This window comes from Malaya genurostris, chromosome 3 (assembly GCF_030247185.1).
Source record: "Malaya genurostris strain Urasoe2022 chromosome 3, Malgen_1.1, whole genome shotgun sequence".
Classification (NCBI taxonomy): domain Eukaryota; kingdom Metazoa; phylum Arthropoda; class Insecta; order Diptera; family Culicidae; genus Malaya; species Malaya genurostris.
In genome coordinates, this window is record NC_080572.1 from 114,092,332 (window position 1) to 114,208,637 (window position 116,306).

The 116,306-nt window shown below is 36.1% G+C and overlaps 6 protein-coding genes across 13 annotated transcripts; 3 read left to right on the forward strand and 3 right to left on the reverse strand.

Moving 5' to 3' along the window:
- Positions 1-979: 979 nt before the first annotated feature.
- On the reverse strand, positions 980-11,032 carry LOC131435500 (uncharacterized transmembrane protein DDB_G0289901-like). Of its 3 annotated transcripts, none has more exons than XM_058603468.1 (6): positions 10,874-11,032; positions 5,805-5,887; positions 5,653-5,738; positions 2,172-5,134; positions 1,685-2,004; positions 980-1,628 (listed from the first exon to the last, which is right to left on the reverse strand). In XM_058603468.1, exons 2-6 carry the CDS (start codon positions 5,874-5,876, stop codon positions 1,071-1,073), a joined length of 3,999 nt encoding a protein of 1,332 aa, XP_058459451.1. In that variant the 5' UTR covers positions 5,877-5,887; positions 10,874-11,032; the 3' UTR covers positions 980-1,070. The 3 variants fall into 3 exon arrangements, with proteins under 3 accessions (XP_058459451.1, XP_058459452.1, XP_058459453.1); XM_058603469.1 differs by lacking the exon at positions 10,874-11,032 and adding an exon at positions 10,574-10,815; XM_058603470.1 differs by lacking the exon at positions 10,874-11,032 and adding an exon at positions 5,971-9,458.
- Positions 11,033-22,425: 11,393 nt separating this feature from the next.
- LOC131436175 (uncharacterized) lies at positions 22,426-23,459 on the forward strand. 2 transcript variants are annotated; one of them, XM_058604722.1, is made up of 3 exons: positions 22,426-22,652; positions 22,714-22,856; positions 22,922-23,459. In XM_058604722.1, exons 1-3 carry the CDS (start codon positions 22,479-22,481, stop codon positions 23,040-23,042), a joined length of 438 nt encoding a protein of 145 aa, XP_058460705.1. In that variant the 5' UTR covers positions 22,426-22,478; the 3' UTR covers positions 23,043-23,459. The 2 variants fall into 2 exon arrangements, with proteins under 2 accessions (XP_058460705.1, XP_058460704.1); XM_058604721.1 differs by having other exon boundaries at positions 22,434-22,652; positions 22,708-22,856.
- A 6,543-nt stretch (positions 23,460-30,002) lies between these two features.
- LOC131435717 (equilibrative nucleoside transporter 4) lies at positions 30,003-39,440 on the reverse strand. The gene is made up of 7 exons (XM_058603873.1): positions 38,862-39,440; positions 32,547-32,701; positions 32,281-32,484; positions 32,009-32,223; positions 31,842-31,948; positions 31,547-31,782; positions 30,003-31,489 (listed from the first exon to the last, which is right to left on the reverse strand). Exons 1-7 carry the CDS (start codon positions 39,038-39,040, stop codon positions 30,600-30,602), a joined length of 1,986 nt encoding a protein of 661 aa, XP_058459856.1. The 5' UTR covers positions 39,041-39,440; the 3' UTR covers positions 30,003-30,599.
- Positions 39,441-44,341: 4,901 nt separating this feature from the next.
- Positions 44,342-46,458, forward strand: LOC131437987 (WW domain-binding protein 2). Its single transcript, XM_058607715.1, has 6 exons — positions 44,342-44,534; positions 45,004-45,178; positions 45,250-45,384; positions 45,443-45,962; positions 46,015-46,088; positions 46,147-46,458. Exons 1-6 carry the CDS (start codon positions 44,479-44,481, stop codon positions 46,189-46,191), a joined length of 1,005 nt encoding a protein of 334 aa, XP_058463698.1. The 5' UTR covers positions 44,342-44,478; the 3' UTR covers positions 46,192-46,458.
- Positions 46,459-49,646: 3,188 nt separating this feature from the next.
- LOC131434567 (uncharacterized) lies at positions 49,647-67,384 on the forward strand. Of its 3 annotated transcripts, XM_058601395.1 has the most exons (8): positions 49,647-49,970; positions 50,054-50,162; positions 50,581-51,010; positions 51,071-52,572; positions 52,631-52,836; positions 52,888-52,997; positions 65,663-65,793; positions 66,804-67,384. In XM_058601395.1, the coding sequence occupies exons 2-8, from the start codon at positions 50,159-50,161 to the stop codon at positions 67,139-67,141; spliced, it is 2,721 nt and encodes a 906-aa protein (XP_058457378.1). In that variant the 5' UTR covers positions 49,647-49,970; positions 50,054-50,158; the 3' UTR covers positions 67,142-67,384. The 3 variants fall into 3 exon arrangements, with proteins under 3 accessions (XP_058457378.1, XP_058457379.1, XP_058457380.1); XM_058601396.1 differs by lacking the exon at positions 50,054-50,162; XM_058601397.1 differs by lacking the exon at positions 65,663-65,793 and having other exon boundaries at positions 66,804-66,943.
- Positions 67,385-78,266: 10,882 nt separating this feature from the next.
- Positions 78,267-107,123, reverse strand: LOC131436640 (SPRY domain-containing SOCS box protein 3). Of its 3 annotated transcripts, none has more exons than XM_058605473.1 (3): positions 106,952-107,123; positions 80,479-80,902; positions 78,267-80,421 (listed from the first exon to the last, which is right to left on the reverse strand). In XM_058605473.1, exons 2-3 carry the CDS (start codon positions 80,827-80,829, stop codon positions 79,675-79,677), a joined length of 1,098 nt encoding a protein of 365 aa, XP_058461456.1. In that variant the 5' UTR covers positions 80,830-80,902; positions 106,952-107,123; the 3' UTR covers positions 78,267-79,674. The 3 variants fall into 3 exon arrangements, with proteins under 3 accessions (XP_058461456.1, XP_058461455.1, XP_058461458.1); XM_058605472.1 differs by lacking the exon at positions 106,952-107,123 and adding an exon at positions 81,105-81,444; XM_058605475.1 differs by lacking the exon at positions 106,952-107,123 and adding an exon at positions 80,959-81,086.
- Between the last annotated feature and the right edge of the window lie 9,183 nt (positions 107,124-116,306).

Genomic DNA, 116,306 nt, shown 5'->3' on the forward strand with positions numbered 1-116,306 from the left:
TGATAAAAAAAGGTATCATCTCACTGATAGGTGGATTAAGCACGTTTTTTTGATTAAAATCAGAAAAAGAAGCGCCTGAATTTGTTTTTACGCACACATTGTTGACAGTACTTATACGCTTGCAAAAAGTTTTGCTCCTTAAAATAACAATCCTTCATTCAGAGTGACGATTGAAAAAAACAGAAATAAAGTTCTTTTCTGTGCTAAAAACTTCGAAGTTCGCGGATCCGGAAATATTTTTAATTTTTTTTTTTTCAGAGATTGCTGGGCAGTTTTACCTTATGGAATGAGAAGTGCCAGTTCTAATAAAGAAAAAGTTAATTTTTACCGTGAAAACTTTTTTATTCTTCAGTATATACTCTATTTAAAGCGATACACTTGACCCATCGATCTTCCAACACAATTTCTATTTTTTATTCGTGCTCGGCTACAAATGAGCGATAAATTCTGATCATTTTTTTCTCTCTAATAACATCGATATCGATATCGATAATTATTTTTTCTGGATATTTCACTCGTCAGAACGCTCTTTACTTCTCATGTCACTGCTTGATTACGATGTGACTAAATAATAATCGGACAGCATAAAAATCGAAAATAATTCATTTACTCCAATAAACTTAAAATCCGATGACTTTTTGTAAAACATAATGAGCTTTATTTGTTTATGTTTGTGCTAGTACTTTCTTTTATTTTTATACTTCAATAGGAAATAGAAGAATGAGAAAGAAAACAAAAAGAGTCGACTGTCTTTGACTTCTACTTGGTTATAGAACTACATAGTATCATATTTGATAATCACAGTCAGTCAGTCAAGGTCATTCGACATGACAAATTTCAATTTTGCTCTCAAGTATCATGCATTTGGTTGAATATGTAATTTCAACTGGCTTTTTGCTCAATCGAAGGAATCGCACGGACGGTTAGCTAAATTAAGCTAAATTTCTAGAAAAATTAAAAAAAATGAAACTACGTAGACTTTCGGCAAAACTCCCTTCTTTTCAGACAATTTATTTGTGCAAAATTGTTTTTCCTAAACAGACAATTTAATTTGTGCAAAATTGTTTTTCCTAAACGTAAATATAGTAATCATGTGGAATGCTGCGCTGTGTCAAATGTTCATCGATCCATTTTCTAAATCCTGCTACATTCACATACACACCAGGGATGCCAGTTTCGCCGCATCCAATGCCCCAGGCAACAATACCAGCCTGGTAGTAACGGTTGGTTGTTCCTGGAATGGGGCAAACTAAAGGAGATCCTCCATCACCTTTACATGTATCTTTTCCTGGTTCTCCACCCGCGCAAATAAAGCTTTTGTTCAGGATAAATCTTCTACCAAGTCGCGTTGTACGTAGCGCTTCCTGGCACTTGGCGAACGGCATGACGGGTAATTCTATTTTCTTCAGAATCACTTGATATTTTCCTTCTTTGCCAAACACATCCTTACCCCAACCAGAGGCAAAACAGCGATTCAAATCAAAGTTGTAATCCTGGGGAGGTAAACACGCTGTGTTCACGGTGTCAATAATTTCCGCCGGTTTAATAAGGAACAGCAGGGCTACGTCATTGAACAGACCTCCCTTGTAGAATTTATCGTGCACAACTATCTCGACAACATTGCGATCCTAAATAAATACAAAATCAATATTTGTGCACTATAATCCGCCTTAAAATACATTACCTGATGATCATAGATTTCATTTGTAGTTTGAGTATCCCATTCTCCCAGTCGAATTTTAATCTCATTGGGCTGCTTATTCTGCACACAATGGGCCGCAGTTAGTACAACTTGAGGATGGATAAGTGATCCGCCGCATTGGTAAACGTTGATGACCTGATCTAAAGCTTTTTCTTCCTTCAAAATGGCCACCATCCATGGGAATTCTCCGTACTCAGATTCTCCATCATTGTTTCCAGTGATACGGAAACCAACTCCATCGGCATGACGAATCCCGCAACCCAAGTTTTCTTGAGATGGAACAAGTGGGTTTGCAGTAACATCTGGAAGTAATACCAAGCTTATTATTAACTCATTAGTATAACTATTCTACAATTAGGGTTGCTTTCGTAATAAAATATCACGCTAATACTGAGGTTTCGATTTCACAGCGTGCAGTCAACATAGACTCGTTTATACCCCATGCATCAAATATGTGTGCAGTACTAACCGTGTGAGCTACCTTTATGAACGCCATGCGAGTATTTACCAGAATGTTTCTCTGTATAGTGTCCTCCATACGAACCACCTGTAGATTTTTGATGTTCTCCCTTTATTCCACTTGCAGTAAAATCTTTTTGTTTAACAATTGAACCTTCTGCAGTACTAGTGGTTTGTTCTTTGGTGATAGATGTTGTTGGACCAGTTCCGTGGACCGTTTGCTGTGATGAAATATTATCTACGCTACCAGAAATGTGCTGTCCTGAAGAACTAGCCTTAGTTTGACCTGATACAGAACCTCCAGAGCCATAACCTGATACCAAATCCTTCGATCCTCCAACACCGGGCTTTCTTGACGGTGTTACAGCTCCACCTGCCCCGAGCTGTCCAGATATTTGACCACCTACATAGGACCCTGTCTTACCTTGCCCATCAGCTGTAGAAATATTTGATGTATCTCTAGAGCCTTCCGTCAATTTATCGATTAAACCACTGCTTTGCTTGCTACCATTGAAATTATCACTTGATTGAAGTTCAGTGTTACTACCCCCAAAACCAGTGAGTTGATCTTTGACGACTTCTGTCGCCACATCTTTTGCAGGTCCGCCTTCAACATGTGTTCCTTGCGCTTTATTTGGTTGTATCGATGTATGTCCAGTGTTTGCAGATCCTGGCATAGCAGGAATATTAGCACTTATCTGTCCTTTTTCTGCAATCAAATTCGCACTTTTTAGTTCTTCAGTGGAAGGGTTTTTACTTCCATTTTTTGTGTCGGAATGTGTTATTTGACTTCCAACAGAAGAGCCTTTAGTGCTTCCAGGAATCCCTCCCTGTAATGATGATGTTCCCCCAACTACCTGTCCAGTACTAGAGTCCACTGTTCTTTGTCCTTTTGAAGGAGAGCTCAAGGAACTTCCGGAATGATCCAAAGTTTGTTTACCAAGATGATCCCCTTGTGGTGGACTAACAGATGAAGTATCGGAAGGTGCATGCATTCCTTCAGATGTGATAGAAGAGCCTCCCGCACTAGCACCGCTTTGCCCTATGTTTTGACCACTGGATAATGATTGAGACGTCGCGATTGCTCCCGATCCACTTGTCACTCCACTAGACCCTCCTGATGTAATAGAAGAACTTCCCGCACTAGCGCCACTTTGGGATCCTCCAGACTGTCCAATGTTCTGACCACTGGAAAAACTTCCGGATGAGGCTCCAGAAACTGAACCACTTCCTTGCTGTCCCATAGATTGGGTCAATGATTGAGAGGTCGCGGTTGCTCCCGATCCGCTTGTAACTCCGCTTGAACCTCCTGATGTGATCGAAGAGCTTCCCGCACTCGCGCCGCTTTGAGACCCTCCAGATTGCCCAATATTTTGATTGCTTGAAAAACTTCCAGATGAGGCACCAGAAACTGAACCACTTCCTTGCTGCCCCATAGATTGGGTCAATGATTGAGAGGTCGCAGTTGCACCCGATCCGCTTGTAACTCCGCTTGAACCTCCTGATGTGATCGAAGAGCTTCCCGCACTCGCGCCGCTTTGAGACCCTCCAGATTGCCCAATATTTTGATTGCTTGAAAAACTTCCAGATGAGGCACCAGAAACTGAACCACTTCCTTGCTGCCCCATAGATTGGGTCAGTGATTGAGAGGTTGCAGATGCACCCGATCCGCTTGTAACTCCGCTTGAACCTCCTGATGTGATCGAAGAGCTTCCCGCACTCGCGCCGCTTTGAGACCCCCCAGATTGCCCAATATTTTGATTGCTTGAAAAACTTCCAGATGAGGCACCAGAAACTGAACCACTTCCTTGCTGCCCCATAGATTGGGTCAATGATTGAGAGGTCGCAGTTGCACCCGATCCGCTTGTAACTCCGCTTGAACCTCCTGATGTGATCGAAGAGCTTCCCGCACTCGCGCCGCTTTGAGACCCTACAGATTGCCCAATATTTTGATTGCTTGAAAAACTTCCAGATGAGGCACCAGAAACTGAACCACTTCCTTGCTGCTTCATAGATTGGGTCAATGATTGAGAGGTCGCAGTTGCACCCGATCCGCTTGAACCTCCTGATGTGATCGAAGAGCTTCCCGCACTAGAACCGCTTTGAGACCCTCCAGATTGTCCAATATTTTGACCACTGGAAAAACTTCCAGAAGAAGCACTAGAAATCGAGCCACTCTCATAGTACCCCATAGACTGACTTGAAGATTGGGAGAATGCACTTGATGCAGATCCGCTTGCAACACCGCCAAAACCTCCAGGAACTAAACCTGGCTGTCCACCACTACTGGCCAAATTATTAAACAAACCACCCATTTGAGGAGGGAACTGTCCCATCTGCCAATTTAACATTTGAGAATGACTTATTTGAGACAGTTCCTGCCACATTGCTACGTTTGATCCGCTACCAAAACCTGAACCTCCACCATTTATTGCTCCTTGACCATGACAATTACCTCCACCAACTCCTACTTGTGGGCCATGAGGTGGGACGTCTGCTCCGCTACCTCCTAGTCCTCCACCACCGATTTGACTGCTTCCAACACCAAGTCCTCCTGTCGATCCACCAAGTCCTCCTGTCGATCCACCAAGTCCTCCTGTTGATCCACCAAGTTCTCCACCACCACCCCCGGCACCTCCTGGTGAACCACCACTTCCGAATCCTCCGTCACCAGTAGATCCACCTCCTAGTGCTCCTGTTGATCCACCTTGTTGTCCTCCGCCACCAACTGAGCTGCTGCCTAGTCCTCCATTACCGATTATACCACTTCCGGTACCACCACTTCCGAAGTCACCGCTATTAAGGTTTCCGTGGGTGGACGGAGGAACAGGAATTATTTCCCCATGGCTTGATGGAGGTTGCACAACTTCTTGTCCACCAGACGATGGAGGTTCGACAAGCTCCTCATCTTCTTCACCTGGGACTTTACAACATTTCAGTAGATAGTGTTCACAGGGATCGTCAGGGTTGAATCTGAAAATCAAAATATACATTTTACATTAAATGTTATATTTTTACATTTTCATTTGCTCGTTGGAGCGAAATAGCGAAGACTAAACTTCACTGAGAGTGATAAGCATCCCTTTCCTAGTGTACTTTCTTCAAAATGGCCAAACAACAATTACACTCTCTAGTGACAGTCTATCAATAATTGTTCATTTGAGTTTTTTTTAAACTGTTTGACTCAAAAGTGAATTTCGAAACTTTAATATTTCGAACGATCAAGTGAATATTTCTGTATATTTAGATTTAAAGCTCCTAATTTTACCTACAGTGAATGTGTTTGTCTACAGATAAACTTCACACATTAACGTGACGCAATGTATGAAAAATAGCATGACATTTTAAAGTTCGTGGTACAGAACAATCAACTCATCTCAATAAAATAACGTTCCGCATCCTGTTGTTCAGAATAAAATATATAATTTTCCAAACTTCTACATTCACTCTACCATCTAAAAATTATAGTAAAAAGTTATGAATAGTTTTACCTGATATCGATCAGATTTGAGCCATCCGTTACAATTTCACCATCTCTGCAAAGATGCAGCTTGACGCATTCCCCTCCAGGACATTTCTAGCGAAATAAAAAGATGTGAAAATAACGGTCGCACATTACACGTAAATGGTAATAAATACTCACGATAACCTCTTCCTGAGCATGTATCAAAGCCAGACAGATTGCCAAAATTATCCCTAAGCGGAGATTACCCATTGTCCGTGAAACTGTGAATAAATATGAATTGGAATGAAGATGATTGCAGTGTTGGGGTATTCCGGTTTTGCGATAACCTTTTTAAATGCATTACCATTATTTAGAGTGTAACTACAGCAAGGAATAACCGTTAATAGCAAATTCTCAAAACAATACTGATAATTTATTTAAATCTAAATCGACCGCGTGTGTGTGGTGTTTGTCGCTTTACTGTGTACTAAGTTTTCGATGGTAGCTCGTTCACAGTAGTACAATTCATTCTGACCTAAAGCGAAAAACACAAAGCACAGTACATAGCGGTCAGTTTGATTAGCCGGATTCTTCAGCGTTTGGGTTTTTTCGCGTTTCATGTACCAATACCACCAAGGAACCGGTTCACTAGAAAGTCAAACGATGGGTTTCTTTATCTTTGCGTATTTTCCAACTATGTTACACTTATTAGTGCCACAATAAACTACGAATTATGTTGATTAATAAGGGCTATGTTGATTAATAGGTAGCTTTTGAAACTGGACTTTGTTTACAAGCTGGATTTCATAGTAGTACTATTGGCAGTACATCATATGATTGATGTGGTCACCTAGGTTCATGATCGTAATTAATCTGATACATCGCGTGAACTAGGAGGAATCAATTTCCTTGAACTAATTGTAGGAATGGGTTCTTTAATTTAAAAACATTTTAATGATACTTTTAATTTAAATGCAGTTCTGCTTTCAAACAATCGGAAAAGAAAAAAGCTTTACAAATGCATACTAATAAACAAACGAGTCGAGCGAAGATGCGTGAAGCAAGTTTGTACACTCTCACAGAAATTCCATGACATGATTTGGGGAAAATGTGGCAAATCAGTTATTCAACCATTTCAAAAGTACAGCCTCTAGAACCGGTGGACGTTGGAAAACAATTACTAATCGGGAGCACGCAGGAAAACTGAAAGGTAAAATCAAAAGTAATATCACCCGAAATTCCAAAACTTCTACACGTGTACAAGTAAATAATATGCATCAAAACGATGTCGTATATTGGCATTATATACAGATGAAGAATTGCCATTAAAGACCTATCAGGCCTGTATGCTACTCTGATGCTGATATAAACCCGCAAAAAGTAAAATGTTCAGTTGTAGAAATGCATAGACTGATTTCTGCATTAGCAATGCTATTGTAAAACACGATGTACATTTGTCATCCATCCCAATAGAAAGACCAAAAATAACTAATTAATTCTAATAAACATAAAAAGAATGTTATCATTGTATATAACAACTTTCATTCAATTTATTCTCTCTTCGCAACGACAAAACTTATATGCACACCTAGAAAAATTCGTGTAAATTTACGTCTTATGAGACCGACATATATGAGCGTCAAAAATTACTCAGTTTTACAGTATATCTAACTTATATTCAATGCATTCTGACATATTTTTAAAAGCTAAAACATGTAAATTTACACGTTTGCCTGAAAGACGGGGTATGTTTGACGTATATGTATATCATTTTTGTAAAATTCAATCGTTTAACGAATTACGTTTTTATGAATTGTGTCATATCTGGATTTGCGTCATCTGTAAATGTCATGCCTGTTTTGCTGTGTAGAGATAGACGAAAATGAAAAAAATATCTCCTTCGGAACAATAATTGCTATCAACTGTAATGAAATGGTAAGTAACGTTCGGTAGTATTCATTGTGTAAATCTGTGCTTTTAGTTCCTATGATCGTAGTTTTACCTTTGATGCGCCTCGAACAGGGGAACCTTGCCACATCATTTTGTCATGAATACGATTTAATTTATTATGGGACGCCATTAACATCTGGGAGAGTGATAAGTTTTTGATCGTGAGTATCTCTTGCTGTATATACATAATTTTGGCTAGATGCCATCGGAAACATGATCATTAATTTATGATATAATTACAAATAATTCAAAAGTAATGTTTTCTGAAATGTTTGGTATCAACGAGTATCAAAGAAGAAATCTCATGACGCCTCTCTCGTACCTGGGTAGGCATAAAAGATTAACACTTAATATATTGACAGTTGCAGCTTGCAGTTGAATGAGCAGAAAGTAAAGCAAGTGTATCATTCTGGTTGGTTCCGGTCCAGTTCCAGTAACAAAAATTCAGTTCAGTATTGAATCAATTGCGAGACGTTCGCAGAGCCGATCGGGACATTTTTGGGAAAATGAACTGAGTTCTATTTTCCAGATTATGACCACTATTTCCAGTACTTCCGATACCAGAGTCCTACTAAGTACAATAGTTTAAAGCGCAATTTATTACAATATTTACTTTATTTTACTTCGCTGTTCTAAGCGACGGTTTGATATTTTAGATTTTTATTACCAGGGAATTTCGGAACCGGAAATCGGATTCGGATCAAATACAGGAATCTTACATTGGATAATAAAAACTTTTATTATAATGTAAGTTAGTAAAAGTTTTGCAGATTTCGACAACTATTTCCGGTACTTTCGGAGCCAGAATTTCGGCTTTCCGGACCTCGATTCAAAAGTTGGTTTTCACAGCGATTGCATAAATATATAAATCCATAAACGAATGAAGAAGTTCAAGATTATGGCAGAAAAATGTTATGTAGCTATTTTTGAAATTTTCAATTGACACCCGGCCCCGTATAGTACAGAGTAAGGCATTTACAAAACACAAAGTTATTTAGAAAACTGTACCAAATAGAGTACTAAAAAAACTTTAGAAAACGAAGCGAAGAAAACTGCTTTTGCGTTAAGCAGCTATGACTGTTTCCCTAAAATGCACAGAGCTACTGCGAATATTTAAATAATAGAAACGATAAACTAAAAACAGCTTTTCTATATGTTATTCTCATATTTTCCAGTACGAAAACTCGGCTCAATTAGGCATGTTCGAAAAATTATAAAATTATCATTTTTCTGTGTTGGATAACCGATGATGACGTCGTCGTTAACGTTAGCGATTATATGGAAAATCCATGTAAGTTACATTTTGAAGTTTTTTTGACTACTCCTTCCAGTGGCTCCGAGACCGTAGCCAGTTTGTCTGGGCATTAACTAACAGTATCTACAAGTTGAAATTGTTTTGAGACTAGTTTAGAAAATTTCGAACCTTGTTATCGGTGACGTCGACGGTTTGAAAAAAGCTTCACCTCGTAAATCCAAAAAGGACAGATAAAATTAGGATCGCTGACAATGGGCAGATTCTGCAGTTTCTGAGAAGCCTTGGTGAGCTCCCCTCCCGCGTCCGCTAACGGAAATAGAAGCCTCGCATGACCAGAGTGAGTATTTTAACATCCAACTCACAAGTAATATAAGCTGGAAGAATGTAATGACTGATTCAAAAGAATTTGCACCCCCGCAAGTTACCATTGATTAAGACTCACTCCAGAAATTGGAATTTTTTGCATTGAATTGCAATCAGGCCCCGTTCGCTTAGTAAGCAAAAAAAACAAGACTTCACTTCATCTCCAGATTGAACGAGCAAAACAAAAACAGTCCCAAGTAATGATTTCATTATCAAGAATAAGAAACGCTTTTAAACCTTCGAATTTCCGGACCCCCTGAAAAAGTCCGGGCCCGGGGGGAATCCCCCCTCCCCCTTTCTCCCCTCCCTCTCCGCGGTCATGACCATAATTCCGCAGTACTGAATCATTGGACCACACATTTGACTCTAAGTTTGGGAAAATTGGTCTAGCTATTTTCAATCAAATCCACAGTCTAGCCATTTCCAAGAAAAATCACGTATCAGTGCTCTCAAACAGACACACGAAAATTAAACATATTGTGATTATTTGATGTAGCTGTGCTAAGCCGTGGTGGAAAGTGTATCAAAATTTTGATTTCGAACATAACTTTTCAAATCAAAATCATACAAAGAATTAGTAACATCTCAGTAGATTAACATTTCATTTCTTCACATATTGTGCTCTTTAAATTATATTGTCTTTAGACAAGATTTTAATTTAATAAAAGCGGGGATAAATGAATGCATAAAAGAATTAAAATACACTGAGGTCTTTTTTTATGCGTTTTTTAAACGCGAATTTTCAGAGTTATGCGGTTTTTTTATGCGAAGTTTCAGAGTTATGCGGTGTTTTTATGCGAATTTTCAGAGTTATGCGGTTTCCCTTCTGCGGGTTTTTTTTATGCGAAGTTTTAGAGTTATGCGGTTTTTTTATGCGATGCGTGAATTCGCATAAAAAAAGAATTCAGTGTAGTACACAGGTTTCCTCCGCTATATATTCATGTCACGAATCTTCGATCTATGTGTTCTGATTATAATTCCTGGAGACTCCATAAAAATTTATTGATTGCATTCTCTAGTGGAGTTCCGAGGATGTGTGTGATGCTCAAAACTTCCTTAGACACTATATGTGATCCCTTCGAATAATTTCATATATTACTCTGCTCTCTTCGATAACTTTTTAGTCAGTACGATAATAATTCTGCTTCATTGCTGTAGCATGACAAAATGTTTTTTCTGCATAAATGATGATCGAAAGTCCCTTTCAAATTTTAACATGTTCCGTTATTTAAATACATTCAATTTGATTGAACTGCAGAAAACACTACTGGTGAGATATGTAATAGTTCTTAAATCAGCTGAATGAAATTCAAAAATATCGTTTTCCTTTCTGAGCCGTATTGCTACATTGCTTGCATCAGAACATGTGCTGAACGAAAATTTATTTAATGGATCTTACATAGAAGTAGTTGCCAACGATTGTTTATACTTCGATTGGTTTCAGTAGCAATGTTTTTATGGAAGAACTATTCACTATCAGCAACAAAGAACAACTAATCTTCATTCTACCGATGTAGCAAGGCCATTCGGTGAATAAACGAAGAAAAATCCAAAACTTGTTTTTTATGCATCCAACGGCATCACTCATAAACAGTATTATACTTTTACACGAGTCACATTTCAGAACGGTAATCCCATAATCACAACACACTGAAATCTGTGAACTTTTGACACCTAACAACCGGCACCTTTTGCATACCTTATTCGTATTTACTTGTACAGATCTTCACAAATTTAATTTCAAAGTGAATCGTAAAATTTTGGACTGCGCGACTGTGCGATCAGTCTGAGACTGAGGTTGGAAGTTCTGTCGCTCACTAATGTAATGCGCACGAATATAAAAAAAATCACCGCACACCTATCGATGACTGTCTGTGTTTGAGAATAACGATCGAAGCTAGTGACTTGTCTTGCTTGTCACTGAACACTGCACCATTCCGCGCAAGAATCAAAGGAGCGCGTCATGCATAAACAGGAGACGTTCGAATCAATTGATTAAACGAAACGTGAAGTACAGGATGGATTCCGGTTCTAGTGGATGCCTGGAACGATTTAATGAATCCATGCTAGTCAAAAATAGTGACCACTTATGCTATAAATGATTTGAATCTATGGTGTATTCAAATTATCTGTTCTAGAGTTTTTAACAAATTACAACTACAAAGAATTTTATCTTTTCGATAAAATTATTAAGGCATCTGGATACAATCGATCCATTATTTAAGCAATGTACAAATTCTGTTAAACTTTAATGCATCACAAAAAGTCGGTTGTATTTTTCTTTTATAAAATTTATTTATTCAGGCCAATTCGCGTACAAGCTTTGCGTGGCCGATTTATCCATGTTTTTATTAGATAAAGATAGATAGTTGCTGGTTGGTTTGATGGTGAAACAAGAGTACTGCGCTCACCAGTTTCTCCTTGTTGAGCGGTTGTCCTTGTTTTTGTTTGAAGATGTCCTTTTCGCAGTTTCAGTGCAAGGTTTGCCGTGGTGTGCAGGTTGTTCACAAAACTGACATGTAACCAGTTGATTTTCATACGTCATCGGCGTTTTATACGGATGTTTCCCGTTTCCCGTGTGATCACAAATGATATAAGATGGGATTGCTTTACGTAGTTGCATACGTACCACTCGCACGCCATTCCGGATACCCGGAAAAAAATTCCGCCATACTCCCTTTCGATGGAAAGAACTTCATCGTACTGCGACATACTTTCCCGAACGAACTGATCGCTGGTCTGCGGGGAAGGTCATACACGCGAACTTCTATGGCATTGTCCACCATGTACACAGCGATTTTATATTTAGCATTGTCATGATCAACACTGTGCACCCCGTTATTAACCGAAGCAAATGCAATTGCATCTCTTTCACGTTTGAACATAATTTACATACTGTTAAACGCCTTGTTGAATTGAATCTCACTTACATCATTAACGTTTAGATGCATTCGTTCCTTAAGCAAGATTTCAATGTCGGTTGCTGCTGGTCTAACTTTGCAGCGCTTGAAATCAATACAAATTGAATTTGGTCTTGTAGGCCAAGTTTCAGGCTTTGTTCAATCGAATTTGCCCATTTCGTACACTCTATTGTTCACTACACTGTATTGTCTTTGTTTCTATCGTCTCGACCGTAAGCAATTTTCGACTCTGTCGGATGAGATGCGAGCACGAACAGAAAGTCTGTTGTATGATAGGGGGTTGACAATACAATCATTCTTATCCCGTCTGAACAAACTTGAAGATCGCGAGGCATCTTTTATCCAGGAATGCAGTGACCCACCACGATTGAACTTAGATGTCCTGAAAGATACAAAGTGCCGATTCAATCATTTTTGAATTTCATTCATTTATTTGATTCGTGTTTAAGTTGACACATTGCACAGTGGGGAAAAATGAACCAAAAATACGGAAATATTTTGGAGGCATGATAAAGCACAAGGTACTTTTTTGTGTAAAATCGATTCCACTTATTCATAAGCACCGCATGAAAAACTAACATGTTCATTTTACGCTAAGTTCCCTTTTTGTACTGTATTGTATTAGAGCTTAACTATATAACATAAAACTGAAATATTTGCAGAAGATGTCAGAAGAATGTCAGTACCGGTCGTCAAATGGTGAGATAACTAAGTTCTCACAAGTTCCTATCTCATGCCTCCCCGAGCGTCTATAATGAAATTTGGTCAATAGAACGGCGTCGACTGCGTCGACTTACACTGCGAAATCAACTGTTATAGATTGTCATAGCATATTATTTCATATATTATCTTATTATATTATATTTTGTTATGTTGTATGGTATTATACTGCATTGCATTATATTATATTATATTATATTATAAATATAAGTATTGTGTTATATTGTATTATGTTATATTATATTGTGCTAAATTATATTAAATTATGCTGTGTTATATCATCTTATATTATATTGTATTAATTTATATTATGTTATATAACAGAGAACAGATATCCAACAGACGTTCGTACGTGCAAAGTCGTGTGCAATAGTGATTTTCAATGGATTTTCACTTGTATGCTTTACACAGCTTTTTTAAAAAGTTTGTGCTAGCTTGGATGTGATATATTATATTGTATCTTATTATATTATATTTTTTATATTATATTATATTATATTATATTATATTATATTATATTATATTATATTATATTATATTATATTATATTATATTATATTATATTATATTATATTATATTATATTATATTATATTATATTATATTATATTATATTATATTATATTGAATTATGCTCAAGTATATCGACAACGGGGAGGGGCAGGGAGTGCATCAGGGTATCTTACAAGTGAAGGACTGGATGATGGAGTGGATTGCCAACTTCATTCACGCGGGGGAAGCTTTGTGTTTCTCCCTAAAGGTCTGAAATGAGTAAGACGCACCCTTCTAACAAACAAACCATCAGGCGGGTTTAAGCTGGTACAGCGAAATTTTTTATTATATGGCCGGATGTTCTTGCTGGAAGGCGCCGGGTCCCTTGGAACCCATTTTGGCCTTCTTAACAGCAATTATATGAAAGCTATCTGATAATCAAATTCGGATCTACTGTAAGTCTACCCGCTTACATTGATAATGCCTTGAACTGATGGTGGCTTCACACATACATACATACATACATACAAGATGCCAGAAGAAGGTCAGTACTAGTCTGTTTAACCCGTTTTACCCCAATTTATTTCATAAATCGTATCATTAGTTGAACTTTCTTTCGCATTCCGGAAGGAGATTGATTACGGTTGATATACCGATTACAAATAGATACCGTTTCACCCCCATTTATTTCATAAGTCGTATTTCTACCGTGCCGTTTCACCCCAATTAATCTTAGAATAAAGATTTCGCTCCAGAAAAACTGAAGTTTTCTACGTAATATAGAACAATATTGATAGGTCATATTGGATCTGCTTCGGAATTGTAAATGTGAATTAAAAATAAAAATATGTTAGTGGGAAAATTGGGGTAAAACGATGTAGCACGATTCATGCGATCGTCGAAACTATCCGTTAGCTATTTTTGGTGATTATATGCAAAACATAGAATTGTCTTGTTTAACTATAATTGACCCAAACACCGATTAGTAGAACTCTTTTTTTCTCTGAATTCATGGTAGAAGATGATTTGGGGTACAACAGAATACAGTTATTCTAGGTCGTTCCTATTAAAAACAATCCATTTATCGAACTTATGAACACGCCAGGAGTACTTTCCAATTAGCGAATTCATTCTTTTCAGAGTTTCACAGTTCGAAGTAAAGTCAGAATAAAAGAGAAATCGGGGCAAAACGGGTATAATAGTGAATTTAGTGGATCTTTTAACTATCATCAATCAATTATACAATAATATTTAGCATAAGAGATACTAATTTCGAAAATATTTTCTTAGGCTTTTAAAAATTATTGAGCAAAAACGCGTGAAATTGCTGAAGTGTATTCAATATACATTTTCTTATGGGCCCTATCACGATTTTGATGGATTTAGATGATTCTTTTGTTTGTTTTTGATTAATAGTCTCCTTGTATTATTCGTAGTATGGTATTTACAGATGAATCTCCAACCGAAAAGTCCCTTGTTTTCCAATCATTTCTTGACTTCTACCCAACCCTTTGACCTCAAAACCCAGGATCCCACATGTAGAAAATGCGAAACACCAATTTTCACAAACTTAGATTCAAAAATACCTCCTAATCCCCCTAATGGTGTGATAATGTCTTTCTCTTGCCATTTAAATAGCCTCACTAAAAGATTTGTGAAATCCTACCCTTGAACATTGGTACTGAGTGCTTATCAAATATCCTAATAGTTGCTAATTGTTAACAAATCGATTCAGTCATCTCCGAGAAATTTTGCATCTTTAAAACGCTGGGATTTGAAAGTTACGTCAGTTACAACATATGAGATGATATATTCCAAACTAAAAAAAATGCCATTGAAGCTTCAAATTAGCCTTTATCAAAATTCGTTGAGTCATCTTCGAGAAAATTGAGCCCACAACAAAGAATGGTTTGTCGGTTACGTCACTTATACCATTTTATCTCCGGAACCAGATGTGACAGTTATTTGATCTTTGAACTTGATCCACTATTCAATAGTTCCTTCCAAACGAGCCTAAGCTTGTTGAAATCGTTTCAGCCATCTCCGAGCGGCTGAGCGTTTCATCGGTTAATCACTCAGACCACTTTATCTCCGGAACCAATTTGACTGTCAAACTTGATCTACAATTCAATAGTAGCTTCAAACAAACTATTCGAGCCCCGACCTGGAAGGATTCTTAGTGTCAGTAGGATCCATAGTATTAGCCATGCAATGATTCTGGACGCTAAGAATCGGCTGCGAAGTCTGTAGAAACAGGCAAGGCCAAATTCCACAAAAGGAATGTAATGCCAAGACTTTGTTTTGTTTCAAACAAGGTTCATTGAAATCTGCTCAACCATGTATGTCAAGAACTCAGGGGTGGCATTATGTATCTCGATTCGACTAAAATATTATCGAATCGACCATGTTTTGTACATGGAACTAAAACAATCGAGCTGGTAAAAGACTGAACTCGTCGAAACTGTTTGAAAATCATACTAATTGAATGCTGCATGATATTTATATGACAAAAGTAAGTCGAAACTAAACTATGTCCAGTAACTGTATTTCGTTATCAAATTTCTGGAACCGGTGGAAAGAAAATGTTATTCAAACGAATTATGGCAAAAAATCTAAGCCCGATGGGCCGAGTGTCTATACTATTCGACTCAGTTCGTCGAGTACGCAAAATGTCTTGGTGTATGTATGTGCGTATGTGTGTATGTAACGTTTTTTTACACTAACTTTTCTCGGAGATGGCTCAACCGATTTTCACAAACTTAGATTAAAATGAAAGATGTTGGTTTCCCATACAAAATTCCTGAATATTATTTGGATCCGATTTCTCGTTTCGGAATTATAGGGCGATATGCACCAAATATGTTAAAATAATGTCACTCACTTTTCTCGGCGATAGATTAGCCGAGTTTCACAAACTTAGATTAAAATAAAAGGTCTTATGTCTTCGCTAGTGTATTTCTCTAGTTTGCAGACCATGAGAGTCCGTAGCCAAATGAACCATTGACAGTCCCATAAATGATTTACTGAATTATTTAAAGTCCGATCGTCATAGAGAATCTTTAAAAAAATGTAGGTTATATTAGTGTATAGTTGAATGAACCGAATGTCACTATACCTATACTAAGTATTTCGATGAATTTTTGCTGCAATATATAGGAGAAAATAAATAATATGAGAAAGGCATCCTTACCCCACTAGGTGGATCAAAACAGGTTTTTCATTATAATTTTAAAAGTTTACTATATATTGTGTACACTTTTGAAAAATTTCTTTCATATCTCACATGGAGTAAAAAAGGATCGGTTTCTTAATTGATCTAATTTTCAATTTCAAAAATGAAGTTATGTTATTCGAAACAAAATTTCGTGGCATCTTCCAACGGCAATATTACACAAATTTTTCTTCTTTTCAATAATAAAATAAAATTGATTAACGATCGTTGGGTAATTGCTGAACTGTCAAACAACTACCTTAAAGACTGTCCCAGAAAGTATGGACGCACTTTGATTTCGCTGTAAATAATTCACAAGTGTTAGATATTCAAATTTTATTCGATATACTGATAATATTAGACTACAACAACAGAATATTATTCTCAACATTTGCTACTTAGCTATTGAAGACAAGCTGGCGCACCTTCTTGCGAACGTTCCTCATTAAATTCCGTACAGACTTCTTGGCGACAAGTTTTGACTCTTTTATCCAATCTTTTTCGAACTGTTGAATGGTTTCGGCTGCTTCCTAAATGTGCTGTTTCCTAAATGTGCCTTCGTTAATGCCAAAAATTCCTCAATTGGTCGAAGTTGTGGGCAATTTGGTGGATTTATGTCTTTTGGGACAAAAATGACATTTTTGGTAGTATACCATTCTACCGTTGATTTCGAGTAGTGGAAAGAAGCAAGATCTGGCCAGAAGACAACAGGATCCTTGTGGCTTCGAATCCTGAGTAGAAGTAGTTTTTGTAAATATTCCTTGATGTATATTTCGTTGTTCATTGAAGCAGTGGTGATGAAGGGTTTCGAAATCTTACCGCAGCTACTTGCCCTTCTCACACCGTATAATATTGTGGTCCCGGCAAGGATTTGTAATCGAGTTTCACGTAGGTTTCGTCGTCCATGATTTTGCAGTTCAAATTTCCAGCAAGAATCGTATTGTACAGCTTTCGAACCCTCGGCCTGATCGATGCTTCTTGTTTCGGACTACGTTTTGGTTGTTTCTGCTTCTTATAGGTTCGAAGATTCAAACGTTCTTTAGCACGAAGAACATTTGACTGCGAAGTGCCCACATCCCGAACTGAAACTTCCTTCTGTTGCTCGAACGCCTTCAGTATACGTTTATCCAACTGAGGGTTAGCAGGACCTTGTTTTCGACCCGTTTTCGGTTTATCCTCAAAGGTGTTATCCTCACTGAACTTACTCCTTCCATTTTTCCATCTTTCTCAGTGACAGTCCACGTTCTGTGCACCATTTGTACATAGTTTTTCGACGTTGTTCTGCTGAAAGACCACGCATTTCGAAACAAACTAATGAAAACGAATAAACAACTACACAAGTGGTTAGAGAAGAGTGTATACAACAGGACGCAGTCATGAAAATTGACAGATTCTGAACCATTGCGAAATGGCAGAGGTTTTTGGTTGCGTCCATACTTTCTGGGACAGCCTTTAAACTGTAAACCAATTAGATCTAACTGATCGTTCGGTAATTTTTTGTTTGTTTGTTTGTTTTCCTTTGGTTAAAATTCTGGATTTTCGGATTTCAAAAAACAACACAAATTCACAAAAACGAATGAAGGAAATTTCAACCTGTTGCTATGGTTTTATTCCACAAAAAAGGGTCAAATGTTTCGACTGACCGGAATTATGAGCGCCTTCCAAAACACTGCACAATCCGTCGACTCCACCAGAAATTACCCTCGAACGATTTGTGTAGGCAGCAAGTGAACAAGTGATACAAAATTATTTTCTGCCTATAAGTAAACAAAAAGCTTTTATTGGTTCTATTATTTTAAATATTTTGGCACCTGTACCTCAATCCATTCGATGAACTCTTCAAGATTGTTTTCGTTTGGTTAATAAACAGATAATTACTAAAAACTTGACATTTTGACAGTTAGTTTTATGACTATCAGTTTTCTCAGAAGTTCGGTTATTGGAAGATAATTTTACCATACGACTCGGCGACTATTCAGATTTGCCGTATGAATTGTATATCTATTCAAAAATTCTGTAATGAAAATTGACGTAAGACTGATCGTCCGGCAAAAATTTGCATAATTATTGTAAAAGAAAACTCATGTACCGAAATATCGGTCATTTACATAAATTACCGAAATTTCTCGTCAAAAATATTACCGAACAAAGGAATTAAATCTTAGTGTGTATGACTTATGCATTGCTATATGTTTCAGATACAACAATTCAGCAAATATGTTTTGACACTTCTCAAAAGGAACCCCTGAAAATTAAAAAATACGAATATTTCACGTTATAAATTGAAAGTATTGGGTTTCATTTGATTTTTGTGCATGTTATACGTCGGTCGTCGTCGTCATCATTTTAAAGTATCATGAAAAATGCAATTTATCCATAATTGTATTTCTATTATGTTTAATTACCTTTTTCATAATAAATAATTCGCTTAAATTTAAGAACAATATTCCAAAATAAGGAAAAGCATGTCAGCATGATCGAAATCGAACCACATCCCAATTTTCGTGTCGAACGAGCCTAAAATGATTGATACTGGATAATCCATACACAAGAAAATTGAACGGTAATGAGCTTCGTCTACTCTTTGCGTCATCGAATCGTATGAAAAAAAAATACAAAAAGTTTCCGACGTTCTTAACGCTTCACGCGAATCTACATTTGATGAAATTTGGAACAAGAGCATACAAGCTCTTACTAACCTTGAATTAAACGATTTCGATAGCGATAACGATATTGGAAAATTTTGCAGTTAGTTCAGAAGATATCGCTGAAACTGGGAAATTTCATGAGAACGATTTTGACAAGGAAAGGTTACTCAGTGACAGAGATATGTTTCTACAAATACTGAAACAGAAAAATGTTTTTCGGTTCCTCGCAGATAAAAAACGTTCTCAGGATCAACAATGTTGCAAGATCGACTTAATAACGTTGCTATTTTACATATCTATCGTGACATAACCGACAAACTCGATTTATAAAAATTGTTTTGCGAAATACAAAGTGCAGCTATGCATTGCGCAAATGATTCTTTGTACATAATCTGATGATCTTTTACACGCTGTAATAAATCAATGACAAAACTATTTGTATAAGGAATATACCTTTCATGAACAATAGAAACGCGGTCGACGACTTTTTTATGAGAGCAAACTACCCACGCGATTCTACCAATTGACCTTGAAAACAGAATATCAATTAGAAGGCCAAAACGAATTTAATAAACAAAAATTCAAATTAAAATAAATTTGTGGTCCCATACAAAATTGGTGAATTTGACCCGGTTTCTACTTCCAATTTTGAAATTACAGCGTTAAGAGTTTAAAATTCAAACTGTCATAGAAGATGACGATACAAAAAAATCTTCAAAATTGTTCTCAGTACTATTTCAATTTGTTCGCCCTCCCTTTGGTTGGTGGGCTTGACGGTATTGCAAACATCATCACATACAATCAATTAGCGTTACAATTTGATAAAAATATGCGTTACAGTTTTTAGTTTCATAATTGAATTAAATGAATAATATATGGAACGACTTGAATAAGATGTTGATTGCATTACGCTCCAACATCCGGGGTTGGAGAGGCCGGTAGGGCTTAACTGAGCTCTTTTTTATGTTTTATTTTCATACTACCGGCCCTTATTACCAGTGTGAAGTGAAAATTAAGTAGAGTAAACGTATCCCAATTGGGTTTCACACGATGACAATAAATGAACGGTAAATCGAATCCATCTTTGACGTTTATTGGTGGTTTGTTTACCATGGAATACTGTGGAATGAAATAGAATATAATAAAATAATAATGACCGAACCAATGAGCAAACCACTGATAGCTGTCAAACGATGTTCATCCAGTTTATATTGTGAGGATGTATCGTTTGGGACCTGATGGGTGAGATGATGTGTGAATGAAATGTAAGAGTGAGTGCATGCAAGAACGGTAATAAAGGCCACCGTTTCAGCTCAGGACTAACGATCGACCAATAGAAGAGATAGAAATTGGGTAACGGTACCCCCATTCATCTCAAATCCATTAGTCATTTCATGTACGAAAACCATTAGTTAGAGTGAGATCTGTTATCTCTGTTTGATAGATTAATTTCAAGAATAACATGAAATCTGGAGCATTTTTTTTGTTCGTTAAAACAGCAGTATTGAATCATTTCTGAACTACTTTTATGTGCCATAGCTTCTTACAGACGAGGCAAAGATTTTGTATTCGATTTTATCTCAATAAATTTATTGAAAGTCGAGTAATCGGTAAAATAACATGGTGACTCTACTAATGAGATGACTATTGGCACACAAATTTTAGTTAGAATCTATTAGAATAGAAATAGTAACTCAATGTTGTGATGCTTGCTTGTGGAATATATGTAGGTATGTATGCATGTGTGTATGCGTATGTGCCTGTGTGTATGTATGTGTTTTTGTGTGTACAACATACATTATACCGTTCCCTCGGGTGTGTTGTATCAAATTGGTTGTGACACATTTCGATTGCGAGTCAGTGTACCAGATGTTCAAAACTGCCTGAGCGGATGGTAATATACTGTCAAGAATCAACCGAAGATAACGAAATGTGAACATGCTGTAGCAATACTATTAAACCCAAGTGTTATTATCATTTAAATAAAAACGCATGTCCTCAGTTCTTATCCGTCAAACCATGATGAGCTGCTCTACAAAGATCAATGAAATACTATTTTTTTTTTTTTTTTTTTTGGAAACGGATGACTGGATGAGGAACAAGAAATACGAAAATGCTGAAAGAATTAGAAAGGAATATTGGTAAGAATATAAACACCATTGCATACAACTAACTTTTAGATTTGAGGAAGCAACATAACATGCCAGCAAAAGTACGGAGTGAAAAATGACAACAAAAGACACGAATCACATCTGAATAGAACACTGAAATTAAGGTAAAACAGAATACAAACTATGAACAAAGGTAAGAAAATCAACATGAAGAAATAATAGAAACTGCTGGGTAACAATGTAATTTCCTCATATTGAAAGAGGCGTTTATAGGGCGCGCATGCGCTAATTCGGCCTGATACAAATTAACGGGGAGGGCAATACATTTTGGACAGGGCTGTAAAAAGCTGATTGGAACCCTTTCCCCACCAAAATGTAATATAAGGAATAAGGAAACAGTACTATTTCAATTTGTTCGTCATACTAATTCATGAACATACGAACTATCTCTGAATACCGTTTTTGGAAGTACCATAAAAATGACAAAAACTTTAAAGAGAACTTCTACAACTTAGAAATGGTTAATCGATTGTCACACGTTCAGATTGAATGGAATAATTTTAAGGTTTCATACAATTTCTATCTTCGATTCGTGTTGTAGTTCCAAAATTTTAATTACATGTCATTTAAAACGACGGTCATTAAAATAATTTCATGAAAACTGAACACAACGAAGAATATTCACACGAAACACACATGCGGATTGATAAAAACAAGGTATCATCTCACTGCTAGGTGGATTAAGCACGTTTCTATTATAAATTATAAAACAATCGATTAACTATCTTATATTCGGAAATGTGAAGAAATATGTCATCAAGCCACGCCCATACGATTATCACTTAATCATGCGTTTCGATAACAGTTTCCTTATTCGATTTATTGAATGATTTGGAATTTTGTAGAACTACACTATATTCCAAATTTGATCAATGATTTGATCGCATTATTAACCGTACCGACTTTTAGGCAATTGTGCCGAGGTGCAAGGCTTCTCTGCACGCTCATTTGTCGGCTTCCCTTGTCTTTTTTCTTGAATCCAGTGCAGGAATACGGACTCACCATTCATTCCTTGCATGCAAGTTTGGTTATGTATTGAGAGAACAAGGTAGTGAGATGAATGAATTGACTCACTACATAAGCACTTCTCACACGATACTGTCAAACATTCAGTCTTTCTTACGTCTGCACTATCAACAAACATGAATTATATTGAAAACTTGATGATATTTTTTAGTAATCTTTCTACATTTTATATCTTCAGTATAGCAACTTCTGTGGCAGTCGTTGTTTTAACTATTTACATAGGTATCGTAACCCGACTTACGAACGGTGCTAGTGTGACAGAGGAAAGCACTTCACAGCACCGAACAGAGGTAACTCTACATCCTATTATCAAATTCAAAATAATGTTTTGCCTGTTCCTATAAGAATCAGTCAATACAGTCGAACGATTCCGAAACCGACGAAAACAGTGAAGACGAAGACGTGAAAATTGAATCTGTTCGACAGCTGAAATCAGCAAAGTTGAAATCTTTGGAAAAAACACTTACTGACGAACAAAGAGAAGCCGAAAAAGAGTAATTTTTGTCGTTCAGCTTACCTTGCTAAAATAAACTTCTATAATATAAATCCAATATTTTAGGATCGAAAAAGTGCAGCTTGCAGCAATATTTGATCTTCTTAGAAAACAAAACGAAGAGTTTAGTATAGATTCTGCCCTAAATGAAGATGAACTACAGGAGCAGCTTAGCCTGTATAGGTGAAAACAATGTTGAGAGAACCATAGAAAAATGGAATAATTATTGTTCATGAAAATAATACTATAGGTATCAGAATTAGTAATTTATCTACAATTTAATTTGTAGAGATCCTTATAAACTTAAATCTACACGTATCCATCCAATGTATATTTATAATATTTACATAAAATTGTGTGAATTATGCAATAGGGTTCTAACTAAATTGAGTCTTGTCCATTATAAAATGTATTGTTATGGTATCCACGGGAATATTAGCTACCTACACTTATTCTACTAACGCTAATTCTAGTCAATCCAATAGAATGTAGATAGTTTAATAAGAAATATACCAAATTTATGTTGTATTCAAATATACGTGTTGTTTGAAAAAATAAAAATCACGATGAACATTAAAAAGCATCACCAATTATATCAGATCAATTTATATTTTATATATTTAACTCGGTCAAATTCAAAATTGTTAAATGAACTGGTGAAATTCTGTGAATTTCCTCTCTACGGCAACGGAGAAAACAACTTTTGAATTTTTATACCATTGGAGTTCTATTTTTTTAGACTGCTCTTTGAAAGCTTCAAAAGATATATGGGACAGAGGCAAAGCGGGGTTTTCTTGATATCTATTGTGGTTTATGGTGCCAACTACCCCTAAATTCTTACATACTGCGACGGTCAGTAATAAGTCGTCATTCGTTTACGCCTGAGACGTCAGAAATAATATTGCACCTGTGCGATATTATTAAAGGGTTACATAAATAGTGCAAACTGCTCGTCTGTTTAGTGGTTTAAATTGAATTTGCTTGACGAAAAAAATAAATAAAATTCAATCTCAAACACGAAACTTAATGAAATAAAAACTTAAAAGGACGCAAACTACGGGACATGAACGGATAATCCTAGAGTAACAAAGCATGACTGTATATCGACTGAACCATAAAAGTACTTATATACTTTACATGTCAAAACGTTTGAAATTTATGCAAATACGACACAGACTCAATGTGTATGGAATGCGATAACATATACACTGAAATCAACTTTTATGCGAGGTTCGAAAATCCGCATATCTTCAGAAGTCCGCATATTAAAACTCCATAACTTGGAAAATGCGCCTAAAAAAGATCTCAGTGTACACTTTCCTATGTTTTAGTCATATTTAGATTCTCGATATGATCTATTTAGTCAGTTATAATGGTTACCCCATTTATCTCAGTTCCATTATTCATCTCAGTTACAAACTATATTCAAACTTGAACAATAATCTAGAACAAGATAATCAACGAAAAATTTCAGTTTGTTGTCATTCAGTTATGTCTCTGAAATTAACTTTCCGTCAATTTTGTTCGCCAAACCGAGTCCTAGTAACTTGTGTGATCATTTCACAACATGACAAATTCAAATTGACGTGTTGATTTTTGTATCTTTGATTGCAAAAATCGTTACAATAACAATGAACCATTTTTGCAAACGATATAAAAATGAAGTTCCCCATTTTGAAGATGTATGTGTATTTTCCTGATAGTCTTAATAAGTGATATATAATAATATTATTAATAGCATTCTGATATTTTCATTTGCCGGGAAGATTGAATCGGGCAGAAATCGAAAGTCGGAAGCCTCAATAACACCGAAAAGTATGATATATGTTTACCAAGCTTAGACTTATTTGAAAGTTCTTATTATATTGTGGATCAAGTTCGAAGATTTAGTGACTGACACATTCAGTTCCGGAAATATGATCGTAGAAATGAGTTTATCGACAACTCACACTTTTTATCCATACAATCCATTTTCTCGAAGATGGCTGAACCGATTTTAAGATCTAGTGCCTGACACTTCTGGGTTCAAAGATATGATCAGAAGTGTCTCAATCGACGAACCGAACTTTATATCTATATACGCTCAATTTTCTCAGAAATTGCCGAACAGCTCAGGCTCATTTGAAAGCTACTGTTGGGTTGTGATCGGTTCCGGAAGAGATATATTGGTATAAGAGACGTAACCAAAAAAACGCATTTTTTTCTCTCCGCTCAATTTTCTCCGAACTGGCTGAATCGATTTCTAAATCTTTGGATCATTCGTAAGCTACTTTTGGGTTGTGAATCAAGTTCGAAGACCAATTGGCTGTCACATATTTTTCTCTCCGCTTAATTTTCTTGGATATGGCTTAACCGACTTTAAACTACTTAAGCGCGTTTGAAAGCTACTATTAGGTTGTGAATCGAGATTCCGGAGATATATTTCTATAAAGATCGTAACCGAAAAAAACTTTTTTTTCTATCCGCTTTTTTCGAAAAGTATCTAATGATCAAGTACAAATGTATGATTGCTAATACTTCCAGTTTCGAGAATGTGGTCGAATATGCGACGTAAGCGTTGAGTCATGCTTTCCATTACTAGCTGAAACAATCCGAATGAATTTTTATTAAAAATCAGACCAAATTCGTGTCTGGAACAATCCTAACGAAAAAAACCTTTTTTAATCCACCTAGTGGCATAATGATGCCTTTCTCATATTACTTTTATTTTCAAAAACGTCACTAGAAGATTCTATCACGTTTCTTTTTTCAAACTTGAAAAAAATCAAAACATTTCTTGGGTATAAACTACCATCACCTTTTCAATTTGTTAACAGTTATGTCAAGTTAATATAGATTTAAATGTGGCAACCCTGCACGCTATACAAAATATAACAAAGTGTGCTGTGTGCGGGTGCATTTTCATCTTCTTCCGTACCAGCACGTACCGATGCCTACCGATTTTGCATCAAATCGAAGTGAGTTCCATTTTTTGGCACTAGTAGTCCCAAAGTAGATTGATATATCCACCAACTAACAAGGTCTGCCAACTAGATGAACTTACCAGTAAGTTTTATAAAAATGTGCACCTCGTTTCGCTATCGCTTGTGAAAAAATACTCATGAAATCGAAAATTTTTACTAATCCCACTGTAATTCCGGAACCAGAAGTCGGATCTAGATCAACTGTTTAGGGACTTTTTGAAGAATTTCAAGACCTTTTATTTGCATCTTAGTTAGTAAGAATTGGGTGAGAAATTTCCAAGAAAATTGAATGCGCCTTTTCTCATAGATTTGCACATATTGCATTGTAATTCCGGAACCGAAAGTCGTACAAAAATAAAATTCAATAGCGATTATTCAGATTATTCAAAAACCCTTCTTAATCCACCTAGTGGTGTAATAATACCTTTCTCTTATCATTGAAACAGCCTCAATAAAAATAATATTATCGTTAGTTAGGTTAGTTCCTACACGAATTCATAATAATTATTAATCTCATTAATGCATTTTTCAGATTCTCACCTCGACGATTAGTATTGTGAGCTTATCAAATAACCTAATAGTAGCTTTCGAACGAATCTAAGTCTTTCGAAATCGATTCTTTCATTGCCGAGAAATTTGTTGTATTGAAAAACACGACAGGTCTGTCGGTTAAGTCACTTCTACCATTATCACCCTCATTTTTTTTACGTGCCAGTTTAGTTTCGAGCGATACGTGTATTCGAACATCACTCGTACGAACGAAAAGTCCCATTCTCGTTTACAGACGAATAGATGTAATGTTGTTTTTTATAATCGTTAGTTTAATGTTGCGAATGAACCATTCAAACCATTGAAAACAGTTTAATCGATTTAAAAAACAAAAATTCGAATGTAATGGCTAAACATGCTTTATTTTATATTGAATGCATGATTTTACCAATGCAATAAATATGTAGACTATCAAAAACATGACAAAATAGTAAAAAAAGGAATATTGCTATTTTCAATTTTTTTTTGCTTTGCACGAAGTTTAATTTCAAAATTTTTTTCACCGCTTTGAATTAAATTGATCTTGAGTACGATATTTACTTATTATATAGCACATCACTTCTTTGATACTTGGAATCTTCCCGTACCCGATAAAACAATAAAAATCTTTACCCGTACCCGAAACCCGACTAAATAAAAAAAATCGACATCCGTACCCGACCTGAACCCGATAAGCAAATTTTTCTGTCGTGTACGGGTTCGGGTCGGGTTTGAGGTACAACTTAAGTCTGTACCAGAACGGCCTTAAACAAGAATGAAGGTGTATATCAGGTATCACAACCATTTTATATTTGAACTCGATCCACAATTTAACAGTAGCTTTTGAATAAGCCCAGACGTGTTAAAATCACCTCAGCCTTTTCTGATCAAATTGAGCGGTAAAAAGCAACGCGTTTTGTTGGTTACGTCATGTATACCGTCATATCTCCGGAGCCAGAAGTCACAGCCATTTGATCTTCGAACTTGATCAATGGCCCAATAGTAGTTTTTAAACGAGCCTGAACTTGTTCAAATCGATTCAGTCATCTTTGAGAAAAATGAGCGGTAAACAATTCAATGCAAGGTACACGCTCATACACTAACACAGAGAAATTTTACCGACCTCCTCCAAATGAGTCGAATAGTATATATCACTATGAGTCTCCGAGGCATCGTTAGAAAGTCGGTTTTTCCAGCAATTCTATTACAATTCAATTATTGAATAAGTATTAAAAAAGTCAAAAACTGACTTAATTTTGTGAAATATATTGAAATCAATATCTCTCACAAATATGAGTATTACACAAGTATTAAAAATTTGCCAACAATTTTGCTAGTGTTATGTATACTTATTCTCAAAGTAACTAAAAATCCAGCAGCAGTTACTGCTCACATCTCACCCGACACAGTCGCAAATCGTTTACGGTCGAGACAACAGAAACAAAGACAATACAGTGTAGTGAACAATAGAGTGTACGAAACGGGCAAATACGATTTAACAAAGCCTGAAATATGGCCTACAAGACCAAATTCAATTTGTATTGATTTCAAGCGCTGGAAAGTTAGACCAGCAGCAAATGAAAGCAAACTTAAAGAACGAATGCATCTAGACGCTAATAATGTAAGTGAAATTCAATTCAACAAGGCGTCTAACTGTGTGTACATTATGTTCAAACGTAAAAGAGAAGCAATTGCATTTGCTTCGGTTAATAACGAGGTACATAGTGTTGATCATGACAATGTTAAATACAAAATCCCTGTGTACATGGTGGACAATGCAATAGAAGTACGCGTGCATGACCTTCCCCCGCATACCAGCGATGGGTTCATTCGGGAAAACATGTCACAGTACGGGGAAGTTGTTTCCATCGAAAGGGAAGTATGGCGGAGTTTTTTCCCCGGTATCCGGAATGGCGTGCGAGTGGTACGTATGCAACTACGTAAAGCAATTCCATCTTACATCGTTTGTGGTCAAGATGGAATACATCCGTGTAAAACGCTGATTACGTATGAAAATCAACTGGTTACATGTCAGTTTTGTGAACAACCTGCACACTACGGCAAACCTTGCACTGAAACTGCAAAAACAGACAAAAACAAGGACAATTGCTCAACAACGGAAACTAGTGAATGCAGTGCTCCTGTTTCAAAAACACCTTCACCATATAACCAACCAGCAACTGCAACCAATTAACAACAAGGCGCTTCTACAGTAACTAGCAACGAGATCAAGACTGCGAATAACAAGGAAAACGAAAAGAAGACGGAATACCACCGATGCGTCAATGAACGACGAGACGAGCCACTCCTCGCAGGAGGGAAATGGAAGCTCCTCTTCCCCTAGAAAAAGGGTGACAACGAGATCGAATACAAAAATAAATCCATTAAAAAAAAAACCCCCCAATTGATGAAAATCTGTTAGCGGTCAGTATGCCATCAAATTTGTTCCGTTTTTTCGGCACGTCAGTTAGACATAGCACTTCGGCGCAAACAAGTGCTTTGCAAAATGCATTAACTTTACGTCTGCTCATCGGATCATGTTGATCCGGGGGTTTGCATCAGCAGTTCAACATAATTTGCTGATGCACTGATGAATCGAAGACGAAACGTAAAAACATGAAACAATAAGTTGTTTCAATACTTTTACTAAACTACTCGCTCGAACGCAACCGCCTACTTTTCTCTTGTTGAATAATAAAATTATGATGCTAAAAATTGTTACTCATATTCGGGCTAGTGATATTTTTCCCGGTTTTGCATTAAAAGTCCCGATTTATTCCCGGTTTTCCCAATTTCACCGGTCACTTCCCGGTCTGATCTGATAAAACCGTATTTGAAAATGGCGACGATTATAAAGGCATATTCTTCAAAACGGTTTCATATTCTAGGTGCTAGCTGATGGCCCTTCGAACTATTTTCGAATTCTTTGGTGTCAGGACAGTCCGGAGGTTTTATTTTGGTCACAGAACTAGTTTTAACAAAAAAATTTCACCCGCTGCTTCACAGTATTACGCGAAGGCACCTGCATTTCCGGCGTTAATCTGAAATGTTTTTCAAACTCACGAATAGTTGTAACGTATGATTGAGCAACACTCCAGTACTCCATGATGCAAAACTACTAGACGAAAATAAACCTTCATTTTTCTACTTCCCGATGCCGTGTTCGGTTTCTCCCTCCCTTGTTTGGTTCCAGTGCAACCGGAGAACAAAATGTGTCAGATTCCTTTGCGGATAGGTTAAAGAGAAAGACATCATTACTCCACTAGGAAAATTAATACCGACCCGGCCTTTTCTTGAATGGTGCCTTTGTGTCGTCTACAGTTTGCGGGTTTCACCATAAAATTTGAATTATTGCTTCGATCAAAAAGATGACGCTACAGATAAGCAAAAAGCAAAACCTACGTGTTACCTTATATTTCCTACCTTCCGAAACAGAACCAAAGTTTTTGTTTCGACAAGCGTTGCAGTAGATTGCCACTGATAACAATCGATAAATTGCTCGTCATAAATATGCATTGACTTTGGGACTTTACGTTCCAATAGTTCTGTTTCCAATATTTTGGAAGTCCACAGATAAAACGAGTAAGTAAAAATAGTCACGACGTACGAATGATTCACTGCAATAATTGAATAAGTCGGTGTTAAGTAGATTAAAATATAATATCTTTATTTATCGTCCACCGATTTTCCACTTTGAAGTTCTTTTTTTTTTTCTTTTTTTTTTGTTATGTGAATATGCTTTTGTATTGTTATTTTTAAGATCTAACTAGAATGCATATTCGATCGCTTCTGTACATTTCCTTTGACTATTTATCCAATTACTACTCAACATTTATTCTACTTCCACTATTTTGTGAATCATCTTCTCTTTTTCGCTCACACACATTCATCAGTTCCTATCCGAAATATTATGATACAAAATGAAAAACATAACAAGCATTATACAACATTCACACGACGGAGTTTAAACATCTTGTTAACTTCTAGGTAACTGTCATTATGATAGTTTCGAACACATTTAAACTCTGTGGTGTGATCATAATGTTGCTTAGTATCTCGATCTGCGAGGACGATAATGGCCACATTTGCTTTTACAAGTATGCATAACGAACGTAAACTAATAATATCAATGAAATTGACTCAAGCTCATACAATTTCGTCTTTTGTCAGTCCTGGTTGATGAATGATCCTGTGGCAATTTCATGTATAGTATGTATATGCTCAAGAGCGTTTCGACACTACATCAAGGTTGATTAGCGTTCGGTGGTAGCTTCTATAATTGAATGAGTTGCATTGTACACAAAACTAGCCGCCAATGTCACCAAGTTACTGCTGTCTAGCGCAGCAGTTGTAACATCTACTTCTACGCTACTTGGTGTCGAACCTAATACTGTAGTCGATGGTAATATCGTTGAGGTCGTGGATAATGATATGCTGCTAGTGCTTTCCAGCGAAATGCTGGATGTACTAGATTGAAGAATAGTAGATGCCAAGGTTGTTAGAATTGCCGTTGACATTGTTGTGGTACTGGTGCTGGTGCTGGTGCTAGTGGCGATACTGAGATTATTGTAAATTGGTTGATTGGGTCGCGGAGGAACAAAGGGATATTGCGGACAGGGATTCGGCAATTGTGGCCCTAGCATGGATTCGAATACGTAGCCTACTAGAGAGCCTGCCGTTAGTCCTATATTATAGGAAAGGGTCATCATATTGCCTGTGACCTCTTTCAATGTTGCTGATACTTTGTCTGGGGCAAGCATCATGGGAAGACTGCCAGCTAAACCGTTTGTGATACCAAGAGCAGCAGTAAACACAAACGCTGATGCTTCACCGGCAATTACCGGTTGCTCTCGAGGAGAACAGCACAGTAAAATCAGAGGTACGAGTAGAGCCCGCAGACCAGACATTAGGATCAACTGCCTTCGTGACCAAGCGTACGGAACGGCTGCCAGAAGTTTGCCTGCTACATCCGATGTGTTGAAGGTGAACATTAACAGAACCGGCATCCACGTACCCAGATTGCACGATATAATTTCCGATTCTATTCCTGGATACAAAGATAGTGTTACGCAGTACGCTAAAGCTATGCATGCCATGTAAGGATAGATAGCATGGGCAACCTTCCATCGCGATTCTACGCCACCTTGAATGGAAATATGATTCTCAATACAAACCGATGAATGAAATTCACAATACTTACTTCGGAAGCTTCCAAATCTGCCAGAGCTGCAAATATCCGGTGTCATTACGTGTTCGACCTTGAAAGCGACATTGGGTACATCATGCGATGCCGTTGCCGAGGTCGGTGACGTTATCGGACGATTCGTCGAGTTACTATTGGTAGTCACACTAGTTGTGGTAGACGTTAGATTGTTTATATTAGTTTCTAGCACACTTTCTCCCCCGCTTGGATTCGAGAGCTCGTAAACTGGATTGCTGTAAGATATTGGTTCAAATTAATCAAAATCGTAACTTTTGTTGTACCTGAAGCATACCTAAAGCTTAACGTAGTAGTACCTGGAGGAATGTGAACAGGAGGGCTAGACTCCAATGCTAGCACTCCGTAGCGCGCATTTGTCATATCACCTTCTAAAGTGTCACTCTAAAATTTGAAAATTGTTTCACGAATAAAATTCTATGTTCAGTTTAATGTATTACTCACAAGAGTATGCTCATCGTCAGGTCGAAGCACAATTTTGGCACATGCCTTCATATGATATCGCACAAATGGCGAATGTGTTGTAATGGAGTGCAATACATAACTGAATGCTATATAAACTGTTGAGGTAAGAAAAAATATTGCTGTCGATGCTCGGTCACTTTTGATCAACAACTTCGTTACTACACGATTCGACGACACTAAAAATCCAGCAATACCTGAAACAGTTGTAAACATTATAGCATCAACCCGTAACGTAACCAAACACATCCTACTCTCTCCAGCCATCACTGCCTGTGTGTATTGCTTCGGTAGCATGCTGGCGAATCCATAAAAACTGGATTGCTGTATCGTGCATCCCATCGCTACCAAGGAAACTGCAGCTAAGTTAACGGAATATGCAGTTTTAGCTGTGAACATGTGCCAAGCCACCTCACAAAGAGCTACGAAGACCAGCGTTGTAAAAGATACGGCGTACCCTGGTATCAATGAAGGTGACAATTTTCGGTTATTTCAAACTAGTATAGTAATATTCACTTACCGAATGCGATACGCACGCGAAACGGTGCAAGCGACAGGAATACATTATTTAACAACACTGTGCCCAGTGCCACGATGATGTATGTCATAGACATATCCAAGGCTACCGACTGTCCTGGAAATCGCGACTGCCAATAGTCGGCTGCAATGATGAAACTATAAAAAATTGTTTTAGCTCGACAGTTCGAATTAAGACATTTTTCTCTTATAATCTTGTAAATAATATTATTCATATTATCAGGTGTACAACTTTGATGGCTGTACCGGCTGAGGCTGGTCTAAATACATAGATGGTAATGCCTTCAAAGTGAATGTGTACAGTGCCTAACGAATTGTCATCGCCGTTTCAGTGACAGTTGCTCTTGTTTTCGTATTATTCACGCTCGAAAATGTCTGTTTATGTGCCCAATTCTCGCCATTTGCGGGAAGTTTGACTTTTCTGTTATAATTCGAAAAAAAAATGCAGCTGAAGCGCATCGAATGCTCTCAGAAACTTACGGTGATGCTGCTCTGAGTAAAACAACGTGTCGGGAGTTGTTTCAACGTTTTAAAAATGGTGATTTCGATGTCGAAGACAAACATGGTGGTGGAAGAGAAAAAACCTTTAAAGATGAACAACTAGAAGCATTGCTTGATGAAGATTCGTGCCAAACCCAAAAGAGCTTGCCGAATCGTTGGTAGTGAGTCAGCAAGCCATTTCAAAACGTCTCAAGGCTCTGGGCATGATTCAGAGAGAAGGAAACAGGGTGCCGTACGAGTTGAAACCGAGGAACATCGAGTGTATGTGAGCAACTGCTTCAAAGACAAAATCGTAAGGGGTTTTTACATCGAATCGTAACCGGTGATGAAAAGTGGGTTCGATACGATAATCCTAAACGCAGAAAATCATGGGGAAAGCCCGGGCATACTACTTCGCCGAAGGCGAAACCGAATATTCACGGCCCCAAGGTTATGATTTGTATTTGGTGGGATCAGCTCGGTGTGATTTACTACGAGCTCTTAAAACCGGGTGAAATCATCACAGGAGATCGCTACCGAACGCAACTGATGCGCCTTAGTCGCGCGCTAAAAGAAAAGCGGCCACAATATCAAGAGCGACATGACAAAGTCATCCTCCAATACGACAATGCTCGGCCTCACGTCGCAAAAGTGATCAAAAAGTACCTGGAAACGCTGAAATGGGAAGTCTTACCCCACCCGCCGTATTTCTCAGATGTCGCCCCTTCTGACTTCCATCTATTCCGTTCGGTGGCACACGGCCTGGCAGATCAACATTTTCAATCGTTCGAAGAGTAGGAAAAATGGATTGCTTCATGGATAGTGTCAACAGAGGACTCCTTTTTTCAAGCCGGGAACCGAAAATTGCCGGAAAGATGGGAAAAAGTTGTCGCTAACAACGGACAATACTTTGAATAATACATCTGTAAGCACTTAAAGCTTTTAATTTTGGAAAAAAACGGCGGAAGCAAAGTTGTACACCTGATATAAACCGTTAAAAATGATTAATGATGAGCAGTTTGATGCAATATTCACGCAATTAAAATAATATTTTGTATATTATATATACATCAAACTGTTTTTACAATTTTGTTCTATGTTTGCATCGTCGTTTTGTATGACTGTTTATTGACACAACAATCTATTTTAATCCAACTAGTGGTGTAATGATGCCTTTCTCGTGTTACTCATATTTTCAAAATTATAAAATCTAGAAGAAGTACCCCAACGCACGGAATTGACCATCTACGAATCGCTCATTAGACTGGTTGTTCTCTATGGCTACGAGACCTAGGGGGGGTACATGAAATTTCCGAAATCGAAAAAAAAATGTTTGATGCAAAAAGTCTTGACATTTCATGAAACGTCGAGATTTTGTGTCATCTCGAAAAAAAAATTTTTTTTAATCGACTTTCTGGGACTTGGAAAAAATATCAAGTACCAGAAAGTCGATTAAAAAAATTTTTTTGAGATAACAATCTTAAGATTTTTGGCATAAAAAAAAATTTCGATTTCGGAAATTTCATGTACTCCTCCCTATGGTGCTTTTTCAAGATCGAAAATTTTCAAACTTTAACCGCTGGGCAGCACCTCTTACCCATTTCCGATTTAGCTTAAATTTAGCATGAGGACTTTTTTCGAGGTGCTTAAACTTTTGAACAATAGCGCTTTACGAAATTAGAGGTGATCTCAAAATATTGGCACCCTTATATACATTAGAACGGTAAAAAACAACGTGTTTTGTCTGTTACGTCACTTATACCATTATATCTCCGGAACCAAAAGTCACAGCCATTTGTTTTTTGAACTTGATCAACGGCTCGACAGTAGCATTCAAACGAACATAAGTTTCTTAAAATCGGTTCAGCCATCTCTGAGAAAATTGAGCGCGTATAAATATCTTCGAAAAATGCACACATATACACATTTTTCGTTCTCTACGAACTGAGTTGAATGGTAAATAACATTATGGATCTCCGAGGCTCCGTTCGAAAGTCGAAAGTTCTAATACCTTTCTATAGAGAAAGGCAAAAACCTTTTTTCTTTCTCATAGAGAAAGGTTATACAATCACTGTGACCGTTGTTTTAAACCGGGGCCCGCAGAGCCGAATGTCATATACTATTCGATTCAGCTCGACGAACTGAACAAATGTATGTGTATGTATGTATGTATGTATGTGTGTAGTTGACAAATAATGTCACTCTCAGAGATGGCTGAACCGATTTTCACAAACTCAGATTCAAATGAAAGCTTTTACGGTCCCATAGATTACTGTTGAATTTTATCCCGATCTGACTACAGGGTGATATGCACCAAAAATATGAAAAAAAAATTACTTACTTTTCTAAGAGATGGCGTGACTAATTTTCACAAACTTAGATTCAAACAAAAGGTCTTATGGTCCCATAGATCGCTATTGAAACTTATCTCGATCTGACTTTCGAATCCGGAATTACAAGGCAATATGTGCAAATCTATGAGAAAATGCGCACTCAATTTTCTCGGAAACTTCTCAACCGATTTTTACAAACTAAGATCCAAATGAAAGTTATTGAAATTATTTAAAAAGTCATCGCAAAGTTGATCCAGATCCGTCTCTCAGTTCCGAAACTACAGTACTATTAGCGAAAATTTTAAATTTTATGAGTATTTTTTCACAAGCGATAGCGGAACGAGGTGCAAATTTTTATAAAAAATACTGGTAAATTCATCTATACTTCGGGACTACTAGTTCACAGTTTCCGCTTCCGTACGCACCGGTAATAGTGAAGAAACTTAGATTATTCAGCAACCGTTAAACCAATTTTCACAACTTATAATTCAAATTAAAGCTCTCAGTGTCTTGAAAGATACTGTGCAATTTCACCCAGTTCCGAAATTATAGGACAATGAGTATCAAAACATTCAAACTGCCATACAAAATGTTTCAAAATCGGTACGCATCGGTACATGCTGGTACGGAAGAAGGAGAAAACGAACCCGCCAAGCGCACAGCGTGCTTTGTTTTGTATAGCGTACAGGGTTGCCACATTAAAATCTAAATTAACTTGACATAACTGTTTACAAAATGAAAGATGATGGTAATTTATAACAAAGAAAGTTTTTGATTTTACTCAAGTTTGAAAGAAAAAATCTTGACAGAATCTTGTGATTTGAAAACATAAGTAGTATGAGAAAGGCATCATTAATTGAATAATATGATTATTTATCGTAAACACAAAAGAAAAACCTATATGTGTCTGTACAAAGAAGCATGGATCTCGAAAATAGCTGGACCGGTTTAGTCCAAACTAGTCGCAAATGAAAAGTCTTATTATCAGTCAGTACGCTATTGTTTTTGTTTTTAGATTACTTTTCAAGTCATACAAACTTTTATATCAAAATTTACATATTGTTACAATATCTGTCAGAATTGACCTTTGACACTTATGTCGTTTTCACTTGAGAAAACTGAAACCGACCTAGGGTAGTTTCATCAAACAAACACTTGTCACGAAACTGTGTTGATTTCCCACTTAGCAACGGGGGTTTGAGCAAACCTGATATAACAACCAGGTTCGAAACTGACTCGATTTTCAGTTCTACAACGTTAAAACTAGGTTCGAATCTAGCTTAAAATAAACGGTTTGACAGAAGTTAGGGTGGAAACTGGGCTAAGTTTCGTATCAAGCGAAAACGACATTAGTATGTTTCAAAACATAGATACCTAATCGTAATACCTATGCAATAAGCCAAGTGGAAAGAGCACCTTTCGATTTGCACACGGCTCGTTTTTGGCAACATAATCGCTCGAATATGACACAGTATGATATTAGGAAGATATTTGGCAGTATCTTCGAATTCAAAATATTTTTATAATTTGATTACAAAAATTCTTCCCATCTTAGATTCAAATGAAAGGTCTGAAGATCCCATAAGGTCTGAAGATCTTGATTTTAAATCAGACCCTGTATCTCCGCTTCCGGATGTACAGGGAGATTGGTGTAAAAATGTCAATTTCAAATGTACCATTTGTCTAGTGATCGACAGCTTTAAATTGGAACGCACTTTGATTTCTCGATTGCTCCGAAATTGCTGAATTTAATTCAATTTAGACTTCCAGTTCTGAAATTGCAGGGTGATGAAAAAGGAAGATAACAAAAACTGTAATTTGTAGCTCATGTTAGTTGATTTGTAGCTCATGTTAGTTGATGGCCGTTTTCAGCTACGCTGGTCCCTGGAAGTACAGTAAATAATGCTCAAAAACTCTAAAACCTAACTCACTTCGACATATTATAGAATGCTTAATCGATTTCCACACACGAAGATTCGAATGAAGGGTCCATACAAAACTCTTCAAATTTGCATTTCGATCAGACCTTCAGTTCCGGAATTACAGAGAAATAAGTTATTGAAATTTAAAACTGTCACTTAAAACGACGGTTCAACATACATAAATATGCTTGGGCTCAAAACTGTTTCGATTTATGAATTATAAGCATTAATTGATGAGTTGAACGAACAGAATTCTTTTCGTCGATTCCCAGTTTCAACAACAAATACTGGACGAAAACAATTTCCGTTTTACTGAAAAATGATGGAAATGATATTCATATTCACTATTCACTGAAATTTTTTTCTATGTCTAAAATTTTGTTTGACCTGAACAGTGCCATTGCTCCTAATCACAATTTTTGAGGGACGAAATGTTAATACACTGGAAATTTCTCAAAAATGTTAAAGGAAACGAAAATGTGTAATAATTTATAATCAATCTTATTGCTTTCAAAAATCATAAAAATAATTTCCTGAAAACTAAGTGTTTCATGCAGTCCATTTTACACAAAAAAATGTTTTGTGATCAGCTGTATCATGCATTCAAAAAAACGTCGCGTTTTTGATCCATTTTCCCCAATTGTATCGTTAAAAATTTACACAACTTGTAAGGCGAAATATTCGCTTACCTGAAATATTTAACTTTAGGAATAATTTTTCGTGTTCTACTAAAACGATCATCCTAATATTTTATTTGACATATTTCCCCCGTACAACTAGAACAGCAGCTGTCAAAATCTAGTACCACAACGTTAGGATCTCGATTACTTAGATCATAAAACCTGAATAAGAATCCGAATAATAATTTGATGTTTCCTTACAGGACTATAAGACCTTTCATCTTGCCATCAAGATATTCAGCTTTCATGCATTCTCACACGACGATGATACATTTGAAATAGAATGTTAAATACGTCGGTGTTATTATACTACAACAATAATGCATCTGTTATATTACATTTATGTGTTGTTACATCGAAACGCTGCACATCACTTCTAGTATCGATTTCAATGTCGTGCTACATGACTCAAGTTTTTCTCACGGTCATAGCAGTATTACACCAATACGCGTAAAAATCTGTAGAATTTAAGCGGAATATTCAGTGAAAATATGTAATATGCTGAGCATATCAAATCGATGTAAGATTAATAGAATTTAGAAAATAATTGATTTTCCACAAATTTACCTAGAGCGAACAAATATTGTGTTCGCCGTTTTCGATCTTGTCCCATCGGTTGAAAGGTTGAAGTAAACCTCACGATCTTCTATAGTTTTTAAATACTTCATATTATCTATTGGTAGAAAAGATTTTCTTCAAATTTTTTATAATAATTTTTTTGTTTAATTTGTTTTATTTGACAATTCGTATCAGCTTATGAGTGGTGAAATTTTACTGTCAGTCCGTCAACACACATAAACCTCGCCTAGAAATTAAAACAAAAAGACTTCCGAAAAACACGACATAACCGTGCCAAATTCTTCAACTTATTTTCACAACACACCTGTTATAGGGTAACACAAACCCGACGCCGGCCGTCATTAGGGCAAAAAACACCAGCTTTCTACGGTCCTTCGGTGGACTACTACCTTCCATACCCAAACTGTCCGATGTGTCAAATGCTCTCCTGCCTTCCAAAGGTTCATATGATGAATTTCCTCCATTTTCCGTGGCCTCCATCATAGTACCGTTTATTATCTTCTAAAGATATTAAAGTCTCAAAGTCTAAGCCTGAGACTTTTGCCAAAACAACTACAATTTTTATCAAAAGTATATCAATTAGCCTGCAAATTCTTTGTCGATCATGATATTAGTTCTCTGTTTCGCACAAAATCGATATTCGTCAGCCGTCTAACAAGTCTGGTGTACGCCTATACTGGCAAAATTGTTTTTTATTTTAGAAGGAATCTATCACACAATTCGCTACACTTTTAGCGCCGAACTACGTTGAAGTAATATATCTGCACATTCATTAGATGTTTTCTAATAATAAAATCACTCCAATCCTCAGGATCCCAACAGATTCCAATCCCAACTTCAACCATCCCGAAATGAACTGCAAATGTATCACGGATTAGGTAGAAAAATATGACATAAAACGTGACCCTGTGCGCATGTAATAATCTCCGGTATTTCCCGGTGCTCTTGCTCTCAATGAGAGATGGTACACAATATTTCCAACTCTCAACTGAGCGATGAAAACAGAGAGGAAAATTTTATGTATATCTCCAGCTTGAATGTACTTTTATTGACATAGTCTATTACTGATGCTAACCGTTGGATTTTCCTCAAGAATCGTGTGCGTTGGAATTTCCCTGTACAGTAGTATACTGAATTTTTGTAGAATTAAAAATTAGCTATTACAAATTGGAACAAAGTTCGTTTAGATGCATTGTAGTAACTTTATTTCGAAGTAGAAATGGTTTATGTTGAAATTGAAAGAAAAGAGTTTTTCTTTATTATACCCTCCCCCCCCCCCCCCTGGTTGGTGGGCTTGACGAAATTGCAAACATCATCAGATACAATGAAATACGATACGAAAACTAGCGTTACAATTTTATATGTATATGTGTTACAAGTTTTAGTTACATTATTGAATGTAATGTTAATTGCATTACACTCAAACATCAGGGGTTGGAGAGATCGGTAAGGTTTAACTGAGCTCTGTTTTATGTTTTATTTCATACTACCGGCCCTTATTACCAGTATGAAGTAGAAATTGAGTGAATTGAACGTATATCAATTGGGTTTCACACGATGACAACAGATGAACGGTAAATCAAGTTCATTTTTGACGTTTATTGGTGGTTTTTGTACCAGGAAACACTGTGGAATGAGATGAAATATTGTGGGACAAAATAAAATACTAAAAACTGAACATATGAGCAGACCACTGATAGCTGCCAAACGATGTTCATTCAGATTATTTTGTGAGATTGTGTCGTTTCCGTGACTGAAAAAGAATGCAAGATCGGTAATAAAGGCCACCGTTTCAGCTCAGGACTAACGATCGACCAATAGTAAAGTAAAGTTTGAGGCTATTAGAATAAAAATAGTAATTCAATGTTACGATGTTTGCTTTTGGAATACATGTGTGTATATGTGTATAGGTATGTATGTATGCATATATGCATATGTGTAAAACAAATACACGACGATGACGAAAACTACAACTAACCAGTGACCAAGTGGGCACCATAACCTAGGAACGTCCATGTGATGATTTGAAATAGAATCTCATTGAAGCAAATCGTATCATGGGTCCACTGTAGAATTGTAGCAAGGGACTGCTGCCACTGTTAGTCACAAAAAATCTTGTTTTAATCAATTTAGTGGTGTAATGATGTCTTTCTCATATTACTTATATTTTCCAAAACATCACTAGAAGATTCTCTCAAGATTTTTTCCTTCAAACTTGAATAAAATCAAAAATTTTCTTCGGATATAAAATTATAAACTACCATAACCTTTTCAGTTTGTAAACAGTCAAGTTATTATAGATTTAAATGTGGCAACCCTGCACGCACCCTGCTAGTCAGTGGTGTTTTCTTCTTACGAACCAGCACGTACCGATTCGTACCGATTTTGCATCATTTTGTATGACAGTTTGAATGTTTTGATACTCATTGCCCTATAATTTCGGAATCGGAAGTCGGATCTGGGTGAAATTGCACAGTATCTTTTAAGACAATAAAAGCTTTAATTTGAATCTTGATTTTTGAAAATCGGTTCAACCGTTGCTGAGAAATCGAAGTGAGTTCCATTTTTGTCGCCTTTCTTCAATATTACCGGTGCTTTCGGAAACTAATAGTCCCAAAGTAGATTTATATACCCACCGACTAACAATGTCTGTCAAATAGATGAATTTACCAGTAAATTTTATAAAAATGTGCACCTCGTTTCGTCATCGCTTGTGAAATAATACTCATGAAAATGAAAATATTTCACTTATCGCGCTGTGATATCGGAACCGGAAGTCGGATCTGGTTCAAATTTTAGAGGATTTCTTAAAGAATTTCAAGACCTTTTATTTGCATCAATTTCGGAAATTTCATGTATTCCCCAATATGGTGCTTTTTCAAGATCGAAAATTTTCAAACTTTAACCGCTGAGCAGCACCCCTTACCCATGTCCGATTTAGCTCAAATTTTGCATGAGGAATTTTTTTGATCTCAAAATATTGGTACCCTTATATACATAAGAGCGGTAAAAATCAACGTGTTTTGTCGGAAACAGAAGTCACAGCTATTTGATCTTCGAACTTGATCAATGGCCTAAAAATAGCTTCAAACGGGTCTAGACTTGTTAAAATCGGTTAAGCCATCTCTGAGAAACATGCGCGGTAAAAAAACAACACGTTTTGTCGGTTACGTCACTTATACCATTATATCTCCGGAACCAGAAGTCACAACCATTTGGTCTTCGAAGTTGATCAATGGCCCAACAGTAGCTTTCAAACGAGCCAAAGTTTAAATAAAATCGGTTGAGCAATCTCTGAGAAAATTGAGTGGTAAAAATATTTTCGAAAAGTGCACACACACAGACATTTTCCGATCTCGTCGAACTGAGTCGAATGGTATATAACAATATGGGTCTCCGAGGCTCCGTTTGAAAGTCGGTTTTTCCAGCAATTCTAATACCTTTCTATAGAGAAAAGCAAAATCCGAAATCAACGTTGCGCACTAGTTTGCACGCATGAATGACGTTGTATGAAAGCTCGAACGCAAGTCCACAAAAGGGATTACTGGGCTGCTCGAAGCGCCTCTACAGAATTGCTATTTGGTAATGGCTTTTTAAAACAACCGTTAAATTTCTTACACAAATTGAAATCTCTACTTGGATGTCTGTGCTCTGTGATAATAGGTAGTTTTCATTTTTTTGCGCTGGTGCAGTGGCACGGAAATTTAAATCTGAATGTCTATTCAAGAATGTCTGATTCGTGCCAGTACTAGCACAGCGTAGTGCGCGGACGCCGATAATCTTCCACACTACACTGAACCGAATCTATTTCAATAACGTGTATTCCGTAATTCAATAATCAAGTAATTTATTATATTTGTAGGAGCGGTTGTCTCGAGCGTAAAGTGACCTTTGTTTTGCTCTTTTTTATATTTTCAGTCAAAGAAAGTACCTCTATAAAAAGATTCAATTAATTGTCAAGCGAAGCAAGTTTTCCTCAAAAATTTTCTTACATTCTCTGCATTGCAGTTGTTATACCACTTATTATCATTTTATTTTCAGCCCGAAAGAAATCCAAATAACTTTCCATCTGTCAACCTTTGAAATAGGCCGCAGGTTCACTTCAATTTAACTACTCGAAAAAAAAAAATTTAATCCGGCGAACGATCAAAATTAGGTTAAAGCCGGGTTTAAATAAACGATATATAAAAAATATTAATATGAATTTAAAATAATTCGCGATATGGTCACTCTTTTTTTCTGCCCGCTGATCAGCGTTGCCAGGTCATTTTTCCAAAAATCTGTATTCGGCGCAAAAATCTATCTGTACCATATCGGTATCAAAATCTCGTCAACATAAGTACCAGGAAAATATCAACCAAAGCTCATTTTGGCGAGCGAAAAAAAGGTCCCACACCTTTACTTATGTATATCCAAGCTAAAACCGAAAATCAGTATTTATCTGTACGATCCTTGAATTATCGGTATTTTGGGAGTAGGGTAACAGAGGTATTTTGGCCCACTTTAGGATCGATTTTATTTTGGCCCACTTTATAAAAATATCCACCAAATGTTTTATTATCTTTGAAAAATCCTTCCGCAATAGGTAATTTAATGTGATTAGCTTCAAATTGATGCAACATGGGTTACCTAGGATCGATTGAATCCATAAAGTTTGTTTGGTGGGCCAAAATATATGAAGTGGCCAAAATACCTCTGTTACCCTACATATCAGTATTGCGGTATAGAGGTCAAATATCTGTATAAATACCGAGAAATCGGTATACCTGGCAACGTTGCCGCTGATATGCAAAAAAATAAATCACAGTTTTCTAGAATAATCGGTGAATATGGCAACCCTTGTGTTGTCGCGCCTAGAGATGCCAGGTTTACTGATTAATCATTTTTTCACAAATTTTGGATATGCTGTACGGATTTTAAAAATGACGCAGAACTTCACAGATTTCCGAAACCGAGCACAGACTTATCCTGAATCTTAAAAAATTCTTTAAATTTCTAAGGAAAACGGAACTGAAATGTATTTTTAACACTGAAGAATCCTGTACAATTTTGAAATTACTGCGACACTGAAGAATTTAGTACACTCTTCTGCAATTGCTGTGCTGCCCAAGTGATGAGCTTTGTTGCTAAGCAATGGTAATAGTTTTAAGATTTTTCTTGAAGATTTCATAGAATTGAATTTCATCCGAAATTTTCAAGTATATATGACAAATTTTATTCATACGTTTGGTCACAACACGTTAATGATCTTTTTTTTCGTATGTGTACGGTTTTGCCATCTGCATTCATTCAGACTCAAATAAAATGAAATAACATCCGTAGAAAATCTCCGTAGATCTACGGATTCCCATAGAACTGACATCGCTAATGAGCTAACTGATTGGATTCTTCAATTTCATTCGAAAGTGCCGAGAGCCAATGAGGAATATGAGGCTCTGTTCTTCAAGCCAAATGCAAGAAAACACAACAACAAACGTGACGATCTCTTTTTTATGTACGATTCAGGCGTTCGGCTTCTTTCGTCACCGTCATCGGAACGTCAGTGTCCGTCAAAATTAATTCAATACTTTCTTTACCGGAACGTTCCGGCCGTCAATGCATTCAACTAATTTTGACGGTGACGGTGGCGAAGGTTGACTGTGACGAACCGTCTGAATCGTATTTCATGCTCTCGAAAAGGATTCCGTTCTTCAATCTTTTTATGGGAATTGGACTCAGATTTTGCACAGACTATTTTTTGTTCCGAACAACGATTTTGACCAAAATTATCTGGCATCCCTAGTCGTGTCAAAACAAACTGATTTCTGCTTGTCGTATGACTTGTGACTCATTATTTTTTCTACTGATTCAAGATCTGGAAAATTAAGTGAAACCATTGAAATTACATTGAATTTGCCTATATTTCAACAAAATAAAACACGATGTCCCTAAATACAGCACATGCAAACAATGGAGTTCTTATCCATGCTGGTGAAGGGTAAGTTTTTCAACTGTATTAAAAGGATTGTTGCTTCTGACGTGGTTTAAAAACAAATATTGCATATCTGTTTTTAATTTAGATTATTTTTATTTGTGCAATTGTCTATGACATTATTTTTCATTTTTTGCTTATGATTTTTTTTATAACGCTGCTAATTTATTATTAAGACCAAAAATACCCACCTGATGATAGTTTTCGTAAAATTATGAAATAATGTAGATCCCCACGAACAAAACTTGTCAATGCATATCAATCAAATGAAGTATGCCTTCTTAACGGCTTTTCCGGGACTTAGTTTTGTATAAGTATTATTTGCTCATATAACTGCAATTTTCAATATTGCTTTGTTGATTTGATAGACTATAATTACTCCGCTAATTGTTCTCGGAAAATTTGCTTTGTTGCAAAATCAATTTGACAGTTTTAAAATATATATTTATGTAAATAATATTCCTTTATTCAACAGTATCCTTATCTTCGTGGATAAGGTAACAATGGATTTTTCCGGTCAAGATGCACCTGCATTCAAAGGCACAAAGCAAGGACGCGTATATCTTACAACCCATCGCATGATATTCAACAACAAACATTCATCCGACGGAATGCAATCATTCAGCTTTCCTTTCGTGACTCTGCATGATGTAAGTGTGAAATTGAAGTTATCTAATAATTGCTAGGGCATCTGTACTATTAGTATCCTATTTTGTTTTAGGTTGAACTGGAGCAACCTGTGTTTGGAGCCAACTACATAAAAGGTAAAGTACGCGCACAGGAGAATGGAAACTGGACTGGTGAAGCAAAATTCAAGTTGGTATTCAAAAACGGCGGTGCAATTGATTTTGGTCAGGTGAACAAAAACTAATTAACAAACGAAACGGCAAATAATAAATATTTTATCGCGACAGGCTATGCTGAGAGCAGCTGCCATGGCTCAACGAAACGCAGGTAGTGCTGCACCTCCACCATACACACCACCAGGAGGTGAATGGTTTGCAGCTCCACCACCAATTTATACAGCTAATCCTTACAACTACGGATGGGTTCCATCAATTACTGTATTTCCGGACCAACCAGCTCCTAATTCCATTTACATGCATGACAGTCCACCACCGTATCCTGGAATAACTCCTAGTGCGCCACAGCAAGGCTATCCCCAACAAGGATATCCTCAACAAGGTTATCCTCAACAAGAATATCCTCAACAAGGATACCCTCAACAAGGATTTCCTCAACAAGGTTATCCTCAAGGCTTCCCACAGCAGAACGGCTATGCTGTTCAGAATGGCTACTCATACCCACCCCAACAGCCAGGATATCCAAACCCGAATAGTTCAAGTGGTGCCCAAGGATATGGTTTTGTGAGTGGACCAGGTTCTTCTGGAGTTTCGAATGGTTACGTGGCCCTTCCGCCACAGACCCATGCTAGTATGTTCGAATTCAATTCATAGTGCATTATTTATAATGTATTTTATTACAGATTCAAAGGAAGCTGAAGCCGCCCGAAGTGCCTATAATCCTCAGAGCGCTTACAATCCATCACAATCGTACAACGTATGTTCAGTTCAGTTGAAAATTTGAGTGACTATTGAAACGAATATTTCATTTACAGGAACCACCACCAAGTTATAGTTCGTTGAACAAAAAAGATCAGTAAATGGATGTGTGATTTATTATTGGAATACACCGCGTCAAAACTATGGAAAGTAAGTGATTTGATCATTATCCTACAAATAAATCAAATTACATTATACATAATAAAAAAAAGATTCCTTATCCTTAATCTATTATCATTTATGTTATATTATGACCTGAATGGATTGAGTAATTTACTATATAAAATATTTGTGCACGTTGTACATTCTTTTCCTGTAATACTGTTTAACTGCAAATTACTGTTCTGAATAAATAAAGAATCAATCAACTATCTGTTAAATCAGAATATTTAATTCCACTGTTTCCCGCCTTTTGAATAAACTTAGTTACACATATTTACCACACTTTTTTTACCGAGGCCCGGTGTGTGACAAAATATCAACTTAATTTTCTTGGAGACGTCCGAATCGATTTTTACAAACTTAATGTTGTTGTGTGCGATTGGTTAGAAAATGTTTTTAAAGAGCTATATATCAAATCGCTTTGATTTGCAAGTCTTGTCTGTGGATGATCATCTAAAATTTCGTGTTGGTATTTAATATCCGTCTCCGGAAGATGTAAAAACCTGTTTTTATCATCTACCTAGTTGTGAAATGATGGCTTTCTCTTATTCATTTCCTCCTGTATATTACAGCAGAAATTCTTCGAAATACTACAATTTAAAAAAAAGTTTAGAAAATAGTTTTGAAGATTTCTGTTGCGTAATACTACTACATTGATAAACTACATTTGAATTTAAGTTAGTGAGAATCTATTCAATTATATGTGAGAAAGTGAAGTGAGCTCCATTTTATCACATTTGATTATTATTGTCGGTACTTCCGGAAACGAAAGCTGGATATCGGCATAGTGACATTCGGTTCATGCAACCATACACTAATACAAATTTTGTTACGATTCTCAATGTCGATTTGAATTTTGGAAAAAAATGTACCGGTAGTCGGACGGATCAATCATGGGACTATCAATGGTTTGTTTGGTTACAGACTCTCATGGTCTGCAAGCTAGAGAAATTAACTAACCAATATTAAGAGGTAGCTTATGAAAATAAATTCTTGAAACTGACATTTTTACACTAAGGTTGCCTTCGGAAGCAGGGCCAAATGAAACCGAATGAAAATTGAGATATTTTTCGATATTTTTATGGTATCTCAGGACCTTTCATTTGAATCTAAGTTTGTGAAAATCGGTGCAGCCATCTCCGAGAAAAGTAAGTGACATTATTTTCACATATTTGGTGCAAATCACCCTGGAATTCTGGAACCGGAAGTCGGATCCAAATAAAATTCAGTTGGATCCATTCTAAGTTTGTGAAAATCAGTTTAGCCATCTCCGAGAAAAGTGAGTGCCAATATTTGTCACACATATTCAATGTGTGTGAATATTGTATGAATCCATAAAATTAATTCTTTGAATTTAATCATGTAAAAATCGATTAAGCATTCCATGAGATGTGAAAGTGTGTTCCACTTTAGGGTTTTTGGTCATTATTTTTCGATACTTCCGGAACCGGTTGAAGCTCCTCTATTCGGTGTAGCCGATGTCAGTTAAATTCATCTAAGAGATTGTAAACAGCCAAAATGGGTTTTCAAAAAGCGAATCTTACAAAAATAAACAATTCGAGTTTCTCTCTCCTACGAATAAATGCTTCAAAATCCTACAATTTTACACAAAAAGTTTTTGTTCTACCAAAATCTCAATCTTAGTCATACAAAAAACTAAAAAGTTAAAGTCAGTTTCGCCTTTTGTGTTTTATGCCAACCTTCTAAGAAAAACGCCCAACAGAAGTCATTCATTCATTGATACAATACGTTGAATCGTTTGTCCGATGAATGTCCAATAAATCGTCCAATGGGAGGCCGACACGGGTCTTTCGTTTGAAACTGACCATTGAACCGGGTGCCATTATTTTCGTTTAACAAACCCGACAGACAGAGATCCATTGTTGAACCATTTTCAATATGAGGAGTTGGAGCCCCGTTGGACTAGTTTTACTAAAATTCTCCAGGTTAGAGGTTTCTAACTACCTATTTAAAAAAATACTATATACCTATAGAATACTTCCACTTTGCATAGAATAACAAAACATTTTCTTATTATATGTAGAAAACACTCAATGTTTACACTATATCTGTAGGAAAGAACACAACAATAAACCGACCGTTCAGTATGTCGTTCAACAACCGCTCAACGCCCAACAAGATCTATCCGCTTTCTCAGTGGAGCTTCAATTGATTGTGACACCAGCTGGCAACGCTGGTGCGCAGTATTGCGAAAAATATGTGGACCCTTCGTTTGGCAGCCTAATGTCAATTTTTACGAAGCATCTGCAATCACGATGTATAGTTAACACTGGTGGCGAGATAGGGCGGTTTTAGCTGTGTTTGTATTTTTCTCACGAAATTAAGTACACGGTTAACTGGATACACCTAGAAATAAATACTGATGTGGTACTGGGGAAGTGAGTACAAAGATAATTTAGATTTTCATTAAATTTACTGGGAGGTACGAGAGAATCATAAACTTATTAATCTTATTTAACAAAGTATCTCAATAATTTACCTTGATTCTGAGTTTGTGCACTTTTATTTGATTCTGAGTGCATTCTACTTAAAATTCAACAAAAGTGCACAAACTCAGAGTCTAAGTAAATTATTGAGATCGTTTTTAATCAACATTCCTGTAAACTGCACCAAATTTTAAATTTCTTTTACTAACTTGCTGAGTACTACAGAAGCATTTATTTCTAGGTGCATCTATTCGACCGTGTGTGGCGATGGGTTCCACGCAAGTAAACATCGCAACAAAACATGGCTCAAAATTCTATTTCAGAGCTTTTGTGAGGTGTTTTCGAGTATGTAGTTTAATTTCTACAAGTTATCAACACTCAGACAAAAAATATATGGAATTTCATAATGATATCGTATCGTATGCGAATCATAAGATCGCCTTAGGAAGTCACGAATATTGGAATTCCAATAATAAGCATTATGAAATTCATACTAAATTTTTAGGAATATTGTGCGATATTTCTTTGACAAACATAACTTAACTCTCTTAATAATATAACTATCATACTGTGGAATTCATAAGTTGTTCGTATGAAGACTATAACAGTGATAGATGAGATTTATAATGCAGTGTCATAATCATTATAATAGAGATATATTTTTCATGTTAATCTTTTGATATGGTAATTTTGGTGATTTTTTATGCATCATAAGGTATGCTTTTCACTCCTGTATGTATGATTTTCACTCCTCATTTTGTCTGAGCGAAGTATTCACGTCTTGGCAAATATGAAATAAAAATCTGTTCCTGAAACGCTCGATGTTTACACTTTTCTTCTCCATATCTTCTTTGTTTTTCTAAAAAATATAACCCCACTCACACATTGAAAAATCTCGTCACCTGTCCATTTTCCATCGTGATCTGCAATGATCTCACAAAGACAAAATGGCAGAGTACGAATGACGTTGAAGCGCTTGCGGATCTACGGAAAATTAAATTCATGCAAAAAGTTTTAGAACCTGCTTAAAATTTTCCGAATAGAAAAGTGTCGATAAATATTAGTTTACGCAAGTGAAAACAGAATGCTTAAGAGACGAATGTTAGATTTATTTGGCTACTGATGAACAAAAATTTTAGAACTGGTTTTTGTGAAAATATGTATCATTGAGCAAAGGTTATTCAATAACTCGAGTGCAAATTTAGATGGGGCGTTGAAGGAATGGTACAAAGAATTGGAGTGAGACTGAAAAACAAGTTGCGTCCTTATAGGTAGGTACTTATTTGAACTGAAATAAATCACTAATTTATTAGTGATTCTCCACAAATTTAAAGAATTCTTGTTCGCGTTTTAGATATCAGCATTTTTATGTAATACAATGAAGATGTGCGGGAATAACATTGCACTTGTAACATATTAGTTCGCATAACGAATAACCTTCAATACTTTACATTAGTTCATGGGTGAGAAATAAAATTCATAAATCGGTATATTGTTTTTTTGAAAATATGCCTGTTGTAATTTTTCTATTATGTGGCGAATCGTTCAATTATGTCTAATGTAAAAGATGTTGAGGTTTTTATATTATAAAAAAAATGTATGGGTTAAAAAATTCATTTTGTGCTTCTTACCATATTTTGGATTACAATTTTTGCTTTTTATACAAAAAAAAACATCTATAAAACAAGCTGGGGTAAAAAAACGATATATACCTATATGAAAACAAGTCTATAAAACACTTGGTTTTTGTGTGAAGAAAATATAAATTTTATTAAACCAACCATTTGAAAGGAATTACAATTGACAAAGAATAGCAATATTTATTTTTTGTAGACTTCGCGTTTTAATTATAAATTAAAATTTTAATCGGTTTTGTTCTAGCTACGGAAAGGACATTAGCACAATTCAAGATGATTCGACAGCACTTTGAACCTCCGATCGACTACCATCAACAACAGCAACAACAAATACAGCAGCAAGTTCAGCAGCAACAAATTCAGCAGCAAGTACAACAACAAGTTGCTCAGCAGCAGCAAATATCTAAAATAGTGAGCAGTCCACCACCGACAATTGTTGGTACACCAAATGGAACAACGATGTGTGTGGCTAAGTTGATCGTAGGTCTTGACCATGCTCCGTTAGCGTTCAATGTGCGCCAAAGGATAATCGGTGAAGGAGGTACAAATCTGAATTACATACGATCGGAAACAGGAGCAATAATTTCTCTTCGTGGGCGTGGATCGCTAAACTTTGAACCCCAAACCGGACAGGAAGCACTAGAACCGTTGCAATTGTGCATTGAGCATCCAACGTGAGTATTTGGTTATGTTGCTTTCATTCGAAGATTTTAAAACTCGCGCTTTTTCTTTAGGTTGGAGGGCTTTCAACACGCAAAACAACTGGCGAAAAATTTAATCGAAACATTACAAGAAGAGTTGAATTTGTTCCAGGAAGTACCAAAACAGAATTTTCAGCTGATTTCTCAACCAACACTTGTCCAAACGCCTCAGGTGTCGCAGATGCCACCGCTAATGCGTTCTCAGCACATGACTCAGACAAATGGTTTAATTCATCAGCCTCCGCCACCGGTGCTGCAACAGCAAGGATTCATGCAGCATCCACAAAGTCAACCTCCACCCCCACAGATCATACAACAACCGCCTACAATAATACAATCTCATGTACCGGTTCAAATACATCAGCAGCCCAGTAATGTTGTTATTTCACAAATTCAAACTGCACCGCAGATTACAAATGTTAGTAATCCGCCACCCGGTGCGCAAATTCGGCCTCCTATGATGCAAATCAAGAATTCCATCCCACCACATCTTTCGCAGCCTCCACCCAACATGCAAATTCCGCAGGTGACGGAAGCGCCACAACAGATATTGGTAAACCAAGCACCGCCTTACCAGGTACAATATATTCAACAGAATGCTCCGATTCAAACAAGCAGTGGTCCGCACCCTGCAGGACAGGTAACGATTCAACATGTCATACAACCCCAGACTCAACCAATCCAAGGAATAATGCAAAGTACACTGCCTCCCCCACAGTTCGATCAATATCAGAGGCCACCACAAGGCCAACAGATTATAACTGTTCAAGGAAGTGCGGCATTCATGGTTCCGCCGCCTAACATTATTCATCAAACTGTGGCTCCACATCCGCATAATCAGATCATCGTTCAGTCGCAACCGATCATCACTCATCCACCTCCAAACTCGATACATCCCGAAATCGTACAGTCCGGTATGGGACCACCTCCTATTGGCCAGGTTCCAATGATGGTAAATGGAGCGGATGATAAGAAACCCGGTGAAATTCATCTAAAGCCAGAACAAATAAAACTCGAAGAAGGGCCGCCTCCGGGAACGATTATTCAACAAATAGGAAAACCAACCGTCATTCCTGTTTCTTCGATGCAAAATATTACTTTGAGTCAACCACCGCCACCAATAATGTCGGTTCCCCCTCCAACCGTGCAGCACATTGTTGGCAATACGATTATAACGTCGCAACAGAACCATACCGTTAGTCATGCAATTCCGCAACAGATCTACAGCCAAATTCCGGTGTCGATTCAGTCATTTCAATCGCCTCCGCAGCAAATTCACATGAATGGCGGCACTCACTATGTCGTGAATGCACAGCAGTCTTGGCCCCCGAACGGAACCACACAACCACCTCAGATCCAACAGGTACCGGTTAGTTCGGTACAGAATATTCAATTCGCACCGCAAACAATGCGTAATCCAAATGAGATTCAAATCATCAGCTCCCCGGCGATCATCAGTGCTGCCGAGTACCGGCCGCCCCAGCAGCACATCATCACGACCAGCTCATTCAATCCGCAAATGCAACCGCCGCCTGGTGAGTGAAATGTCAATTTTGAGTCAATATTGGTTTGTTTAACAACATTGCGTTGCAGGGATGCAAGTGATTCACACCGTTCCACCACCGCACCAACAGATTATAACGAGCATTCCGAATCCACAACCGCAAATCATCGAAGCGCCGCAACATCCGGTGCCTCCACCTCACTCGGGACCAACTCATCAAATTATTGCGACACCAGTTCCCGCACCGCCGCCACAGTTCACCACAGTTCAGTACACGACTGCTCATGAACCTAAGGTAGACTTTCTCGATCATGACTGATGCAATTGAACCAATGATTTTTTACAGTCATCAATAGAAATTCAACTGCATCAGCAGCACGGTATGAGGTCAGGACAAAAGCGCAAACATCCGGAAGATGAATCGCACAAGAATATTCCTCCCAAAATGGGAATGGGGTGAGTACAACTGAAACGGCAATACTATTTTTTTTCTTGCTTCAGAACATCTGACAAACTGACCGTGATGTGTACGATGGAGTCGGTTGAAGCCATGTTTTTTTTTATTTGATTTGACTGTGCAATCAGGTGTAGTGTAGACTTTCTTTTAGAGTCTACGATCGAGTATGCAGAGTTTTTCCATCGAATATGCAGACGGCAACATTTCTCCGTCACATTGTGCAAATATATGTATTATTTTATTCTCTAAACAAATATATAACAACTAAAACTATTTTTTTCAGGTGAGGACGAATGCAGTTTTTTTGCAAAGAAATTTATTGTTGTATGAATTTCATAAAAACTTTCTGTCACAGATTTCTTAGAATCGACTAATTCGTTTAAAAATTTTTTCTCATCGTTTTCGGCTAGGACTCCTAACAAAAGTAAATGTTGGAAAAAAAATCTTAAGTAACACCGGTGGTGCAAGAGAAGAATTAATGGTCATTTGCATAATGTGGTAGTTCACTTTCACAGACAGTTGAAAGGAGTATCATGACTTGACATTCTAACTCAGCGTTCGGTACATTCACGTAGTTCGAATACATTTTCTGTCCATTGTTTATTACATCGTGCATCTATCGATACATTTCTGTGTTGTAATGATCGTCTTGTGTATCTGTTTCCACTTTGAATTCAAATTTTATTTGCAGCTCTTCAATCATTCACTCGTTTAACGAATTTTGTGCTGTATTGCTCAGTAACATCCCGAATCAACAGTCGCTCTTAAGAAGGGGTAAAAATAATTCGTACGGAAAAATGCAATCGCAATCAAAATTTGCTGTATCGAGCAAACGTCTCCATGTAGTTTGATCCATGCGGTACTCACATGTGATTAGGGCATATCGTGCGATATGCCCTTTTGAAAGTTACGAAAAATAATGCTCATTACTCAAGTTTCAAACATGAAATTCAAGCATATTGCGCACAATTTTGTAGATTGGGCTTCTATCTACGAGATTATATCGATTATTGTGTAAATGAAGGTTGTAGAGCCGAGCAATGAGCATTATATTTTGTAACATTCGCAAGGGCCTATCGTGCGATATGCCCTAATCACATGTTACTACCGCATGGTCGTTCTTCGGCAGCAACTCAATGCCCGGATACTTCGTAAATCACCCTCCAGGTGTCGTCCAGCATCCTGATGACATTCCCAGCCCATCGCAGTCGTCCGAATTTTGCTGTTCGTACGATAGCTAGCCGTCTTCGAACTGCACTCCGCCATAGATGGTCCGCAGCGCCTTTCTTTCGAAAACCCTAAGGTAAGGGTGCGTTGATTCTCTACCAACATAGTTCCAGTCTCGGGTCTTTGTAACAGGTTTTAAAAAGTTTGTGCATCAAATTGTTTTAGTGGCAGAGGAAAAAGTATCACTTTTGTCGTGAATACAACTTACTTTACTATGGGGCGCGTTTTCAAAATTGGTCATATGGAAGAATGGGCAGAATTTAATCGTGAATATCTCGACTTGTATTAACGGCAGTAACATAATTCTTTCACCATTTCATCAAAAATATGATCAGGAATTTAGGATAATATTTGGAACAGAGTGAGATAACCACAAACAACTCAAAAATTAAATTTCCTAAAACTTTGAAAACAACGCGTAAAACTTTTTACTTTTGCTTGGCTTTTTCGCGCAAGGACGACGATTTTGAGGTAGTCAGGAGCATATCCTCATCTGAATGCGTATAAAAGGGGAACCGTGGTCGAAAATCGATCATTTCTTCTTGTGTGTTGGATGGAAGCAGAAATCGTGAGAATGATTTATCATTTGCTTTCCGGTCGTCGGAGGCGATATTATCAACCTACAGCAACGGAAAGTGCACTAGCAACTCTCATTCGCATTCTGAAACGGGATTCTGGAACTATATTCCGGAACTGATTTCAGTTTCGAAATGGTAGTTCTAGAATTGCAACTGAACTCTAAGTCTGCTCTTTGTTCTAAATTTAGTTCTTGAACTCAAGTCCAGTTCCTTATTCCAAAATTATTCTATTCGGTTCTTTTTAGAATCATAATAATACTCCTAAAGAATTATGCGACGTTTTACTGTACTCAATGCAACCCAATTTGGTAGTCGTGGCGAGAAATCATCTTCAAGTTTCAGAGCTTAGTTCCTGAATATGGGTTTAGAATTCAGAGCCTGCGTGCTGAACTGGATTCTAGAAAAAGATTCACTGATTTCAGTTTCGAAATTGTAGTCTTCTAAAATTCAACTGAATTCTGAGTCTGTTCTAAGTTCTGAATCTAGTTCTCCTAATTCCAGAATTCTTCAAATCGGTTCTTTTGTCCTGAATACTACTTACTTTACTATGGGGCGCCTTTTCAAAATTTACCCTGTACAAGAATGGGCAGAACTTTACAACGAACATCTTTTGATGTACATAACCCAACAACATATTTTTTTTACAAGCTATCGGAAATATGAACAGGAATCCATGATTAAATTTTCAACATCGTGAAAAAACCCTAAGAATAATTGAAAAACAAAGTTTTCTAAAACTTTTATAAATAATGAGGAAAATTCATCACGCTTGTTTGCCTTTTTCGCATCCGGACGATGGTTTTGAGATAGTCAGGCACATATCAGGCTACTGAACAAATGGAAAAGGTAATGTTTGAATAAAAACTGTTCATTTCTCTTATTGCTACAGACGGAACTGGATGTCGAGGTGAGGTTCTCCCACCAACATCAGTAAGAACAAACCAAGTATAAAGCGTGAAACGCTCAGGTCGTCCTCTCATTTGGACTTCGGTCGTCTGGAGGAGCAGTCGGCAATGGAAGTAGACCTTTTGCGTGGTGTAAAGCCTCAAACGCTCAGGTCACAGAGCCAGTTTTCAGGATAATTTGATTAGCTTTGTGCAATTTTCGAAGTGCAAAATTCGCAACAATTTTTAATATCTTAGAGAATTACACAATTTGGCCCTTCTGAATGCCAGAAATTTATCTCGTATCTCGAAATATTTAAATCCGAAACGAAATAACTTACATCAAAACTCTGTATGATTCTATTTAGAACAATAATTGTATACCCAAAGAATTATGCGAAATTTTCTTCACTATACTGTATACGACCCATTTTTCAGCCACTTGTAGTTCGTAGGGTAAGGGCTTCCTATTTCATCTGATTTGTAAGGACGTCGCCTTCAAACCTCGATTTAGTCACTAAAATCACTATAACTATTTCATATTACTGCTTCATTCGCCTTGCTCCACATTGAGATTTGATTCACATTCCTTGGAAATTAAAATAGTGTTCATAAAACAGCAAAAAACACTTATGAAATGTTCACTACTCTGCTCCTAATTTCATCTCAATGGATTTTTATCCATCCTATCGTTGATCCTTTATTCATCCTATAAATTAGCAATGGCGACAGCAATCAAAACAAAATATTTCACTATTACACTCTCAGGTTCAAAATGTCAGAATTCTTCTTAAAAACGGCCTAGTGCCAACTATGAGACTATATACGATATTTTTAGAACCAGTTTGAAATCATTTCAACGTTTAAAAAATTTTCAGTCGTTTCCGTTACCTTTTGCTTTAAATTTAAAATTTTACTGAAAAATTGAATTGGTGAACTTTAAATAAAAACAAAACTGTGATTGTTACTATTTATTCATTAGCCCTTCTTAAAACAAAGTTTGGAGCCAGAGATGCCATTTATACAGATTTATATGTATTGTATAGATTTTTGCGTTCGCATACTGGTTTAAATCAAAGTACCGATTTTGTAAAGATTTCTTAAATTTAATACAGATTTGTACAGGTTCATAGAAAGAAAGAAGTAAAAAAATAGACTTTTCTCTCTGAGTATCTATTAGTATTTGATTGCGGTGATTCTTTAAAAGTTTATTAATCAAGGGGACAAATCACATGTTAAAGTAGAAATCTTTTATGTAGATAATTGATTATGAACACTGACAAACATTTATATTAAAATTTGGAATCAATTTGAACTATTTGAAACCAGATATTTTAATAGAATATGTATTACGTTGCATAGAAAGTCTATATCTGGTCTATCTGTTTTCACTAATAAAATGATGTTAAATCTGTTTTCACTAATAAAATCTGTTAACATCATTTTATTAGTGAAAACAGATAGACTAGATATAGAGTTTCTATGCAACGTAATACATATTTTCTATGAAAATATCTGGCATCTCTGTGCACAGCCGATGAAACACACACACACTTCACAGCGATATGTTGACGTATAGCGGAATGAAACCAGTGCTACTAGATTTGCCACAATGGTTATTTCATTAGTATTTAACATGCTCTTCCTGGTAATATTCGAAGCCAAAACAGTTTTATTGAAATATTAATATCAATAATATAATTAAACTAATGTCACGGATACCAAAAAACATACTTTTTGATGAGATTTTGAAGAAGAAAAACAATTTTTGTTTTGTAACATTATGAGATAACTTGGCAACTTTGCGAAACCAAATGAGATGAAAACAAAGCGCAATCAAGTGAACTAAGTGAAAAACTTTCATCTCATATTTTTAAAGACTTTTATTGTTTGTTGGGTAGTTTTTGAAGTATTGAATCGTTAATTAAACAAGTAGCAAGTGAACATTACTAATTATGAAGTCATCCAGCATTCAATGGTAGTGTAATTGTGCGAAAAAGTAATCATGATTTGAGACGAATCGATTAGTAGATAATCAGAAACATGACGAACTGTAAATCTTGAGACGAAAATGTGTCCTAAATTGAAAAGTGAGTTTATTTGAAAAGAAAAAAACGATAACCAAAGAACTTAAAACCATTTCTTTCAATAGGAAAGTGTGACAATAGCTTTTAAAATCATTTTAAAACATTTCACAGTTTGGTTCAGGTAGGTTTTAAAATATTATTCATGTTCAAAGTCATGAGGTGAAGGAATGAGATGGAAATAGGAGCTCAGATGAAATAGGGAGCCGTTACCCTAGTAGAACTTTCTGCTGATTTGCTATATAAAATGCATAGCACCGACTTAGAAGCCATTAATGGAAGGTTCCTTTCATAACCACCATTAATTTATCATAAAGAACTAGGGCAACGGCTCCATATTTCATATGAGCTCCTATATCCATCTCATCCCTTCACCTCATAACTTTGAACATGAATAAAATTTTACAACATACCGGAAGCAAACTGTGAAATGTTTTAAAATGATTTGAAAAGCTATTGTCACACTTTCCTATTGAAAAAAATGGTTTTAAATTCTTCGGTGATCGTTTTTTTTTCATATAAAATAAACTCAGTTTTCAATTTAGGACACATTTTCGTCTCAAGATTTACAGTTCGTAATGTTTCTGAATATCTACTAATCGATTCGTCTCAAAACATGCTCACTATTTCGCACAATTACACTACCATTGAATGCTGGATGACTTCATAATTAGTTATGTTCACTTGCCACTTGTTTAGTTGACGATTAAAAACTTCAAAATTTACCCGACAAGCAATAAAAGTCTTCAAAAATATGAGATGAAAGTTTTTCACTTCGTTCACTTGATTGCTTTGTTTTCATCTCATTTGGTTTCGCAAAGTTGCCAAGTTATTTTATAATGTTACAAAACAAAAATTGTTTATCTTCTTCAAATTATCATCAAAAAGTATGTTTTTGGTATCCGTGACATTAGTTTAATTATATTATTGATTTCAATAAAACTGTTTCTGCTTTGAATATTACCAGAAAGAACGTGTTAAATACTAATGAAATAACCATTGTGGCAAATCTAGTAGCACTGGTTTCATTCCTCTATACGCCAACATAACGCTGTGAAGTGTGTGTGTGTTTCATCGGCTGTGCACAGAGATGCCAGGTATTTTCATAGAAAGTCTATATCTGTTCTTTCTGTTTTCACTAATAAAATGATGTTAAAAGATAGTTCTTTAGATCTCCATAAGTCATTGCCCCATTAATTAGATAATTCAACGAGTAAATTTTTTACCAATAATAATAATGTGGAAAAATCCTGGTGGGTACGGTTGTATCGTTTGAGTTGTATATCTGACAGCGGTAAGGCAGGTCACCAGAATGTCTGCAAGCCATATTTTTCCAGCTGGCAGCGTTTAGTCGGGCGAATGCGGGTGAGAGTGTAATAGTGGAATATTTTGTTTTGATTACTGTCGCCATTGCTAATTTATAGGATGAATAAAAGATCAACGATAGGATGGATAAAAATCCATTGAGATGAAATTAGGAGCAGAGTAGTGAAAACATCATTAGTGTTTTTAGCTGTTTTATAAATATTAGTTGAATTTTCAAGAAATGTGAATCAATTTTCAACGTAGAGCAAGGCGAATGAAGCAGTAATATGAAATAGTTACAGTGATTTTAGTGGCTAAATCGGGGTTTGAAGGCAACGTCCTTACAAATGAGATGAAATAGGGAGCCCTAACCCTATACTTTTTATTTCGTAATATTTAATTGAGTGTCAGAATGTTTAATGTAACTAATCTGTACTTTCACCCTCATTCTTGTTTACGTCCGTATCCGCAATACAACGAACGGGTACTTTCGAACGAATACGAATAAGCCATTCTTGTTTTAATTCGAATGAATTCGAACGCGACTCGTTTGCCACAAAATATTCAAATATCAGTAACTTCTTAAATATTCAAATATCAGTAAACTTCTTGCTAAGCCTTGATGTAATCAGTCCAACTCATGTGATTAACCATATGCGAAACGATAGAATGTATGCCATTTTAGTTTCAAACGAAACGTGTATTAGAACATCATTCGTACGAACGAAATGTCCTATTCCCGTTTACGAACGAATAGACGAAATCCCGTGGTTTCGATTCGTCAGTTTAATGTTGCGAATCAACCGTTCGAACACATTGAAAAAAGTTTAACCGATCTCTAACAAAATTATTTTTGAATCTAAAGGTGATTTGTAATCAAATCATAAATTTGTGTTTTGCTTAAATCATTTAGAAAGCATAGCAGTATAGTAAAATGCTGTTTTTTCTGGGGAGCCTTTGAATATATGCGAGGTTCAAAGTTTTTACGCATCAATTTTGCATGTATTAAGTACTTTATGGAAAATACGCCATGGGTAAACATGCTTTATTTTATATTAAATGCATGATTTTACCAATGAAATAAATATGTAGGCTATCGCAAACATGACAAAATTGCAAGAAAAATGCAACATATTTTTCGCAGATACTACTGATCGGACTGCTATTTCAAATGCTTTTTTTTTACTTTGCACGAAGAGTAATTTGAAAATTTCATTTACCGACTTGAATAAAATTGGTCCTGAATACGATATTTCTTTATTATGTAGCATTCGTCACTTCCTTGATGCTTGCAATCTTCCTTAAAAAACTACCTGCGCTACCGATCCTTCTTTTGCACAGGAATCGCGTACGTACACGTTCGAGTGAAAACAAGAATGGCTTGTTCGCATTCGTTCGAAAGCATGTGTTCGTCGTATGGTCGATACGGACGTACGCAAACATGATCAGTGAAAAAAACAAGTCAAATAACAAATGATATCAAAGATTTTTATTTACAACTCAAATCTGTACCAGAACTGATAGTTTAAAGTTGGATGGGCGTTGTTTTTATGCATGTACGATGTTTAAAAGTGTGATTGATTCGAACGTAAACGGGAATACGAATTTGCTATACTTTCGAACGTATCGCATACGGCCGTAAACAAGAATGAGAGTGTTTAGTTTAGGAGTATCGTTTCAAATTCTAGTAGTGAAAAAGAGGAAAGCTTGCACAATGCACACAATCGATCAACTAATTGATATTCGAAAGTATAAAGAAAGAGTGTCAGTTTTATTCGTATTCACGACATCTAGTTATGTCTCTGACATTACACACCCATACTTTTTAGTGATCACAAATGAAAATAAAATTCTCTAAAGATGCAATTTTTCAAAAATTTCATTCAACATTTGATAATAAGTAAAATTCTAAAGATCTGTGGGTCCATAAATATCTGCAGCATAATCATAAGAGTTTAAACGTAGATCTGGAAATGTGGCATCACTGGTTTTCATATGTTTGGCTTATTTTTATGTGTGTAATGCGGCAAATGGGTTGTGGAAATATATGTTTCGTCGGAGTCTAGCAATGCAGAAAATGCGCAATATAAGCTATTTGAAAGAATTTGTATTGAAGATGATTTTCCCAAAATTTTTAACCATTTAACTGTTATATTTGTGATGTAAGAATGGTTCTTCTGATTTTCATTTTATTTAAATTTTTCAAAAACCTCGAACAAAACATTTGAAGAAAACCAGGAATATTTTATGCATTAACCAAAACTTTTCAGATTTTTTCGAAGTGTGTTTCATGCAAAAAAAAACTTAATCCACCTAGCGGTGTAATGGTTTATTTCTCATTACCATTTCAAAAGAAATCGATGCAAGAAGTTTCATGTTGTACATTTTGAATAACTGCCATTATCCTGGAAGTCGGATCCGGCTAAAATTCAACTTCATTCAATAGAATAATAAGACATCTGTTTGAATCAAAGTTCGATCGGCTCAGTCACGGTTTGTTTGTTCAGCTATAAGCTAATAAGACCCGCATGCTAGAAGAATTTACTGGCTATAGTTTTAAGGAATTTGTTCCTTTTTCAATACCCACTAACAATAAATTCAATGAAAAAAATATTCCATTCTGAATATTGTTTATAGAGACAAAGTTTTGATTCCAGTTATTTCCAGTTACGTCTCATGTTATATTTCGATCAAACCAATTATTCGATAATAAACGAACCATGCGAAATTCTGCACTTCTATTACTTTTGCGTATGAAATTCTAGCTAAATAGGGTATTATTTTTGAATCAGCTACATAGAGCATGTTTTGTGATGTCGATGTTAAATAAATTTCGGTCACAATATTATTTGCATTTTTCATTGACATATTACTGTACCACCTATAAAAAATTCACATACCTCACGAAGCCTACAATCCCGATGCATGTGTTTTTACCTTTTTTATATATATAAAAAATAGGTATAGAATTCGCTCAAACTTTCGAAAAATTTTCCGAGGCCCGGAGGGCCGAATGTCATATCCCAATCGATTCAGCTCGACGAACTGAGCAAATGTCTGTGTGTGTGTATGTGTGTGTGTCTGTATGTGTGTTGTCAACTAAGAGGTCGAGATCTCAGAGATGGCTGGACCGATTTTGATCAAACTAGTCGCAAATGAAAGGTCTCCCCGTCACCCAAAACGCTATTGAATGGTTTTGAGATAGGATGTTTACTTTTTGAGTTATACGGAGTTTTATGTCAAAATTTTCAGTTTTTTGACAGTATCTGTCACAATTGACCTTGAAAACAGAATATGTTTTTAGACTTAGATTCCGCACGGTAATAGCTATCCAACAAGCCATAGTTTGTTAAAATCCGTCCATTTTTAACGGAGATATCAATATTTTTGTGTAAACGACTTTTCCCCTTATTCCAGCAGTAGAAGTTTTGAGCAGTGTATGACAAAGAAATGCTTGGGAGCAACGGAAAACACGATTTTTATACTGTGACATACAATTGTTTCTAAGTGCCCAAAAGACTGTGTACAGCATCCTTTTTCATGACAATTTGCCTTGGACCGATTTTAGCACGGTTCGTTTTTGGCAACATAATCGTTCGAATATGGCATTTATAAACCAGATGATATCAGCATTTTCGAGTTGAAAGTAATTCCATAATTATATTGATTTAAACTACTTACAGCAATAAAAGCTGGAAGAACATAACTTCCATATACCATACGACTCAGTTCGTCGAGATCAGCAAATGCGTGTGTGACAAATAATTTCACTCAATTTTTTCGGAGATGGCTAAACCGTTTTCTACTAACTCAGATTCATATGAAAACTAGTATACTTCCAAATTTGGATCCGACTTCTGATTTCGGAACCACAGGATGACATGTGAAACGAAATTAAAATAATGCAATTCATTTTTCTCGTAGATGGCTGAACCGATCTAAGATTCAAATGAAATCTAAGAATCATCTATGATTCAAATGAGAGGTCTTAAAATCCTATAAAAATTAGTCAGATCCGATTTCTGGTTTAGGAGATACAGGGTGATTAGTATAAAAATGTCCATTTCACATAAATTAATCAGGTTTATCGGGTTTGCAAATTTGGATAGTCGATTACCAAATAAATTTATTTCAGTTTAAGCGGTATTCTTTTTTGGATTCGGAATGTACCCCCAAATTTTAATTCGCACTACAATTTCTCAAAGATGTCTACACACTCCTCAGGTGAATTTATCTGATTTCGGCTACACCGATCTTAGAACTCCGGATCCAGTTTCGAATCGTTTCTCAAAGTTTAATCATTTTTTCAAAAAGGCCAAATCGAACTTCAAAAACAAAAATTCAAATTAAAGGACTTAAGGTCCCATACAAAATTGGTGAATTTTATCCGATTCTGGAATTACAGATGATGAATTTTTTAAAATTCATACCGATATAGAAGATGTAAATTGTTTGGCGTATTAATTTATGGCCATTCGAATCATTTTGGGTTATGCTAGTTCCTGAATACCAGCTCTGGAAGTACCATAAATAATGACGAAAAACTCTAAAGTGGAACTTACTTCGACATCTCATGGAATGTTCAATCGAATGTCACACGTTAAGATTGAAATTCGATACGATTTGCAGATTCGAAATTACAGGGTAATGAGTGATTAAAATCTCAATTTGCCGTTTGAAACGACGATAATTAAAATAATGTCATGAGAACTAAAACACCTAAGAATATCCATGCAAAAAAACACATGCGGATTGATAAAAAAAGGTATCATCTCACTGCTAGGTGGATTAATCACGTTTTTTCAAATAAACTTGATTTTGATATCCTTTCGCACTCACATCCTGTAAAGTGGCTATGATTTGTGTCAACCTCAGCACCGTGTCCAACCAAAACCAAACACCGGTAACACAAACTCGTGTGGCGACGCCTTGATTCTGATATCTTCGAAACGGTTGAAAACTCGTGCTCATGTGAGCTCGTTGCTGATGGATTCGCTTGTGTTTTCAAAATCGAGCTTCAGAGTTGGTTTTCGTTTTCTTTACCGCGTGTACGAAATCGAACACTGCACTTAGCGTGCTTTGTTCGTAGAGGCGGAGTTGTTTTTTCTTCTTCCGTACCATCGCATGTACGGTTTGACATTTTGAACACTCATCACCACCCGAACCGGAAACCAGATCCCGATGAAATTCAGGAGTTCCGTATGGAATCATTCGAACATAAGTTTGTAAAAATCGGTCAAGCTATCGGTGAGAAAAATGAGTTCGTTTCATTGTAGTGTTTATGATCAATATTCCCGGTACTATCGGAACCGGGAGCCGGGGCTTGGTATAACCGGAATGGATAAGTTTGGCCGTCCACTGACAAGGCCTATCGATTGGAACTGATTTGAGTTCCCTGCAACCCCATTTTCCGTGTTTGGTATCACTGCTCTGTATAACTGCTTGAATCTAATTTTGTAAAAGCCAACTCTAAGAAAAATTAGTATACATATTTTCACATTCTTTCACATTTTATCCCATATGACGAATGGTATATAACACTAGGGGTCTCTCCAGCTATTCTATTACTTTTTTATCGAGAAAGGCAAACTATCCGATTCAGTCGCCTGAGATGTTGTTATAAACTAAACAAAGTACCGGATTCTAAGTGTATTGGACCCAATGCGCAAATCATTCTAAACTCTGGACTAACTCAAACTAACATATTCATTTCATCAAAATTTAAATGAGACTAAGCAAGAACAGAAACAAGATCACGCTAACAAAAGTAAAATATTCTTCTCGTGATGTCCATCATAAAGTTTTTTTTCGCTTGAGTAACCAAGAATTGGTAATCTTCAAGTGAACAGTTATTCGAAAGCAAGTAAGGTTCGCAATAGGAATCCGGTTCATCAGTGACTCGAATTTCATTAGAAACTATGTTCAAAACTGCCTTACCAGGTGTACCATGTAATAGTGCGGGATTTGTCTGAATGAAAGCTGTGCCAAGTTTTTCTTCTTTTCACCAACTTACGAATACCAGGTCAAACGACCTGTTCATCTTTTACGATCCGAGTCGAGACATCGATGAAAACAAATCATAGTCAAAAGTCTGGGGAGTATGGCGGATGGCACAAAAGTTGAGTTGTGCATTGTTGTGGTGCAAAATGTTGGTCAAGTTTTTCATGGATCGTTCTGGTAGTTTTTGTTGGAAATTTAGTTAAATGAGGAGGATAAGAGATTTCCTCCTACGTCTATGTCACCGTAACCAGAAGTGCAGAATTAGAGTTGGTGTGATTCTTCAAACTAGGTACATCGATGGAAAATCCGAAGTAGACTTTTTTATCTCGCAACTAACATCAACATTGCATGCCATTTTTTGGTACTCGGGAAAAATGACAGTAATGAACGATTGACAGAAAGTAATTGTCTTATCCGAAAATCTACTTAGATCGTAAGTACCTGAGAGATAGCATTTATTAAGGACGGAGCAATGTTGCCATCTGATGCGAAACTTGTTTCAAACTACTATATGCTTATTAGATATTATATTCATATGAAAATAACACCTAATTTTAAGACTAAACATTCATGAAAATTTAAATAGGATGAATCTGAGCAGCGGCGCCAGCTCGGTGACAGCAAAATGTACGATGTCTTCAACATCGACGGCAACGGTTACAACATCATCGACGTCCGGTGGTCTAATAACATCGCAAATTTCTTCAAACTCTACAGGTACCGTATTTAGTGTCAATCAATGCCAAATATGTGATAGATTCTTACATAACAATCTACTATATGATGATGGGTCGGCGTGTGGTTGGCTTAGTAATACGAAGAAACTGAGTCTGCGTAGCTGCCAATAAATTTCGTCGATGAAGGAGCTGGACACGCCATCGTTTAAACTAAATGCTAGCTAGTAAGGTTGTTTCTTTTTCAGCTAAACGGCGGCGCTGTGATCGGGTTGGGATGGTTTACGAGATTTTAATTTGTTTCAATATCCTTCAAGGAACACCTCTTGCGTTTTATGGAACGTTTTTCTAATAATTGAATTCGCTTACTTTCTTCTTCCAAATAATTAGGTATTAGGTTCATTGTTTTGAAAATATAATTGTATTCTGCAGCCTCATTGATTCAGCGAGAACTTTACGTTAGAAAACAAACAACATCAGAGTCGTCAAGTTACGAATCACCGTATCTTATTCCTAAATATAATCATTCGATTTAAATGTTGAGTTAAAATCCTAATAGAGTTTGATACATAAACAATAATAAACCTTCTATTATCTAATTAGCATCTTACGTTAATTAATATCTTCATGTTTTAGTGATTTTTCGAATAGGATGTGATTCGTCATTTGGTGATGTTTCGAATGTTTCAATAATTATAAACAAGGATTTCTCGTGATCCTACATTCTCCGAGTTTTTCATTTGTTCCAAATCTATTTTAACTATGTAAGTTCTATTAACGCTTCTTCTTTTCTGACCTCAGTAATGGCTACGGCCACAACCAGTTATTTAAGAGTCTGATTTGTACTTAATTTTGGTTGGAGAATTGATCTTTCACCTATCACAGGTACCCACGAACTTGCCCAGTTGCACAACTTTACGAGCATTGGATTTAACTATATGAAAGCTTACCTATATTTCTAGATTATAATGCGCATACCTTGATTGTTATTTTTTTAATATTTTCCCTATATGTTCTCCTTTTCTTTCGGTACATTTACGTGGACAACCATAGATGAGTTGCAACATGCAGACGATGGCAATAACTCGGGAAACGAGCAGCAGTCCGGCGACGAGCACAACGTCGAAAACTTTGGCGGTATCGGCGTCGGCAGCTGCACAAACAACAACAATAATAATAACAACAATAACAGTAATAATAACCCACATAGTGGACCGAAGCATAGTCACAATGGACAGCACCAGATGTCAGGTGGTAATAATAGGCCACGGGGTGCGTACCGTATGAGTCAATCCTATTTTGGAAGCAACAGCAATGGCAGTTATCAGCAGAACAGTTTCCATAGGAACTATGAATCTGCGCCACCACCACCGCCAAAATGCAGGTGGTAGATATTTTGGCGAAATGAAGTTAAAAAGTGTCAACTGTTTTCGATTCGTTAGTGCTTGTAACTGTGAATTAAATTAGCGCTTTCGAAAAAAGCCCAGCTCTATCACCGTGTGTTGAACAGCACGTCAAGTCGCTAGGGAATTTGAATTATTACATTTTCATGAACTGTACATAAATATTTTGATCTAACCAAGACTACGCAAGTTAAAATGTGTTATTAAAAAAATAGATATTATTTTGCCGAAGCAGTAGTTTTTAGTTTTGAAAGAAATTCGATTAGTTCATGGGATAAATTTACAGTATCACCGAAAAACAAACGCTGAACATATTATTTAACTCAATTTCATATCGTGTGAAATACTCATGACTAAACTAGCTTTCGAGTAGCAAAACAACATGATTGAAAACTCCAAAATGTTCTATATTTTTCTTGTGGAGACATTGTTACGTATAGTTCTTACATACTCACTACTGGTGGCGGCTTTTATACCGGACCACCAGTTCAGAGTCGTTTACCTTTTCGGTCTCCGGAGAAATTTCACTTCACTATTTTTGGCGGACTTTCTTCCCAACCTGTGGTCACTGAGTAAATCGTTTTATCGGTAGCGGAAACAAGTTACACAAAAAACCAACACAAACCGGACGACACAGCTTGTATAAAATAAGACCGCTCAATTTAAATTTTTATATACTATATTTTGTCGTGAATACGACTTACTTTACTATAGGGCGCCTTTTCAAAATTTACCCTGTACTAGAAGGGGCAGAACTTTATCGCGAATATCTCTTGATGTAATCAACCCAGCAACATAATTTTTTCTACAAGCTATCAGAAATATGATCAGGAATTTGTGATTTAATTTTCAACAGTGTGAGATAACCATAAATAACTGAAAAACAAAGTTTTCTAAAACTTTTGGAAATAATGAGTAACATTCATCACTCTTGCTTGCCTTTTTCGCACCCGGACGACGGTTTTGAGGTAGTCAAGCACATATCAGTTCAGATTATCTACTGGATGAGTATAAAAGGTAAACTTTGATTGAAAATCGTTCATTTTTTCTAGTGCTTCAGACGGATGTCGAGGTGAGGTTCTCCCACCAACATCAGTAAGAACAAACCAAGTATAAAGCTTAATACGCACAGGTGCTTTTATTTAGACTTTGATCCTCGTCACGAATAATGTGAGTACGCACGGGTCGCAGAGCCAGTTTCCTTTCGAAGGAGGAAGATTGCATTATCCTGCTGCTGGTCGTTTGCATTGGAAAAAAATACAACGAAAAATGGACAACAATGGGCAACATTATGCAAAATCAGCCCTTCTAATAGTTCCAAATGTTATCTCAAGAGCTATAAAGATTGCTTCTTTGCAAATCGGAAATTAAAGCCATCAGTGTGAAGCAAATCTAGGATAGTTTGATTAGCTTTGTGCAATTTTTGCAACAGTGTTAAATAAAGTTTATATCATAAAGAACTATACTGGTTATTTCATAATATTTAATTGTATGTCAGAATGTTTAATTGAATTATCTGTACAAATGATTTCGTTTCAAATTCTAGTAGTGCAACAGGGGGAAAGCTTACACAATTCACACAATTGATCAACTAATTGATATTCAGAAGTATAAAGAAAGCGTGACAGTTTTATTCGTATTCACGACATCCAGTTATGTCTCTGACATTAAACATCCATACTTTTTAGCGAACGAAAAGTAATATTTAAAAAAAATGAATCGTTTTACGTTTACTTGCACATTTATTCGGTCGATAACTTCTATTCGACACTACGTTGCGGCCGTGATGCTCGTTGGTCGACTTGGAGGAACTGGCGACGTCTGCATGGAGGTAATTGCTGTAGGGGCAATGACCAATGTAACCAGGTAGAGTGACAATTTGACCTTTTAGTAGCGGAGGCCTGCGTTTCACATACAACCCGGAAAATGGTACTGCGCACACTATTATAATCACGAGTTTCTAACACTGTCGAGTGGGATTTGCCACGTCTTCGGTCGTTCCCGCCATACCCTGACGAAACGTGGATAGAGGCATCGTATTTGGCCTCAAAATAAATCTATTTCTCACCTCTAGTCACGATCCGGTGCGTAAAACCCATTGACTCGTGCTTAGAAGATACATTTTCGTTCACAGTTCTCCGCTTCTACTGATGTCTACTATAATTCGAGTCATGAGGAACCAATTTTCTCACTTTCTGAATCTTTTCCATGGCATGTAGACAATAAGAAATAGCTTAGTGATTAAGGCATAGTTTGTTTTTGAATTTTTGTACCGGTTTAGTTCAACTATCCTTAAAAACAGACAACATTGTCATTGACCTTTGTGTAATTTGTCTTTTACACTAAAATTCCAACTTTTAAATCGTTCAAACCAGTGATCACAAGTCGCGACCGATAGAGCATGTAAGCTTCAACAAGAATTGCATACTTTTCAAAACTAGGTAAACGCAGAGAAATTGAAAACATTAGGTTCAAATATATTGAATCTTTGTTTAAATAAAATAAAACATCTTTTGAATATAAATTTGAATGAAATTAAACTTCTTTGAATTAAATTTAGTGTGGTAATGCTTATTAGATTTAAAGATATTAAGATATGGAATCAAGTTCGACAATTTTATTGAATCAAATCAAAAATTCATTTGATTCAAATGATTGTTACAGTACATTAACTGTATTTGAATCAAAAATGTCGTGGTATAGATTCAAATTAAAAATTATGTTCGAACAAATATTGATTTATTCAGATACTCATATGAAATAATATGATATATTGGAATTAACTCTTGAACTGAATCAAATAGATAAGTCGTAGCTTTTAATTAATGGATGTTGAATAAAATGTTTCGTCCTTGAATCAAATGCCAAGGAATATTTATTTATTTATTTATTTAGGTATAATTAACAGACACAATATGGTCCTAATGATAAATTCTAGTAAAATATAAATAATTTCCAAGTATCCTGTGATAGATTGAAGTCAAATCCTGATGAAACGCGGTTGAATAAAGTCAATAATAACATTGTTTTTTTTTTTTTTTTTTTTTAAATAACTATTTATTGGAATATGAGTTAAAATTAAATTATTAAGATTTTAAATTGGGTGTTCAGCCACAAGTGGTGACTTTTCAGCCCTGTTATATATATATATATATATATATATATATATATATATATATATATATATATATATATATATATATATATATATATATATATATATATATATATATATATATATATATATATATATATATATATATATATATGATTTGGTTATTACCATGAAGACATCATTTGCTTCCGCAATTCTGAGATTTTTGTGTAGGGAAAATTCTAAACCTACTTGTATTGTGTAATGGGGAAAAGGAACTTATATACTAACTTACTAACTAATACAGAGAGCGAATCGATTCAATTGAAGATTGCATCGATTTTTGTCGGAATTTGCTTATAATATTATGTGACATTACATCTAATGGTTCTATATTTGTGAGTCTGTGTAACTCATTTGTACTAAACCAGGGAGGACGCTTCAGAATCATTTTCAGAATTTTATTCTGAATCCTTTGAAGCGTTTTCTTCCTGGTGGAACAACAGCTTGACCAAATTGGTACCGCATAAAGCATGGCTGGTCTGAAAATTTGTTTATAAATTAACAATTTGTTTTTTAGACAGAGCTTAGAATTTCTGTTTATAAGAGGATATAAACATTTAATATATTTATTACACTTTGCCTGGATTCCTTCAATGTGATCCTTGAAAGTGAGTTTTTTGTCATACGTTAAACCTAAGTATTTAGCTTGATCAGACCATGTCAATTCCAAGCCATTCAATTTGAGAATGTGATTATTGTTTGGTTTTAGAAAAGAAGCTCTTGGCTTGTGAGGAAAGATAATTAATTGCGTTTTTGCTGCATTTGGTTTAATTTTCCATTTTGACAGATAATCACTGAAAATATTTAAACTTCTTTGTAGGCGACTGCAGATCACTCTTAGATTTCTACCTGTGGCTAACAGACTTGTGTCGTCACAGAATAGCGATTTCTGACAACCGACGGGTAGATTTGGAAGATCAGAAGTGAAAATATTATACAAGATTGGAGCTACACTCGAACCCTGCGGAACACCGGCTCGTACGGGTAGCAATTCAGATTTACAATTCTGATAGCTAACCTGAAGAGTACGATCAGTTAAATAATTTTGAATCATTTTGATCAAATAAATAGGAAACTGGAAATCAGACATTTTTGCTATTAAACCTTTGTGCCAAACACTGTCGAATGCTTTTTCTATGTCTAGAAGAGCAACTCCAGTGGATAACCCAGAAGATTTATTTGATTTTATCATGTTCGTTACTCTGACAAGTTGATGAGTAGTTGAATGTTCATGACGAAATCCAAACTGCTCTGGTAAAAAAATTGAATTCTCATTTATATGAGTCATCATTCTTAACAAGATAATTTTTTCAAAAAGTTTACTGATAGAAGAAAGTAAGCTAATTGGGCGATAACTTGATGTTTCAGCTGGGTTTTTATCAGGTTTTAGGATAGGAATTACTTTAGCGTTTTTCCATCTTTTTGGGAAGTAAGCTAATGAAAAACACTTGTTGAAAATTTTAACCAGGAGTCTCAAGGCAACATCGGGAAGATTTTTAATAAGAATATTAAAAATTCCATCATTACCAGGAGCCTTCATGTTTTTGAGTTTCCTAATAATTGATTTAATTTCATCAAAATTCGTCTCAAAAATGTCATCGTGTGATAACACTTGGGTTGAAATATGATCATACTTCAGTGAGACTTCATTTTCAATAGGACTCACAACGTTTAAATTAAAATTGTGGACACTCTCGAACTGCTGAGCTAGCTTTTGAGCTTTTTCACCATTTGTAAGAAGTATTTGATTTCCTTCCTTGAGAGCAGGAATTGGTTTCTGAGGTTTCTTAAGAACCTTAGAAAGTTTCCAGAAAGGTTTAGAATATGGTTTAATTTGTTCAACTTCTTTAGCGAAATTTTCATTTCGCAAAAGAGTAAATCTATGTTTAATTTCTTTTTGTAAATCCTTAACTATGTTTTTCATAGCAGGATCACGAGAACGTTGATATTGTCGTCGACGAACATTCTTCAACCGAATGAGCAGTTGAAGATTGTCATCGATGATAGGAGAATTTAATTTAGTTTGAGCTTTGGGAACTGAAAGATTTCTAGCTTCGATAATATAATGATTCAAATTATCAATTGCTGTGTCGATGTCCGCAGAATTTTCTAAAATAGTTTCATGATCCACATGATTTTCAATGTGAGATCTGTAATCCAACCAATTAGCTCTATGATAGTTGAAAATAGAACTAATTGGATTAATTATAGCTTCGTTGGAAAGTCTGAATGTTACAGGAAGATGATCTGAGTCAAAATCAGCATGAGTAATCGGTTCACTACAAATGTGACTTTGATCTGTTAGAACCAGATCAATTGTAGACGGGTTTTTCACGGAAGAGAAACAAGTAGGATTACTGGGATGAAGAACTGTAAAGTAACCAGCTGAGAGTTGATTATGAAGTATTTTACCATTACTGTTATTTTGCCTACAATTCCACTGGACATGCTTAGCATTTAAGTCCCCTATTACGAAAAATTTCGATCGATATCTTGTAAGTTTTTGCAAATCGCCTTTAAAGAAATTTAATTGTTCGCCGGTGCATTGGAATGGCAAATATGCTCCAGCGATGAAATAAATTCCATGAATGGTTTCAACTTCGATTCCCAAGCTTTCAATAACTTTAGTATTGAAAGAAGGTAAAATTCGATGTTTAATTTGCCGTTGGACAAAAATGGCAACTCCACCACCAATTCCAGTAAACCTGTCAAATCGATGAACCACATAATGTGGATTACTTTTCAATTTTACATTTGGTTTAAGAAAAGTTTCTGTCACAATGGCAATATGAATTTTGTGAACTTTGAGAAAATTATAAAATTCATCTTCACTCGATTTCAAAGATCGAGCATTCCAATTTAAAATATTCAAATAATTATTTAACATCACTGTTAAATTTTAAATTCATTATAATATTATTTGCAAATTTCCATCCGATTTGAAATGCTTCAAAAAGTGATGTGGTCGAATTCATTTGGATGATCATTTGAAAAAGTTGATCTTGTAGGTAGATCATTTTATTTTCAGTTATATCGCCTAAATCGACTTCATTAAAAGAAGCGAATGGCATTGAAGGAATATTTGTAGGTAGACTGCCATTAGAAGAAGATGATTTGGCCGGTCTACCTATTAATAAATTGTTTTCGTTAGAAGAAGAACTGCAAGGCGGTCCTGTGTTTTGATTATTTACATTAGAAGAAATAGGAGATAGATTTCTACCTAATATACCAGCATAACTGACATTAGAAGAAGATGATGACGAGGTCGATCTACCTGTCAATAAATTGTTTTCGTTAGAAGACGAATTGGCAGGTGCCTTAGAAGAATTTTCAGGTATATTCTGTAAATTTAAGGTCGTTGATTTGACTTGTTGTCTAAGCGAACGAGCGTTTAAAATTTTTTCCCTGACAGGACATTTCAAATAATTGGATTTATGATTTCCATTGCAATTTGAACATGAAAATTTATCAGTGGTTTCATTCATTGGACAAACGTCTTTCGAATGCGATTTACCACAATTCAAACACCGTATATCCATATGACAATTTTTGGTTCCATGACCGAAGCCTTGGCAACGACGACATTGCGTTAAGTTAGCAATACGATTATGCCGTTTATAATGTTCCCAATGAATTTTAATGTGGGAAATGAAACGTACTTTTTCTAAAGTTTTCAAATTGTTTACATCACTTCGATTGAAGTGTATTAGGTAAAGTTCATGGGAAATTCCAGAGCGTGGTTTAGAAGTACCATTCGCTCTTTTTTTCAGAAGTATTACTTGGGAAGGGGCAAAACCAAGCAATTCTTTTAGTTCATTTTTAATTTCATCAATACTTTGATCATTTGATAATCCTTTCAAGACAGCCTTGAAGGGTCTGTCTGATTTAATATCATATGAATAAAATTTATGAAGTTTTTCGGACAAATATCGAATAAGACGTTCGTAATCTTCCAATCCATCCACCAAGACTCGACATTCTCCTCTTCGTCCGATTTGAAATGAGACTTTTACTTCCGGGAGAAAAGTAGAAAGCTCAGTACGGAATGCTTTGAAGTCGGAAATCATCACCGTCACTGGTGGCATAGATTGTTGTTTCTTCCCAGAACGACAAGCGTCAATTTTGGGAATTTTTGAAGAATTTTCTTCTATGTCGCTACAATCGGATTCAGGAAGAATCTCGTAAATATTGTTAGACGGCATAGGATCAGCGGAAGGGAAATCCGTCCGTTGTCTTTTATTTTTACATTCAGATTCTATAAGATCGTGAATGTTATTAGAAAAATGTTGAATAACGGATTGTGATTTATTCCGTATTGAATTATTTTTAGCCTTAGGCTTGTTGCCTTTCCGGTTGGACGCAGGCATTTTTGAAATTAATGAAATTATAAATTAAATTAACTAGGCTAAATTAGTCTTCGATTAGACTCCTAGCTAGCCTTAAAAAAGGCTGATTAATTTCTTAGTCCCTCTAATATCACTCTTTGTATCACTTAGTCACTCTAATATCACTCTTTGTATCACTTAGTTAGTGATTCAGGTAGCCTTGAAAAAGACTGAAGCCTTGAATCAATGAAACTCTAGGTAGCCAGAAAAAAATTCCAGGAGCCAAGAGCTATACGCGTGCGGTGCGAACGACTGTTCAACACCGACGAATAATAACATTGTTAACACCGTAGTTAGTTCGTCGTAAAGGAAGTCGAAGAAATGCACTGTTGCGAAGAGCACGGGGTCGGACGTTGATATTAATTTCGCGGAGCAAAGCAGGGCAGTCAATCCTATCGGTCAAAACATCTGCTATCAATAAAGCACGTGCAACATCTCGGCGAACTTGTAGTGTATCGAAACCGATTAATAACCCGCGACTTTCGTAGCTTGGTAGTTGGTGAGGATTGTTCCACGGTAAGCGCCGTAGAGCGAAGCGAATGAATCTGCGTTGTATCGATTCGATTCTATGAGCTCCGTTTATGTAGTGAGGGTTCCAAACGACAGAACAGTACTCCAGGGATGAACGAACAAGCGAGCAAAACAGAGATTTTAAACAGTGCACGTCTGTAAAATGTTTAACCATCCTCATTACAAATCCTAGGTTGCGAGAAGCTTTAGAAACGATATAGCTGATGTGTTGCTTGAATGTCAGTTGCTCATCGAGAAAGACACCAAGGTCTTTAACACACGTCGTGCTGACTATCGGGGATCCTTCCAGAAAGTAATCAAAATGAAATGGCTCTTTCTTCTTCGAGAACGTGATGGTCGAGCATTTGTCAGGATTCAATTTCATACGGTTTACTTTACACCACTCTGTAATTCGAAGCTAAACAATTGTCGTTGAAGAAAACCTGCATCTACTGGGCTTCGAATGTAATAGTAGATCTTAACGTCATCGGCAAACGATAGACGAGGGTCCTCTAGAGTAAAGTTGCCGTCGTTGAAATACAGTAAAAAATTAAAGGCCCGAGATGGCTTCCCTGCGGAATTCCGGACGAAGCGATAAACTCATTGGAAACGTAATCGCCGATTTTCACTGCTAATCGACGATCTATAAGATATGACTGCAGCCATCAAAGGATGTTAGAGCAGAATCTAAGTCTTTCCAATTTAACAATTGTTATATTGTGGTTTATTATATCAAAGGCAGAAGAGAGATCGGTGTAAATAGCGTCTGTTTGTAAACCTTTTGACATACCATCAGTCACGTAGCACATGAATGACAATAGGTTGGTGGTTGTGGAGCGCTTAAGTATAAAACCATGTTGAGTGTCGATAATATATTACTTGCAGTGGTTGGAAATCGGTGCCAGAATAACCTTTTCAAACAGTTTAGGAACTGCACTAAGCGATGTGATGCCACGGTAATTGTTCACGTCTTTTTTGTCACCTTTCTTATACACTGGGAACATAAAAGAAGATTTCCATAAATTGGGAAAAACTTCTTTAGAGAGTGACATCCGAAATAGTCGACAAAGGGGAGCAATTACACCAGTCGAGCAATTTTTCAATATAACTGCCGGTAAGCCGTCAGGGCCAGAGGAGGTAGACGACTTCATGCAAGCGATTGCCGTCCGAATCGAATCCTCGTCAATATGAATGAGGTTTAAAGAATTATTAGATTCTGGAACGTTAAGCGCGGCGTAATTTGTTGCGGGCCTAAGGTTTCGTTTGTAAAGGCACGAGAAAATTTTTCCGAAAAAAGCTGGCAGATTTCCCGCTTACACGAACCAGTAAACTCTCCAAACTTCATTATAGAAGGTAACTCAGACTCCTTCCTGTGCTCGTTCACGTGTTTCCAAAAAGACTTCGGATTGGATTTCAATTTCCGTTGTACATTTTTCAAGTAGTTGACATGGCAACGCTTGACAGTTTTCTTGTATAATTGATTGATCTGCACATATTGATTACGCAGTGCGTATCCTCCATGTTTTGAATACCGTTTTGAAGCGGCTCTTTTAGTCGTTTTCAGTTGTCTCACTACGTATTAGAAAGTCGGTCATTTTAGTGTAGTCAGCTTTTTTAAAATTATAGCTGATGATGTCGGTCGTGTTGTAGCCATCTGGTGGAAGATTAGAGTTGAGCACAATATGAAGTGGCGGGTGATGTCGAACAGATTTGACCAAAACAAACGGTGAGGCACTAATTATAGGTGCAACATCTGCTCTGCTCGAGAAGCATATGTTAGATCCAGCATTCGGTCGTTTTCGTTGGCAACAGGATTCGATTGGCTAAGTAAGTTGACACTATAACCGTCGAGCAAGATCGTAATGCCAACATGGAATGTTGAAAGCGTCGGATAACCGAAAAAGAATCCACCGGAAGTTCCTTGCCATTTGATTTGTGTGATACCATAGTGAGTGGTTTCATAGGTAAGGTATATTATGAATTATGTACGTACAGGGAACTTATATTTGTATTCATTCTAGTGAACGGTTTCAAAGTAGAGTTATTGAAAAATATTAAGCCAAAGGTAGTAGAAGAGTTAATACCGCATCCGTTTTTTTTAATTGAATATAAAATGCTTATTTATTAAAACAACATTATACTGACAAGAATCAGCTAAAAAAATTTGTTTTAAATAACAATTTAATGAATTTAAAACAATCTATCATTGAATTTACACATAATCACACGAACGCCTGATGAAACAAAACTTATTTGCTTTGAATCAAAAAACATTTGTATTTGATTTCAAGTGAATAGAAATTAGATCCAGATTGTAACAAAATATATTTGAGTTCGAAGCACAATATATTTGAATTTTTTGTTAATTTTATTTATTTCTATGCGTGTAGAAAAAATAATTTGCCTTGAAATAATTATCAAATATATTCGAATCAAACGGAAATGAAAATAGGGCCTGATTCAGAATAAAATATCTTTGAATTCAAAGCGCAATATGTTTATATTTAAAATTAACCTTCTTGCGTGTAATGAATCAACACTCCCCGCAAATGCTCTTCACTTCGCAAGAATTTCAACACGTTCATCCTTCTAAATGAAATCTTGATCTCCAATTAGATGTTAAAATTTAAAAAAAAACCCTTCTCAATCCACGTAAAGGTGTGAGAATGCCTTTCTCTTAAATACTCTTATAAATACATTTATGAGATTATAGCATCAGCCACAGTTAGATACGAGATATAACTTAAAACAAGTTCAAGATGGTTTCACTAAAACCAGACTTTTTTCGTCGTTCGGGCCATAAGCGGTTCATTGTGTCGACTGTCTCGGACAAAGTATGAAAGCGAACTGGTCGTGTACCGGATGTTGATAATCTGAATCTGAAATTTTGGACTAGCGTCAAGTAAATCGGAAATTGTAGTATGGGTCAAAATTAATCCAGTTAGAGTCCTTAGCAGTTTATATAGATAAAGATCAGATGACAGTAATAACATAAAATTATCAAATGATTTTTTTCGGAAAATTGTAATTGAAAGCAGCATCGATTGAATCGATTAGGCACTGTGGTTTTATTTTGGTTGAATGAACTTTCTTATTAATATGCAAATCATTCGACAATTACGTAACAAATGGATATACTTCTAAATTATAGAATATGGAGCTTGATATTGTCATCATTCAATACTATACTAAAAATAAAGGTAGAACAGTCTTGAATTTTTGATAAGTTATCAACGATGACGTTAACGGGATGCCTAACTAAGAAAACTACAGATACAACTGATTACAATCAGACATTATCATTATACGCGTTTCTTGATCGTGTTTGATGTAGCTAGTGTTATAAAAGCAATTCGGCGAACGAAGTTCATAAGTACGGAACACATAAATCTGATCGTTATTTTTGTACATAGGATTTCGTTTCTGATAAGTTCATGGTAGTTCTAAGTCAGCAATAAATGAACGAATATAATAATGTTTTCTGATGATTTGTTTACGTTACTCTATCATTGTTTGAAGATTCTAACAAAAGCTTTTGGTATTCAAATGGCATAACATATAATTACAACTTTTTTGTGTTTTTCAGTACTTATCGGAAGACGGATTTTAAATATACAACTTACCAACAGAAGTGAAAGTTACAAAAGTGAAATTGTATATGGCAAAAGTGACTGAAAATCTATTTAATACAAACACAATTGAATATTTAGGTATGGGATTTGATTTGAAATAGTTAAAAAACGAATAACTTGAAACAGTTAAGTCACGGTGACTTACTTTCCTTAGATAAAAATATGAAAACAGAAATTAACAGTTACGTTTAATCTGAGCATGTATTGCTGTGTTGTTGTTTAGTGTTGGCGTTACTTTGAAAATCCAAAATTTTGAATTTTCTTATGGTATTGGAAGTTCATTCAAACGTAACATAATCTGAGATGGTAATTTTTGAAAATTCGAACAAATTTCGTTGAACATATTCTTAATCAATTTTCAAAAACCTTTTTAAAAATTGGTTTCTAAATGATCGCCAACAATTTCTTTTGCTCTTAAAATATTATGTGAACTCAAATCCTTTTAAGATATATTACTGGACTGTGGTTATAGCGCGAAGAGTTAACTGATCGCAGCTTATTCTGATTCGATTGCTAACCCCCGTGAGTATGTTTAGTTCTGTGGAATTACCAACGGTTAAAATAGGCGAAAAAATAAATGTAGATCAATAAAAAGAGTAATCGAATGTTTGTGCTACGTTTATAACATACTTGTAGCCAATTGAAGACATAAACAATATACAAACGAAGAAGCATAAACTGACACAAATGAGATGTTTATGCGATTTTTTCATCATTCGTTGATGTAAAAAATGTTAAATGCGCTAAGATGGCACTTTTATACAATATACACGATCGAAAAGAAGTACTTAGATTCGATATTCTATAAAGTTTGTACATATTATCACTTTTCTATCGTCAGTGATTGCAGAAAAACTCTCTGGATATCATCCAGGCAAGTTCTTCGTCTTCACTGCTGCTGCTATTACTACTACTGCTACTATTACTGCTATTGCTATCACTACGCTTTACAGTATCCTCCTGAGTAACCATATTTTCATAGATTTGATCTTCAGTTATGTTTGTTTCATTAGCCAACGGTTGGGATATTATTTCATTGAATTTCTTTTTCTTCAATCCACATAGTAGGGCTTCATCTTCTAACAGTAAATTATTCTGCTGAAACTCAACCGCTTTTTTTGGTTCCTTAAATTGAAGAAACCATAAATCATTGACTAGCTTCCGAAACCCTGGAATAGCATGAACTTGTTCGAGTAGTTTGGGATATTTAGAGATCACCTTCATACAATTAAACGCCAGACTATCAGCGAAAGAAGCTGCGTTGATTAGCTTCAATGTCGATTTGGCTGAGGTAGAACAAACCATCGGATATATTGGAGTATTGCTATCATGGGGAATATTTATGTAGGCGCGTCCTTGCGATCGACGATTCACATAAAATTCCAATATTCCTCGATGCATATCGACGTAAACACCAATTATTCTACCTTGGCTGAACTTTTTACCGTAGTACTTCAGCTGACCATTGTGCTGGGCAAGTCCGCGGTAGGAATACCCCCACGATTGATCATCCAGACCAAGAAAGCTGGTGAACTTGAATAGGTGTGATTGTAGATCTACTTTTTCCGTTCCAATTCCAAGCATCTGTAATACATTCAATTAAAAACAAAATGATAATATTAAAAACAAAATAATACTAACTATGTCCGTTCCTGCGAGTGTGCTGAGCATTTTAATCTCCCAATAATGATGTCTTCCGGGCTGGAGTGGAACAGTCCCACGGACTACAGCCGTTCCCTGACTATACACGGGATGAAAGATGATTTCCGTTCCGTTGGTTATTCTGCTCTCTACGCGTCCATCATCCTCTTCCCAAGTCCAGTCGAGGCGTGTAGATGTATCCTCGCCACATTTACAACGTTCGACTTTACGTGCTGAAAGACGTGATCGTGTCACGGCTGGATATTCACAAGTGCAAAACGGTGTCGAACGATTTTCGTTGCAACCTACCAGCATCATGTTTAAATGTGTTGCACGTTGGCTGCTTGCCATGATTGTTTCGAATAAGTCCGAATTGAGAACTAAACAAACTTTACTCAACCGGGTTTACGTGTTGGTGTGCGACCTATGGATACGAAAACTGTTGAGAGCGGGTGGAGAAATGGAACAAAAATATGCAACCATTTGGAAACGATAGAAGAATCTCGAAGTACACAGGACGGTGCATCACATACTTGAATGATCAAATTATTTTAGCAGATATTCTATCTGCATGAAGACCACTGATTTTACACACATTTACTCATTGATAGAATTTCTGTATATACCTTAATATATTCCAAAGTAGAAATAAAGCGTATGCTTTACAAAATGCTCTATTTTCGGTGTTTTCAGACTGTAGCTTTATCACAGATTGAAAATATATTTTTCATGAACAGTTATACTATATTCTGTGCACTAAGAACATAAAAATATATTTTTTCCGTTCCCGTCAACTTCAAACATATCGTGTAGAAACAAAATCTTAGTCAGTCAAACTATTGTGGAAAAATACAACTCTTTATCTCTTGGAGTCCAACACACTACTACTGCATGAATTCCGTGAGGCTTGGTTGGACAGGTCGAGTGAAACAGCCGACTTGCTACATGTGTAACGACAGTAAAACATATACAGTTATACATGCAACATGTTTTATTTTCTGTTCCTTCAATTCTGCCGGTTCGTAACAAAACAAACACCAAATAGTCCAGGCCATAAGGGTATACCAGAGCAGTTTTGTTTGGGTTAGCTATGGTTTTTTTTTTTTTTTTTTTTTTTTAAATAACTATTTATTGGAATATGAGTTAAAATTAAATTATTAAGATTTAAATTGGGTGTTCAGCCTCAAGTGGTGACTTTTCAGCCCTGTTATATATATATATATATATGATTTGGTTATTACCATGAAGACATCATTTGCTTCCGCAATTCTGAGATTTTTGTGTAGGGAAAATTCTAAACCTACTTGTATTGTGTAATGGGGAAAAGGAACTTATATACTAACTTACTAACTAATACAGAGAGCGAATCGATTCAATTGAAGATTGCATCGATTTTTGTCGGAATTTGCTTATAATATTATGTGACATTACATCTAATGGTTCTATATTTGTGAGTCTGTGTAACTCATTTGTACTAAACCAGGGAGGACGCTTCAGAATCATTTTCAGAATTTTATTCTGAATCCTTTGAAGCGTTTTCTTCCTGGTGGAACAACAGCTTGACCAAATTGGTACCGCATAAAGCATGGCTGGTCTGAAAATTTGTTTATAAATTAACAATTTGTTTTTTAGACAGAGCTTAGAATTTCTGTTTATAAGAGGATATAAACATTTAATATATTTATTACACTTTGCCTGGATTCCTTCAATGTGATCCTTGAAAGTGAGTTTTTTGTCATACGTTAAACCTAAGTATTTAGCTTGATCAGACCATGTCAATTCCAAGCCATTCAATTTGAGAATGTGATTATTGTTTGGTTTAAGAAAAGAAGCTCTTGGCTTGTGAGGAAAGATAATTAATTGCGTTTTTGCTGCATTTGGTTTAATTTTCCATTTTGACAGATAATCACTGAAAATATTTAAACTTCTTTGTAGGCGACTGCAGATCACTCTTAGATTTCTACCTGTGGCTAACAGACTTGTGTCGTCACAGAATAGCGATTTCTGACAACCAACGGGTAGATTTGGAAGATCAGAAGTGAAAATATTATACAAGATTGGAGCTACACTCGAACCCTGCGGAACACCGGCTCGTACGGGTAGCAATTCAGATTTACAATTCTGATAGCTAACCTGAAGAGTACGATCAGTTAAATAATTTTGAATCATTTTGATCAAATAAATAGGAAACTGGAAATCAGACATTTTTGCTATTAAACCTTTGTGCCAAACACTGTCGAATGCTTTTTCTATGTCTAGAAGAGCAACTCCAGTGGATAACCCAGAAGATTTATTTGCTTTTATCATGTTCGTTACTCTGACAAGTTGATGAGTAGTTGAATGTTCATGACGAAATCCAAACTGCTCTGGTAAAAAAATTGAATTCTCATTTATATGAGTCATCATTCTTAACAAGATAATTTTTTCAAAAAGTTTACTGATAGAAGAAAGTAAGCTAATTGGGCGATAACTTGATGTTTCTGCTGGGTTTTTATCAGGTTTTAGGATAGGAATTACTTTAGCGTTTTTCCATCTTTTTGGGAAGTAAGCTAATGAAAAACACTTGTTGAAAATTTTAACCAGGAGTCTCAAGGCAACATCGGGAAGATTTTTAATAAGAATATTAAAAATTCCATCATTACCAGGAGCCTTCATGTTTTTAAGTTTTCTAATAATTGATTTAATTTCATCAAAATTCGTCTCAATAATGTCATCGTGTGATAACACTTGAGTTGAAATATGATCATATTTCAGTGAGACTTCATTTTCAATAGGACTCACAACGTTCAAATTAAAATTGTGGACACTCTCGAACTGCTGAGCAAGTTTTTGAGCTTTTTCGCCATTTGTAAGAAGTATTTGATTTCCTTCCTTGAGAGCAGGAATAGGTTTCTGAGGTTTCTTAAGAACCTTAGAAAGTTTCCAGAAAGGTTTAGAATATGGTTTAATTTGTTCAACTTCTTTAGCGAAATTTTCATTTCGCAAAAGAGTAAATCTATGTTTAATTTCTTTTTGTAAATCCTTAACTATGTTTTTCATAGCAGGATCACGAGAACGTTGATATTGTCGTCGACGAACATTCTTCAACCGAATGAGCAGTTGAAGATTGTCATCGATGATAGGAGAATTTAATTTAGTTTGAGCTTTGGGAACTGAAAGATTTCTAGCTTCGATAATATAATGATTCAAATTATCAATTGCTGTGTCGATGTCCGCAGAATTTTCTAAAATAGTTTCATGATCCACATGATTTTCAATGTGAGATCTGTAATTCAACCAATTAGCTCTATGATAGTTGAAAATAGAACTAATTGGATTAATTATAGCTTCGTTGGAAAGTCTGAATGTTACTGGAAGATGATCTGAGTCAAAATCAGCATGAGTAATCGGTTCACTACAAATGTGACTTTGATCTGTTAGAACCAGATCAATTGTAGACGGGTTTTTCACGGAAGAGAAACAAGTAGGATTACTGGGATGAAGAACTGTAAAGTAACCAGCTGAGAGTTGATTATGAAGTATTTTACCATTACTGTTATTTTGCCTACAATTCCACTGGACATGCTTAGCATTTAAGTCCCCTATTACGAAAAATTTCGATCGATATCTTGTAAGTTTTTGCAAATCGCCTTTAAAGAAATTTAATTGTTCGCCGGTGCATTGGAATGGCAAATATGCTCCAGCGATGAAATAAATTCCATGAATGGTTTCAACTTCGATTCCCAAGCTTTCAATAACTTTAGTATTGAAAGAAGGTAAAATTCGATGTTTAATTTGCCGTTGGACAAAAATGGCAACTCCACCACCAATTCCAGTAAACCTGTCAAATCGATGAACCACATAATGTGGATTACTTTTCAATTTTACATTTGGTTTAAGAAAAGTTTCTGTCACAATGGCAATATGAATTTTGTGAACTTTGAGAAAATTATAAAATTCATCTTCACTCGATTTCAAAGATCGAGCATTCCAATTTAAAATATTCAAATAATTATTTAACATCACTGTTAAATTTTAAATTCATTATAATATTATTTGCAAATTTCCATCCGATTTGAAATGCTTCAAAAAGTGATGAAGTCGAATTCATTTGGATGATCATTTGAAAAAGTTGATCTTGTAGGTAGATCATTTTATTTTCAGTTATATCGCCTAAATCGACTTCATTTAAAGAAGCGAATGGCATTGAAGGAATATTTGTAGGTAGACTGCCATTAGAAGAAGATGATTTGGCCGGTCTACCTATTAATAAATTGTTTTCGTTAGAAGAAGAACTGCAAGGCGGTCCTGTGTTTTGATTATTTACATTAGAAGAAATAGGAGATAGATTTCTACCTAATATACCAGCATAAGTGAAATTAGAAGAAGATGATGACGAGGTCGATCTACCTGTCAATAAATTGTTTTCGTTAGAAGACGAATTGGCAGGTGCCTTAGAAGAATTTTCAGGTATGTTCTGTAAATTTAAGGTCGTTGATTTGACTTGTTGTCTAAGCGAACGAGCGTTTAAAATTTTTTCCCTGACAGGACATTTCAAATAATTGGATTTATGATTTCCATTGCAATTTGAACATGAAAATTTATCAGTGGTTTCATTCATTGGACAAGCGTCTTTCGAATGCGATTTACCACAATTCAAACACCGTATATCCATATGACAATTTTTGGTTCCATGACCGAAGCCTTGGCAACGACGACATTGCGTTAAGTTTGCAATACGATTATGCCGTTTATAATGTTCCCAATGAATTTTAATGTGGGAAATGAAACGTACTTTTTCTAAAGTTTTCAAATTGTTTACATCACTTCGATTGAAGTGTATTAGGTAAAGTTCATGGGAAATTCCAGAGCGTGGTTTAGAAGTACCATTCGCTCTTTTTTTCATAAGTATTACTTGGGAAGGGGCAAAACCAAGCAATTCTTTTAGTTCATTTTTAATTTCATCAATACTTTGATCATTTGATAATCCTTTCAAGACAGCCTTGAAGGGTCTGTCTGATTTTATATCATATGAATAAAATTTATGAAGTTTTTCGGACAAATATCGAATAAGACGTTCGTAATCTTCCAATCCATCCACCAAGACTCGACATTCTCCTCTTCGTCCGATTTGAAATGAGACTTTTACTTCCGGGAGAAAAGTAGAAAGCTCAGTACGGAATGCTTTGAAGTCGGAAATCATCACCGTCACTGGTGGCATAGATTGATGTTTCTTCCCAGAACGACAAGCGTCCATTTTGGGAATTTTTGAAGAATTTTCTTCTATGTCGCTACAATCGGATTCAGGAAGAATCTCGTAAATATTGTTAGACGGCATAGGATCAACGGTAGGGAAATCCGTCCGTTGTCTTTTATTTTTACATTCAGATTCTATAAGATCGTGAATGTTATTAGAAAAATGTTGAATAACGGATTGTGATTTATTCCGTATTGAATTATTTTTAGCCTTAGGCTTGTTGCCTTTCCGGTTGGACGCAGGCATTTTTGAAATTAATGAAATTTTAAATTAAATTAACTAGGCTAAATTAGTCTTCGATTAGACTCCTAGCTAGCCTTAAAAAAGGCTGATTAATTTCTTAGTCACTCTAATATCACTCTTTGTATCACTTAGTCACTCTAATATCACTCTTTGTATCACTTAGTCACTTAGTTAGTGATTCAGGTAGCCTTGAAAAAGACTGAAGCCTTGAATCAATGAAACTCTAGGTAGCCAGAAAAAAAAATTCCAGGAGCCAAGAGCTATACGCGTGCGGTGCGAACGACTGTTCAACACCGACTGGTTAGCTATGGTTAGGGGTTGTGTTTTAGGGTGGTACAGTATTGTTCTTTTAATTAAACGCCAAAATTATACCAATGCGCTTGATAAAGTAAATTTGTTATTAGAATATATAAAAAAAAACAATGTGCTAAATAAATAGGAAGTTGTTATAATATGTTGAGGGTGTTGTTTGACATACATTAGGCAGCTGGTATTGAAAACGCAAAATGCAATCCACAATGGAACATCTTTTACAGACATTCATTTATTTATATGTAGAATTACATTTTTTGTGAACAATATAAATATATTCATATATTTTATCACATAAACGTAAACGTAAAATCACCTGTAAACGTTTTTGATAATTACAATTCAGGTGGTAATTGTTGCGACACATCAGATTTTTTCAAAAATCGGTTTCAATTATCGCCATGATATCGACATTTTGTAATAGCCCAATATATGTACACTAAAACCTCAATTTACGCGAACTTAATTAACGTGAAAGGTTTTTGCATAATGATGGACATTTCAATTTATATACATATACAAAACAATCTAATATGCTTCAGGGAATTGAAGATTGTGAAATATACATTAATGAATTGTTTAGTATCAAATAATCCAAATAATTTTCCCTATGATCCTCGGAAATAAATAAACGAAGAGTTGGGTTTATTATATCGTAATTAGATTTATCACTTTAATTGCTTTATTTATTAGAATAGTAACAAATACACCAAAACCTCAAATATCGCGCCTAATATATGAATATATGTATTCATATAGGCACATATACGTAAATATATGTGTATATCTATATTCATATATAGATTGGTGAAGTGAATGTGCTTATGTATATGTATAAACATATACATGTCTATGTACATATACTTGCACATATGTATACATATATACATATATAAGCAGCGTGAATTGAGGTTTCTGTGTAGTTAGATATGGTATTCTACGAAACGATTTCGTGTACTTGTTTAGCACATCGATTTATTAATAATTGAAAAATCGATAACGATTTTTATAGAAGGGAAAAAGATTTCCCCATGAGCGTAAAGGGGTTAAAAAACTGTTGAGTGCGGTATGTACTCGTAGTACTGTTTACAGAAAATTGACATACTGTGATAAGATTTGTAGAAGAACTTGCTCATCCAAAACCTCCTCGGAAAAGGCCGTAAGGTCTACCAACGTAACCGATGATCTATCCTACAATTTCCTGGAGTTCAGGCCTTCAGATCTACCAGTGCAACAAAGCGCATTAACGAACTTATCGTTCGCGGTCTATATTCGTGATGCAACATGCGATCAATAGAACAATTGTGATTGCTCTAAACCATCCAAAAACTACCTGGAGTTCAGGCCTTAAGATCTACCAGTGTAACAAAGTGCATTAACGAACTCATCGTCCTCGGTCCATATTCGTGATGCTACTTGCGATCAACAGGACCGTTATGATTGCTCTAGGCCATCAAAAAACTACCTGTAGTTCAGGCCCTAAATCTACCAATGTAACAAAGCGCATCGTTCTCGGGCTGCTGAATGCTCGTATAGATCTCAGGCCTTATGCACGCGCGCTCTTTATTTTGCGCTGAGACAAATTTATTCTCATTCTCATAAGATAACCACGCGTATGCGACGTGCTTATGTCGCTCTCAAGAGAACTCTTTGGCACATTTACGTACCGCACCAGAAACTGATGCACGCTTCGTTGTATAATCTCATCGCATTCTGCCAAGAACGAGACTCAAGCGCTCTTGTCGCATGAGATAGCGCGGCGCGCTCGTTTCATGCGCTCTCCTCTTCCTTTCTTCCTTACACTTAGTTGCAAATAAATAAATGCTAGCGAAGAAAGCCCTGCATATTTGGGGCAGTTCATAGCGAGAGATATATTCAAATCAAAGATACTGTTTTCGGTATTCGTTAGTGTGATTTTGAAATGCTAAACAATGAATCAATCAATTTTCCAATGAGAAGAGCCACATGTCGTACTTTTTATGCGACTGTATAGTAAATTATGAACATTAGATGATTACAAATTTCAGTATATCTATGTATTCACTTAGTTTGAGAACCCCGATTAAGTATTCTTGAAACAAATAATCTTTCCATGTCAGGACTCAAACATATTATGCCTGCCGTGTTAGACCAGCGACTCTAAGCCGCAAATCGAATAAAAATATCTAGTGCAAAAGCCGGACACAAGTTTCGCAATGCAAACATCATTTAAAAACATCTTTTTTGCAAGGACCGTAAAAAACTTTCTGCAAAAATTGAATGAAAACTCAGTCAGTCGAAATAAGTGATTTTATATTGTTTCTGTATTTAAAGTTACTTTGTCGACATAATCTGAGCAGATAATCTGGGAATCATTTTCTTTCTGTTTTTTCAATGAACTAGAAAGTTGTACTGGTATGGGAAAAATCCTTAACTTAATGTCGTCTGCAACAAATATTTCGTTTCCCTATAGTAGAAACTGTTACTCAAATTTATTTAACAGCTGCCAAAAGGACTAATTCAAACTTCGAAAAGTCTCTTGATCATGCCTTCTTTTTCCAGGCTCAATTCAATTTTGGAAATGTAGATGTTGCAATCACTGAGGTTTGTTCTGCTATATACTTTTAAAACATATACACTGTTTGGTTAGAAAGCTGTTCATTTAAACTAAAGCTAAGTCTCGTAATGAACTTATGAATCAACTCTACTTCGGTTAGGACGAAGAACTGAAAGTTTCTTTCTGAATAATAAATGAGGTTCTGCAAGAATGACACATTAATATTCACATACTTCCAAAAAAGTATTCACATACTTCCTGAACAGAAACTTGAAGAGTATTCTTATTATCAATCGCTCGTGATATGTAACTTTCAATCAGTAAAACGGCCTTCCTAACAATTTTTCAATTTTGAGATTGATCATTAATTTGCTGTTGCATATTTAGACTGATTCTCACAATCGCTATAAGAGTTTTAATAAAGCCAATACCCTAAACAGTCGAACAAGAAAATTAATTGTAATTACGAATACACTAAGGTCTCTTTTTACACGGGGGTTACGTACCGTGTTAAAAAAATCCATGTAAAAGAAAACCGTGCGATCTTAACAGTCATTCTCAACTAAACTGAGTGGGAAGGCATGGGTATTGGATGAAGATCTATGCACGCAGCGACAAAATCAAAGGGGCAGAATTTATAGAGATGAATATGGATCAAATTAGAAAAGGTATTACAACGTGTCAAAATCATAATACTGTTAGAGCTATATCATTCAAATGGGTATAAAATACTGTACTGCTCGATATGATGAAGAGTTGAAGAGATTAGTAAATTCGACTAGTTCTTCAACGCTACGAAATTCTCGATGATATCAATGACGATGCTGACATCATACACCACAACTGAGCGGAAGAGACGTTGCCATGTAATTCACGACAGGGATTCAAGATCTGAAGACTGATTTATCATTTTATGGAACGACAGTCAATACTCCCGTGAATTGTTGAATGAATGATTTTAGTTAACTTTCAAACTTCAAATTAACTCTTATAATCATGTTCTTACAGACAACCTGTTCCCTTTTTATAAATTTTTCTCAATAAACAAATTGCGAAAACCGTGTTAATTCCGGAATCCGTGTAAAAAAAGCGTGTATAAAAAACCGTGCGAAAAAAAACCGTGTAAAAAGAGACCTAAGTGTAGTTATACCTACAAATTGTAATAAACACTTCCAAAATTAAACTTTCGTTGCTATTCGGTTTTGTTACCATATTTGAATGGGAGAGAAAATGAAAGCTTTGGAAAAATGCTACGGTCTCAATAACATTATCATTTCTCGTCACCTGTATTTCTATTAATCGATTACAGGGAATATAATATATTAAGTTTTCTTTGTAATCGTTACAAATATCGTGATCTTTTTTTCATTTTTGAACATAATTACCGAATCATCAAAATGTTTTTTGAAATGTACATGTCAAAGTTTTTAAAATGTACCTAATGTATTTTACTTTACTTTACGTGAAAGGTTCTTCTAGAATCAGGATTCATAAAAATCTGTTCCGCTATTCCTGAGAAACCGACAAAAGGTAAAATTGGAAGACAATAGATTTTTTGGATTAGGAAAAAAATATTTTGTCTACTGACAAAGCTTTATTCTATGAGTTGCGTTAAATAAGTTTTCAACACCCCAAAGAAATTTAAAAACGTACAATGCTTGCAGTAAACATAATTCTTTTTTTTTAATATGGAGGTTTTAACCTTAAGGTCATTCACCCCTTTGAGCCAGAAAGAAATTCTGACCCTATGTGCGGAGTTAGGAACCGACCGAGGCTGTCTGCGTGAACATAATTATATATATAATGTTATGTTATTACAAAAATAGTAATATAAGAAAGAAACTTTTGGGTGCATCGAAGTTTTTTCATATAAAAATAGATTTTTTGTTGACTTGGATATAAAGAGGTATCGTTGCACACGCCGTTCATGGTTATTTATTTGTAAATTCAAATCTGCTACTCTGATTCAATTGAATTAAAAATGCTCAAAAGTTTCTACAGACTGCATCATAACGTAGTAATAAGAAATATTCAACAGTGGACAATTGTAGTAATATTAATCTTTTCTAGCCACCACAACATCGATCTACAAGCAACAGATTAATATTCAATGATGTCCAATATCTTGGCCTCGTATTTTATAGTATTTTCTCATAACCGCCCATATCATATAATATGTGGATTTACTTGATATCCGATGAAATGACGTGTCATATCACTTGATATTCCATACAATTTAATATAAACGCATAGCACCATTCCAGCAAATGCATTGCAAACATATTTTGAGTCAATGCCTTGAGCGGCGATGGAAAATATTGTTCTTAGGAAGGATGCATTAGGAATGTTATCTCCAAAATTCATATCATAATCAAATTATGAAGATTATTTTATTTTGAAACCGATCGCCAACTCTCACTAACAACTTGCACCGTGCGACACAAGCCGCCCGAACCGCGCTAGGCACAAAAAAAATATAACAGCAGCTCTTACTGTGGCTCACATCGCACACAAGCTGTGCTCATGAAAAATCTCGTGCGCTGTCGAGTCGCGCGTAGAAGAAAATGCGATGCTCTGAAATTTCAAGCAGCACATCCCTTTTTTATGTGCTCGCTACGCGTCTCGTACACGCTTTTGGTTTGCTCTTTGAGTCGGCGCTCACGCTCGCAGAATAAATATGCGACACACACATTTTCGGTGCGCTCTCGCTGTCGCATTTGTGCACGCATGAGCATTCGGAAGGCCTGATAGATCTTAAGACCTGTTTTCACTGAAGTCCTTGGACGACTGTGTATGTTCCGAGAAAAGATCAAAATACATAAGTAAGCAGTGTGTAGGTCTACGACTACGAGCAGCATTCGACAACTATACATAGACTGCTGAATGCTCGTATAAATCTAAAGTTTTCACTGAAGTTCTTGGACGACTGGGAACCTACATAGAACAACTATAAATAGACAAGTAAGCAATGTGTAGCTCTAAAAGTACCTTATGATAAAAAAAGAATCGGAATTTTATTAAAAAACGCAAAATTTCAATTTTTAATAAATTTTTTTATTATCGCCTTCAAAGTATTCTCCTTCTGCGGCTTGATCCAATTTTCCATACAAGTTTTATAGGCCGCCGAAGGTATGGCCTTTAGTTCACGCAGCGAATTCTCTTTTATGGTCTCTATGGTCTCAAAACGCGTTCCCCGCAATGGCAATTTGAGTCTGGGGAAGAGGAAAAAGTCACACGGGGCCATATCTGGAGAGTACGGTGTTTGGTTGATGATATTGGTTAAGTTGTTGGCCAAAAACTGCGACACAACCAACGCTGTGTGAGCCGGCGCATTATCGTGGTGTACAATCCATGAGTTTTCCTTCCATAAGTCTGGCCTTTTTTGCGAATGGCCTCACGCAAACGACGCTTAACGGCCGAATAATATTCCTTATTAACCGTTTGACCGTCCGGAAGAAATTCATAGTGCACCACACCACGAATATCGAAAAAAACAGTGTAGTTCTTGCTGTGATACAGTGTATATCTTACGGACAATACTCCAAGTAGTAGGATCTTGGAACATCTCTTAAGCATTTCCATAGTCTCAGAACATACTCAGAAGGTCCTCAGGCGCTAAAGTATCCGACGTAGTAGGGTTGTTCATGATATTTACACTAAAATCAAATGAAATTTGAAAACCAGTTTTTTCGCGAAAAATTTGAAGTAACGCGATGTTTTATTTAATTTACGCGAAATTGAGGTTCCAGTGTATCTCTTTCCACTACTATACATTGCTCAAAATTTGAGATGAATAGAAAAACTCGTGATTACAAAACAAAGAATAATAGTTTTTTTTGCACATTTAGATTTTTTCCCGAATCTCGGCAAAATTTCATCGAGATTTGAACAGCCGAGTGCTCGGCAAACAATAAAACAACTGAGATTCCCGGTATTATCCATTTGACAGGTAATTTGCATTTACCGAGATTTTTCGATTTGGGAAAGACTATACATTACCAAGATCTTCGTCGCTTTTGGAAAGAAATTACCGAAGTTATCGGTGTTCATGAATGTGAATTATTGCCGGGATTTTAAGCAATTAATTAAAATGATTTATTAAAATCTACATTATGTTGGCGATAGAACTGATAGGCTTGGAAATGGAATAAACAGAAACAATATGTCAGTTGAAGAAAATACAATAAAACATATACACAGCAGAATGAATGCATTCTCATATCATTTACACAATTTGATTTTCCACAGACAATCATATTCATACCGAAATCCAATCAATTTCATGCAGGATCTTTATCGCGTTAGAATGCTCTGGGGGATTTCTTGTCACGAATAATCGTCGAAAATTGAACAAATTTGTTCTCAATATCACGAAACATATCGCTCTATTCAGATTCAATTTTTGGTTGCAACTGATCCCTTATATAAACCAATGAACTTGTAACATCGCTTAGTTTTGCACTGAAGAAAAATGACTACTTTGATGAATCACCGAATTTCGGTTGTCTAAATTCCGAATTTCGATTGTCTAGATTCCGGTAAGTTGATATCAATAATTTGCTGATTTTCGGTAAAACGATCAATTGCTGGTAAACACGGTAGTTTACATAGACTATCAGTGTAACATTTTGAATTGCCGAGAAATCGGAAATAATAAACCGATTATTTTGGAAAAAGCTATCTTTGCCGAAATTTATATACCATTGCCGAAATTACATATACCATTCGATTCAGTTCGTCGAGATCGTCGAGAAACGTCTGTGTGTTTGTGTGTATATGTCAGTGTGTATGTGTTGGTGCGATTAAGTGTGATGCTCGCTGTGTAGCACCACGCAATATGTGTTGTCTCTTTTGATCCGCTGTAACAGGTACTGTACACCGTACACTATATGGTACCTGGTGGATGTCGCTGTGGCTCTGCACATCTGTGTCTCCGCAACTCTGCGTCTCTGCACCTCTGTGCGTATGAATGGAAAAAAATATAAACCTTTACCTGTAAAGAGTTGTTTTCGTCTCGGTAGTAGCCGTTTACTCACGAGCCAATAATAAAGAAACACAACCTTTTTGTTTGAATGCTTCCTACTGATTGTCAATAAAAACTTGTTTAAAAAGCGAGTTTTTTAATAGCAACGGTCTTAAATTACTACCTTGTTATTATTTTGTTACAGTGAAACGGCGATCACGGTATCAGGGATATTAGTTTGATCGTACATTCGTGGAAAGTACACTACAGCTCTGTTATGTGATGTTGTTTACGGATCAGGGTCATTTCGCCGAATGGGTCATTTCGCCGATTTCTGCAATTGTCCTAATATTATGATTGGAATTGATTTAAAATAAACACAAATGAATAAAAATACGCTAACGCCCGTTTTGTTGACCTAGAATTGTAGTTCTTGAATAAAGATTGATTCATGAACCTAAGATCAGAGTTCCCAAGGAAACTTGTTGACTATTAGCCACTAAGCTGCAACGCAATTGCATAGATGTATCTACCCAGCAAATATATGTGGTATTTTCCGATTACTGAATGAACAAATATCTAATGCGGCTTCGCCACATCGACTAACTATCACTCGTTCGGCCACCTCAGCCGGCGTCACCTCGGCGGTTTTATGCCGCCGAGCCATCTTGGCTTCCGTTATGTGGTTGTGTCACATCAGTTATACAGGAGGCATAATAACACAAAAAATAATAACATGATGTATTCGAAATTACCTTTTCGGCGAAATGTCCCTTTCGGCGAAATGGCATTTTCGGCGAAACGACTTTCGGCGAAATTATCTATTCGGCGAAACGACTTTCGGCGAAATGGCATTCGGCCAAACGACTTTCGGCGAAATGGCATTCTACTTCGGTTATTATCAGGCTAAATTACACTTTTTAACTGCTCGCAATTTCTTTTTCACTATTTTGAAATTATCGCTCTAGTAAATCTCTTTTGAAATATCTCACATTCCTTCAAATTATCCTACAATTTGTTTGAGTAGCGACTTCCGTATTGTACAATCGTCGAACTATTTTTTTTCTGTGGTATTTCTTCTTAGAGCCGAAGGAAAGATATTGTATCCGACCTTATCACATTTCGTTGATTGAAATCGGCTAAATAATATGGCGACTCTGCAGATGAGATGACACTTTGTGAAATAGACCTACAAAATAATGCATGAAAATAAAGAAAACAATCTGACACTGATGATGGTTTAATGTTGAGTACTCGAATAAAGAATCGTAATACGAAACATGGTTTATCAATATTAATATGTGATGCCAGCCCAGAAATTGCAAGTTCTTTCTTGTTTATGACTTCGTTTAAATCAGTTCTTCCTTTTCGTTTTTGTATGCAGCTGAAATAGTAGTCAAAAAACTGCGAAATAGAAATCACAACAACTTGGTATACATATTGTTATTATAAAAGCATAATTACTTCCTTAGTTGGACTAAAATAAATTTAAAGCTAAATGCCTTATACGATGACTTATTATATTTCTTATTACTTGAGAACATAAAATTTGATCTTGAAAATTGTTTAGATATTCACCCTACCAAACACCTTTGGCCTTTGGTTATAAAACAAATAATTTTCATTACAAAATAAATAATCGAATATCAAGTGTTACCAGTCACTATTCAATTATACGTGATCGTGAGCTCATACGCTCATAAGCGATTCGATTGAAAGTTAACTTTGAAATTTATTTAGTATTCAATTCACACGGGAAACGCACACACGTGGGCCTATTTCACAGATTAACAAATTATACAGTCACACATTCCTGTCCGCTTGATGCGGTTGGTGCTGTATTGATAGTATAATCACTAAACACCTCGCTGTGCAATGTAAACATCTAACTGCAAACCTTCGTTGAATGATATTGTCACTCACTGTTCACATGTTATTTGCCGTTCCTGTTACTTTTAGCTCAATACCCGATCAAAATAACTGACAAATTAAGAAACAGACAGTTTAAACAGTCATTTGGTTGAGTATGTTAGTAGAACACTTTATTATTTTTAAATTTACTCGCGCTTAGCCACTCATTTGAAGCATGTTTTTGAAGCCATGATAAAACAAAAACTTCTGAACAAACGACACGAATCTTTTGTTTTATGTTGTGCATGAATCTCTTATATTATATGCAAAAACGTTCATTCATTTTAATTAAAAACAACAACAAAATTTCAAAAACAGTCTATTTGTTTTCTTCGCGTTTCGCCTTCGGCTCATCAGTGCTTAAAGCATTTCAAATTGAACCGCTATCTCCGCCTAACAGTTCAATTTGAACCGCTAAGCAGACGCAAAGTCCACACTATTTATGTGACCCTTTAAGGATATGACACTAGGTGCCATATCCTATCTGACGTCTCGGACGAAGACGAGTGACGACCGATTACTGGCCGAGGCAGAATTTGAACATTTAGAGGTTTTTGGTTTGTACTTAAAGTACATATTTAGTTTCGATTTCTACGCGTTTCGCAGTTTGTCCGGGAATCCGTAGTCGTGTATGATTTTCCATAGCTGTTCTCGATCTATTGTGTCGTAGGCTGATTCGAAATCGATGAATAAGTGATGTGTGGGCACATTGTATTCGCGGCACTTTTGCAACGCCTGGCGGATGGCGAACACTTGGTCCGTGGTAGCGCGTTCGCCCATAAATCCTGCCTGATATTGTCCCACGAATTCGTTTGCACCGGCAGTGTATCGTCCTCCGCACGCGTTCCCAAGTTCGTTCCCGCGCCGCAACTTTCGTATTCCGCCACATCGCCATTGAGGTGCTCGTCGAAATACTGCCGCCACCTCTCGATCACCTCACAGTCGTTCGTGAGAAGATCCCCGTTGGTGTCCTTGCACATATCGGCCTCTGCGCGAACGGTTCACCTTCTCGTAGAACTTCCTTGTGTCATTAGAACGGAACAGCTGTTCCATCGTTTCTCGATCTCGGTCTTCCCGTTGGCGCTTTTTTCTACGGGATACCGAGTTTAGTCTGTTCCGCGCTTGTCTGTATCGCTCCTCGTTTGCTCTCGTTCGGTGTTGCAGCTTGCTCGCCCAAACTGCATTCTTCTCGGCCACTAACTGTTCACATTCGTCGTCGAACCAGTCATTCCTTACGTTCGGAGCCGCCGTACCTAGTGTTGCTGATGCAGTGCTACCTATGGCAGAACGGATGTCTCTCCAGCCATCTTCAAGAGTAGCTGCACCAAGCTGCTCTTCCGTTGGTAGTGCCACAGCCAACTGCTGCGCGTAATCTTGCGCTACTCCAGCATCTCGGAGCCGCGCGATGTTAAACCGCGACGTTCGGTTTCGACGTTGGGTAGCCACCGTCGATTGTTTTGAGCGCATGCATACAACAACCAAGTTGTGGTCCGAATCTATATTCGCACTGCAGTAGGTGCGAACATTGTTGATGTCCGAGAAAAATTTTTCGTCGATCAAAACGTGGTCGATTTGATTTTCAGTCTGTTGGTCAGGTGATCTCCAGGTAGCTTTGTGGATATCCTTGCGGGGAAAGAAGGTGCTTCTGACTACCATTCCTCGGGAGGCCGCAAAGTTTACACACCGGTGGCCGTTGTTATTCGATGCGGCATGCAGGCTGTTCGGCCCGATTACCGGTCGGTACATTGCCTCCCTTCCTACCTGGGCATTCATGTCACCGATGACAAGTTTTACATCTCTGGGTGGCAGCCGTCATAGGCTTGTTCCAGCTGCACGTAGAACGCTTCTTTCTCGTCATCGGGTCTCCCTTCATGTGGGCAGTGCACGTTGATGATGCTGTAATTGAAAAAACGGCCTTTAATTCTCAACTTACACATCCTAGCATTGATCGGCTGCCACCCAATCACTCGCTGACGCATCTTGCCCAGCACTATAAAGCCAGTTCCCAGCTCGTTCGTTGTGCCACAGCTTTGGTAGAAGGTAGCCGCTCGATGACCGCTTTTTCACACGTTCTGTCCCATCCAACAAAACTCCTGCAGCGCTACGACGTCGAAGCTGCGAGGATTTAGTTCGTCGTATATTATCCTGTCGCAGCCTGCGAAACCTAGCGACTTGCAACTCCATGTTCCAAGTTTCCAATCGTAGTCCTTATTTCGTCGCGTGGGTCTATGCCGATTGTTCCGGGTCGTATTCTCTCCTGTATTATTCGTAATATATGTTTTACGGGCGGCCTATTAGGCCTACGCCAACCCCCTGTCTCGCCGGAGGATCATCGTGCTTGCTCTGTTTAACGTCCCAACTAGCACTAGGACGATCCCGTTGGTGGGGTTGCCACCTTGGATTTAGCTGGACGGGATGCAGCATTTCATACTCAGCCGCTGGATACCAGAACAGACGCCGCTCCTAACATGGAGTACAGACGCTCCGACATCCTCTAAAGAGGACCCTCTTCCTTGGCAGCATACGACCAAGGTCCCACCGGGGTTGGTTACCCGATCTTTCCTATGGTTGCTCGTACCCCAGCCGGCACCGCGGGGAGGTAGGGATAGGAGTTACTGGACAAGAGGCTAAAACAAACAAGAATCGTATTGTACAGCTTTCGAACCCTCGGCCTGATCGATGCTTCTTGTTTCGTACTACGTTTTGGTTGTTTCTGCTTCTTATAGGTTCGAAGATTCAAACGTTGTTCAGCACGAATAACATTTGACTTCGAAGTGCCCACTTTTTTGTCATATCCCGAACTGAAACCTCCTTCTTTTGCTCGAACGCCTTCAGTATACTTTTATCCAACTGAGAGTTAGCAGGACCTTTTTTACGACCCGTTTTCGGTTTATCCTCAAAGGAACCCTCACCGAACTTCCTGATTGCATTTCGCACGGCTTTTTCACTTACTCCTTCCATTTTTGCTATCTTTCTCAGTGACAGTTTTCGGATACAACCAACATTTAAATCGTCATTTAGAATGCGATGGCAAAATTGTATAAAATCTTCAAATTTGAGTAAAAACTAGTAGAGTTTGTACGTCATGTTAGTTGGTGGCCGTACGAACCGACTTTGATTATACCGGTTCTCGGGCTCCGGTGCCAGAAGTGCGTTTTCTTAAGGATGACCTACGCGAGCAAAGCACTGTTTCATTCTGTATGTTATGCCCAAACAATCTCTTGGTTTCTTTCAAAAATCGAAGAGAGAATTTTTGAATAGAATACCACAATATTATACATGAGAAAGGCATCATTATACCACTTGGTGGATTAAAAAGGGTTTTGTACATTATTGCTGTTATTTTTCTTACTTCGCAAGGTTTAGTCAATGCGACGATTGTTGACGTCAAGCCTGTAAATAGATCAACAGTTTCCGAACCGGTTGAAGATTTAGATGAAATTCATTCGAATAATGAAGAGGAGGTGGACTTCAATAAGGTATGTAAATAGAGTAAAATAAGAATAAATAACTGTACCCTAACCTTTTTTTAATCATTCGAAGCTTGCAACAACAGTTGCTCAGAGACTGAAAACCAATTTAGATTCAATAACTCAAGTTTCAAGGATCAGGAAAAAGAAAATGTTACAGACCCTGTAGACAAAAGCGACCTGGAACAACCAAAGTGCAGTGTCAATTTAAACCCATTGTTGACGCCAAGCAGACTACGACAACTTCTTGAGCAGTCCATTTACGGTAAAAAAATACTGCAGAAACGGAATGAACGCATCAGTTATCGGACTCTGGGAGAAAACTAGTAGTTACAGTGTCAACACGGTATCATCTGGCTCAAAATCGCAAAACTTCCTGTGAGATTGTGAACGATCATAGTGACATAGTAGAGGTGTATCCCAAGGAAAGCAAGGTGAATATTCTCATATGAAAATACCACATCAGAGCTAAGTATTTTTCATTCCTTCATAGCGAACTTATTATATACCTCAGACTGGACGAGCAAACCCAAGAGGAAAATTGTTCAGCAGAATAAATTATATTAAGCAGTCTGAACGAAAAAGGGACCAATAAGAGCTTGAAAACATTCAATCGAACACCATTTCTCTTGAGGCTATCGAAGCCCCAGAAGTTACAGCGGCTCTAGCATGGTTGGAGTTGAATAAATTTCCCTGGACTACGGTGTTATCACAATGGGAAGTCAATTTTTAAATTAGGAAGCAATCAAAACATATTCGCATTTCAGAGAGGAATATGGCTATCAACTTGTAAGTAACATCTTCCTAAGAAAAACAAATTTAATATATATTTTTTCAAATTTCATTTCCCCCATGGTGGAAGTCAAAGATGTGTATATTAACCGTTACAATACAGATACGTATTTTTGAATGCTATTTACATCATTCATCAGTGCATTAGAAATATAAATATTCTTATAAACATTTCAATGTATTGCAATAAAATAGGAGAATACAGATAATTCATAACCCATTTAATTTTTATGTATATGACCATAATACAACAATATTGAACTTGAGCTTGAGCAACCACCCCATGGTTGCTACTCCGTTACTGATCGGGATTAGCTGAAATTGTACAGGGAGTTTCTAGATGATCCAACCTGAGACTGGTAAATCATCCTTCAATATACGTCTTCTAATAATTCCAGATTTCATTGATCAGTACCGGCGCCGGCCAGGCCCGAACGTAGATCGTCTAAGGAATGGGAAGGGATGTTAGTCCAACACTTGTTGTTACTAGAGGCCGTATATACTACTGCGAACTCCACAAGTGTCACGGGAGAACGATATTTGTTAGTAAAAGTTTCAGTATTGGTATTATTCGCGCGCGACTCAGTATGTTCCGATTTCAAGATACTCGAATGCACCACTAAACTCACTAACTTCCCGAGTTAACGTTTCAACAATATCCTATATTGAAGTCCCGTGAAGTCTTGATTCACAGATCTTATTCGAGGAAACTAAAGAAAAATTTGCATTACTATCGCGTAAAGAATAAAAACTTCCCTGTTTTTCTAAAATGAAATTACGTGATACAAAATAAACGAGTGAATAGGATTTAGACAAAATAGTTGATTTATCCCGGGTTGACGGTTCAATTCGTAGGGCGCTGGTCTTACAAACCAGTTGTCGTATGTTCGAGCCCCGACCTGGAAGGATTCGTAGTGTCAGTAGAATTGTAGCACCAGCCATGCACTGGTTCTGTACACTTTGAATGGGCTGCGAAGTCTGTTGAAATAGAAGGTCAAATTCCACTACAGGAATGTAATAGCAGGGCTTTGGTTGATTCATTGCATTGACATATTCTAAACAGTTGTTATAAAATCATTTTAAATCACCAAATAAAGATCAACAGATTTCACGCGCGTCTTGATTCTGTATTATTTCCGCTTTATTATTTTAATTATTTATTAAAATTATTAATTGATTATATTGGTTGATCTGGGCAGCCGGCTACCGAGAAAAATAATAATTATTTGTTTGAAATAATAATATTAAGTGTTTACTATGTATTCAATATACCGATATATGTTATCTCTGTTATTAACTTTGTAATATCAACGGATTTGCGCAATAGTTGATTTTTATCATTCAATCTATAACCGTTAAAGCCAATCAATAACATGGAAGAAGAAAACATTCCAAATAAAAATTTTCTCCGAAGCTAGACGGAAATTGATAGGTTGAATGAAGAGACAATTTAGTAAAATAAAGTAACCAGAAGTGAAACATTGAAAATATCTGATAATTGAAAGGAAAAAGAAACTCCTGCAATTGTCGCCTTTTACGACATGGAAGCAAGAACCCAGTGGATCTATTCTTGGTTCATTTTTTCCGCCGGCTGGTACTGTCTGGAGATTAGCTACTATCAATCTCCAGCCCCTTATGACCATAATACAACATTATTGAAATGAAATTCTGAGAAAAACTATTTGACAATTCATAAACAATATATGAGAAATGATAATGTTTGTATGATAAAATAATGATTTGGATGAATATTATAGATTGGAAATCATTGGTTTGATCATTAAATTTCATAACGATATCTTATGGAAAAGATAGAAAACTCTTAAAACTTAATTCGGATAAATTCATAAGGCAAATCAATGAAAAGCTTACCGATTCCTTGTGGCTAAAAACATAATGCAAAATGATGCAAAGCATCTCATGTGAGATTAAAGCATAGGTAAGGATTTCGTTCATAATTACAACCAGAGCGATGCTTCCCAAGTAGCAATCCGCAACTAGTTCTGATGCGACTAAGTCCAAACTATGTTGCAACAAGAGCACGAATATGTTTTTTATGTTATACTGGTTAAAACAAGGTGACAGCAATGTTTCTTCATAACATAACCAGTTACGAAATAGTTATTTAGGTTTCAAATCACCACATCTTTTTGTCATATTGAATAAATTATAAATTATAAGCTATCGTAACTTAATCCAAACATATCTTTAATCACAACTTTATTTCTAGCTACTAGTTGAAAATAAGTTTATTTGACTCCAATATTGGCAACCCGTAACTAGTTCTGATACCACTTAGCCCAACTATGTTGCAACAAGAACACGAACATGTTTTTTATGTTATGCTGGTTAAAACAAGGTGACGGCAGTGTTTCTTTATAACATAAACATTGAACTAGCTATCATTTGTAAGTTATCGTTACTTGATTCTAACATATCTTTAATCACAGTTTTGGTTTTAGCTACTAGTTGAAAAAAGGTTGCGAAACCATTATAAATACGTAAGCGTATATGTAAATCGTTACTATGTGAATTGATGTAGTAATAACTTAGATATTACGAGATTAAAACATATAATTTCTTCATTGATTCAGATAGTTATCGGTAGGTTTTCCCAACGTTATGATAACGAAAATGCAAACAAAACAACCTTTGTTGGCTTGAATATGGCGAACACAATATGGAGTCTCAAGAAGTGTATGAAACATAAATAAAACCAGGATATTACTTTTTTCAAAACTACTTTTTGCCAAAAATAGTAAAAGGCAGAAAAGTCATTTTTGTTCTATGCACTGTCATAAACACGAAGAAAATAATATAGGGATTGAACATCGATTGTGATAATATTATAGTTCTCATGATATATGAATTTAAAATGATGAGAAATCACTCTACTTGGAATAATTTTGAGCATTCTGAACATAGGGTTATTTTGTTGTTTATTTTTTATATCATTACAAACAGATTTCGATTGAAGGCGCATAAAAAACAGTTAAGTACAATTGAATTCCGCTCGACAGTTTTAAAATCGTTGTGAAATTTGTACCTTGTATTAAGTTTGTGATTTAAAGTACTGTTTTGCTTTTTTATTGTTGATAGAAAAGTATTCTCGATTCATTCAATGTTTATAATGTCGATGGTGACTAAGTTTCAACTAGTTTACTTGGAAACAAGTTATTTTCACGTTATGAAAAGATAAGTTATTTAAGTATGGCATTACAACGTAACGACAACTTATTTTTAGCTGACTTAACAACTAGTAGAAACTGCGCTTTTTGAGTCATGCAAGTGGTTAGATGTTAGTAACAATCACTCAAATATCTGGTTGCAAACTAGTCATAAACAAGTTAGCGTAACAAAAATTGTTACTTGGGTTTCCAACTGATATGTCATTTACTCCTTCAAAACCATCGTCTCAGTTAGGGAAAGCCCGTAAACCAGCATAGCGCCATAGATTTATAGCCAGCGAAATAAGATAGAGTTATGCTCTCTTTTAATTAGAAATTCATTCCATAGAATTGAAAATATATGGTTCTGTCAAATCGATGCGTAGAAACATTCTCTACCAGTAGGTATGATAATATTTCTACGCGATCCATAACTAACTGGACAGTAAGTGCTCAAAACCGCTTTTATATAAGTAATTCTTTCATTTTCTAATTTGGATACTAAAAGAAAACAAACATGTGTTCCACATCAAAAATGCGTTTTGCCAGTTCCGTTTTCGTCCTAAGCGACCACCTACTTCGCCTATGCCATTACATCTCCGTAAACTGGAGTGACGGTGATCCTTTGATCTGCGTACTTGAACCATAACCATGTAGTAGCCTATGCGACGAGCTTGAATTTGTTGAAAACAAATTAGACATCTCTGAAAAAGCCGAGCGGAGAGAAAAAATCTGTTTCAATCCACCTAGTGGTGTAATGATGCCTTTAAATTAATTTTCTCTGATTCTTGGAAAACAAAAATGTTTATCAATCAACTATTATAACCTTCAGAGTGAAACAGGTCGGTTAGGCCATATCTGAGAAAACGAAGTGAGTAAAACTATTGCAGGTACTTCCGAAACCGGAATCCGACAACCTGTATAATCGAAGTCGGTTTGATAAAAGTGACTGGGATCCATTATCAAGTCTATGGCTACAATCTCCGGTCGTTAGTCGAAAACCGGGACGGTATACCTTATGATAAAAAAAGAACCGGAATTTTAATTTTAAAATTCCCGCGCTTGTCCAATCGGTAAACTTTTATTTCCTCAACGTTGGCAACACTTTTATACACATTCTGTCAAATTTTGACGCATATCGTACGATTAGTTTTTGTTTGGCGTCTATACAAAGAAGTTGACAAATTTTCGTGTGGAGATTTTTATAATGGATGAAAATTTAGAACAACGGCTCGCCTTCGAAGCGCTATTCGGTCAATTTTTGTGCGGTTTCAACGTCACCTCATCACCAGTTATGATGCATTCGATGAATGTGGGGTCACTATCTGCGTTGGAAATCATCTCTTTGGTCACATCAACACGACGCTGTTTTTGAATGAAATTCAGCTTTTTTGGCGGCGCGTTTCAAACCCAAAACATCAGTTAAAATGTGTTCGGCTGATCCATAAAAGATGCCCAACACAGCAATCTCTCTAATCGGTACAGAACGATTATGCATCACGATTTGCTTCGCCGATTCAATGTTTTCTTCAGTAACAGATGTTGGACGGCCAGGGATCTCATCATGATCCAAGCTTGTACGACCACCTTTGAAGCGTTTATACCACTCGTATGCCTGTGTTTTTCCTAGACACGATTCACCAAAGGCCTTTTCTAACATTTTCAACGTTTCGGAACACTTAAATACATTTGCAACACAAAATTTGATGCACGCACGTTGTTCTAAATTTTCATCCATTATAAAAATCGCCACACGAAAATTTGTCAACTTCTTTGTATAGACGCCAAACAAAAACTAATCGTACGATATGCGTCAGGAATTCAATATGGGACCTTTCACTTGAACCTAGGTTTGTGAAACTGGCCATCACTGAGAAAAATGAGTGAGATCCATTTTAGAGCATATAACCACTATTTCCGGAATTGGAAACCGGGAGCTAGGATAGCCGGAATAATGGCTACCGTTTGTAGTAGTTTCGGGGCCAGTTTAGAAATTGTTTTACGTTTTTTGTTTCGCCACTTTAAGTGACAGTACCAAATCTTTAACACACTTTATCCCATAATTCCGGATAAAACTGGAAATTTTGTACAGGACCTTGATTTTTAATTTAACCTTCGTTTATTAAAATCGTTCACGCCATATCTGAGAAAAGTGAGGAAGTAATTTGAAATAAGAACTTTTACTCTAATCACTCTGTACTTCCGGAACCAGAAGTCGGATCGAAATTGAATTCAGGAACTTCGTAAGCCCCATTTACCTTTCATTTGTGACTAAGTTTGTTAAAATAGGTTATTGAACTTATTTTCATTGCTTTTTTTTGCATTTATCACCCTGTAATTCCGGAACCGGGAGTCGGATTCAAATAAAATTCAGGAACTTTGTATGGGGCTACAAGACCTTTGATTTGAATCTAAGTTCATGAAAATCGGTTAAACCATCTCCTAGAAAAGTGAGTACAAAAAATGTTACATACATACATACATGCATATATACATACACACCTAGACACATACAGAAATTTTGCGTACTCGACGAACTGAATCGAATGGTATATGACACACGCCCCTCTGGGCCTTGTTTCGAAAATCGGGTTTCACAATGATTGCATAACCTTAAATTAAATGTGCAATGCAACGTTCGTTTGTCGTCACTTATACCATTTGATTTCCGAACGTGATTAATGAACCAATAGAATAGCTCCGCATTCTGCACTGACTGTGACTGCACTCTGATGTTATCATTTTAGAAAATTACGATCAAAATCCACATATCCTACATTCTGTTTCCTATGGGTACGTGATTGAAGTTTAGAAAAACCTGTTTTAATCCACCTAGTGGTGTAATGATGCCTTTCTCATATCAATCTTACTATCATATATAATACTGTTGTATTCTTCAAAATAATTTTCTTTGCTTCTTAAAAGAATAACCGAAATCAGTTTCTTTGACCATTTACTGATAAAAACTATCAATTGGAAAAGATTTGAGGTCGATTTAGACATTTTTCTAAGGTTTTTCCCCATTTTTAATGATGGTATACAATTTTTAACACACTTTACCCTATATTTCCGGATCCGGAAGTCGGATCAGCATGAAATTCAGGAATTAAGCTTGGGACCACAGGACCTTTCATTTGAACCTAAGTTTGTGAAAATCAGTCGCGCCATCTATGAGAAAAGTTAGAAAACATATTTTCTTTTTTTTGCACATTTTACCCTATAACTCCCGAACCGGAAGTCGGATCCAAATAATATTCAGGAATTTGTTATGGGATCTCAAGACCTTTCATTTGAATCTAAGTTTGTGAAAATCGGTTCAGCCATCTATGAGAAAAGTTAGTGCACTTATTTTCACAATTTTTTGCACATTTTACCCCATAATTCCGGAACCGGAAGTCGGATCCAAATAATATTCAGGAATTTTGTATGGGACCACAAGACCTTTCATTTGAATCTAAGTTTGTGAAAATCGGTTCAGCCATCTCCGAGAAAAGTTAGTGCAAAAAAACGTTACATACACACATACGCACATACACACACACATCCACACACACACACAGACATTTTGCGTACTCGACGAACTGAGTCGAATGGTATATGACACTCGGCCCTCCGGGCCTTGGTTCAAAAGTCGGTTTTAACAGTGATTGCACAACCTTTCTATATGAGAAAGGCAAAAATAATGTAGTATGTCGAGTTTTGCTCTGCTTTTCTTCTATAGTAACAATAACTCTCAAGTCTTTTATAACGAAATAGTAAACAAACGACGCACGAGGTTGCCTGTTGACTTGAGATCGCCTAGCGATTATTTTGTTTACAATATTACTTAGTATCACTACTCACTCTCGTGCAACGAATAACAAATCGTTTCCAATGAACCTTTGCGAGTGCAACAAAACTAAAATTTGAATAAAACCTGAATCACCACTTAATTTGACAGCATTTGAACCTGAACCTGTTTGAAATTGTTAAGTTCTACGCGTTTCGACGATTGATTCTAAAATTACACTGCATTTGATGCTTATCAACTGGAAGACTATAAATGACTGACGAACAGCTGTTGTTAGCGAAGAAAGTGAGCACATGGATCGTTATTGAAATAATCCGTGCCGATTATCTAAGGTTGAGTAAATATCTCGTGGGTCATCATAAAAGAGACTGATTTGACTCACCTAGGTTTTTGAGCAGAGACGAGTGATTGAGGGTGAATGCAGCAATTGATAATAACACCTGTCAAACATATCGGTCCTTGGAAACAGATCCAAACTCGAGGTTTGCTTATTAATTTCAATGATGAACCAGACTCATATATAGAGTGTCTCAAAAAGTAAGGGCTAAATTTTTGTTCGGCGGGAAATCTATCAGCTAGATCTCATATTTTAAATTCTATTCGATCCATTCGATCATAACTCAAGGCAACGTCCCAAGTCTGATTTTCTCAGAGATGGCTGAACCGATTTTCACAATCTCAAATGAAAACTCTTACGGTCCCATAGGTCGCTATTGAATTTTATCTATTTATCCTGATCCGAATTACATCATTCTGTAAATATGAAAAAACATTGTCACTCTTTTTTCTCAGAGATGGCGTGGCCGATTTTCACAAACTTTGATTCACACAAAAGGTTTTATGGTCCCATAGATCGCAATTGAATTTTATCCCGATCCGACTTCCGGGTCCGGATTAACAAGTCTATATGTGAAAATCTATGAGTAAATGCGCCCTCAATTTTCTCGGAAATATTAGACAGACCTTGTTAGTTGATGGATATATAAATCTACGTTGGGACTACTAGGTCACAGTTTCCGCTTCCGAACGCATCGATAATAGTGAAGAAAAGCTCCAAAAACAGAACTCACTTCGATTTCTCAGCAACCGTTAAACCGGTTTTCACAAATCATGATTCAAACTAAAGCTCTCAGTGTCTTCAAAGATAGTATGCCCTCAGATCCGACTGTTTACAAATTGAAAAGGTGATGGTAGTTTATATCAAAGAATGGTTTTTGATTTTATTCAAGTTTGAAAAAAAAATATTTTGACAGGATATTCTAGTGATATTTTTGGAAACATGAGTAATATGAGAAAGGCATCATTACACCACTAGGTGGATTAAGAAAGGTTTCTATCTAACCTCATATAGAAAGGTATTTATAATTTATATATACACACACATATATATATATATATATATATATATATATATATATATATATATATATATATATATATATATATATATATATATATATATATATATATATATATATATATATATATATATAAATTATAAATACGAATTTCGCGCTAAATCGCATTCAGTGTTGGTAGCATCCTCTCAGATTAAAATGATACTTTCTGTTTATGAAGACTTTGTCACAAGAACCCACTTTGCATATGTACTTTGTTTTTCCAAAAATGATCTAAACTGTCTTTTGCAAATGGTCAAACTTTTTTTTTAAATGATCATAGTCTAACAATGACAAATTCTTCAAAATTGTTTTTGTTGGAGTGATTTTCACAAATCAGCCAAATTTTTGAACAAAAGGTATTGAAAATATTTTTCATCGACTCCTATACTGAAAAAAAATCTTTGATTTGGATGAAACTTTGTTTCAGGATGGATATTCATGTTCCCTACACGGAGAACCCTTCGATCATAAAATTGCGATATCGCAGTTTTTGATTTTTGCGATAGTTGTTTTAACTAATTTTTATTTGATTCAACCAATATGGTTTTTGATTTGTAGATTCAAGTAGTTGAAAAATATGTTGTTTTGAATGCTGTCAAATGCCGGAGACAGTTGAAAGCGAAACAATAATCGCAATGCAAAATCAACAACTTTTTTAGTTGAAATCTGTTCGCGTCGCTTCAAAGTGTCAATGAAAACAACATCGATGGTAAAAGCGTTTGGTAAATTGTGTTTATTCGATTTGAGAAACTTATGATAACAAGTGTTTATCTAACAGCGGTGTTGTGATAAAGTTAACCTTGTTTAAGATGAAAAAGATTTGGTGACAAATTAGAAAATGTTAATGAATGATCATCTCGTAATCTTTCAGGTATGCGCAAAAATTTTATGCTCTTTCGATCATTGATTTACTTCCAGCAGACTGTTTTACTTCCAGCTGTTTGATACCGATGATGATGCTCATGCATTAGCAATAAAACGCTTTTTGACATGAATTTTATTTATAAAAGTAACAGGAGCGAAGGATTTCAAACACACAGAACGCGCTGCGATTGAATGGCGCGTTTGAATTGCAAAAATCCAATTCCCAGCGGTTGATGCACCCAAGCTCATATAAATTAACTAAAATTATCAGTGCATAACTTTAGTTCAACCGTTTGAAGGTATCATCTTTCAATACTCATTTTAGGTAAATTTAATAACTTCGCTAATTTACTCTTAAGCAGAAAAAGTCATTTGAAAAAAAAACTACCCTTGTCCAAACTGAATTTTCTTTTCAATATATTTGTATTTAAAACTTATTCAATGAAAATCATAATCATCTTAGAACTTCGACTTTACTTTGTCACTTTGTTAAATAGACAGATATATTTGAAATGATCTAATTTTAGGTAAAGTATCTCTATGTAGTTTCTATAGTCTCTATGTAGTTTATTATAGTTTGCAATAATATACTGAGATGTGAGTTGTATTTACTCACTAGTAAGTTATTTTTACGCAACTGTTGAGTTCTATTAACTCAGTTTCAACTTGAAGCGTTTTTGCCTTTCTCATATAGAAAGGTTATGCAATCGCTGTGAAAACCGACTTTACAACCGAGGCCCGGAGGGCCGAGTGTCATATACCATTCGTCGAGATCACAAAAAATCTGTATGTGTATGTATGTATGTGTGTATGTGACAAATAATGTCACTCAATTTTCTCAGAGATGGCTGAACCGATTTTCACAAACTTAGATTTAAATGAAAGGTCTTAAGGTCTCATACAAAGTTCCTGAGTTGCATTAGGATCCGACTTCCGGTTCCGAAATTACAGGGTGATATGAACCAAACACAGGAAAAAAAGTCACACACGTTTCTCAGAGATGTCTGAACCTATTTTCACAAACTTAAATTCAAACGAAAGGTCTTGTGAATTCATACAATTTTCTTGAATTCAATTTCGATCCAACTTCCAGTTCCAGAATTACAAGAAAATATGTGCAAATTTGTTAAACATTCGCTCTCAATTTTCTCGGAAATGTCTTTTGATTTTCACAAGCAAATAAAAGGTCATAAATCTCTTTACAAGGTTCTTGAAACGTTGATCCAATTCCGACTTCCGGTTCCGATAATACAGTGCGATTAGTGAAAATTTTCAATTTCATGCGTATTTTTTCACAAGCGACGGCGAAACGAGGTGCAAGTTTTATAAAATTTACTGCTAAATTCATCTTTTTGGCAGATCTTGTAAGTTAGTGAATATATAAAACTACTTTTGGATTACTAGTCCCCGGCTTCCACTTCCGAAAGCACCGGTAATAGTATAGAAAATCTCCAAAAACGGAACTCACTTCGATTTTTCAGCAACAGTTGAGCCGATTTTCACAAATCATGATTTAAATTAAAGCTCTCATTATTTTTAAATATACTGTGAAATTTCATTTTAATCCGACGGCCGGTTCTGAAATTATAGGAAGATGATTGTGAAAACATTCAAATCGTCACTCAAAATGATGAATTGACGATGCAAAACTGATATGCGTCGGTACGTGTGGCTTTGCTCCGTTCGCAGCGTGTTTTGTTTAATTTCGTATAGCGTGCAGGCTTGCCACCTTAAAAATTATATTTTTCAGGTGGAAAAAATGTAAATTTCTAATTCTTTTATTTAGTTTGTACCTACTTGTTAGTGTTATTACAAGATCATGATAACGATGCTTTTCTTTAAAAGTACACTTATTACCTTTCTCTTAAAGATTGACTTGAAAAATTGACTAGTAAAAATTGGACCAGAGAACTAAAACAAATTCTTCTAGATTTGTCTCAAAACTAATTCTATTTGTAGGCTATATTAGTTACTTACTAAACCAACCGACTTCGGCTATACTGGTTCCAAGTTTCCGGTTCCAGAAGTATCGGAATTAGTGGTCTTAAAGTTTAAAACGGGACTCACTCAATTGTCTCAGAGATGATTTGATCGATTTCCACAAACAGGCTCAAAAAAAAGTTCCTATAGTCTCATAAGTTCCTGTTCAATTTCATCCGGGTCCGACTTCCGATTTCAGAACTATAGGGTAAAGTGTGTTTAATTATTTAGTGCGACGATGTAAAATAAAGAAAAATTATTATCAACTTGACATAACTGTTTACAAATTGCAAAGCTTATATTAGTTTATACCCAAAGAAAGTTTCTTATTTTATTCAACATTGAAAATAAAATTCTTCACAGAATCTTTTTTTTTCATAAATACGTTTATTTCATAGGCAATATACATATTACTTTAAACCTAATACATTTCGAATATCATATTAGTATTTCGGTATTCATTAGTTAATCTAAACACTGTTTTTATTCAGCGATTTGCTATTCTAAATTACATTAAATGAAATACATTCATCCCGGCGAACGACCGCAACTTGGTTGAAGCCGGGTATAAATAAACGATAAAAAAATACATTCATTTTGTACATGATCATATAACTATTTCGAGTTTGTTTGTATCAGTTCATAACTTTTATTCAATATAAAATAGCTGGCTATTGGTTGAACTCATGGAAGAGAAAACAGTCTAACATAAAATAAAATTTAAATTGGAACTCCAATGGACTTAATGAAATGATAAAGAAGTTTCATGTATGTAAGGTCACGACAAGCAAGAATGTCGCGAACTGGGACATTGGATAGTCTACCTTGAGTACGCAAGAAATTTATTAGTTGAGATCAGGATAGTGATTGCATCATTTGCGGCGGATGATAAATTATCCATCAAATGATATAAAACCTGAGAGAACGGGCCATTGAGCTGATAACTGTTTCGAAAAATTTCTAGCTATTGGTAGGAATGCCGTTATGATGGTCTATAAAGGTTCAGAAATATTGAATGCTGCGAAAATACATTCTACAATTTCTGAAAACTTCAGTAATCCTGTTGGTCAATGTGGAACGGAGCCCGTCTTATCCTGTTTTAGTTCCTGGATTGGTTTGTGAATTTGACAAACCAGGAGGCACAGTTTTTGCTTTTAATTTTTTTTTTTGCACGGGGACATTTTTTTGAAGGTGTAATTTTAGGTGTCTTTTTTGGTAATTTGTGGTTTGGTAATCTCCTTTTAACAGACCCTTGAGGAGTGACAAACGAGGTATCTTCACTATTTCCGGCAGAGTCAGATAATAAACACATTTTTCAATATCTGTATCGCAAAGATTATCATTATGAGGCCCTTGACATTTTATACATTTAGACTTATTACTACAATAAGTAGCTGTATGTCCGATTTTTTTACAGCTCGTGCAATTCATAACATTTGGTACGAAAAGTCGCACAGGAAGACGAATTTTATCGATATAGACATGGCTAGGCAACGAAGATCCGGCAAATGTTACTCGAAACGAATCTGAGGGACGATAAGTCTTATTTCCTTCGATAATAGATGCTGAGTACAATTCCTTGCACTCGAGTATCTTAACTCCCTCAAGCATGGAGTTTTTGAAACGAGTAACTCCATTTTTAAGAAAAACATCATCTGTCAGACTTGCTTCAGTGACAAAACCGTCAATTTCCACCTGCTTCGATAGAATGTAAACACTATATTCAACAGCAAATAATTTACAGGTTACAATTTTGTTCGCCTGTTTCAAATCATTGACAACAACTCGAATTTTTTCTCTATTAACTTTAGAGATTTCTACAAATTCAGAGAAATGTGATATCAACTCCTTTGTAATTTGCATCAAATTTAATGCCTTTTCTTTGCGTCGAAAATAGACTATCCATGGCCCAATGGTACCCTGTGGATAATGTTTAGTCCTTTGGAGTATTTAAGATTTTACTAGTATCCGGAATCGGATTCGGATGATCTTCCATGAGATCATCCCATACATTAACTGTATTTTTGTTGTAAATAAATAATATCAAAATAAAAACTTATGTATACTAAAAATGTCAGTTACAAGATAAATAAATAAATTAAATTAAGTTATTAAATTAAATCTACCCTGTTGCTGTTGTCTCTGTTCCTCTATCTTAAAGAACGACGTATAGCTCATCCAACGATTTCCAATTGGCAATCTTTTGGTATCGTTTTCTGCTATTTCAGTTGCTCTGTCGTCGTTGTGGTCACCACTGAATTTGGTGTGCTGCCTGTACCTGACCACAGGTACAGTGCTATTGCTCTTGGTGGCGATCGAATGTGATGCTTGCAGTGTAGCACCACGCGATATTTATCGTCTTAGGATACGCAGCGTACAAATTCTGGTACCTGGTAGATCAGCACTGGGTTGCTTTGGCACCTATGTGCCTTCGGACCCCTTCGTCTTTGCACCTTTGTGCAATGACACCTCTGTGACTCGTCACTTCTATGCGCTCGCACCTCTGTATATCTACACCTTTGTGCGTATGAACCGGATGATCTTCGTTGCTGTCAGGAAACGCCCCGAATATTGCCTTGGCGATTAGCACCAGTAGTTTTAACTACCTGCAGCCGTTAACTCACGAGCCAGTATAATCGAAACACAACCTCTTCGCTTGAATGGTTTTTACTGAATGATATCTTGAAGTTGTTCGTATCCAAAATTGATCTTTTAAGTAACTTTGAAATCATCATAATTTTCCAAAAATTTTTAAATATAAAAATTTGTTGAAGGCATCAAAATAACACTAGAGTAAGTTTGTAATTTGTCTCTGTTTAGTGAATCCATCATCATCTTTATTTTTGTATTTAGTATGGGTTCCTCAGAATTATTTCATTTTTAATGTAATCGTAATCGGTCGTGTCTTGCATACAACCCTCTAATTTGTTTTTAAATTTTAGCTTATTGAACGAAACTCTCGCTGCTGGGTACATTTGCTCTTCGTGTTTTGACAACAATGTAGAGAGCAATACAACTCAGAATTAAGTAAATAGAAGTCAAAAATAATTTATATTTTCTGTGTTCGCCCATATGTTCCACCGGAGTGCTGACGAATTTCTTCCTCATGGTCTCATGGTTCATACAAAGCTCCTGAATTTCATTTGGATCCGACTCTCAGTTCCGGGATTACAGGGTGATATGCACGAAAAATGAGGAAATTATTCTTTAAAAATATGAAAAAATGTCATACTTTTCTCGGAGAAGGTAAAACTGGTTTTCATACACTAAGAATCAAATGAAAGGTCTTATGACCCCATACAAAGTTCCTGAATTTTATTTAAATCTCAGTTCCGGCTCCGGAACTATGGGGTGATATGCATCAAATATGTGAAAAAAATATCATTCACTTTTCTCGAAAATGACTAAACCGATTTTGACAAATTTAGATTAAAATGAAAGGTCCTAAGATACCATAGAATTATTCCACTTTTCATTCGGCTTAAACCCCTGCTTCCGGAGGTAGAGTGCTTAGTGTAAAAATGTTAGTTTCATTTTTTTTTTCATACGCTACCTCTTTATATTTGCTAGTTAATTTTTCTAGTTTGCCGACCATGAGAGTCTGATAATTTCATAATCCCATAAAAGATCTGCTGAATTTTATTCAAGTCCGACTACCGGTACATTTTTTTTCAAATCTTCATAGAGAATCGTAAATAAATTTGTAGGTCATATTAGTGTATGGTTGAATGAACCGAATGTCACTATGCCGATATCCAGCTTTTGGTTGCGGAAGTACCAACAATAGTTATCAAATGCAATAGGGTAACAGGTATTTTGGCCACTTCATATATTTTGGCCCACCTAACAAAGTTTATGGATTTAATCGACGTTCAGTAACCCATGTTGCATCAATTTGAAGCTAATCACATTAAATTGCCTATTGCGGAAGAGTTTTTCGAAGATAAATTACAACATTTGATGGATATTTTTACAAAGTGGGCCAAAATAAAATCAATCCTAAAGTGGGTCAAAATACCTCTGTTACTCTAAAATGTAGCTCACTTCACTTTCACAAATATGATTGAATAGTTTTTCACTAACTAAAATTCAAATGTAATAGCTATGAATGTAGCTGCATTATGCAACAGAAATCTTCAAAGCTATTTTCTAAACTTTTTTAAATTTTAGTATTTCGGGGAATTTCTGCTGTAATATTCAGGAGAAAATGAAAATGAGAAAGGCATCATTACACCACTATGTGGATTAAAACAGGTTTATTTTTGTAATTCGTTTATATAAAATCTGTTACGCAACAAGATGGGACTCACATGCGAGTACTTTTGTTAACGAATGAAAAGATACTCGCATATCGGCCACATCTTAGGTTGCTGTCAGAGTGAAAGCGTCACGCGAAACGTTGAGGCGCGCGTGCGAGCTAGTTGCATTTGAACAAAGCAAACCTGTCACAGTGAATGCGATGTGAAAACAGTACATCGTATTGAATCGCATTGCTTCGGCCCGCGTTCCGGGCTCACTCTGACATCAACCTTAGCATGCTATGTTTCTGCACGTAGCAAAATTTCATGTTTGATTTGCCATTAGTGTGACATTAGTAATCGTTCGATATAATTAAGTTTGTGATATCATGTAAGGTCTTGATGCAATTCTCGGAAGACAGCTCAAACATTGACTTTGTAGAGAAATATTCTGAAATCTCTCGTTCGGCACAGTACATTCGAGATAATCCCAATTGAAATATTCGCATATGACTACATCTGATTGTGGACAAAGTCAAACATTGTGGTTGTGGACAAAGTGAAATTGTGAGTATACTTTTGATTCTGAAGGAAGCTATTTTGGCGAGGAACTGGGATAGGAACGCAAAATATCCAAGAAGAATTATCGCACCAACTATATCCAAAGATCGACCTGACCTGACTTGATATTTTTTTCAAATTTTACTGAACTTACCCCAAATATTTTTGCAATTTCTGAAAGCAAAAATAGACGTTATCCGTTGGGCTAACTCAAAAATGGCCAAAACCCATATGGGACCGATATGCGAGTATGGACAGTATATTGCAGTATCAATAGCTTGTACTGTAAAACTTGAGTGCATATGTTTAACTCATTACCTAGAATTCTAAGCTCTCGAAAATCGTATAGCGCATTTTCCAGGCAT

Bases quoted from the DNA above. Each gene is read 5' to 3' on its own strand.
- LOC131435500 (XM_058603468.1), bottom strand. From the start codon at position 5,876: ATGGGTAATCTCCGCTTAGGGATAATTTTGGCAATCTGTCTGGCTTTG. The intron at 5,739-5,804 runs GTGAGTATTTAT...TTATTTCGCTAG, and splicing joins ATGCTCAGGAAGAGGTTATC to AAATGTCCTGGAGGGGAATG. The intron at 1,629-1,684 runs GTAATGTATTTT...GTATTTATTTAG, and splicing joins ATGAAATCTATGATCATCAG to GATCGCAATGTTGTCGAGAT.
- LOC131436175 (XM_058604721.1), top strand. From the start codon at position 22,479: ATGAATTATATTGAAAACTTGATGATATTTTTTAGTAATCTTTCTACA. The intron at 22,653-22,707 runs GTAACTCTACAT...TGTTCCTATAAG, and splicing joins CTTCACAGCACCGAACAGAG to AATCAGTCAATACAGTCGAA. The intron at 22,857-22,921 runs GTAATTTTTGTC...CCAATATTTTAG, and splicing joins CAAAGAGAAGCCGAAAAAGA to GATCGAAAAAGTGCAGCTTG.
- LOC131435717 (XM_058603873.1), bottom strand. From the start codon at position 39,040: ATGATGGAGGCCACGGAAAATGGAGGAAATTCATCATATGAACCTTTG. The intron at 32,485-32,546 runs GTAAGTGAATAT...CATTGATACCAG, and splicing joins TCGCGTGCGTATCGCATTCG to GGTACGCCGTATCTTTTACA. The intron at 31,783-31,841 runs GTATGCTTCAGG...AATATCTTACAG, and splicing joins ACTACTACGTTAAGCTTTAG to CAATCCAGTTTACGAGCTCT.
- LOC131437987 (XM_058607715.1), top strand. From the start codon at position 44,479: ATGTCCCTAAATACAGCACATGCAAACAATGGAGTTCTTATCCATGCT. The intron at 45,179-45,249 runs GTAAGTGTGAAA...ATTTTGTTTTAG, and splicing joins CTTTCGTGACTCTGCATGAT to GTTGAACTGGAGCAACCTGT. The intron at 45,385-45,442 runs GTGAACAAAAAC...TTATCGCGACAG, and splicing joins GTGCAATTGATTTTGGTCAG to GCTATGCTGAGAGCAGCTGC.
- LOC131434567 (XM_058601395.1), top strand. The intron at 51,011-51,070 runs GTGAGTATTTGG...CTTTTTCTTTAG, and splicing joins TTGTGCATTGAGCATCCAAC to GTTGGAGGGCTTTCAACACG. The intron at 52,998-65,662 runs GTGAGTACAACT...AAATTTAAATAG, and splicing joins CCTCCCAAAATGGGAATGGG to GATGAATCTGAGCAGCGGCG.
- LOC131436640 (XM_058605473.1), bottom strand. From the start codon at position 80,829: ATGGCAAGCAGCCAACGTGCAACACATTTAAACATGATGCTGGTAGGT. The intron at 80,422-80,478 runs GTTAGTATTATT...AATGTATTACAG, and splicing joins CACTCGCAGGAACGGACATA to ATGCTTGGAATTGGAACGGA.